Genomic DNA, 144,179 nt, shown 5'->3' on the forward strand with positions numbered 1-144,179 from the left:
CCATTGGCTCCTCACAGTTCACCCAGATTTGGTTCTGATTAGTCGGTTTCTATGCCAGTCAGCATCTCTGGGCCTATCAATGGGGCCTGATCAGAAAGGCAGGGCTGATCACCAGCCCTGGTGGAAGCCTGGAGAGAAATGGAGGTGTGGCTGCTGGCCCAGCCTGGAGAGAAAGAGAGAGGCAAGTGCTGATCAAAAGTTGCCACACAGGCTACGGATCAGACCCTGCTTCTCTCTTCAGGCCTCTCTCTGGGCCTAATTTGCAGCCCTCTTGGCATTCAGTGCTGGGTCACCACACCTGCAGCTGCAGCAGTCAGTGCTGGGTCACCACAGCAACCTAGCACTGATTGCAGGACTGACTACCAGTTGGTCGAGCCTCTGGTCATGACCCAGGGTTTTTATATATTAGGATGCTACTCCAGGGTTCCTTTATATATGTAGGCTCAATCCTTATTCATCTTGAGGAAATCTTTTCTATCTGTTCTTTCATGAGTACTTTTCTGCCTGCTCTGCTCTCCTGCAGTCCTTAGCATATGTATTAGATCTCCCCAATCTACTGACTAGGTCTTCAATTTTCGTTTATTAGTTCATCTCTTTTCTCTGTATTCTGAGAGGATACCTTGAATTGTTCTTCTAATTCACTAGTTTAAGTTTCTGTAGCACCCAATGGTTGTTTTTTTGTTTTTTTACTGACACTTTACACTTTGCTGATAGTGTTTTTAATCTGCTATCCATTAGACCTGAGCTCAAATTGTTTCCTTTTCATTATAATGCAAGGTTCTCTCAAATTTCATTGAGCAAATTGATTTTAGTTTTTTTTTCTTGATTTCTGGAGTCAGTTGGTTATACGTAGGAGACACTTTCCCTAAACTTCCAGGCATGTCCCCTTCAGTTTAATTACTAAAGCTTTCCACAGCCGAAACCGGTTTGGCTCAGCGGATAGAGCGTCGGCCTGCGGACTCAAGGGTCCCAGGTTCGATTCCGGTCAAGGGCATGTACCTTGGTTGCGGGCACATCCCCAGTAGGGGGTGTGCAAGAGGCAGCTGATAGATGTTTCTCTCTCATCGATGTTTCTAACTCTCTATCCCTCGCTCTTCCTCTCTGTAAAAAATCAATAAAATATATATTAAAAAAAAAAAAAAGCTTTCCACAGACCCAGTGGTTGGTAGTGAAATTTCTGCAGCACGGACACTATGTAGCTTAGTACTGAGACGACATAGAGATTCTACCTGAAATCATCGCGGGGGTGGGGGGGAGTTAAGTAAACATTTTTGATAATTTAAGGTTTTAATTTAAAAATAATTATTAACATTTTAATCTAAAAAGTTCTATTTTTCTAGACTAGGGGATCACTGTTCTGCAACAAAATAAGGCACCTTCCCTTCTAATTCTAGACTGATCAGCACCTTCTCCCATCCTATCCTATACTCCCAAATTTTTGTAGAAATTCCTGTCAAGTTCTGTGTATTGATGGCAACTCTCCCCTCAGGAAAAGACCAGGAAATTTACACTTCCAAAGATCTGTGGATGTTATTTAGCTAAAATGTATCTTTGAGATAAGAACTTTCAAAAAGGCAACCAATAAAAATGAACTGGAGCTAGCATGTCCCGTGGAAGAGTGATGGACAGAATGTAGTACCTCATGAAGTTGGGCTCCAGACCTGACCAAGCTCATGTCTGGAAAAGAGCACAGCATCCAATTGTCCATAGCTTGAGATTTGGCACTCCCAGATGTCCCAGGACTTCTTGAAATGTTGCATTAACTTATATCTTGCATTAACTTTTATTATCCACATGCCAAAACTACCATTCAGTAGCAAAAGCGATTTACCACTGAGCTTCTGGCCTGGAACTGTCTAGCACGTGAACTGTGGTCTGTGATTGTCTTCCTGAGGAACTTGCAGATCAGCTTTGTCAGGTCTGTTGAAGTGCAGCCCGAAGCATGCTAGGAAATGGACACGCTGCACCATGACCAGGGTTTTAGAGCCAAGCCACACAATCTCCTTTCTAGAACAATATTCAGCTTCTGACATAGGTTGAGTAAGAAAGCACAATGGGGGGAGTATTTCTAAAACAATTTTTAAAAATCAAGAACATTGTGTGAGAGGCACCATCATTTACAAAGACCCCTTTGACAGATTCCACTCGAGTATGAGGGCGAGGGAAACATTTTCTCACAATGAACTAACAAGTTCCTCCTATTGGAGTATGAGGACTATGGAACCATTGTGTGGTCCTTTTCTTGCCTGGCTGGTAGGAAGCTCTGTTTTCCTTCAATTATTGGAACTTTCCTTAGACATGATTTGGTTTTATTTTCAATAACTTCTCCCTTCCCCTCCTCTACAACTTGTTGATCTTTTTTTAAAAAAAAAATCTTATCATACTTGTGTTTAACAAAATGTTATACTTTTTTTTTTCAGAATAACTACATAAATAGAACAGCCAAATAATCAGGAATCAGTGATTTTAGTGTGTTAGATTATGAGAAATCCAAATTTGTGCACCTAAGTTCCAATAAAAGTAAAATAATAGAATATTTTGTTGGTAAAGGTATAAATAAATATTTTAGAAGTAGGGACATTTTGAGTGGGTCTACCATATGCCCAGCCCTATGCTAAGGTTGTAGTTTCTTGAGAAACTAATTGTACTGGATAGGAAAGCCTTACCATAAGCCATAAATATTGGCTTTCATTCATTACTTGCCAGCCATGTTCCAGGGCCAGGCTACACATTCTCTTATTGAATCCTCACCCCCAAGATTCCAAATGCGATAGGTCAGTTTTGCTATTAAATTGCTACCCAGGTGACTCTAATGTACAGCAAGGGTACATTTCCAATCTAGTTCTAAGATAAATACGTATTAGGGATATAAAGTACAACATGATGCCTGTAGTTAACACTGTGTAGTATATTCAAAAGTTCAGAGAGTAAATCCTAAGAGTCCTCATCACAAGGAAACAAAAAATGTTCTTCTTGTGTCTACATGAGATGATGAATGTTAACTAAACTTACTGTAGTCATCCTTTCACAATATATGCGAGTCACATCATTATGCTGTACATCGTAAACTTACACAGTGCTGTATGGCAATTATATCTCAGTATAACTTAAAAAAAATTAAAGAATCCTGTAGTGATATCTTGTGTAAATAGATTAAATGATTGTTGGCTACACAAACTTCAGATAATATTTTCAAAAGATAGCACTTGGTTATCTCCAGCTTGGTATTGATGTCATAAATCAACTCAACAGAAAACTGCTGAGATGCTTTTGGAGGAGAAAAAAAAAAAAGATAGATGACTAACCACCAACATGCTTATCTGCTTTTGCTTTCCAGAAGGAAATTTAGAAATTCCCCACTCTCTGTAGCACTCAATCACAAGTGTCTGAAGCATGACCTCGGGCTTAACTTGTTGTTAAATAAAAAATCCTAATGCTTTACCTCTCTTCACACATGTAAAGTTTTGGCCTATAATACAAGAACAGGACAGTCGACTTCCAGCCATCACCACTCATCACATGAACAGCGGAGTTCCAGGGAAGCGCCATTCATCACCAGGACTACTCATTAGAATTGTGGGTTTGACTGGAAAGCATGCCACACGTTCTTTGCCTAACCTACTGGAACCAATTTATTTATGGAGCTCTCATTTCAGAGCTCAATGATTTATAGTCCAAACCTTCGCAAACCAAAAAAAAAAAAAAAAAATACAGATAACTTCATCGCAATGGAGAAAATGTGCTGGTCACTTGGTATCATATTTACTGTCATCTTAAGAGAGGTCCTGTGGCACATGGTCTAACAATAAGACAGGTAGCTGCCTTCAAAGATCTCAGCCTGGTGGTGAAGGCAAGCTCTTAAACAACCACCACCCATCATGAGAGATACAGTAGAGAGGAAAGAACAGTAAGCCTCAAAAGGCCAGAGGGAGGAGAAGTTAGGCTAAGCTTCAGAAAGGAACCATATCAAAATGTGACTTAGTTTAGAAAAACCATCCCTATGCCTGGTTGCTCCTTCTTAGTCAGCTCCAGCTGCCATCACAAAATACCATAGGCCTGGAAGGTTATAAAACACCAGAAAAACAGAAATGTATTTCTCACCATTCTGGAGGCTGGGAAGTTCAAGATCACAGTGCTGGCAGGGTAGGCTTCTCCCTGAAGTTTCTTCTCTGGGCCTGTAGGCAGTACTTTCTGCTGTGCGCTCCTGTGCCCTCTTCTGCATGCCTATATGGGTGCATGGAGGGGACAGCACTGAGGTACCTCTTCTTATAAGGGCACTAACCCCACCAGGACTCCCACCTTGTTACTTTATCTAGCCCTAATCACCTCTCAAAGGTTCCTTCCCAAATACCATCACATTGAGGGGTAGGGCTTTAGCTTATGAACTGACATGGGGAGGGAGAAAGTGGGGCGCAAATATTTAGCCCATAACACTCCTCCCACCTCTGGTGACCACAAATCTGATATCTTTTTCTATGAGTTTTGGGTTTTTTATTTTGTTTTCTTTAGATTCCTCATATGAGATCATACAGGATTTGTCTTTGACTTATTTCACTTAGCATAATACCCTCGTTTCATTCATCTTGTTGCAAATTACAGGATTTCCTTCTTTGTATGGCTGAGTAATATTTCATTACATTGTGTGTGTGTGTGTGTGTGTGTGTGTGTGTGTGTATCTCTATATATACAATTTTCTTTATCCGTTAACCCTTCAATGGACACTTAGATTGTTTCCATGTTTTGGCCATTGTAGATAATGCTGCTATGAACATGGAAATGTAAATATGTCTTTGACATAAAGTTTTGTTTCTTTTGGATATATTTCCAGAAGTAGATTTGTAGGTTTATATGGTAGTCCTATTTCTACTTTTTTGAGGAGCGCTCCACACTGTTTTCCATAGTGGTTGTACCAATTTACATTCCCACAAACAATGTATCAGAGTTCTCTTTTCCACACATCCTCCCAGCATTTGCTTCTGCTTGTCTTTTTTATAATATCCATTCTTTCCCCACACAGTTTTATTGAGATACTAGAGGCCTAGTGCATAAAATTCATGCATGGGGGGTGGGTCCCTCATCCCGACCTGCACCCTCTCCAATCTGGGAGCCCTCAGGGGAGCCATTTCCAATCCAGGAGCCCTGACGGCTTAGGCCCACTCCCCGTGGTTCTCTGCTCTCAGTGGGCCCTGACCGCTCCATGCCTGTTGCCCAGAGGCTCTCTGTGGCCCAGAGGCTCTCCGTGACACTTGCCTCATCACCATGGCTATGACACAAGCATTACGTCAGGCCACTCACGCTGCCCACTCTCAGCGGCCGCCCCCCAGGACTGGGGGACTCTGGCAGGGCTGAGGGGACTGGGTGCCACCATCTTTGTGACGGAGTGATGGTTAATATGAATATTACCCTTTTATTAGATAGGATAATTGACATACATCACTATATAAGTTAAAGGTGTAGAGCATAATGGTTTGACTAGCATATATTGTGAAATGATTACTACATTTAGCTCATAAGACTCCTCCCACCTCTGGTAACCACAAATCTGGTATCTTTTTCTGAGTTTTTTGTTTGTTTGTTTGTTTGTTTGTTTGCTTGCTTTTTTATTCTTCATATGAGATCCTACAGAATTAAGATCATAAGTTTAGTTAGTATCCATCCTTCCATATAGATACAATAAAAGAATATGCAAAACATTTTTCCTTGCGATGAGAACTCTTAGGATTTACTCAATAACTTTCATACCTATTATACAGTAGTGTTTACTGTAGTCATTATCTTCTACATTACATCCCTAATGCTTGCTCACCTTATAACTGGAAATTTGTACCTTTGACACCTTCCAAATTCCCCCTTCCTCAATTCCCCACATCTGGTCTGATCTTTTCTATGAGTTTGGTGTTTGTTTGTTTTTTAAATTCTACGTATAAGTGAGATTATATAATATTTGTCTTTTACTTCACTTAGCATAATGCCCTCAAGGTCCATCCATGTTGTTACAAATGTCAGGATTTCCTTCTATATTGCTAAATAATATTTCATTATATATATATATATTATATATATATATATATATATATATATATATATATATATATATATATACTAGAGGCCCAGTGCACAAAATTTGTGAACTCTGTGGGTGGGGGAGTCCCCCAGCTTGGCCTGTGCCCTCTCACAGAGCGGGAGCCCTGTAATTGATCGCACTAAAGAGGTAGGCTACTCCCACCCATCCAGGGCTCCTTGATGAATTGCCCCAAAGAGGTAGGCCGGAGCCAGGGGTCCCTCCTCCGCACCACACAGAGCTGCAGGATGCCCAGCCTCACCATGTGGAGCCGTGGGACCCGCGTGTGTGCCACGCACACAGCGTCAAGCCCCCACCCACCCGCGCATGCAGCCCCGCCCACTGGTGCGCACCCGCTGCGCACGCAGCCTCCTGGTGATCGCTCATTGCAGTGTGAGGGCGTCACAGCATGAGGGCGTGATGATCACATAGGCTTTTATTAATAGTATATATATATATATATATATATATATATATATATATATATATAGAGAGAGAGAGAGAGAGAGAGAGAGAGAGAGAGAGAGAGAGAGTGGTAATTTGCAAATTAGGCCAGGACTCTGTAACAGGTCACGACCAGACAGGAGGAGGTTGCGCACGCAGGTGAGGCCTGGAGCAGAGATGAGACAGAGGCAGGGGATCTGGTGCTGCGAGGCCCAGGGCTCACAGCAGCTGTGGGCTTAGGCAGCTGTGAGGCCCGGGGCTCAAGCAGCCCTGGTGGCTGTGATGCCCACGGCTCATGGCAGCTGTGGGCTCAGGCAGCCATGATCCCTGGTAGCTGCAAGGCTTGGGGCTCAGGCAGCCGTGGGCTCACAGCAGCCGTGGGCTCACAGCAGCCGTGGGCTCATGGCAGCCATGGGCTCATGGCAGCCATGGGATCAGGCATCTGTGGGCTCAGGCAGCAGCGAGGCCCAGGGCTGAGGCCTTGCAGCCCCTGCGGCTGGCAGTGGCAGCAGCAGCAGCAGCAGCAGCAGGATAAGCGGGGCGGCACCTTCCCTGATGAGCCCGGTCGCCTCCCACAGAGTGGTCCAGACTGTGGCTTAGGCCCGCTCAACTTGGGGAGCGGGCCTAAGCTGTCAGTAGGACATTCCCTGAGGGCTCCAGGACTGTGAGAGGGAGCAGGCCAGGCTGAGAGCCCACCCTTCCAGTGCACCAATTTTCGTGCACCAGGCCTCTAGTTTATGTGTGTGTGCGCGCGCGCGCGTGTGTGTATCTAATAAAAGAGTAATATGCAAATTGACCATCACACCAAGACACAAGATGGCCACCCCTATGTGGTCAAAGATGGATGCCCCCATGTGGACACAAGATGGCCACCACAAGATGACCACCACAAGATGGCCTGCAGGGGAGGGCAGTTGTGGGAAGTTAGAGGTGACCAGGACAGCAGAGGAAGGAAGTTGGGCGTACCAGGCTGGCAGAGGAGGGCAGTTGGGGGGGAACAGGCCTGTAGGGGAGGGCAGTTGTGGGTGATCAGGCCAGCAGGGAGGGCAGTTAGGGGTGACTGGGCCAGCAGAGGAGGGCAGTTGTGGGAGACCAGGACTGCAGGGGAGGGCAGTTTGGGGGGGACCAGGCCAGCAGTGGAGGGCAGTTGGGGGAGGGGAACCAGGCCTACAGGGGAGGGCAGATGGGGGTAACCAGGCCAGTAAAGGAGGGCAGTTGGGGGGACCATGCCAGCAGGGGAGAGCAGTTGAGGGGGGACCAGGCCAGCAGGGGAGGACAGTTGTGGACAATCAGGCCAGCAGGGAGGGAAGTTATGGGTGACCGGGCCAGCAGAGGAGGGCAGTTAGGGAAGACCAGGCCAGAAGGGGAGGAAAGTTGGGAGGGGACAAGGCCTGCAGGAGAGTCCAGTTGGGGGAACCCAGGCCTGCAGGGGAGGGCATTTGTGGGGGGGGACCAGGCCTGCAGGGGAGGGCAGGTTGGGGGAGACCAGGCCTACAGGAGAGGGCAGATGGGGGTAACCAGGCCAGCAGAGGAGGGCAGTTGGGGGGGACCAGGCCAGCAGGGAAGGGCAGTTGGGGGGACCAGACTTGCAGGGGAGGGCAGTTGCAGGGGATCAGGCCTGCTGGGAGGACAGTTGGAAGGGACAAGGCCTACATGGGAGGGCAGTTGGGGGGCCCAGGCCTGCAAGGGAGGGCAGTTGGGGGCGATCAGGCCAGTAGTGGACAGCAGTTGGGGATGACTAGGCCTGCAGGGGAGGGCAGTTAGGGGTGACCAGGCCTGCAGGATGGGGCAGTTGGGGGTGGACCAGGCTGCAGGGGAGGGCAGTTGGGGGGGGGGGTGACCAGGCCTGCAGGGGAGGGCCATTGAGGGTGACCAGGCCTACATGGGAGGGTAGTTGGAGGCGACCAGGCCTGCAGGTGAGGGCAGTTGCGGGGGACCAGGCCTGCAGGGGAGAACAGTTGGGTGGGACCCAGGCTTGCAGGGGAGGGCAGTTGGGGTCAACCAGGCCTGCAGGGAAGGGCAGTTGGGAGTGACCAGGCCAGCAGGGGAGAGTAGTTAGGGGCGACTGGGCTGGCAGGAGAGGGCATTTAGGGGTGACCGGGCTGGCAGGGGAGGGCAGTTTGGGGCAACCAGGCCAGCAGGGGAGGGCAGTTAGGGGTGACCAGGCATGCAGGGGAGGGCAGTTGGGGGAGACCAGGCCTGCAGGGGAGGGCAATTGGGGGGAACCAGGCCTGTTGGGGAGGGCAATTGCGGGGAACCAGGCCTGCAGGGAGGGCAGTTAGGGGTGACCAGGCTGGCAGGGGAGGGTAGTTGAGGGTCCAGGCTTGCAGGGGAAGGCAGTTGGGGGTGACCAGGCCATCAGGGGAAGGCAGTTCGGGGCAATCGGTACGGCAGGGGAGCAGTTAAGTGTTGATCAGGCTGACAGGGGAGTGGTTAGGGGGTGATCAGGCGAGCAGTTGGGAGCCAGCAGTCCAAGAGTGTAAGAGAGATGTTCAACTGCCGGTTTAGGCCCGATCCCTGATTTGAGAGGGTGCAGCCTGGGCTGCCGGACAACCCCCTCCCCCCCAGTGCATGAATTTAGTGCAACAGGCCTCTAATCCTTTATATTTCTGAAGTATCAGTTATTTATCTTTCATTTCTGATGTTATTTATTTGAGTACTCTATTCTTCATGGTGAGTAGCTAAAGTTTGTCTATTTTGTTTATTATTTTAAAGGACAAGCTCTTAGTTTTTTTTAATATTTCTATAGTCTTTTTAATTTCTGTTTTGCATATTACTGCTCTAAGCTTTGTTATTTCCTCCTTTCTACTAATTTTGGGCTTCATTTGTACTTTTGCTAGATCTTTGAGTTATAAAATTAAGTTGTCTGAGACATTTATTCTTTCTTGAGGTAGTAATTTTCATTATGAACTAGCCTCTTATAACTACTTTTGCTGTGTCCCATTAATCTATACCCGTGGTCAGCAAACTGCGGCTCACGAGTACCATGCGACTCTTTGGCCCCTTGAGTGTGGCTCTTCCACAAAATACCAAGGCCTGGCAAGTCTATTTTGAAGAAGTGGCGTTAGAAGTTTAAGTTTAAAAATTTTGGCTCTCAAAAGAAATTTCAATCATTGTACTGTTGATATTTGGCTCTGTTGACTAATGAGTTTGCTGACCATTGATCTATACTAATAAAAGGGTAATATGCAAATTGGTCAAGACACCCTCACAGAAATGACTGAACAGCAGGCTGCGTGGGGTGACCAGGCTGGCAGGGGAGTTAGTAAGGGGCAACCAGGTCGACAGGGGTGTTAGTGAGGGACGACCAAATGACTGAACAGCAGGCTGCGTGGGGCGACCAGGTGGCAGGGGGAGAAGTGAGGAGTGACCAGGCCAGCAGAGGGGGGAAGTGAAGGGCAACCAGGCTGGCGGGAGGGGACAGTTGGGGGTGACCAGGCCAGGAGGGGGGGCAGTTAGCGGTGACCAGGCCGTCAGGCGGGGGGGGGGGGGGGCAGTTTTGGGCAGGCAGGTCGGCCGGCAGAGGTGGTTAGGGATGATCAGGCTGGCAGGGGGGGCAGTTAGGGGCAATTAGGCAGGCAGGCAGGTGAGCAGTTAGGAGCCAGCAGTCCCGGATTGTGAGAGAGTTGTTTGACTGCCAGTTTAGGCCCGATCCCTGGGATCAGGCCTAAACCGACAGTCAGACATCCCCCGAGGGGTCCCAGATTGGAGAGGGTGCAGGCTGGGCTGAGCCCCTCCCCTCATACCACCCCTCATGCATGAATTTCATGCACCTGGCCTCTAGTTTTGTTATAATGCATTTCAATTTGTCTCAAGGTATTTTTTAATTTCTCCTTTAATTCACTGATTTGTTCAGTAGTACGTTGGTTAATCTCCACACATCAGTAGAATTTCCAGTTTTCATGTAATTAATGTCTAGTCTCATACCTTTGTGGTTAGAAAAGATGCTTGATATCATTTCAATACTCTTAATTTTATTAAGATGTTTTTGTGGCCTTACATGATCTATCTTAGAAAATGTTCCATGTGCACTTGGGAAGAATGTGTAATTTTGTTATTATTTAATGGAAAGTTCAGTAAATATCTTAAGTTTATCTAGTATAACTGATGTTTCTTTATTGATTTTTCTTTCTGGATGATCTATCCGTTGATATATGTGGGATATTAAAGTTTCCTACTATTATTATTGTATTGCTGTCTATTTCTTCTTTTAGGTCTATTAATATTGCTTTATATATTTATGTGCTTCTGTGTTGGGTGCACTTTACAAATGTTATATCTTCCTGTTGGATTGGTTTCTTTATCATTATATAATACCCTCATTTGTCTCTTACCTCAGTCTTTGTTTTAAAGTCTATATTGTTTGATGTAAGCTTTCTTTTGGTTTCCATTTGTATAAAATGTCTTTTTACATCCCTTCACTTTCAGTCTGTGTGTGTTCTTATATCTAATTTTATTAATCAATAAATTCAATAAAAAATTAAAGTGAGTCTCTTATAGTTAGCATATCCTATATAATAAAAGCCTAGGTAGTGCAATGCCCTTGTGCGACATCATACAAGATGGCCGCCACAAGATGGCCACCACAAGATAGCCAGCAGCGAAGGGCAGTTGTGGACAACTAGGCCAGCAGGGGAGGGCAGTTGGTGGTGACTGGGCCTGAGGAGAGGGAGGGCAGTTGGGGGAAAACAGGCCTGCAGGGGAGGGCAGTTAGGGGTGACCAGGCCAGCAGGGGAGGGCAGTTGGGGGCGACCAGGCCAGCAGGGAAGGGCAGTTGGGGTTTACTGGGCCAGCAGGGGATGGCAGTTGGGGGTGATTGGTCTGGCAGGGGAGGGCAGTTGGAGGCAATCGGGCTGGCAAGGGTGCAGTTAGGCGTCAATAAGGACTGCTGGAGAGTGGTTAGGGGCAATCAAGCTGGCAGGCAGGTGAGCGGTTAGGAGGCAGCAGTCCTGGATTGTGAGAGGGATGTCCAACTGCCAGTAGGCTTGATCCCTGTGGGATCGGGCTTAAACCGGCAGTCGGACATCCCCCAAGGGGTCCCAGATTAAAGAGGGTGCAGGCCAAGCTGAGGGACACCCCTACCCCCCACCCTGTGCACAAATTTCGTGCACCAGGCCTCTAGTAGATGCATATTTATTTTTAAAAAGCCATTCAGCCACTTTGTGTCTTTTGATTGAAAATTTTAGTTTATTTAAAGTAATTATTGTTAGGTATGTGCTTATTGCCATCTTGTTAGTAATTTTCTGGTTGTTTTTATATGTCCTTTGCTCTTGCTCTGTTTCTTTGAGGTTTGATAACTTTCTTTTGTTATATGCTTATATTTCTTTCTCTTTCTCTTTTGAGTACTTACTATAGAATTTTGCTTTGTGGTTACCATGAGGCTTACATATAACAACTTACATCTATAGCAGTCTATTTTACATTAACTACAATTAAAGTGTTCTTTTCTCTTGCTGCTTTTAAAATTCTTTGTTTGTCTTTGACTTTTGACAGTTTACTTATAGTATGACCTGGTGTTATCCTATTTGGGTTCAACCTATTTGGTGTTCTTTGGGCCTCTTGGGCTTGGATATCTACTTCTCTCCCCAAACTTTGGGAAGTTTTCAGCCATTATTGCTTTAAATATACTTTTTTATCCTTTTCCTCTTCTCCTTCTGAAATTACCATACTGACTGTTGCTTCTTTTCATTGTGTCCTCTTTGCATTCTTTTCCATTCTTTTTGGTTCTCTGACTGGTCATTTTCAAAGGTCTCATCTGCCAGCTATCTTATTCTTTCTTTTGAATCATTGAGTCTGCTTTTGAAGCTCTGTGGACTTCTTCATTTCAGTTATTATATTTTTCAGCTCTAGGCTTTCTGGGTTATTTTTATAGTTTCTATTTCTTTGTGGAGCTTCTTGATTTGTTCATGCATTGTTTTCCTAATTTAATTTAGTTGTCTGTGTGTTTTTGTAGTTCACTAAATTTCTTTAAGATAATTATTCTGAATTCTCTGACAGTTCTTAGCTCTCCATTTCTTCAGTGTCAGTTATTAAATCTTTATTAGTTTCCTTTGGCGGTGTCATATTTACCCGATTTTTTCATGATCTTTGGTTCCTATGTTAATATCTGTGTATTTGAGTAAGTGGTCTCCTCTTCCAGATTTTGCAGTTTCCCTTTGGCAGAGACAGTTTTTCCCCAATCACTTCAGTTTGGGTTTCTGGACTTATCTGTTGGTAAGGTCGTTGGGCAGGTGGGCCTACTATAAGGGCCTATTTTGGATGAGGCAACTGTTTGAGTTCTGAGGTTGGTGGTAGGGGGTGTGTGCCACTGTCTCAGAATAGCTAAGTAGGACTGCTGGCTTGGTTCCCTGTCCAAGTGAGGCTGTAGAATGGGCTTCACAGTTACCTGGATTCTCTTGTCAGGCTTACTAGACAGCCAGGACTGGTTCCTATACTCAGCAGTAGGTGGGGCTATGAAGTAGCTTCCCTGCCCTGGTTGGAGTCCAGGGACTGCACGGCTCATTGTTTGGGGGCCTGAATTAGGCAAGAGTGTGTACTGAACGTCCTGGTCAGGTGAGGCCACCGGTTTTGCTCCGAAGACAGGAAAAGCCGTGCTCTCTGTCCAAGTTCCACTGTAAGCAGGGCTGTTGGATGCACTACACAGCTTCCCATTGATCTGTTAAGGTTCCTAGTCGGGCAGGCTGTATTCAGCAATAAGAGGGTCACGAATTCGTTTCCCTGCCAGGCATGGTGGGAGAAGCAGCTCCAAGGCCGCTCAGGTTCTTTGTTTGTAGTTTTGACTCAAGCTGACCTGTGCCCCAAATTCCCAGGCTGTACAGGGCCCCTGGCTTTGCTCTGAGAGCAGTCAGCTCTGCCTGCCTGCCTCTTGGCTCGAGCATTGCTTGGTTGCAAAGCTTCCAGGTGTTTTCACCAGCCCTTCCTGTCAGAGGGGGTTGGGGGCCACACACCACACCACAGTGGGTGGAGCTGTGGCTCAGCTCTTCTGCCTGGGTGTGGCAGACCTAGCTCTAGGGCCAGCAAAACTCCTCAATTAGGACTCAAATCGGACAGATCTGTACCCTGCCAAAGACCCTGGTCAGAATGCACCACTGACTTAGTTTTGCAGATTAGCAAAGCCGCTGGTTGGGCTCTGTAGGTAGGAGGATAGTCTGCCAAGATCTGGGTGCTGGTTGTTGGAAGGCCCTCTCCTCTTCTCTGTCAAAATCAGAGGCCCAATAGTTGAGTTCTGCAGAGTCCCCTGTGGGGCAAGACCAGAGTAGGGGTTCCCAAAAAGTGCTCCACAATGCTGGGGTGGGGGCGAGAAGTCACCTCTGAGTTCTCTTTTTCCACTGAGGAGACATAGCTCAGGGAAGGGTCCGGATGTAGCTGTCCCTCTTACCCTCGTAGTGCAGTCTCTCTTGGTCTCTGTGGTGCAGGGGATGCTTCAGCCTCACTCCTGAGCTCTAGGATTCTCTCAGTGGTGTCTTGTCCATGAATAGCTGCTAGTCTTTCTTCTGTGAGGGAGAGCAACGTCAGGAATGACCTATGTCACTATCTTGGTGACGTGTCTTGTCAATGATAGCCTGATAGCCATTCTAGCAGGTGTGAGGTGACACCTCATTGTGGTTTTGATTTGCATTTCTCTGATGACTAGTGATATTGAGCACCCTTTTGTGTACCTATTGGCCATTTGTATATCTTCTTTGGAAAAATGTCTATTTAAGTCCTCTGCTCATTTTTTTTTTCCCTACCCTGTCTTCTAATTCACTGATCTGATCCTCTGCTTCCCCTAACCTGCTGTTCGGGACTAGGTTTGGCTCTTTGGGAATGGGCACAGGTGTTTGGGACTAGGTTTGGCTGTTAGGGGCTAGGCTCCATCTTTGGAGACAAGCATCGGCTCTTTGGGAGCAGGTTTGGCTTTTCAGGAATGGGCACAGCTGTTCGGGACTAGGTTCAGCTCTTCGGGACTAGGCTCCAGCCTTCAGGATGGGCCTCAGCTGTTTGTCTTCTACTCATTTTTAAGTTGGATTATCTGCAGGGTTTTGTTTTGGCTATTGAGTTGTATGAGTTCTTTATATATTTTGGATATTAATTTCTTATCAGATATATCGTTTGCAAATATATTTTCCTAGTCTCTAAGTTTAATAACCAGTGCCTTTTCATTCCACTGGTTTTTTATTTATTTTTTGCTGTGCAGGAGCTTTCTAGTTTGACATAGTCCCACTTATTTCCCACTTATTTATTTTTTACTAGAGGCCCGGTGCACGAAATTCATGCATGGAGGGGGGTTGTCCCTCAGCCCAGCCTGTACCCTCTCCAATCTGGGACCCCTTGAGGGATGTCCGACTGCCCGTTTAGGCCCGATCGGGCCTAAACGGGCAGTCGGACGTCCCTCTCACAATCCAGGACTACTGGCTCCCAACTGCTTGCCTGCCTGCCTTCCTGATTGCACCTAACCGCTTCTGCCTGCCAGCCTGATCACCCCCTAACCACTCCGCTGCCAGCCTGTTTGCCCCCAACTTCCCTCCTCTGCCAGCCTGGTCACCCCTAACTGCCCTTTCCTGCAGGGTTGGTCACCTCCAACTGCCCTCCCTTGCAGGCTTGGTCCCTCTCAACTGCCCTCCCTTGCAGGCCTGGTGCCTCCCAACTGCCCTCTCCTGCTGGCCATCTTGTGGTGGCCATCTTGTGTCCACATGGGGGCAGGATCTTTGACCACATGGGGGCAGCTATATTGTGTGTTGCAATGATGATCAATCTGCATATTGCTCTTTTATTAGATAGGATAGAGGCCTGGTACAGGGGTGGGGCCAGCTGGTTTGCCCTGAAGGGTGTCCCTGATCAGGGTGGGGTTCCCTTGGGGTGTGGGGCGGCCTGAGCGAGGGGCCTGTGGTGGTTTGCAGGCCGGCCACGCCGCCTGGCACCCCAAGCGGAGGCCCTGGTATCTGGAATTTATTTTCCTTCTACAATTGAAACTTTGTAGCCTGGAGCGGAGCCAAGCCTGGGGCTCCCTCCATGGCTGGCAGCCATTTCTGTTGGGGTTATAATTGAAACTTTGTAGCTTAAGCAGGTGGGCCCAGCCAGGGTGTGTGGAAAGCTTTGCTTCCCCTGTTGCCACCGGCAACCCTGGCCTGCTCTCTCAAGCTCCGTTCTGCCGCCATTTCTGTTTGAATTTGTTTACCTTCTATAATTGAAACTTTGTAGCTTGAGTGGAGGCTTAGGCCTGGCAAGGGCAGGTGGAAAGCTTGGCTTCCTCTGTTACCTAGGAAACCTTGCTCTCTGTGGCTGTAGCCATCTTGGTTGGGTTAATTTGCATACTCGCTCTGATTGGATGGTGGGCGTGGCTTGTGGGCGTGACTTGTGGCTGTGTCAGAGGTATGGTCAATTTGCATATTTGTCTATTATTAGGTAGGATTTTGTGCTTTAGGTGTTATGTCCCAAGAAATCTGTTTGAAGACCCATACCAAATAGCTTTTTTCCTATGTTTTCTTCTAGTAGTTTCATGGTTTCAGATATTACAGTTAAGTCTTTATAGGAATCTTACTTTTAGACTTTTTAAAGGACAACTTCAGAAAAACGTTTTTTAATGGGCTGACACAGGATCAGATCTTAACATAGTATACTTACATGCCTCTCACTGTGTACTAGAGGATTTGCAGGCTTTGTTCTCTGACCCAGTGCCCTGTGCTTTAGTTAGATGGGCAAAGTGTCATTTCCAAACATATACCCCTCCATATTATCAAGAACTTGGTTGCCCATTATGATACAGCTGAAGTGTAGCTTTAAGGCATCTGCACAATAAGTGGGCCCTCATCCTGCTAATGCTTTCTTGGGCATCATCACTGACAACACAAAGGGCCAATACTCAGTCAACGGCAGTGGTCTGCAGTCACCAGTCACATTGTGGGTTATAACTGTGGTCAAATTGCAAATGGAGAACTGGAGGGAGGGGGAAGCATTCTCATTCAGTGTGCTCTGATACAATATACACTCTAGAAGCAGTCGTGGAAACTGACTGTCTAGATTCATAACCTTATTTCACAGATATGGAGGCACAGACAAGTAAACTGAGTTCATCATGTTTCCACAGCTGGTTAAAGACAGAATAAGACCAGCCTGAGCCTCCTAAGCTGTAAAACAGTCTATTTCCTTCCTGTAGAGCAGGCATCCTCAAACTACGGCCCGCAGGCCACATGCAGGTGTTTTTGCCATTTTGTTTTTTTACTTCAAAATAAGATATGTGCAGTGTGCATAGGAATTTATTCATAGTTTTTTTTAAACTATAGTCCGGCTCTCCAACGGTCTGAGGGACAGTGAACTGGCCCCCTGTTTAAAAAGTTTGAGGACCCCTGCTGTAGAGAGTCTACACTATGAGCATCCTAATATATAAAAAGCCAAGGGCTGTCATGACTGAAACGACCAGATGGATGACCGAACAGCAGGCTGCGTGGGGCGACCAGGCCAGCAGGGGGGTTAGTGAGGGACAACCAGACGACTGAACAGCAGGCTGTGTGGGGCAACCAGGCTGGCAGCGGGGGCAGTTGGGGGTGACCAGGCCGGCAGGGGGGCAGTTGGGGGCGACCAGGCCAGTAGGGGGGGTAGTTGGGGGTGACCAGGAAGGCAGAGGGGTAGTTGGGGGCAACCAGGCTGACAGGGGCAGGGGCAGTAAGGGGCAACCAGGCTGGTGGGAAGGGGTAGTTTGGGGCGACCGGGCCTGCGGGGGGGGGGGGAGTTGGGGGTGACCAGGCTGGCAGGGGGGGCAGTAGGGGGCAACCAGGCTGGCGAGGGGGCAGTTAGGGGTGACCAGGCAGTTGGGGGGGCAGTTGGGGGCAACCAGGCTGGTAGGAGGGGTAGTTGGGGGGGCGACCAGGCCAGTGGGGGGGGGCAGTTGGGGGTGACCAGGCTGGCAGGGGGGGCAGGAGGGGGCGACCAGGCCGGTGGGGCAGTTAGGGGCGACCGGGCCTGCAGGGGGGGGGGCAGTTGGGGGTGACCAGGCTGGCGGGGGGCAGTAGGAGGCAACCAGGCTGATGAGGGGGCAGTAAGGTGCAACCAGGCTGGTAGGAGGGGTAGTTGGGGGTGACTAGGCCAGCAGGGGGGGCAGTTGGGGGCGATCAGGCTGGCAGGGGGGCAGTAAGGTGCAACCAGGCTGGTAGGAGGGGTAGTTGGGGGTGACTAGGCCAGCAGGGGGGGGCAGTTGGGGGCGACCAGGCTGGAAGGGGGGGCAGTTGGGGGTGACCAGGCCGGTGGGGGGGCAGTTAGGGGCTACCAGGCCAGTGGGGGAGCAGTTGGGGGCAACCAGGCTGGCAGGGGGGCAGTAAGATGCAACCAGGCTGGGGGGGGGGGGGTAGTTGGGGGCGACCAGACCAGCAGGGGGGGACAGTTGAGGGTGACCAGGCTGGCAGGCAGGTGAGCAGTTAGGAGCCAGCGGTCCTGGATTGTGAGAGGGATATCTGGCTGCTGGTGTAGGCCAGATCCTGGATCTGGCCTACACCGGCAGTTGGACATCCCCCGCGGGGTCCCGGATTGGAGAGCGTGCAGGCTGGGATGAGCCCCCCCCCCCCCCCCCCCCCCCCCCGTGCATGAATTTCATGCACTGGGCCTCTAGTAAATTATATAAAGCATATTTATATCACTCATTGATGCACGATTTCAACAATCAGGTAGTCAAGTCTCAAACTTGAGTGTGCATTAAAATCACCTGGAGAGCTTGTTGAAACAGATTTGCTGGGTCCTGATTATAGAGTTAGTAGGCGAGGGGTGGGGCCCTGGAATTTGCACTTCTACCAGGCAAATCATCAATGAATGATATAAATATGTTTTATATAATGTATGCTCATAGTGTAGACTCTCTACAGGAGAGAAATAGACTGGTGTACAGCTTAGGAAGCTCAGAAGCCAGAGGCTTTGACTGAGAGCCCAGAGTGAGGCTGCTCAGACCCCAGACAGGGTCTGCCTGAGGAGCAGGAGCCACGCGGGAGATGGACTCCCTGGCAGCCAGAGGGCAAAAGACCCTGGGAATACAGTTATCTGGGGTACAGAACTGAGCAGGGGAAGACTGATTCTGAGTTACCGCCATACACAGAGAATCAGGACTAATTACTTAAGTGCCCCTCATCTCCATTACGGGACCATGTCTTCACCTCCAGGGCTCTCACTATGCCCACAGGTAAAGTCAGCACCACATATATATAGGATGTTCCCCCAAAATGTATACATACACTTTGAATAATTATTAAGGCAGTGCTTATTAAGATACATTTCATTATCAAAATCGAGCTATCAGCTGTTAAAGTGTGTATACTGTACAAGCAAAGCGGCATTCATTGTCATAAATTCACTTAGCAAGGAAGGTGACATAGGAGTTATTTCAGAATCAGAATACTTTATATCTGTATTGACTAGATGCCACAATGCGAAACCTGAATCTGTTGTGTGCTTGGCTCCGTCTGCAACTCCATGTCACACTCTGCATGCTGCTCAGTGCCTCATGCTGCCCCTGTGAGACAGACACACCAACTCCTCAACAAACCGTAGTTTGTAGAGAGCAATTCTGAAGGTTTGGAGGTGGATGGTGGAGGGATTGAGGGACGATGGGCATTCTATTTTCTTATAGCAAGACCATGTCTTGAAATGACATCACCTAGAGGCTATGTCATCATTAAGGACATAGTGTAATTATGTAAACAACACTGAGCAAATCACTCATGTGACCGCTTTTCAGGGCTTTCCTTCCCACTTTACAAAAGTGAGACAGTAGAATGAAAGGGGGTGGGAGGGAGACTATAGAGACAGCAACTTTCATTAACCAAAAGAGCAAGAGAGGGGTTTCAGAAATATTTCTTAGGCAATAATTGAAATTTCAAACCATCACATAAGTTTCAAAACAATCTTTATTCTGTTTGAGGACCTAATACAATGCATTACAGCAACTTAAAACAACAAGACATAGCTCCATTAAATCTATAGCTTGAACCAAGTGTCAAGGAGGCACACTCCCCCCGCCCCCCACCCAGGTTGCCTTGTAAAGGCAAAATTACAACAGACCATCACATCCTCCCTCTCGTCAAAAGACCAACTTTATTTGAACATTGTCATATAAACAGATTTGTAAAAACATCGAACAGACCGTAGCTTTAAAAAATACACACATATAAATGATTTTTTGTTTTTGTTTTTTTAATAGCAGCATCCTGGGTAGCTAATGCTATCTCATGGTGACAAGTTTAATGTTAAGTTAGATAGTGTTTCCAATTCTGTTCCCTCCCCGCTTGCACTAGTATTTTATATAACTAGATGTTTAAAAAATAAGAATTTGGCATTTTGGAACTTTGTCTCATGTGAGGCATTGTGCTTTTAAACTGCCCCTTTCTTAAGTGACCCTGAACTCAGATTTCAGGGTCTGCTTTCCAGCTGACTTGGATACCATGCATAGCAAAAGCACAGTTGTTAAAACCAGCAGAATTTTTCTCCCAGTAAGGAACATCAGTAGGACTTCCCAAACACATTACTAGTTCATAACCAGCTACATGACAGAGCAATAGGTTCCCTACAGTGACAGCTCACATACACACATTTTGACTTGACACATTGAAAACAAGGATTTCCCAATTAAGTGAGTCATCCAGACCAGCTTCCCAAAAGGAGTTAACTTTTAAACACAGAAAAGAAAAAAAAAAAAAGCCAAAGAATTATGAACTTCTCACTTCACTTGCAAACAATTTCCACCTTTGTAAGACAAAACAAAGCAAAATCACAGGAAAAAAACCACCCATACACATATACAAGAACTGTACTAGACATTTGCTTGTTTGCACTTGAACTCGACTGTGGATCTGTTTTGGCTGAAAGGTGTACTGAAAACACAGTCCATGCACATATACATATATACATATATCAAGGGCCATGAAGTTGTCAGATGTTGCAAACACATGCTTTTTGCCTTTTCGCACGGTTATAATATTTCTCGTGTCTAATGTCAGGTCCCAGTGCTCCCACCTTTATAGCCCTGTCATAGCCTCTCTGAAGCCTAGTTCCTGGCTTTATTTTTAGGATGCTGTCTTGGGTGGGGGAAATCAATGCATGGCTAAGAAAATGTCTCAGAGCACCTCGACTGTATCCATTCATACTCGTGAGCCACTGAGACGGTGTTGTTGGATGACTGTCTGAAGGAACCCAGAGAGCCCTGCTGGTCAAACATCTGGAAGGACATAGGTGGTGGGCATGCTACACACAGTCAAGAAGGCACCTGGCAGAGGGGTGACATCACAGGTGTGCAACTCACTGTGATATGGAGTGAGAAATCCTGCCTTTGCAGTGCAAAGAAAATCTATTGTTTGTGCTTGTGAGATGCAAAAATAAGGCAGATGCCTAATACCATGTCATCTTGCAAAATGTTGAAGCAAAAACACTAACAAAACTCTTTATGAAATGTACTGTTAATGAAACATTCCATTTCAGATCTTATATTTTAGGAATTAAATGAAAATTATTTATACTTAATAGTATACATGGATGTGCTACCAAAACAAAACAAAACAAAAACAAGAACAAAACCACGCTTGTTTACAAGCTACTATTAACTAATTGTTAAACTTCTGTGAGACATGGAAGGATAGTTTTAAACCAGACACTCTCAGACTCAAACCAGGAGAATCGTCAGTTGTCTGGAGATGAGAGGGAGGTGGTCAGATCGGTACAGTCAAGTCTCAGGCTGACAGTCTGGCTGTAAGACTGACTATTGCTCTTGATATGAGTAGCTTCATGAAAAAAGGACCAAAAAAAAAAAACCAAAAAAACACAAAAAAGAACACATTCTACAGTTGATTAAGTCAGCCGCTAGACAGATCCTTTCAAAAGAACTTTTAAAGGAACAACATTAAGAAAACCAAACCCCCTCACCCCAATATTTGAAGGAAAGAGAAATAAAGGTATGAAATTGTAAGATTTCATCTTAATCTACCAGCGTAGTTGACTATGGTTATAATTATCCTTTATTCCTCCCAATACATGCACAATTTCCACTGAATAGAAAGGCTTTTTGCATATGTGAATCAGGGAGACCTCTCACTCATGCCCTAAATTGCAAAGATGACTCTAACACCCCTTCCTTTTCCCCACAGTGAAGTATAACACATGCAATTATTTGGATGAATGAGAAGGACTATTATGATTCCTGAAATGGCCATGACTTTAACGAGCTCCACACAGCCCAGAGCAGTAGCAGTTACCATCATGCCTCTTTGCTTTATGGTCTAACGTGAATGGGAAGCTAGGAAAATAACAAACAGCCAGATAAAAATCTTTTCTCAAATCATGCTTTCTCAAAAATGAATGTTTGGTGGTTGTAATGGTAGTCTAATGTTAAAAAGAGACATTTTCTAAGCGTAGCAATTTAACCTTGAAATCAGTGTTCCGAACGAGGGTCAGAACTAGAACATCTGACCAGCCGCACTGTTAAGAGTTGTAGATTTGTAATTGTCATAATTGGTAATAACTAGCAGATGAGAGTGGGAAAGACTGAAGTATAAGCAACTTCCCTCTGCAGTTACCTACTTTTTCCTCTAATCATGAGAAAGAGAAAGTGCATTCCACCACCACCCCCCACCTGTACAACCTTTTGCTATATCCCTCCTCCCCAGATTCAAGAAGTTCACAATTCTTTATGAAACAAACATTGCCAGGTACCGTATTTTAAGAGTTTTGAAACAACATTGTCGAACTCCGCGATACTTTTGTCATATTCATATATCTTTCTCTTTTTTATTGAATAAAGCAGCTTTGAAGCTTATCAGGCACTGCCCAACAAAACATTTAGTCCAAAAAATCTGTTAGGAACTTTTTAACCTTGGGCTAATAGCCAAGTACTCTGTACAAGAAAAACTGTAAAATATTTCATAGTTTTAATTCTGAAGCCTTTTTTAAAAACTGGCATCCTGTACATTTCTTCTTTAAAAAAAAAAAAGTAAAAGAATAAACAAAATGAATATTAACACAAAAATCAGGAACAACAGTATTTTCAAGCAACAAAAATTGGGGCAGGGGAAGCTTATTTTGAACGTACATTTAAAACTGAGATAACAACTTAATGAAAATTAGGAATTGCATAGCGCTGTGAATTTAGCCTTCAGCAAAACAAAACAGAAGCTATTTGGTATTGATACAAATCCATCTATTTGATAGTTAGTCATCCAATATTATGTACATATTTTATATACTAAATGTCATTTGAAGTCCTGTTTTCCAAGTTCCATTTTTTCCATTGGTGGGTTTTGTTTTTTGTTGAAAAGTTTAAACAAAACGCTTTCTGGCACTTTGCTGCAACGGAATTTCCTCTGAATACATGTGAGCTGACGTTCTCCCCAAGTGTCCCTTGTGAGTGGAAGTGCCTTTCTGCTACATATCGTTCATTTGTTAGGAAATGAAATAATCCACAGTGCGAAGTGTCTGGGTCCACCGTGCACAGCAACACCAGGCTAAACCAGGCTGGACCGAGCGTTCCCGGGCCAGGGCTCCACAGCCCCGTGCATCCTCGGTCTCCAAGGTCCCAACTTTGAGCTGGTAAAGCTTCAGAAAGCATTAACGAGCACCATGGTGAAGGCCTCTTTGTCCCTGCACGCAGAGATTTTTGCATTTATTTTTCTCTGTGTTGTGGTGGCTTTAAATTAAACCAAAAAAAAAAAAAAAAAGGAAAGGAAGGATAAGCACTCCAGATCAGCAACGTCTGGTCATCGCACAGTGCTGGCTGCATGTCTTCCCCTACTGCTTTCTTTTTGTCGAAAGCTCCAGTCCCATCTGAAGACGTGGTCTCCGCAGCTCAATTCACAGGTCAGGCTGGAGAGGAGCCCTGTGCTTCCCAGAGGCCGCAGGGTGGTTGAACATCAGGAGGAGGACCGGAGGGCACGCTTCATCGCCTCTGCTGTGCATATACCGGGTAGGCTAGTGTGACGTTGAGGGAGTCGTTGTGCTGCACGAGGGAGGTGTGTTGGTAATGTAGCACCAGTTCTTTGAGGGAGCTGTACAGGTTATAGGGCTCGGCAAAGCCATAGCCGGTTGCCGTTTTGTTTATGACACAATGCTTTACCTCGCCGTCCACCCTAGAGAGGAGAGAGAACAAATGCATTGTGACCTTGACCAGGACAAACCGTGACGCTGCTAGGCGTTTTTAACAAAAATCATCATCAAAAAGTACAATTGACACAGGCCAGGCCCCACGTGGGCAACAGTCCCAGGTGAACTGCCAGGCTCGTGGCTCTGCCAGCCACTTACTGGCTGAGTGACTTGGGTACGGAACCCAGCTTCACTGAGCCACTGTATTTTCATCTTTAAAATGGTTGGAGAGGAACATGATAGTAATATGTGTCACCGGGTGGCTTTGAGAAATGAGATGATGTGCATGATGTGCTTGGGAGAATGCCTGGAATGCAGTGAGCACGCAACAAGTGGGAGCCGCCGACCATCAGCGCCGCTGTGTGACCAGAGGTGTGACTAGTTATTAATAGGATCCCTTCTCTCAGGCTGGCTTTCAAGTGTCAACGTGTCTCTCCATCTTGGCACTTACGCAGAGCTCTTCTCATGCCTCCTTCCCATAGGACTTCTCCGTAAATGAGAGAGCTTGCAGAGTAGGATGTGCTTTTAGAGCAAGCACGTCAACTCTTAACACGGGCCAAATAAACAAGGCATGCAGCCCGTGGTCCATGAGTTTGACATGCTTGTTTTAGAGCCTCGCACTCTGAAATGACGCCAGTGACCCAAAAAACTCACTGTCCATTCAAAGTGCTCCCTGGACTATTAAGAAATCAGCAGAAAGAAAATATGCCAGGGGACAAACAGGCCTTCTGGGTGTAATTACCTCACGGACAGTTCCTGAAGGGGACTTTTCACCTGTGTGTGGTGCTCTTGTGTGAGTTACCTTAGACTCTATACTAGCCTCGAGGCAAACATTGCCATTTACATTTTTAAAAAAGACATAAAGTAGTTCCTGAATTGGTACCCAAACAAAGCAGGTTTCTTTCTACTAGACTCTATGGACAGACAGACTTTAAGTATTATGCCTGTTTTATTCCCTCTTCTATACTGTGTGCCGTAAGATTCTTCCAGGTTAAAACTTTTCACCTCCCTGCCCACGGCTGGCAGAATGAGCCTCCCTCCAGGAGAAAGGAGATGTGGGCCAGGACAGCAGTGGGCGGGAGATACGTACACCACAGAGCAGGCGTAGCAGCCCTGTTTACTGCTTTCCCGGACCAGGAAAGTGCCGTCTCGCTTCCCTCGTAGCAGGTTCTCAGCCTTGTTTCGGTTGCTGCTTCCGACATTCCAGGTCTTCTCGTCATGGTGGGGCAGATCCTCGTCATCCTCCACCAGCGAATATTGGCTGAGGAGGGAAGGGAGGAGGTTTCTAAGTGAGGTTCATGGAGCCACAAGCCTACCCTCACCTCTTCTACCTCGGTTCCGCCCCTCCCACAAGCAGGCCAGACCAGCGATCACGGGTCTGACTCAACCAGCCCTCCCTCTTATCCAGGGAGGGGAGCCTTCTAGGTAACGTCCCTGGACAAAGAGTCAGCATTAAGCTCAGGGACCTGGGCAGAGAGAAAGGTATTAAACAATCCTGTTTGTCCAGTTTAGATCAGGAAATCGATGGTCTAGGAGGATTGCCAGCTTTCAAATAATTCAAACAAAACATATGCTTAAGCTTCAAAAAACATACTAAGCCTAATTCTGTTCTTTTTAAAAAATTGTTCCAAAAATATGTTGGGACATCACTGTGGACACAGTGTTGGAACGATGAGGGGGAAAAGGGGGATCAGTATCTTCCCTCCCTAAACTTTCCCTTTAAAAGAATTCTGGATAATGAGATTGAATTTATACATTTTCTCCTACAAGATGTTCCAAACTCAGTAAAATTCCTCACTTGTTCTCTAAATAAGGCAAGTCATGCGTTTTCCTAAAATGAAAAAAATCCCCTGCTGCCTCCATCTGTGGTACCGACTTACTCTTCAGTGTTTTCATTGCCCAACCACTCGTTCAACTTCTTCTGCCGAACACCTTTCTGAGTCAACCACCTGAAAAAGAGTTTCAGAGGGAAAACGCATTCAGAACTTAGCCTTAATTTTAGCCACTGGCAGTCATTCCCTTGCGGGTTCCGTGCCCACCACTTACATCAAGTACTGATCTCTTGTCTTCCTCAGTTGGATGAGGTCAGGCTTAATGCTGTTCATGCGCTTGTCAATCTCCCGATACTCAGCTGCCTGCTTCTTCAAGTCTTCCTCCAGTCTTCTTCTGCTGTCCACAATTTCACTGATCCGAGACTTTAACTTTTCATAATTATGCATAATCCTGCAGGCAAGAGAAACGCATCTGTGATCACCCGAGTTCATCATGAAGGTTTCCCCCAGTTTATGAAAAGGCTCCCTATAAAGCCCCAGCCATTTTCCTCAGGCAAGGAACGCTTTCTCGTCCTGTTGTTTTTTAAGTAAGCACAGCACAGAAAGCAAGATCATTCTTAAGCGGTTTAAGAATATTCTGGTTATCTCTAGCAGAACAAAGGAATACTCTTCTGACCAACCTTTGTATTTCTTTCTCATTGCCTTCACGTTTAAACTTTTCTATGTACTCTTTACTGTAGCGCTCCTGTGTTTGGCACTGTTCTTCAAATATTTTTATGGTTTCATTAAATGCTTCAATAGCTGTTCTTTTCATTTGGATTTCCTGCAACACAATATTAGTAAGACCATGTCACACCTTTCGTAGAACAGGTGATTTCTTATTGTGAGAGACTCCCATTGTGATTATCTAGAATGTAAGTGCTTTGTTAGCAAGGTGGGACTCTAATTCATAGAACCCAGTAAAACACTATCACAAAAGCACACACTTCCTTTAGGAATTATTCCAGTCTATGGAAGATGACTACCTGACATTTTCCTAAGTTATCATCTTGGTTAAAGTCATGCCACTTTATTAGCAATTCATGACATCCATGTTGCCCTCTACTCCCCCTGCCGGTCCCGATGCATGACGGCCTAGAGAAGATTAAGGCTCTAGGTAAACATTCCAGGGGCAATGCCTCTGTTCTTCATGGCAGAGTATATAATGGTTAAACCCCTATTTCTGATATTAGCCAAGTCTGTGGAACTTCCAATCTGAAAATAATTCTTCAATCAAGAATTATGTCAAATCAACTTAAAACTCACAGTAACCTCTTCCTTTCTCTTGTAGACTTACTACTCTGATACTTATAGGCTTCATTTACAAGTATAGATATAATGAATTCATTACTAGAATAATCAACAATGATTCACAAACAAATGAGCTCTCAACCTCACTGTACTGTAAAAACTCAACCTTTTTTACTGTTTTTGAAGCTAATAGGTGTTAGGTTTTAATAACTAACACTTCTAAAATTTTAATGTGATTTTCGCAGAAAACTCACCTGGGAAGTACGGGTATAGTCCTCATATAATCTATCATATTCCCGACTTTTTTCTTGAAATTGAGTGTTATATTCATGTAATTTTTTTCCTACAGCTTCGATATTATCTTCTTTGACAACTTGATCCTAAAGGATTAGAGAGCAGAAGAAAAAGCAATTCAATTGATAAGGTATGTCATCAATTTAAGAACTATTTAACCAAATATCTGACGTGGAAAAATCCTTGGAGTATTTCATTGAACTACTCTGAAATTGTAATTCTGTGATTACAAGCACAAAGCTTTTCAACTTTCATTACATGCAATTCATCTGCTTCAAAGTGTTTCTAAGCATTGAAAGTACCTTATTTAAATAACATTTACAATGTTAGCATTTGATTACCTGTTGGTATTTGGATACTGGGTAAAGTAACTTCACATCCAGCTTGGGATTGTACTGAGCTAGAGATTCATTCCGGTAGTGGTTTATTAATTCAACCACAGAGTTGAAGGTTAATGGGTCCGAGAAGCCGTATTTCCCATCTCGGTGAAATATTTTGATTAATTTGTTATTTCCTCCTTTCCTGTAAATACAATATAAATATAATGGCAAACAATTTCCTTTAAAGAAATGTGTTTTAATGTCAACTTGAACCACCCCAGCTTTACCTCCATTCTTTGACTCACCTTAGTGTAAGAGTATAATCTCCATGCATTTTAGTAGATGCATCTCGTACCAAAAAGGTTCCGTCAGCTGTATCTCGAAGTTTTTCATTCACTTCCTCTCTGACGTGAAAAGAACACAAGACAGTGCTTACCTCGAGGATTTAGTGATTATCTAAACAGACTTAATTTTTAGAGCAATTTTATGTTCACAGCAAAATTGAGCAGAAAAATCCTCTAACACCCTGCCCCTATTGATTTATGCTTATTAATTACCATTTCCAAAGCTTAACAATTTATTCTTTGTTTATATAAAAAATGTTACAAACTCCATCTCATTATAAACAGGTGCATGGGAGTTAAAAAAACAAACCTACTTTCACTATCCGTATAACTTTGGTACACGTTTTTATTTTCTAACCAAAGATGCTAACAAATCAGCAAGCAAGTCACGATCCCCACAAGGTTTCCTCCCCACCACCCCCCCCTTTAAAAAAAAAAAAAGCCAAGAATAAAAATGCCACTTTATTTTATTGTGTGTGAGATAATCATATGAATTCTTAAGAGTTCTGCGTGACAGGCATGCCTGCACGCTGCCTTGGGCAGTGCCACTCGACCCGGTGCCTCCCTGACATCTGCCAATAATCGAACTTCTCGGTGTGTAATTTCCGGTGGCACCAGCACCCACAGCCCTCCGGCGGCTCAGTGACTTCTCTGGTAGCCTTTGGAAGGGAATCCAGTATGCTTCAATGCTTATATTGGATGATATCCTAAAAATGAAACTTAGCAAGCTGGTGCTTTTCTTTCTCTTACCCTACACCCCTCTATCTCTAGTGAAAACTAAGCCTTTCTGTGGGCTTACCTCGAGATATCGCCCCAGTACCACTCAGCATCTTGTAAGGACATATTGTTATTCATACCGTTGTTGGCCACAGTAGTAGGTTTTGGTGGTTTAGGAGGCAGTGCTGTAGATTAAGGAGAAAGGAAAAAGTTGTTTGCAACCCCAAACTACAATGAAACATTTTAAAACAGACCTAATTTCTTTAGATGAAAGTACAGTGTGACATACAGCAATAATTCAGAATTCCATGAAACATGCAAGATCGTTTTCTTAAAAAAAAAAAAAAAAAAAAAAAAAAAAAACAGAAATCTTCCAGAGTACAGCTCAAAGAGAAAAGAAACGGAAGAAAACAGCTTGGCGATTAATAAATGTGAATTTCAGAGTAAATCCAGAGTTGTGCCATTTTCTGCTTCTAGCTAGGTTCTAGTTATATTAAAGTTTCATGCCTGGTCAAATCCAGCTGAAGTCAGAAACCATGCACAGTGAGCAGGAGGAATCACATGGGTTGGCTTTAATTTCCTCCTATTTAATTATGAGAGACAAATTCGGCTTCTGCCCTCCACAAATGCTGGTGTGGTAGAGGCTCAACTACAGCCAGAGAATTAGTATTTCTCATCTTAGTATTTCAGGCACTGTTCTGCCAAAAGCCACTTTAAGAAACTCATCTGTGACCTAAATCTCTTTCGTGTTAATATTTTATTGGAGAAATTGTGCTCTATATGCCGACTGATTAAAAGCTATATTCCTCTTTCTCAATGTCAAATCAGTACTCATATACCAATTGGTGACAAATGAAAGGCTGTGGTATTTCTGAAATCTCTTAATTGGGAAATGGGCTAATAACATAGGGATAACATAATTTAGAAAGCAGAATAAATCCAGGATTTTTTAGCTAAATTCTAAGTCATAAGTTTTAAAGCACAGTTACTATTTTAATTTATGTAAAATTATTTCAGGAGTTTATCAAGACTGTGATAAAGACTAGGTCTAAGGAATGGAGAGCCAACTTCTTTTCTCTTTATAGTATCCTAATATAAGAGACAGGAGGCAACATCTCAAAATTTGATTTAGAATAGTTTCCGGTCACCTAGAACTGAGTTGCAATCATTGCTACATTTTACATGCTTTCTAAAGTACCAAGTGCTATCCCCACAAAGTACCACACTGTCCCCCTCCATTGGCAACAGAGAAAAGCAGCACAAAGGAGACATCAATTCAATTACAGGAACGCTATACAACAATACAACCCAAATAGCAAAAGATCTTAACAAAAGACACCAGTGAAAAACGGGCATTCCATTCATATCCATTCAAGTCAGAATAAGCATTTACCACATACAATCTGATCTGCCAGCTTCCACAGGCTATGATCAAATGAATTCTTATTAAATTAGAACAAATTAATAAAAATAGAATAGAAATCTAAAGAGGCTCTGTTACAGGAGTTGTAAAAAAAAAAAAAAAAGCCACAAAATTAACTAGCTTTCTACAAGAATACTGCAGCATTACCTGGTGGATCCATTTCTATATAAAACATCAAGTCTGTGCCACAATTTATATCTGTCTTAGCATATTCTAAATCCAGGTCTTCCATATTCCAAACAGTGTTGTACATTTGTGCGAGAGTTTCCTTGGCTGAGCTCAGTTATAAGAAAAGAGTCCGGCTTTCTTTGTAATGGTGCCTTGGAATTCATTTTAAAACCTATAAGGGGCTGCACTGTAACCTATTACATCACACAGCCCAGCCAATCAAGTCAGAAAAATGTCACCAGACCACTCCTGCTTCATCATTTCTCTTCTGTATCAGCCTTAGCACAACCCCAGCCTCACTAAGCTACATTTAATGGAACTGCAACGTATACATGCTCATCATTTCCAAAAGCTGTTTAATTTGACTGTTCTCCTCCAGCAGTGAGTTTTCTAATTCCCTTTTTATTACTCCTTGCAGCTTGGTACGCTCCGCTCTTGGCAGGTTGACAAAAGCTGATATGCTGCAGCACGTAGCTTTTTTCCCCCTAGTGCATCTGGGTTTTTAGATAGCCCGATCAGTCCTTGGTTTAAAAATCGTACCAATGCATGAAAATGGTACATTTAAGGTATAGGTTACAGTCCTTAAATACCTCCCCTATATATTAAAAGCAGAAAGGACTCTGGATATTTAATTTCAGTCCTACATAAAAACTTAAACACTGTCACAAGTGTACCCACATTAGAAAGCACAAGTACAAGGAAACACATAGGCAAACTCTCCTCCTCGACCAAACATTGCAAAGTCAAAACTATACTTTATGGACTAACACTGGAAATTCTTAACAGGAATGAAGAGGTCTATTGGCAGAAATAATCAACAGAACTGTCAATATCATTAATGAGAATTTTACGGTTACTGCCTAACAAGACTGGTCAAGGTAAGCTGTCTTCCAAACAGAAAGAGGCCATATATGTCAGAATGCAGAGGGGGAGAGCTGTCTTGGCAAAGTATTTCTCACCGGGGAACCCATGCTGGGATTTACTGTGTTCATACTGCTCGGGTGGGTGTGGGGATGATGTAATCACTTTTTTTGGGGGGGAGGGGGACTTTTATCTCCTCTATCTCAAATGCCTCACACGGGGGAGGAATATTACTATTCCTTCTTAGCAGTACTTAATATAAAGAAATCAATTGCCCTATAAGCCTAATTATTAATCTTTTTTTCTTTAAAGCTGTTCTCCATATAATCCTGCTGCTCTTACTGGAGCCTAAGGTACATTCCCCCTTAAGAAATGGTCCCTCTTTGCAATAGGATGAGAGGGAAGGAAGAGGGGGGAAAGCCCCCCACCCCATGTAAATGTGGCTGATTTAAAAAAACTATAGTGGGCTTTGTGATCTTCACAGTATTTGTGTGATGATCGAAGAGCACAGAAGCCCTAAAAATTTACTCTTAGACGTTCTATCAACTTTGGAATCTTAAACTATATCGAAGAGCAGAGCAAAGGCAGGCCATTCCCTGAGCACTGTTCACTGGAACCCCCTCTCTGGTTTAATTCATCTTCTCATTAACCATGAAGGCAGACTCAGCCTAAACCCTCCCACTCACTTTTCTATTTGCCTAAGAGCTTAAGTAAACCTAAACTCAAGTAAAAGTGGTGGTGGGGGGTGGGGGTGCCCTCAAAATAAGATTCAGAAAGAAATCTCTCAGTTTAATAAAAATATTGGTGCCCCCCCCCCCCCCCCCAAAGGAAAGGAGACAAGTTCTAGCCTCTAACAGAGGGCCACATGCCTCGGGAAGCCCTTGGTGCAAACCAGGGCTGCAAAGGGAGCCCGTGTGGCACGGGGAGCAGGGAGACAGGTGATTTTCCACGTCTCTCCCAGGCCTGGCCAGGCACCAACTTCTAGCCCAGCGCTGTGTAATTACGTCCTTCCCCGTTTCCAACCCACACCCCATCTTTCCCTCACACTGTGCCCCTCCAGGAAAGGACTGCCTCCCTAATCTGCCATCTGCCCTCCCCAGGGAGTGCTTAATCTCTCTCTCTCTCACTCACACAGGAAGCTTCCACAAAACTACAAAAAACCCCACACACACAAAAAAAAAACAAAAAAAACAAAACAAAACAAAAAACCAACAACAACAAAAAAAACCCCTAATGCAACAGCGGCAGAGAAGTGCACAAATTAAAAGCAACTTACTTTGCAGGTTATGCATTTCAACGGTTTCTCTTTGAATGCCTGTATCCGACAATGAAAAAAAAAAATCCAAAAAGCTATTCTTCCAGCCAGCAGGACCAGCCCCCCGGCGGCGCCCCCCCACGGCTCTCAGGCAGGCGGTGCGGCTGCCAGCGCGCAGGACCCCCGGGACCGAAGGAGGATCGCGCCCGCGGCACCCTCACCGGCTCCCCGCGGAGAAGGCGGCTGGACGTGGGTACCGTACCCGGGAGGGAAAAGGCACAGGCGCTCGCATGGCTCTCTCAGATAAAGATCGCGGCTTCATGATTAACTTGGGCAGGTTCAAATATTTGCTGAGCCAGGGATTTCGGGGAGGGGAGGAGGAGAGCCCAAGTCAAAGTCAAAGTTGTCATCTGCTAACAAGTGGCCAATGCCAGCCCAACTCGCTCATTTTCACCGAGGAAATGAGAAGGCCATTGTGCGGGGACCTAAAATAGTCTCTCTAACTGGCTGCGGCAGCGCGCTCGCTGGCTCGCCGGGCTCAAGTGGCCACAGTGAAGCGAGGCACTATGCGCAGCCAAACACAGGAAGTGGCTGAGCTAGTTCAGCAAAAAATAGAATCAAAGCCCTGCTTGTAAAGGCCTGAACCCTCGGAATGGCCCAGAACACCATGCCTTGCTCAGTCCACCTCCTCCCACACACAAGCACAGGCAGCCCGCAGGTGTAACAGGAAAGCCCTATGCAGCAACTGGGCAGGGAACAGGTCTAAAAAATATTTTAAAGTCCTAGGGAAGATTACTCTAACTCTGCAGAGACACTATGCTCCACGGCCACATGAAGACTGAAAAAGAACCCCCCCCCCCCTCCTGCCCCTGCTGCAGCTGTTTTTATAGTCCATTTCAACCGGGGCTGAAATAGCCACAGGGTTTTGTGATAATTAGGAGGGGTGTCTGCATCAGGTTCATGGGATGGCCCCATGGAGCAAAGGATGGGAGGGCGAGCAGAATGGAACACCTTTCTGGAGGATGTTTGTTCTCTATTTGAGAAAGTGCAATGAACCAGACTTAATTAAAATCTGACCTAAGGAAATTTTCACTGGTATCAGCTTTACGATTATTCCAAGAACCAAAACACAATGTGAAAATCGCAGAATCATACCTTTAAAACCAGAAAGTAATCTAGAGATGACTTCACGCAATTCCCTCATACTACACACACACAATCCTGACCAGAGGGGTGAAGTGGTTTGCACAAGATTACAGCAGGAGGACCACAACTCCTTTTCCTCCGCCCACTGGCCCTGCTCTTCACTTCCCTCTGCCAGAGAAAGTAAAAATTAACAAGTGAAACTGAAGCTAATTTCTTCTAAGCCACACACCAAAAATTTCACACCTGCAACAAAAACTGACTTTTTGTTTTCTATTTTTAGCTTATCTAAATGTTTAAAAAGCTACCTTCAAATTCTGTTGGAAGAAATATGGATGTGGTCTCTAACACCCTCAGATTCTGTATGGGAAGGTGACCCAATGGTCACACGCAGGGATCAAGACTGAGGTGCTGATAGAAAGTCTACACAGGCGGGACGCGGGGAGCCAGCTTCAGGATTACTTGCAACATCTGGGAAGTGCTGCTGCACTCATAGTGAAAGTGACCTCACAAACTTTCCGTTGGTGTAATACGAAAGATCTCCATTTCTAATGAAAACAAAAACGGTGTGTAAGTGCATCTCTTCCAGCCCCTGCCCGCTGATGACAGGGACGCGTGGTTAGTTCAGGGGCTACCCTTGCATCTTGAGCAGCAGCATCTTGCTCTATTTTAAAAAGTCTTTCTCAAGCTAGAAAACTTGGAAACATCAGTCTCTTAAGCATACCTGTCTGGAGGCACATGATGATTCATGTCAAAACCTTCTAAGATTAAAATGCTTTCTAGTCCAACAATGTATTTTCTGTTTCAGAAGAAAATTATCCACTGGAAAAGCAGTACACCCTCTACTTACAGAAAAGTCTTAAAATAGATTTGTAAACTTTGCTTCGAATTTCTCACAATATGCACCCATCATCTACCATAGAGGTTCTCTTATATTACTCAAAGTTTGAGCTGGGTCTTTCCCTCTTCAGTTTTAGTGGTGGAAACGTGACCTGCAGGACACATGCTCTTTATTAGCTTAAAAAGGGAGCCCTCTGCTGGTAGAACAGAGTCAGTGACTTCTGCTTGGGAAAAATCAGGCAAGTTTTGGTACTTTTCATTCATCTCATGCTATGTCCAAAATTTCACACAAAATAAACATAGGTGTCCAAATGTCACTTAATCTATATGATTCACTAACAAATAACTAATAAATCAAGTGCACATATGTCATAACGACGTAGGAAATATTTTTCACGTGGCTGCTAAGCTCTTGGAAGAAAACTTGTATGTTAATTTCAGCATTTATCTGAGACTCAAAGACTGAGCCACCCTGGAGAACTTACACACATAATAAAAAATAAACTTTAGCCCTCCAAATTCTTCAAGACAATATGTCTTACTAATTTTCCTTTTCCCAAAGTTTGGTAAAACTCATTTCCGAGGCAAAAATAGTTCATATTTCGCTTCTCAGCAGGTCCATTAATCGCTAAAAGTATCTTTGAAAGTTGTAGACCAAACACTGTATTCACGTGTGCAAATCACCGTCAAATCGTGATTGTTTCACAACCACAGTACTACCACCTCACAATTCATCCTGCACAACTTCTTACCTGTTTTGGTGGGCTATCATTTCTGAACAAAAGACCACTTTAAAAAAAAATACATGAACCCAAATCGTCCTTTAAGGGTTAAATGAATGCCTCCCTTTAAAATTTAACTTAAAACAATTTAGGACAAAGGGGCTTTTCAGGATGATGCAAACTCAGCACTCCATACCGGGCTCTCTTAGTGACCCCGCATGGAGAAGACTGTCCGTTTGAATTTCTAAATAAACTCAGGTTTACATATTGCGCAAAGATGACATTCTACCCAATATCTGAAAAGGTGCATCCCCTGCTTAGTGGAGTAAGGAACTCCTGCCCTGTCATTTCCCCCTCAGCCACTGTCCCTGCAAACAGAAGGCTGCACTGTGAAACCAGCAGTGAAACTGAGCTGTGCGCCAACATACACACCCTGAAATGTTTCTTTTTCAGAGTACAAGTACAATTTCCTATTTTTCAATACGTAACCCTGATGGCCTGCCTCTGTGTACTCCAACCCATCTAAATGTATGCATGCATTTTTTCCCCCAAGGTTTCATTTCTCAACTTTAAAACAACCTCTAATGGCAGACCACATTTTAAATTCAATAAAAAACAAACCAGAGGAATGTAAAATTCTTTGAATGTCATTTCACTCTACCTTAGTGCTTGCTTTAGTCCTGGTTGAAAAGCAAGCCCAGAGAATTTAAAACAAGATTTATGAATCAGGCTCTTTAGGATGAATGTTTTGCAATCCTCCAGTGGTTAAAAATTAACTCTGACAGGTGTAAAAGGGCAGGGGGAGAAAGAGTCATTTATGTTCCTCTCTGGACTTGAGGTGCCATATCAGACTTCAATTATGCTACATTAATATTTCTGAATGCATCCATGAAATCTGAAATATGTAAATACACCTAGAATGGGTTTCATTCAAAGGCAGCCCATGTTAACTGGTCCTGTTTTTACTTTAGTTGCCCTATAGTGATCTGCTTTAGCTACCTAAGGATTAGTAGGGTAAACATCACACAATGATTCAAGAAAACCTGCTGTTTGAGCTTTAAATGTGTTTAAGACCTTTAGTCACAAAGGGCACAGCACTGACGTGATGCTTAACCCCTCAAACCTTAGTTTCCCTCCAGGAGGGGAGAAGCCTTGCATTGCAGGTTGGCTGGGTACGTTAACAGAGGTGGTATGTGAGAGTGCTTTGAAAGCTGGGATGTTTATCAGAGGTTAGAAGACAGTTCGCTTGGATGATCACCATTCTGTGGCGTTCTATGCTAGGAAGAGCTCAAAAGGAGAAGCGGCCCTTGTTCCTGAGGAATGTGGATGAGCAGATGAGAACACTTACGTGTAAGAGGACAAGGGGCTTCAGGGCAGATGCGGTGGATGGCACTGTCTGGGGCTGCTGTGCACAGCTGTACATGGTGTGCACTGTGTGAAGGCACCTGGGCAGAGCGGCAGGAGGAACTGGCACTAAAATCCAGGCCCTTCCACTCGCCATGCCACGCAGAGGAAAGGGCACCCTACAAGGGCACCTTCCTCCCTCTCAGCATGCACCCACTCGCCAGGCAGCAGCTGCCCAGAGAGTGTCCCCTCTCACATTTGCATTAAAGCCCCACAGGCTCCCTGGCCTGGGGCGTATCCCTGCTGGCTAGGAACAGGGGTCAGAGGGGAGAATGGCCTCACAGGGAGACCGGTGGGACAGTGCTCACCAGGAATGGGGAACAAGGGGGGTTGGAGCTGAGAGTGAGGCAAGATCCAGCAGGGCCTTAAAAACCAGAGCTGACACAACAGACAGCAGAGACCTACTGTAAGGTCGGGAGCTTCAGTACTACCACCTCACAGTTCTCTCAATCACCCCAGGACAGAAGCATTATCCCAATGTCAAAGACCGGAAAACAGTTTGGAAAGGCCGAGTTACTTGATAACGAACTTGGCAAGTAAGTAGCAAGAGTTGAAATTCAAACCCAGTTCTACTTGACTCCCAGGGTTCTTTCCACTGCACAGCCGACAGAGGGAGTGATTCGGAGCCTTATGACAAGTTATAAAAACTGCCTGTGGCTTTTTACTCTCTGTGACCCAGAGGAGCAAATTTCACGTACTTTTGGTTGATTACTTGCTAGAGACTCAGAGGACTTCTGACTGGCCACTAAGAGCAGCACTGCTCACGGAGGCCCACAGGCCCGGGCAGCAGAGCAGCGGAGTCAGGCACCCATGAGTCGGGTGATACCCCATGAAACCCTTAACCTCTGCTGGCTTCCCTTTTTTCATCTGCACACAAAGAGCTGGGCAATACTTTCAAACTAAGTGATGCTTTAATGATACTGTCACTGAAATATCTCCTGCTCTTTAAAATCTGATAAAAAATATCACGCCTCTTTTTCTTTTTTAACCCAAACTCAAATCATCTTCTGTCACCATATATTAGGCCCCCTTTACCCCACACCCACTTCCCTCTGGTAATCACCATCCTGTTGTCTGTGTCTATGAGTTTCAGTTTTCTATTCCACCTATGAGTGAAACCATATGGTTGTTAGCTTTTTCTGATTAATTTTGTCAAGCCATTTCATTATTTCTGTACTTGGCAATTTATCTTAAATAAATCTTTGAAACTCCTTGAACTGAAATGTTATTTCTCCTTCCCCTATTCAAACTGCTCCTTTTATTCAAAGCCCATTTCAAGTCTTATTTTTCCCATGAGCTTTTTCTGTCGACTCAATTACCCTAACAAGGTACCAATCACATCCCTAAAATTATTTTTGTACTTAAAATACAAGCCCTTCGGTCTAGTGCTTAACTAGACATGATGTGCTAATGGGTCCTATTCGAACTGACACACTGCCTCAAACATCATCAGTTTTGCCTGTCCGTTCAAGTTCTGTCTGGTAAAAACTATCAAAGATGTTTGTCCCATAATAGTCTTGCTACCCCTTCCCACAAATATCATTCACGTGCTCATTTCTATCCACAATAATAAAGTTGTTGCAAATGAATGATTTGTAACCGCTTATGGAAACGCCTGGGTACTGTGCTTCCAAAGCCCTCTGGTAAAACCACGCGCTGGGGCAACGAGGGGCCGGGAAATGCCACATTCCTACCAGGCCATTTCTCCGACCCAGGGCCTCCTGCCAATCACCTGCGCTGGAGCCAGTCCTGAGCAAAGGTGTTCAGGATGGGGCGTTTTCCTGGGATGTGTCATATATTTTCACAGGTGAGAGACACTAAAGCATCTGTTTAATTCCAAAGGGCCTATACAATTTCCAGAACAGCTAGGAGATATCACACCAAGGTAAAAATGGCTCACACCAGGGTTTAAAATGACTTGGGTTCATTTTTTTGAAGAGGCTGTATGAATTCTGGGATCGTCTAGCAAATGTTCAAGGCTTCATTTATCTTTATTCAACGGAGTTGGTGGAAGTAATCCGCCTTTGAAATTGGCACACCAACTTTCTTATAAACAAAATGTAGGTAGGGTCTACGATATATCAAGCAGTTTTGTTTTTTGCTTTTAATCCTTACCTGAGGGTATTTTTAAATTGATTTCTAGGGAGGGGAAGGGGGGCATTCAAACATTTTGTGAGAAATATCAACTGGGGCCCCGTATGAGCCCCAATCAGGGATCAAGCCTGCAATCTAGGTACACGCTGTGCCCCTCACTGGGAATCGAACCTGCAACCTTTCTGGTGTATGGGATAATGCTCCAAACCAACTGAGCCACCCAGCTGGGGCTATCAAGCACTTTTAAGTGTGTGTTATGAAAATGGTGCAGATCAATCTTTTCTTTGGCAGAATTCAGCAGAAACCGATAAAGACGCTTAATCAGTTTACACCAGTCACTCATTAAACTCCACCACTGATCCTACTACACCCATATAGTAGAAATTCTCAAAAACTCCATGTGATAAATTCATTTGTGGGTGTCTGTCATACCCTGGCTGGCGTTTAGCTTCCATACCTCCCCTCTCCAGAGGGGGAGCCACTGAGAAGACCAGGACAATGGTACCACCTAGCCCTTCCCTGCAGCAGGCCCCACTTCTCCCTAGGGTCTTAGATAGACCGCCACACTTGTCAGGAGGAAGTGGAAGATCAGAGCTCAACCTCTGGCCCAGAGATCTGCTTTCTTTCCCACTCGTGTGATTAGTTTAGGGAAGGCCATCAATGAATGACTAAAGTGCCATGTTCCAAACCTGTGCCGACCTCTTCTCACAGGGTCCTTCCAACACATCACTGCATTCTTTCCTGCTGAGCCCAAAGGCAACCTCTGAGCATCGACACAGAGCTCCAAGACCCATTAACAAATGACCCACGCATCACAGGAGATGAAATCTTTGGACCACCTCCTGGCCAACCTTATCGACAGCTGTCTCTGCAGTTTACCTATAATGCGAGGCCCCCCTGTGGAACATCTTGCCTGCTGTGATCTGGAACACACCACACCTGCCTTAAGTACCACTTCTGCTGCCTCTCTCACCTCTGGAGACCATATTTTGGGCCTGTCCACAGAAGCCCTGCCCAATACCCACCTGGTTTTATCCCACCCCTACAGGTGGGTTGTAAGCACAGGCCCTCGCCTCACTCAGTCTGCTCCATCCAAGTGGAAATAACCAACCCTGGCCATGGAACACTAAATGAGCACAGCTTCAATCTCCACTGCCTGGCAGTGACACCGGGTTCCCATGCCTGCCCACACAGAGGTAAATCTGGGCACTCTCATGAGCTACCTCTGAGGTTTTATTTAAATTCTAAGCATAAATTAAGAATATAAGCAACACCTTTTACTGGTCCTGAAACTTCACTTACAAGACCTTAATCACTATTTTAAATGGCCAGCTTTTAACCAGTACATACAGCAAAGTATGGTTGCTTAGACTTTCCACAGTAGAAGAAAGTTTAAATTAAACCCACTGCTAACACGGTCTACATTTCCTGCTTTGTCAAATGGCTAATTGAACGCCAGCCTGCTTTCAAAGAAGGGCCTGGCTTGCTCTAACGTGCTGCAGTGAACTCCCTGGTTTCATGCTGCTTGCGTTCCTGAAAATGTTTATTTTGACAGACATTTCTCAGCATACCTGCTTCCAAAAAACACATTTCCAAATACTTTAAATTATATAGTAATTATAAATCCCCTACTTTCTACATATTAGAAAGACAAACTAAAATGTCAACAACTAAAATGAGCTCCATAATTTACGCAAAACTAGAAGCATAAAAGTTGAGGGGAACAGAGAGCTCTCCCAACAAGCTCATCGAAAACCAAGATCATTTCAAATCCACACACACTGAAATACGGATGACACTGACCATACACACTGCCATTCAGCTAATGGGTCTTTAATCACAAGAACACGTTATTACAGAAACTCGTGCTATTTCAGATGAAGTCTAAAGCCACCATTTATCAGGCTCTAAAAACCAAACAAGGAGTGAATCTGGAAAGTTCAAAGGGCACTACCTGGTGCTGGCTGTCGCTCGCTCCATTCCGTTGAGATTAAAATTTCTATAACTTTTCGGAGGGGTTCAGCATTCTCAGAGCTACAGGAAAAAAAAGAGAGTTCCATTAGAAATCTTCTCCCTACACAACAGACTCATCTTCATTTATACATATTCCAATGTAAATGTGCACATGGGTCTGGGAACTAATACCTTTTGAGTAAGTGTGAAGGCGAATCAACCTAGGACTACCCTCATCATCCCAAAACGCATGTATCTCTTCTTTCACTCACCTGGCTGCCGGGAATCTGAAAAGCAGAGGGCTGAAAAGTTCCGAGAGCACTCCTGCAGTCAAGAGGTTCTTGCTGGAGCTTTGGGAGAGCTTGAAGAAATGTTTGAGCAAATACTGAAGCGTAAGCCAATACTGATGAGGTATGTTAGGTGACCTAATGAGCTTCTTCAACAGCTGGATATAGTCTTCGGAGCTTTGTACTTCTACAAGTTAAAAACAACAACAACAAAAGGAAATGAGAAAAGAATAAAAGATATTTCTAGGTACCAGTGAATAAACACCTAAAAAATTCCTGACCTTCTGGCTATGGAAGAAGGAGCCATTTAAAACAAAGTCATCAGAAGCAGCAGACAGTCCATTTGTCCTTCTCATTGGAAAAGACATTGTGAGAAAGTAGAAGTCTCAAGTCAAATGGAAATGTAAGAAGTTTTTGGTGTAAAAAAAAACCACAAAAGGTTCAGGGTGTGCTGGCAGAAATCTGCCCTCTACTGAGCAGCTGCAAGTGTGATTGGCTAATTTGGAGGAGCATCAGATAAGTATCACAGGTTTTAACTTTGAAGGTTACAAACCACAATTTCCTGTCCCCAAAGCACTTTAACTGAGCATTAGCTCCTAAAACTGAGTCCTCTTCCCTCAACACTTTTTTAATGGCCACTTGAAGACAATGGTAAGAACATGCCCAGCCACTGGGGCCCAGTCCCGGTTCCCTGGACCCAATGATGGTACCTGGAACACGGTGGCCTTCACTGATGCAGTGAACTCTGTTAATACTGATAAAGGTGAACAATTAGCCACTTCAACATGTGGACAGTTTTCCTAAGCAAACGAGGAGCTGGGTCTTCTATTGGATGTTAATGGAGGGAAGCTGTACGAATTCGAGTGGGGGTAGGGTGGTGATGTGGGGTCAAGAGTTGGGGGTGGGGGGAGGAGGAAAGATTCCTACTAATATTTTCTAAAAAATCATCTCTTCATATGCAGACTATACAAGCACAGCCACATCTTGATACATGTTCAATGAGGTTCTCCAAGAGAAAACAAACCTTGGGCTAAAGAAATCATTTCATTGTAAACAGCTACTGGAATGACAGGATTTGGTAGGTCCGAGAGATAGCGTTTGAAAGCGTCTGCTAAAACTTGAACATCAACTGCTTCCAAGTCCACGGAGGCGGCATCTATGATAAAAACATTAAAAAAAAAAATTCAGACATTTTATACAATGGTTGGGCCCATTTTCTGAATGTCTGACTTAAATGTGACATATGAAAGGAATCAGTAATGACTTATATGAGTTTCTCACAGGGGTTGCCCCTGGCATTTTAAACAATTTTTCTTTGTGTCAGTCTATCTCCAGCACAGTGTGCACTTATGCCGGGAGCACACTCCCAGACTTTGGGGCAATAAAAAATTGTTGTGTCCCTTCATTCATATGCTGAAGCCCTACCTCCCATATCTCAGAATGTGTCTATATTTGGAGATAAGGCCTTTAAAGAGGTTTTAAGTTAAAATGAGGCCATTAGGGGAGGCCCTAATCCAATCTAACTGGTGTCCTTATAGGAAGAGGAACTTTAGACACACAAAAAGACACCAGGGGTGCACGCATAGAGGAAGCGCCACGTGAGGACACAGCGAGAAGGAGGCCATCTGTAAACCAGGGAGGGGTCTCAGAAGAAACCAAACCTGCCTTCATCTGGGACTTCCAGCCTCAAGAACTGTGAAAAAACAGGCTTCTATTTTTTTTAAGTAATCCGGTCTGTAGAATTTTGCTTATGGCAGCTCTAACAAACTAATGTAGTCCCCAAAACATTTCCGGAGGGTGGTTTTGCCCTGATTGAGAGGGGTTTTGCCTAGGGATGTCTAATCATATAGCAAATGCTTCCTAAAACCTCAACAGGAAAATGTAAAATGCAAATTCTTAGACTTCCTAAAATTTGAGTTGCTAAATACTGCATCTCAGAATTAATATAAGTTTAACCCAACAGAGTGACGGATTGACACAGTAAGATATTATAGAATTTTAGCAATCTCAAGAATACCCATAAAAATAACCCTAGCATCTTTAACACATGTCCCCCTAATTCTGACAGGGTACTAAGATCAGGGGATTACTAATCTAACCAGTGGGCTCTGAACCATCTCAGAAGAATAGTGCCACGAGCGTATCTGTCCAGCAAATCCTTCAGCTGGAAAAGAGGTCAGGCAATTCAAGAATGGGGTGATATGAATCAAAGCCACTCGGAGTGCTTGAGAGAGAAAATGGCACGGTGCTCAGGAGAAAGAAGGGGTTCTGGGGCAGGAATGGCCATCCAGAAACAAGGGGCGTTTGGCTGCTGGTGGAAGATGCACTCGTGACATGAAGGGTAACTTGAAGAAAATCATCTGGAGACTCAATGGAGAAAAGGTGAGCTGATGCACAAAATGCTACATCTTTAAACTGATCTATTAATTGTGGTGTTAAAAATAAGTTGGAAAGCAGAGCTGTTGGAAGTGAAAATAACACTTTTGGTCATTTGAATTCTAACACAGCTAGAAATGTGTGAGACATTATCCAGAACTAACGTAACGTGTGACTGACTGGATGAGGCTGGAGCCTGAAGATGATGAGCAAGCAGATGTTTGAGCACGGGTAGAGGGTGGTATTCTGGATTCCGTGAACCAAGTGTGATGATATAAATCACTCCAGGTTGAGCCTGAAGCTACAACAGTTCCCTGGACACATCCTTAACATAATCCAAACTTGCCCAACTAAGTAGGCAGATTTTACAAAAGATAATCACGCACCATAAAGCTCGAAAAGTTGGCAGGTTTGACTAAAAGAATTATTAAACTTAAAAGGTAGAGAGTCAAAGGGTTAAATCACTTAAATGTCCTACAAAGAACTAAGGAGAGACATCACATTAGATATGTCCCAAGCGTGGGAAAGGCGATACTAGGTCTTTGGATAAGGATCCACCCACCTCGAAAGTAATGCAACTACTTACTAGTGGACTGTCAAGCAAAATTGTGTGTGAATCACTATGGGAACATTCCATAGCCACTGACTACTGGGCAAGCTGCTGCCTACCTCCTCACACTCGGCCCCATATGCTTCATTTACTAAGTCTCTTTGCCAGCAAATTAATTATTACTTAGTTTGTTCATCCTAAAAAATGTGATAAACCAATGGGTGATGTGGTATAAACATTAAGACACTAAATATTCCACATGTCCCTCCAGCAGGCAGGGTTCCTGCTGTCTTCTCTGCCAGAGCAGTGCTGATTAGCCACATCTCTATCATGACACATCCCAGACAGGATGCTAATGGCTGTCTCCCTGCTGGACTGAGAGTACCTCAAGGGCACGGACTATGGCTCTTACCTGCTCCTCTTGCCTCTCCCAGTGCCCAGACCAGCACATAGAATGTGCCTGTTCAATGTTTGTGGACTAAACTATATAAAAAGTTCTTAGAGTAGGGCTTTGGTAAATGAACATTACTCTAACACCGGAGGTGTATCCCAAAAAGCCTTAACCATCTTTGAATGAAATAGCCTTATTTTAAGTCTTTGGCAAATCCTTGCATCAGCTCACCTTATGTCAAATTCCACTAAAATTCATGACATAGTATGTTCTATTTGCTTTTTTAATGTAACTTCTAAAGTTTCTTGGGAGTTTCTGACCTCTGTCCTATGTCTTCTTTTTTGCATTAAAGCACTTCCAAGAGCCATCCATGACTTTCGCAGCTACCTAGGTAAGAGCTGTCCTATCTTTAGATCTGGGGAGGGGGAGTTCACATTCTCTCCCACCTCACTTTTCACCGAGTTCTACTCAAGACAGATAACCAGTAAACTCTCCACCGCTTCAGCCCTCCTCCAATTGGAATGGTACCCCCTCCTCAACTGACCTCTTTGTTTGTGGCTCCCAGTTTTGCTGCCCCATTGCACCCCCACCAGAGATCTGGCAATGTCTGGAGACATTTTTTCGTCACAACTGGAGGAGGAGGGCACCTAGTGGGTAGAGGCTGCTAACCATTCTATCTTGCATAGGACATCAAAGAACTGTTTATCCTAAAATGTCAATTACAGGTCTGAGGTTTAAAAGGCCTAACTTTTTAAAAACTGAGATATTATATTAGTTTTAGGTGCACAACAAAATGATTTGTATTTGTATATATTGTGAAATGATGATCACAGTAAGCCTAGTTAACAAAAATTGTTTTGATGAGAACTTTTAAAGAAAAAACCTGATTCAGGTTAAGGAAAACCAAAATAGGAAAAAAATTCACATAAGACAAGAACAAAATAATTCATTTTAGGGCAATATAGTGGGAACATAAGTATAAGGACTTTTGGAGTCAGAACAATTTGGGTGCAAGTTAGAGCTTTCAATCAGCAATAACTGATGCTTAAATCAAAAGGTTAAAATGTGGGTGAAATAAGAGAACTCAGCAGTTGATAATAAAAGTGAGCTGTAGTCTTCCAGTCTGTCCTTTTCAGACACTGGCAATTCACAGCGTTGGTTAAAAGATATGTTTCTGTTTAGTGTAAGTGACTTATCTCTGAGCTTCTTCCAGAATACTACAATATTTTTATGAATTGAAAATCCTCAAGCTGGAAACAGCCCTGAAGGATCAACTCCTAAATTTAGATATTGCTTACTTTTCTTTTTTTTTTGCCACAAAATTCACTTTTATAGTACAGAATCCAAATGCCAAATGAAAACAGTGTTCTATGTGTGTGTTTTGATCTCAAAAGGGGAAGGAAATCTGTCAAAATATATTGTTGACGTGCATTTTGGTTATTTATTCCACCTCACAAGTGGTGTGAGGATTTTTAAAAAAAACTAAAGTGCATCATTTGTGTTTGGTCACATTTAAAAACGTAACCACTATTTCTCAAATAACTCCCATTGCATTGGTCTCTGATGTCTAAACATTTCCTGTGACTTTTAACATGTTCAACTTGACCGATTTTCTGACCAAAACATGTATCACTATTTCAACTGGCTCAGGAAAAAAAATTCAGTTTCCTTAACACCCTAGTAAAGCTGTTAAAAATAAAGAAAAACAGGTCTCTCACCTAGTGTTTTATGCTTTTCAACTTCTAATGACCTACTCTGTGGGCAAGACAGGAGACACAGCAGTACAGAGGACATGCGCTGCACCGTAAGACTGATTTCCGTGTCCAAAGGGGGAAAAAAGTTAAGAAAAAACATTTTTTAAGCTTCAAACATTCAGGTGGTGCATTTCAAGTGAAACTATATACTGATAAAGATCTAATCTCCTTTATCCCCTGAAACATCTTTTCTAAAAATTTTGAAGCTGCCTCACACTTCAGATTTTCATTTGCTAACTATCATGTGGGCATTCTTTGCACGTGTCTGAAAAAGCTTCTTCTAAAACGGGTTCACTCTTTTTTGTTCAAATACCTATCAATTAAAATAATGTGAAGAGGAAAATTATTTTTCTAAAAAAGGAAAGTGTTGGAAAGAAATGAAGGATCTGAGAGTTGATATAGAAATAGATATAAAAGTGATGGCAAGTAAATTTATTCACATTTGTACAGTTTTATTCTGTCTGGCAAAAGAAGAAAGGGCCAAATAACAGAACCACTACTTGGTTGAATTAATTGATGTCATTAATTGGTGTGCAGGAGCTGGGTTGTACCCACTCACAAGGGCCACTTCTGCCCAAGTTGGAGTGCAGTGATAACATGAGAGTTGGAAATTGAGCATGGTTAGAATATTTACACCACAGAAATGGGCAAATGCAATCAACCACGGCTTTTTTCCTCTTTCAGAGTTGGTTTAAAGAGGAAAACCAACGGTGTTATAGTACACCGTGGACTATAACAATATCATGATGTTACTTAATGTAAATGTGGCATGAAAAGGTAAGCAAACAAGAAAGGAAGGAAGAAAGCAAGACAGAAAGAAAGGAAAGGGAATAGGAAAGAGAAAAGGAAAGGAAAAAGAGAGGGAAAAGGGAAAGGTCAGAAGAGTCATTTGTTAAATGACACAGACAGGTAAGTATTTTTTAAACTGATCCAGATGAGTTAGATGTAGCCAACTTCAGGGTCAGAGAAAGATGGTAGATATGCAGAGCCAGAGAAATCCCAAGAGGCTGTTTCTCTCCTCTGCAACTCCAGAGGCTGTGGCTGTGATGATGGCCAACATGTCTACCAGCAGGCGTGCACACACACCCTAACACAGGAGACAAACATCAAAGGTCTGCACTGTTACCTTAATAGGGCAGAGGGAACTATGCTTGATTTCTGGGCTCCCTTCAAACTTAGAAGGTGGCATAGTTAAGTTCAAGTGTTTTGTGCTTTACCCGAAACAGAAAGGTAAGCACTGTCTTTGCCATCTGTATCTGTAGCTCCATGGCACTCACCACAATCAAGAAGCTGTCGTAATTCTGCTGGATTGCTGGAGCTCTGTGTTCTGTATAGAGTTGAACATTCCAGACCTAGGACACAAAACAGAGTGAGCATGCGAAACACAGCTCTCTGGAGAACCTGTGAGCCTGCTGCCAGAAAGACATTCCAGTTTCCATCCAATGTCTATTCTAGATGTGTACCAAATATACTTGGAAGTCAACGCCTACTATTAATCCTATCTGGCATGTCAATAACTTTGGCAAAATTTTCTGTCCACTAAGGAGCAAGTTAACTATATTTTTTAAATTATGGAGAACTTAATAGTTTCGGACCAAGATTATGTCCCCAGTACACAGCAACACATGGCTTGGGTATCTAGCACAGGATTTGATGAATGCCCAAGAGTCAAACATAAGTTGTAACGCCCATGAAACAAGGATATAACAAGTCAGCTGATTCCCTCTACCCGTCAGATTACCTTTCTTTTCAATGGCTTCTACTAGCTTGATAAGAAGAGGTGGAGCGATGTCAGGAGGGGCAAACTGTTCTGCAAGATCCGGAAGGGTCAAAGCTGCAAATAAACAAAATCCTATGATTATATTTAATTTGGGGCAATGAATACATCAAGCAACAATGAAGAAAATTTAATTGCAAAATAATTTAGTTCTATTTGACAGTAGTAAACGCAGTCCTGAGCGAGAGAGAGCCCTGTGCTGGGCCTCCTCCAGTTGTGCCTCTTCCCACATGGTTATGAGTTTGGGGGCCAAGACACATGGCCTTCTCTCCAAGGACACACTCAGAATACTCACTTGGAATACCCAAATTCCTTGCCCTGGAGGCTTCTCCTGGCCTCTTCCCCAGGTCCATCCTCCCCAGGGTAGGCCTCCCTACCCTTGGGCTCAGATGGAATGGAGTTTTTGGATGTGCAAGGCCCCTGAAATGTGGCCTCCTGGTCATTATGAATAAATAACTGTACAGGCAGGAGGACAGAACAGATTTTATCCGTTTGTTAATGTAATTTATAACTTTAAAATATTCAGACATAGTGGAACATGGGTTTGGCCAATATCAGATTTGGAAGCCAATAGACACAATCACTGATCACTTGGCACTCAGGTTAAGTCCCTCTGTACTTGCATCAGAGCCTTTATTTGCTTACACTGTTTTTGTCAATTAATATCTTAAGAAATGTGATACTTTCATGAACCCATTTTCCCATGCTCTATTTACATGTTTTACTGATTATAATGATTCAAAGGAAGAAATCGAACTGGATGACACTAATGTCCTCCAACATTACATTGATAACTGTATTCTCACTCCACAATCATATGAAGCATTTTAAATAAAAATTTTTATCATAATAAACCAGAAGAGGGAGCTAAATATATCCACCTCAAATTTCTCAAACTGCAAAATATAGGTAAAATAATAATCTTTATGAAAATATCTACACGTGCAACCTGCTTATTGGCCATTGATTAATAACTTTTTAGACACTTAAGGTTCATTACTGTGTACTTAAATCTAGGAATAGTTTATATAAGGTAGGCTAAATATTTACAATTTTGTTTCAATGAAATCTTAGGTGTGTAATTATTATAAGCCACATATCATGTTAAGCAAATTTCTAATAAGCGGTCCTCTTTCTAATACTATGAGTCTGTATAAGACAACAACAGATTAACGATACAAAAATAAATAAAATTGTGTTAACAAATTATGACCTCAGAGAATTAATGGCCTTATATCATTTTGCAAACCTGATACCCTATGGTCTAAGATCCTTTTAGATTGCAGCTTGTCCTGTGACAGACAACACCTGATTTTGCCACCCATCTCTATTAGCCATTGCAGCCACCTAGGACAAAAGAGCTAAATTATGGGAGAAAATCCTCAGCAGCACTGTCTAGTGCAGCGGTCGCCCACCTTTTAGACCTCACGGACCACCGGTTGGCAACCTCTGGTCTAGTGGAAGTTTCTGTGATGATGAAAATGTTCTAATAGCTGTGCTAGTCAATAAAGCAGTGACTAGCCACATGTAGCTACTAAGCACTTGAAATGCAGCTGCTGGGGCTGAGAAACTGAATTTTTAATTTGTATTGATTTAAATTAAAACAGCTGTATGTGGCTAGTGATCCCAGTATTGGAAAGCACAGTTCTAGCAGATGAAAGATTCCAGAGTTGGCTTTGTGCTACAGAGACTCCCAATATCAAGTCATCCTAAAGTCATCCCTGAGGACCGGGCACCTGGACGTAGGGCTGATCCACATCTGAACACCGGGCATGCAAAGGTGTTCACTGGGTGACTGTGTGCTACTATAACATCACTGGAACCCCTTTTTGACTTCCTGAAGGCAGGACAGATATGCCACTGACTTTACAGACAGTCACTATGCAGACAGTTGAGTGGGAACTTTACCTCTCCTGCGTTTCCTTTACCTGCCTGGGCCTATGGACCACTTGAGAATTTGCTAGGAAATCAGAGTACCACCACAGGGCTCTGGAATTGGAATATCCAGGATGGAGTTAGTGATCTGTTTTGGATTAGTAATAAGTTTTAGGATGTGCTGTTACGATAAGCAAGGTCATGTGGGTGACTCCCTGAAAAAAATCCAGCAATGCCATCCCAAGTCTCTAAATGTTAAAATGTGAGCATACCTGAAAAGCACTTAAAATACAAATGCCTCACCATTTAATTTCCTAGGATTAACTATATAAGCTATTTCCCCTTGCCTTTCAAAGACTATAAGCTCATAAAAATATCCTCCCCCATAAATGCCTTCTCTACTGAACAAAATAAAATGTCATCAGCATATGTAACAGAAGGAAAACATAAAGGTAGAGAAATGATGTGCAGAAATGTTATTAATTAGGATTCACTGTCGTTCTCTTCTTAGCCCTCTCAAACTTACAGGTCTTACTTATTAGCACATGCCAAGATGCAGAAAACTAACAATTAAATCGTAAATCCACGAACCCACATATCCATCCAACACTCATCCAATTAACATGCCCAATTCTACTTTCTCTTCTCTCATAAATTACACAAGCATTTTGCTTTTTAAATTAAAAAGCAAATCTTTATAGTTGGCAACTGAAAATGGAATTACTTAATAAAGGTTTATCTCCTTTCAGAATCTTATCAAAACAATCATTTCTGCAGGCAAATATGAAAGTTAAATTAAATGTTAAAGATTTCACCTAATTGTGAATTGAAATATATACCCAACAGCTGTTATATTACTGAGTTGGCTATCTTTCTATTTCTTCACTTCAGCTTGAAGGGAAAAAAAAGCAAATCCCTCTTTCCTCAGTTCTTTCAATGTTTCCTTGGCAAAAAAAAAAAAAAAAGTAGTTTAGTTTCAGTATCCTGAGTTATAAAATACCATTTGTTTCACTCACACAAGTGTTATATGAAGTTTCTAAAATGCATTGTGATAACTATCAGGTATCTGGAACTTTTCACAGAGCACACACCAGAATACTGCAAAAAGAAAGAAATTAGATGTATGTATGTGATAGGAAGTACAGGAAATATACTGAATTTCCTACTGAATTTTTAATATTGAAAAAAGCTTTATTACCTAAATGTATGAATCATCACAGCTGATCAAGGTTTTACAATGGGAGTTTCAAAAGGTAAACTTACAAGGAGACGATTTTTAAAAGTAACAATGCAAGGATTTCCTATTCTCTAGTACAATATCTGTGATTCAATCCATTTCCCCTTTAAAATATTTAAACAGGGAATGTGGAAGTCCTACCCAGAAACATTTGAAGTTCACATCTTTTACTTCAGGTAACAGGATCCACTAACATCAAAAGTCTAAAAAGCATTCTAAAGCTAAAATATTAATTATTTCAACAATCCTAAAATCAATGATTCCTTTAATTATATTAAATACTCAAGGTCGATATCTACTTTTCCATGAGATCTCATTTAAGAAAGAATCCAACAGGAAATGGCAATTGCTAGGAATTATCAAATTTGGTAAGTTGTTCTTTCAAAAGTCCTTGATAAGCGCCACATCGTACAGTTCAATAAACCAAAATGTAATGGACCTAAAAATATATATAGATCATCTATGGTGGCTATCAAACAAAACAGAAATTAGCATGCTCCTCATAAAGTTTGCACATAAATTCTCATTAGATTTCATCTTCCAGACAGATTTTTATACCTGAATGAGGAATGCTTTTTATCTGTGAATCCTGTGGTAGCCAGTGCATAAGTCTGGGGAGGCAAGTCCACTCTCAAGAATCTGATGAAGGCAGATTCTTAGCTGAACCGTTTTTTTTTCATCAGAAGAAATCAGTATTACGTAAGGAGAAAGAAGTCAAAAAACGAACAGCAGTAGGGTCTAAAAGAGGGGAAGCCAAGGCGTATTGTTTCTTAAGAAAAGAGGAATCGGTCTTCAACACTGAACTAGGTGCTCCAAACTACAGAAAGAATTTTTGATGACACATCAGGTTCTGCGTTTTCCACCAGTTCTATTTTTCCCCCTTTGCCCTGGTGACAACCAATCACGTAGACAGAAGAGAGCCTTCTCTCCAAACTCAGCCCGTCCCAAACCACTACCGTGGACAGGCCCGAACAGTCCTCGGGCACCGGCGGGTGTGGGAGACCGTGGCATTCCTCGCACTGCACGCTGCCAACCCCGCTACAAAGTGCAAGATGAGACCAGCACACACCACACCTTTTGGAGGCGGTCTCCATAAAAAAAGATATTTTAGACTTAGTGCCTGGCAGGGACGAATGGAAAGTTTAAGCTGAAATTCTGGGGCTCCAGAGACTGCCCAAGCCAAGTATTTCATTACTGATGAAAGCAGCTTGGAAGTACATGAAAAACTGCCCCTTACCTTTTAAAATCTAATACAAATATGTGGAAGAGAGTGTGTATATGCAAAGTGTGGATCAATATTAAGTCAAGATGTTTGTCTAATCTCTGTTGCTGAGTCAAAACTTAATTTTTGTCTGAAACAACCTCATTATTTCAAATTTTAAAAATGTACATTCTGGTGGGCAAGAATCCAACAAATCCCAATACTTTTCTTAAATAAACCTTATAAGCACACTCATACTTTATGCCTATAATGGTTAATACCCTGAATGTTTAAACTTCTTAAGCTCTATGGGCAAAGCCATAACAACAAATGCTAGCTAAGACAATGCAGCTAAAAAAATTAAGCGAAGCAAAAAAAAACATTTATGGGTTCCTTAATGTGGAACATACCTGTTCCATCAGCAGTAGAGAAATTATTAAAAGCACAGGTTTAAAGCCAAAGAGACCTTGGTTTTAGTCCTGGTTTTGTCACTTATTGAGTGTAATCTTGGGCATGTTAATTAATTTGAACCCCAGTTTTTTAATCTGTAAAATGGGAATAATTATTAGTATAATAGTGACTCAATGAATACTATAAATCAGCATGGTGGGCATAGTGCCCAGTATATAGAAAGTACAAACTAATGAGTAGCTATGATTAATTTAGAATTATTCATGTAATCTTTTTCATTATTATTGTTAATAGATTTTTAAAATACCCAATTGCAATGGCACATTTTAAAACCAGAAAATATTATTAAGATAGAAAGAATTCTCGATACTTTTAAAGGTGGCAAACAGAAAGCATATGAGAAGGTAGACACCTGCATTTTTATTTTATGTATAAACATATTCAATATTTTTACAGAAGTCATATTTAAAATATCACATTATTTTTACTGTATTTCACTTTTTCCCTATAAGGACCATTATACTAAATCTATTTGAGTTATTATTCTTCAGTTTTCCAAATATTAAAAAAAATGATGTTGGAATGATACTGAACTTGGTGGAAAGGAGCTTTTTTGGGAGAGGAAGGAATATGGGCAACTAAAAATAGAAGTAAAAAGAGTAGATGTGAAAATAAATCTTCAGCCATAGTTACATCATGTCCAGAGATAACTAGCTGAAAGGAATTAAAAGAATTGTCAACAGATTTAAACAAAGTTTGCAAATCTTTTCAGATACCCTAAACCAGTGGTTGGCAAACTCATTAGTCAACAGAGCCAAATATCAACAGTACAACGATTGAAATTTCTTTGGAGAGCCAAATTTTTTAAACTTAAACTTCTTCTAAGGCCACTTCTTCAAAATAGACTCGCCCAGGCCGTGGTATTTTGTGGAAGAGCCACACTCAAGGGGCCAAGGAGCCGCATGTGGCTCGCGAGCCGCAGTTTGCCGACAGACCACGGCCCTAAACTAGTCTTCAATATCTTTGTTTCATCTTCTCCCACTGATCTCCTCTGCTCCACAGCTTAAAAACAAATGAAGGGAATCTGAACTCCTCTACCCATTTACTTTTATTTCTAGACAGCAAACCAGTATAGGAAACAAATAGGCAAAGATCTTATTAAACATAAACAGACATTACAGCTTTGCTTCTGATAGCCTCAGCTAAAGTCTCAGAGTTAAGGTAACTGAAACGCAAGATTACTTACTCTTTGACAGGCTAGCTTAATTAATTGTGATTCTTATCACCTAAATGGGAGTCTGATTTAAAGATTATCATTTACAGCGCATTGCAAATTAAAATGCTGAGCAGGAGGTAAATGGGGAAGAAAGGGACTCACCTCTCTCTTCATCAGGAAAATAATTTATAGTTGAGTCTGTGGGATTTAGGTTAAAGATTTATAAGGAAAGTTGGTCTGTTGGCTTAGAAAGATTCCAGAGGAAGTATGACTAAGAGGCCCCCGAGGGAAAGAAAGAAGGAAAAATCAGGTGACACAAACAATGGGTACTGGACCATTTGTAGAATAAGTAAGTCACTATTACTGAACATCAATTAGGAGCCACACCCCAGTAGTATTCTACAGACATTTCATTTATTATCTATAGCAGTTCAAAGGTGTCCTTATTATCCCCAATTTCAAGCTTAGGAGATTAAGAATTAGAGAAATTAAGTCCTTTGGTCTAGGTAGCAAAGCTCATAAGTAGTGACCCTAAGTTCAGCTTGGACCTTTCTCTCCACCAGAGTATACAAGCTCTATTCAGAAAAGACATCTATCATGAGTTTCCCCAAACTGCCTGCCATCTCCCCAATTTAAAGGGTAACCAGGTATCTGATGCTTGATCCCATGAGCAGCCATAGTACTTTCCAGTGTGTGAAGTAAGGCTACACAGTTTTACTCCCACAAAATAAGCAAGTTGGTACAATTTGTATAATTCTCCCTCATTATAAAACATTCTGAAATGCAAGTAATTAACACTATAAAGAGAAAGCAAAGGGAAGACCTTTAACAACAAGAGGAAGTTGGGGGCTCCAGGTGAGCCTTGCTGTCTCCCTCGTGGTTCAGGGTGAACGTGTGGGAGCACCCACTTCTCTCCCATTTATATCTGGTAATAGATTTCACAGTCGAAGGTATAAAATGCAATGCTAGAAATGCTTACAAATAATTAAGCAAGGTCTTCCAGTGTAACTTGAGAAGCCCAATCCCGTAAGAATTAAAGATCCTCTGATCATGAGAGGGCAGAGAGGAACTGGATAGAAAGATGCTACTGGTGAAACTGGAGACCAGAAAGAAGTGTTCTGATCTAGGTAGGAACCTCATTAACTGCACGGAAGCAAGACGCTGGCTGACCAAGGAGAGAGAGCAAAAGGAGGGGGGGACTGCCAGAGTGGAAAATCTGTCCAGCTAGGCGGAACAGGCAGTCTGAAGAAAGCCTGGATAGAAATCAGAGAAAAGAACCACCAGAATCCATTCTAATAACTACAGAGAGAACAGAGTTTTCTCTCTGATGTATTAAAATACCAAAAAGTACAGAGAACTGCAGTGAATCCCCCATATATCCTCATCCTAGACTCCAAACGTAATCTCTTATTGTTTTATCACATATCTATACAGCAATCTCTTACTTTTTTATACATTTCAAAGTAAGTTACAGAAATCAATTACTATGGACTGAACTGTGTCCCCCTCCCCCACCAAATCCATATGTTGAAGCCTCAACGCCCAATATGACAGTGTTTGGAGATGGAACCTTTGGGAAGTAATTACGTTTGGATGAGCTCATGAGGATGGGTGGAGCCATCATTATGGGATTAGTGCCCTTGTAAGAAAAGATGCCAGAGACTTTCCTCTTTCCCTCTTTGCTATGTGAGAACACAGAGAAAAGACAACTGCTTGCAAGCTAGGGAAGAGCCCTCCCTAGAACCCAACCATACAGGCACCCGGACTTCCAGTCACCTGAACCGTGAGAAACAAATTTCTGTTGTTGAAGCTACCCAGTCTATGGGATTTCATCCCAGCAGCCCAGGCTGCCTAATACACCAATATACTACACCCACAGAGAGGAAAGAAACCTTTAGTCTAAGGGGGGAAAAAGTCAAATACCAACTCTATAGGTATTTAGCAAACATTCCCAAGGCAGTGCTTCCTAAACGCAATATGCATAGTAAAAATCTGCTTTAGTGGGTGAGGGTGGGGTTTAGGGTTCTGCATTTCCAACAAGCTGCCAGGTGCTGCCCAGGCTGCTGGTCCAGGGACCACACTTTGAGCAGCAAGGATTTAGGATGAGTCCATCAGTCACAGAGAGAAAAGCTAGATCACAGTGGGAGACAGGATCCTAACAACCGTCATACTTCACACTTACTGCCTAAACGCCCCAGATCCCAGTAGCCCAACTTCTGAACCTGTGTTGGGCAGATGATGCTGACCGACGCAGAGGGTCTAGCCAAAAACTCTAATTAGATCTGATATGATACCTAAGTAGATACCAAAAGAGAGAGACTAGCGAGAGAGGCGCTGCTGCTCTATGTATCTGTGTATCCCTGGTGGAAAGGGGTCACGTGGCCACAACTTGCCAAGTTCCCACAGTAAGTTCAGGCCGGAGTCTAGCACCCAGTTCTCCTGATGCCCACACCAGAATGTTTCCCACCTCCTGCCACATTCGAGGACTCGGCCATTTAAGCTGTGATGGGGTTGGGGGAGGGGAGGAGGAGAGTGATAGGAAATGCTAGAAAGGCTGATCTAACCAATTGCTGCGAGGACTAGCACTACTACTGGTCGTTCTCGTGCACTGAACACCTGGTACTGACAACTGTGCTCAATGCTGTGTATGCTTTGTCTCATTTCATCTTTATAATCCTGGAGGTACCGTGACCATCCACCGTGCAGACGAGGAAACTGAGACTAGGAAAAGTTAAGCACATTGCCCAGAGTCATGCCAGCAGTAAGTGGTAAGAGTAGGATTTAGAAGAACTGGTCAACTTCAAAGCCAGCCATAGCCACTCTGAATCTCAGTTCCCGCATTGCGCAGACACACTGCATGACAACATTCTGGTGGTTACAAAGCCAGGGAGAGCTTGAAAAATCTTTGCAGGATGTGGATGGAAAGGCACTTGGCAACGGGAGACACACACAAGTACAACCTTTAGTGACCAGAGGTATGTTTGTTCAACTTGAGCTTGGACTGGTGGGCCATTTTCTTGCCAGCACCTCGGTTTTATCAGGATTGAACCCCTGCCAGCCCACTCAGTTAGGCTAAATATTTTCAGGACAGCATTTATTAAATATTTTCTCATAAGGCTAAACTAAGCACATTCTTCCCCAAGGACGTAATGGGTTTTTATTCAGCTGAATATGGCTGGCTAACTTATCACTTTCAGCAAGGTACAAATGGACTATTCTGGATCATCGCTGGGTGGAGAAGGAGCCCAGCAAATAACCTACAAGCACATATATTTTGTAACTTATATTCCAAAGGATTCCAAAATGAAATCTTACTAAGATATGCTTAATAAGTATATGAAGGGAGTTAAAGTGCTCATGACGAGAGAGAGAGAGAAGAGAAAAAAGATGATCTGTGGGATTGGGAAGGAAAAAAAAAAAAAAGGCAAAAAAGTCAAGAGGCCAGAAAATATTGAATAGAAAATTCCCTACCAGCTAATACATAAAAATTACATAAGAAAATAAGATACAGTATTTAGTCAGGGTTTTTTTAAATAACAGCTCTTTTTAAATCACTGATACAAAACTAAGCTATCCATGTATAATAAAGGGTACAATTTTGAGGTAAAAGTACTATTAAACACAACCCTAAACAATGGTGTGAGGAATCAGAGTTGTTGTGGTGTGTTTTTTTTTTTTTTAATGAGCGATATACTTTCATTACCTCAGACCCGTGGTCGGCAAACTGCGGCTCGCGAGCCACATGCGGCTCTTTGGCCCCTTGAGTGTGGCTCTTCCACAAAATACCACGGCCTGGGCGAGTCTATTTTGAAGAAGTGGCGTTAGAAGAAGTTTAAGTTTAAAAAATTTGGCTCTCAAAAGAAATTTCAATCGTTGTACTGTTGATATTTGGCTCTGCTGACTAATGAGTTTGCTGACCACTGCCTCAAACAAATGTGATTAGTTCTGATGGACTAATAAATTCTCATATATCTCATTTACTATGATCTTGGCTAAAAAAAATTCATGGCTTATTCTATTTATGATTTTCTTTTTAAGTATAATGATTTTAGATGTGCCAATCTGGGCAGCAGTTGGATATCATTAAATTCTCAAGCTTAGGATAAGAAAGCATACAATGCTAGACACTTATTTGTGCCAGTCCAATCTACCCTTTTTTAAAAAACAACACCACCACAATACTGATATACAGGAGACCCTACAGATAGAACAGAAGCAATATATAAAACATATGCTGATTACAGAAAGAAGACTGCCTGTGTACCCCAAGCGTCTCAGAAATAAGCAAAAAAAAAAAAAAAAAAAAAAAAATATATATATATATATATATATATATATATATATATATATATATATATATGATCGCTGAGAACTGGGTATTTTTATAATTGCTTAAAAGTCAGCAGAAAAAAATGTAGCTATGTCAAATAAACGAGAGCTAAGTGGTGAAAGGAAAGGAGTGAAGTAAAAAAAAGTATCTGGATCCAGATAAGAAACTACTCAATCAGTAATTTTAACCAACGCGAGTTTCTTGCTAGAAAATATATTGGTAACAATTTGTAGATAGCACATGACTAAAACTTCCCAGTGAGAAATGGGAAGGGTAAGGAAAACGTTGATTTGCTATAATGAAAATACCTGTAATGTTGTTAATTAAAAGTACCCGGTGACGCAGGCTGGGGCGGAGGGGCGGCCCAGAGGTGGCAGCAATCACTGATCGCTGCAGGGTGTTCCTCTCCGCTTTCTCATCTCAGAGTCGCCTCTTTCTTAACCACCTATGCCCCACTTCTCCATTGCACCACTTGCTCTTCAGTTGAAAGGGAAGTGATAAGGCCTGAGCCATGGGAGGGAGGGAATTTTGTACATTTTGTTCTATCAGATTAGGCCTCAGTAACTTTATGAATTATGAGCTGTCAACTTCTTTTTCATCTGCTATAGAATATGCTTCTTAGAAATTGTGGCTATAAATAAAACAACAGATGTTTTTTGCTGGCTTCCATGGGAGCTTGGATAATTTTTTTAAAAGGGCCTACAAGTTAAGCAAATTAATTTAAAAGGCTATATTACGTTTCCCCCTGTTGGTCACTTTTTGCATTATCTATTTCAAGGCACATATTCATTTTAGGCCAGAAAATACTTTTGGGGGCCATTTAATGTAACCCCTTGGAGAAAATAGAAAGGGATTTAATTTACAACACGTTGCAACCTTTTTGTGACTTTTATGTAAAAAAAAAAAATACTCCTTACCTATGCATGGTTACTATAGCATATGAAAACAGTTGAAAAGCCATTGTGAAGTAATAGGAAAAAAATATTAGACAATAGGTGAGGACATGAGGTCCAGATATGTCAATCACAGGGGAATAGCTCTAGGCCTTTACTTACACATCAGGGAAGTGGGAAGGTTTAGCTAAGAAGTTGTAACATAATTTCTAGTCCTTCAATTCCATGATTGAAAGATAAAATCAAAGAGATCACATGACCAACATAAAATTACTAAATTACATTTAATCATGAGTTACTCTCAAAACAACTCTATTTTCTCTTTAGGCACTGCATTGTTGCAAATCTGGCAAAAATCACAGGGGATGAATGAAGTTGGTACCAAGTAAAAAATTACTTCAAATATGGGGGTAGGGGAGGTAATGACATTAAATAAATTAAAAATGACACAATTTAATTATATTTCATTGGGCTACTTTAACTTATAATTTCTAACAGAGGGAGGGGAAGCTTTTTTGAAGTAGTATTTTCAAGTGAGATATAAATTTCAGTCTGTCAGAATGAACAAATTTAAAAGGACTAAAACATTTCTCCAATGTCTATATGTAGATCTAAGAGAAGACAACTAAGTCACTACATGTTCTTAAAGTCAAGACTACCACAAATCAGAGACTGTCACTTTAACTCAGTTTCTATACATCATGAATTAGGGGATGGGGGATGGAGATCATGAAACATGAAAGTCAGGCTGAGGGAGGTGAGGAGGCAAGAAAACAGTCACTGGCCTAGATGCTGCTCTAGTCACGTAGGTCATTTTCTTGAGTCATGATAACAGCCTTGTGAAGGACATCAGTCTCACTTTGTACATGGGAAAGATAGAGGTTAGGTAACTATGGCAAGGTCACCTGACTAGAGTCTGGCAGAGCAGACACCACAGCCCAAGTCTGTCTGAAGTTATCTCATCATGAGGAAGGTTCTATCATCATCCCCATTTTACAGAGGGGAACACTGAGATTCAGAGAGGTTAAGTGATTTGTCTGGGCTCACAAAGCTGTACCAGTCAGAGCTTATCTGGTTTAGAAGACATAAAGTCATCTTCCTTCCAAGGGATCCTTGTGTACTAATTCAGTGTCAGCCCATGAGTTCCTTCAGGGCATACGGTTTCCGTAGAGACTGCACCTTTTCTTGGTACAGTCCAGTGCGCTACTCTGGAAACTGGACTGCCAGGAGCCAGTCCACAAAGTTAGAAAGATAAGAGTTCTCTAGTTTAAGAACAGACCCGGAAAGTAGGGAGCTCAAGAACAGCCACTCCCTGATCGGCCCATTTCCTACATACTGTGTTTTTAAAATGCTATGATATTCTACCGGCTGTTGAGCATATCTGATCTACACCCACTATGTGAGAGAACTTCCCATTCATGATGACAACCAACCCTCTTCGTCCTTGAAAATCACAGTATGAGGCCAACCATTTCCATGGCTCTCTCTCTACCAACTGACCACTCTGGAAGACAAGACACTGGTATACATGAAAATAAGTCCAGAATATCAGTATCCTAAAACCGCACACTCGAACCCCATATAATAAACCAATGTCACCCTAATAAATTTAAAAAGTTAGAAACTGAATTACGTTTTTTTTTAAAGAAAAGAAATCCAACAGAATATAAAAATCAGCACCAAGCAGAATTGATACCAGAAATTCAGAGAAAAAAAAAAAAGGCTTTTAGTAATCTGTAATGATGGGGTCCAATTATGAACCCTATATGTGATTTAAAATTTTCTAGTAGCCACATTACCAGTGAAAATAAACAGGTTAAATCTTTTATTTAACCCTATATATCCAAAATATTATCATTTCAGCATGCAGGGGTGGGCAAAACTAGGTTTACAGTTGTATTACAAATAAATAATACAAGAAATAATACAAGAATAAACTGTTTCACCTACTCACAACTATAAACCTGCTTTTGCCCACACCTGTACAATCAATATAAAAGCTGTTAATGAGATATATTATTCTTCTTTTGTTCTTCTACACTCTTAGCTCATCTCAGCTTGACCCGGCCACACTCAATGGCTCAGTGCGACTGTGACACATGTGGTGGACCCTGCACTGGGCAGCATGGCTCTAGAAGGCAGTCTTTGGTTTTCTCAGTGTGAATCTGGTTCTCTGGAGAATGTGTGAGCTTTGAAATAAAACTAAAAAGTTATACAAAGAACCAACTTCCTTATATCCCGAGAGGGTCAAATAAGAGTTCTGCGTTCTTTACTCTCAGCGCGTAAGGTTAACTTAACGCTACTGTAGAGGCATTGAGTCCGGGTGGATGGGAGGGAGCTGGGGCACCTGCAGTGTTCACTACCGTAAACACTAAGAACACCAGGAAGCAGGTGTCCTGGTGTCTGTCACAATGCCCAGTGTGGGGTGGGGACGTTAGGCAGACCTGTAAGTTGATTCTTCAGATATGCCGTGATCAGTAAAGCTGTTTCGTCTGATGGCTCTCTGTCTGCTACTGGCTACCCTTAGGATGAGTATGAAGTGTGTCTGGTACCTCCTGCTAGACACAGTAAGCTGACCGCAGCTGACACAGGTCCCATTTTCAGGGCAAGGCTGCCCCAGTCTAGCTATTAAGTCAGAAAGCCTAGTCTGCTGAGGTTCACATCTTGACAGCTTGAGCTGCAATCATTTCATTTATGAAATTAGTGATCATTAACATGTCTGATATTGGCTACAAGATAAATGAACAGAAGTTAATACTAAAGGGGAAGGAGGCAGAAATGTGTACCTAGTATTGGAGGCAGAGGCAGGTGCCTCAGGGAGCTGTCTGTCCTCCTGATAAGATGGTCCGCTGGCCTGTATTTTGATAGCCCAGTACCTTCGAATTCAAAGTCTCTACTTAACACACCCTCTCTACAGAAGCAGCAGCTTAATAAATCAATTCTTACACAATCTCAGCTGTGTTGGTCACAATACTGAGTGCATCCTGGGCTTCAAACCCCTGCTAAAAAGGCAGCATGACATGGGACTGTGGACAAGGATGGAGGAACTTAGCTTGTGCTGCCAAAGGCTGAGGTCTCCCTTGTAGCAGGTGCCCATGTGGTTTGCTCTCAGGCCTAAAGCCTTATTTTTTCCCAAGTACTTGGAACATGAAGCTTAAGCCCAGCTCCTAACCGACACTTCTAAGAAAAAAATGAGCTGCACAGCTCAATTATCTGCTTCCACTTTGGACCCAGAAGAGAAACTCTTCCTTTAAAAAGTCAAGCAGCTATTGTTTTATCCAAATGCAAAGTATTTTCTGGGTGCCAGAAACTGGAAGTGGCAAGCAGCTCTCAACTCAGATTATATGACAACATTATAAATCGCTAAAAAGCCCTGAATCAAACATTACTATTCAGGAAAGGCAACAAGAAAAGAAGAGAATGGCAGTGAGTCTGCTCCTCCTCAGAGCTCCGAGTCTGAAGGCAGTGGGATGCCTGTGCCTGAATTTCTAAGGAAGGATTTGAGGAGCCCACCTTAAGAGACAGTTGACATAGGGATTTATCAAGTCAGCAAGGCTTTCTAGGTGTGAATTTATGGTTTTAGGGCTTGGCTATGCAGGTCAAACCCTGGTAGCATGTGCTACTTTATGATGCTACCCAGGAAACTGACTCTCAGGAGGAAGTGTGCGGTCTGTAAAGTTGTGTCCCACACCACCTGCACTAAACAGCTTGAAAAGATTAATTTCAGATGTAAATCAACATTTAAAGAAGGTGGTTCAATCATACAACTTAACAAACGGAAGATAAATAATCCAATAAAAAATGGGCAATGGACCTAAATAGAAACTTTTCGAAAGAAGACATACGGAAGGCCAAGAAACACATGAAAACATGTTCAAAGTCACTAACTATCCGAGAGATGCAAATCAAAATGACAATGCGGTACCATCTCACACCTGTCAGAATGGCTACCATCAACAAATCAACAAACGACAAGTGTCGGCAAAAATGTGGAGGAAAAGGAACCCTCATGCACTGCTGGTGGGAATGCAGACTGGTGCAGCCACTGTGGAGAACAGAATGGCGTTTCCTCAAAAAACTAAAAATGGAACTCCCATTTGACCCACTGATCCCACTTCTAGGAATATATCCCAAGAAGCTAGAAACACCAATCAGAAAGGATATATGCATCCCTATGTTCATAGCGGCACAATTCACCATAGTTAAGATTTGGAAACAGCCTAAGTGCCCATCAGCAGATGAGTGGATTAAAAAACTGTGGTACATCTACACAATGGAATACTATGCTGCGGTAAAAAAGAAGGAATTCCTACCATTTGCAACAGCATGGATGGAACTGGAGAGCATTATGCTAAGTGAAATAAGTCAGTCAGAGAAAGATAAATATCACATGATCTCACTCATCTACGGGAAATAATGAACAACATAAACTGTTGAACAAAAACAGATTCAGAGACAGGGAAGCATCGATCAGACTGTCAAACCTCAGAGGGAAGGTAGGGGAGGGTGGGGGTAAGGGGGAGAGAACCAAAGGACTTGTATGCATGCATATAAGCCTAACCAATGGACACAGACAACTGGGGGGTGAGGGCATGAGTGGGGGGATAAGGACACATATATAATACCTTAATCAATAAAGAAATTAAAAAAATAATAATAAAGAAGGTGGTTCAAGATCACCAGGAGAATGTAAGCTTTGGGAAGTCACTCATGGAATCTGTCCCAAAATCATCAGACCAGGACACAGAGGATGTGATCAGTGTCTGTTCATACCCATCTATAAGGAGGTCCATTTTCCCAAAAATGTTCAAGAACTCTTGTTCAAAGAGGACAATTTGAAGATGAAACTTACTAGTACGACTGACTAGGATCCATCTGAGATTCTCAACTAAGAAACCTTAGGTAATTTACTTAATGTAAATGAGAGAACAATTACTTTAGAATTTGTTTGACCTGGGTTTCAATGACCCCTCTGCTTCTTTTGCTCTTGGCGGTAGTGTCTCCAGAGCAGGGACCCCGAGCAGGGACGTTAATCTTGTACCCTGCGCTGTGTCGGGGGCCTGACACATGGAAGTTTTTAGTGAACACTGGTTCGACTCCTCTAAGCAGAATCTTTCTGGACCTCAGTTTCCTTAGATGTAAGTTATATGGATCGGGTTATCATTTTAAGATCCTTTCAAGTGCTCTATGAATAGTATTATGAATTGAACTTGATGCTGGAAAAGAACTGAACACTTATGTTATGTATTTCTGCTACCAATACTGAACATAAACCCTGAAATAATGTAACATCAAGATTTTAACACCCATAAGTATTAGTCCTTTCCTCACCCGGTACTTGAAGACAGTATATGAATAACTCAGAAATTATTGATGAACAATAAAAAAAAATGGTATGGTGTTAGGAAAAACAAAAAACAACCAACCAAACAAACAAAAAACCCAGATATTTGCCATATGAAGTGACTATTTGAAAATGTTCATCAATCTGTTCTGGAAAAGTTGTCCGAACAAAAGAAGGAGAAGACCATTTTGCAGAACACAAGAAAAAGTATGAGCGGAACATTTTAACGTCACAGTGTAGTATGTCCATTTTCCCAACCCTAACTGACTGTCATGCCTGTATTACTCCCCTTTGGGGGGTCTTTTTACAGACAGCAAGCCAAAGGCATAAATGGGATCAACACTAAATTACTAAAGGTTGGCCCTATGTTAACAGAGGTTTCTCCTCCAGGGTTATGTTTGCGTTTCAGCAGGATCTGTGGTAAACAGGAGGGGGTGAAATCTGTGGGTGGAGGAAACTTCACAGCTCTTCCTAACAAAGAGGCAACTTCTACTGTCCATCTGTCCACATTTCATCGAGTTCTGAATCCCTTTACTTGCTGAGTTGGGAAAACAACCGGATGTGAAGGTAAGCTGGGCCTGGCGGAGCCACGCAGCTCTCACCTGTCTGTTGCTCCCACCGCAGACTGGGCCACGCAGCATCCTACATCCCTGATGGTACACATCACTGTGGTAGCCTGCCGGCCTTTCCCTGGAGGCCACACCCTGAGGAGGTCACTCTCTCCCACAGGACAAGTACTAGTGCCTCACTGCCTCCCACTCCCCCCTCCTGCCCCCCGCCACACACACACACACACACACACACACACACACACACACACTAACACACACACACACGCACGCACGCACACACAGCTGATGGGTTACGGAGCCACAATAGGCTGGGTGAATACATTGACCTTCTTCAATAGGGAAAAGCCTACAAAACTGAAAAACAGGAGGCCATCCTGAGCATTTCTGTCTTTCTTTCCCAAATTGGCACTATTTTCCTGCCTCCATTATTTCACTCTCTTGCTAATCCTCCTTTTCAATCCATGAACTGCTCAGCGCCTTGTGGGCCCTCTGTCTCCCCTGCTCAAAAACCAGCCTCCCAGTCAGGGTCTGATCAACAGCCACCCTGCAATGGAAATGACCAACTAAGCTTCTCGTGTTACCACATCAGACGGACCTGGTAGATGTTAATAGGGTCTCCAGCCAAAGTTTCCTAATTGCAGAATTTCAGGCATAATCTTCTCTGAAAACACACATGCACACGTATGACTCTTCAGTACTTTGCTATGAACGAGTCATTGAAATGTGTCTAAATAAGATCATTAAAACACTCCGGTCAATGGGTTCAGCAGAACTGAGACCAGACGAGCATGTAGGATACCCACCACTGCTCACTGTAGGTGCTTCAACAACCATCAGCTTCAGACCACAAAGGCAAAATTAAGTACTGTAACAATAACACCTTACATTTCTGTAGCATTTAAAAGATTACAAAATGCTTTTATACCTTTTTTTAACCCTCAAAACAGAGAGAGAGAGAGAGAGAGAGAGAGAGAGAGAGAGAGAGAGAGAGAAGGAAGAAAGGAATGAAGAGAGAAAGAAGGAAAGGGAGGGAGGGAGGGAGGGAGGAAGGGAGGGAAAGGAAGGGAAAGGAAGGGAGGGAGGAAGGGAGGAAGGAAAGAATAAAGACAAGTTAAAGAGAAAAGCAGGGATTGGAGGTCCAGGTAGAGAAAGGCAATAGGTTAATAAGTAAGTAGTAAGTTCAGGCTACTTTCATTCAAGAACAGAAAAACACCTAGTTGGGGTAATCCAAGTTGCTTTGAATGAGGTGCTGTTTTAAATAAACAAATACTTACCTGGTTTTAAAGATTTCTGTGAATACACCCCTATGAATTCAGTATCCATACTTGCAACTGGGTGCTTCAGAGAAAAGAATAAAACCACAAAGGCACTCCTTCACCAGGCCTGCAAAGCCCACGTCTCTGAGATGTTTTGAAGATGTTATCAGCATTTTAATGTGAAACGTCTTGTAGACTGAAGTCCTAAACAATCATCACTTTTCGGGAATTTTGCAAAAGTATAAATAATGTTCCAAACAGCATAAGAACATTCATGAATGTGCATATTATAATCTCTCCATTACAGGGGTGGGTAATGACAACAGTTACTAATACTAGAGGAAGTAGCTGCTTCACACTGACAATGTGCTTCACTTTTGCCCTCTGAGTCCCTCCCACGTTATAAGAAGAGCAGTGGGAACAGTCAGGGTGGGGTCCTGAAAGAATACTGTACCATGAAAGTACTCAAAATGAAAATACAGCTCATTATAAATTCACGGACCCATTTCCCCCAAGGACTATTTCATGGAGCCTAGCTTCAAATTAATGCTTGGTCCATAAGGGTCACGAATAAGTAGCTGACAAGTGACATTTGTTTAACCCACTGCTGAAGGAGACGATAAGGCTGAGCCAGAGGCTGACCCAGATAAAGATGCCATTTGCATGCAGCTTGGTGGAAAATGAATACCTCCAAAGACTGGGGAGAAGCCCTGAATCCACCATTTGTTCCTGCGCAACACTAACCTCCCTTCACCAGGGCGAGGGGGCTGTCCCTTTCACATCCGTGGCATGGAAAAACCTGTATCTGACAAAAACTTGAGAGGACTACAAAGTGAATACCTCGAACATCAGGGGCCAAAACAATTCTCCTTTGGAATTTTTTAGAAAATTAGATGCTGCTAAATTTCATCATCCATTTAGAAAGCTTACAAGTTAAGCTCCTGGAGCCATCCAGTGACGAATGTCCCAGGCCACTCCAGATTTATTTCCCTCGAAGGATGGCTCTCCCAGCAAGGACAGCTCGGGGCAGCATTGCATCCACTCATGGTACAAAATGTGGCCTGACTTGTGTCAACCGGGGACAAATGCAAGAGAAGGATTTGGAGGTTACCCAGTGGAAAATTTAGGAATAAGATTCCAGAACCTCAGGAAACCCCGACTTAATTTAAGATATTGCTTCATTTGCCTCATTTAAAAAAAAAAGGGGGGGGGGAGACTGTACTTATGCAATCTACTCTCCTATATTATATAAAGTGTTAAGACTTAAAAGAAACATGATTATGGTTATGAGCCAGAGCTAAGTACTTCCCAGGGTGTCTTCCCTTAAATCGCACCAAAGTTGTAAAAAGTAAGTTACAAATGGTAACTAACTCAACACTTAGTCCATTCGGGCCAGCTCCAATGTAAAGTTGACCTAAATATTATATTAAACCAGTGTTCCAGAAATGTACCATAACCCTATCCTTAGAATTCCTGACACAGAGTCATTTTTTAAAGTTAAAAATAATTTTTCCCCCTCAACTGAGGATATGTTAATTGATTTAAGAGAGAGAAACACTGATCCCATGGGCCCCAACCCACAAACTTTTGGTGTATGGGACAACGCTCTAACCAGCTGAGCCACCAGGCCAGAGCCAGGGTCATTTTTTTAGTTGAAGACTTCACTAAAACAACGCTCTTTTAAAGATGCCCTTTTGAATAGAAGTTTTAGATGAAAATACCGTAAGATGACTTCTGCTTTATAAAGAGATTCCAGTGTCCCAAGACTACATCATTCATCCTCTATTTCTTTTTCTTTTCTTTCTTTTTTTTTTTGCAAGTTGGACTGAAAAATCCTTCTGCTCCTTTTCAAATCTAAAAACCCACTCAAAATTATTTTCAGCAAACTTTCAATTTTCCATCCTAATTGAAGAGGGGGAGGATAAGGGAAGGGACTTGACCATACAAAACAACAAAACCTCTGAACAGCTATGTTTAGATTTAGAATGCAGAATCACTCTGTCAGGAACGGCTCTCTCCTGGTCTGGCCTTATATTTGCTGACAGTCCCAGAAGAATAGGAAGTTCACAGAGCGATCACCAGAAGTTTGCTCAAACAAAAAGTTTGGTCAGCTGACTTATGTAACGTTTACGTGCCGCATTTATGACCAAACGGCAAACATTTAAAAAATCACTCAAGATTTTGGAAAGATTATAAAAATACAAAAGAAAAAAAAATGGGGACTCATGGGAAAATAAAAGGAAGACATTTCATAGCTCTTTCTTGGAATTGATACAGATCGGTTTATAGTTCATTGTTTGCAGTCATTCCTTCAACTAAATAAACTTGCCACCTGCTTAGTCAAGTGCTGAGAGAAATGACTACACCAAAATGAAGCAAGCATTTCCTTTACCGTAAAGAACTCTAATAAGGCAAATGTGTGCAGCTGGAACTAACTTGTACCACATTTCGCCAATCCCCCAGCTCATGGTAGGTATTTGCAAACACCTCTGTAAGTTCCAGCTGTTTTTAGTTGATAACTGATGCTGGGAGCATCTTGCCTAACTTACTGGGCTATTCAGTTTACTTAAAATAGGACTCTGAACCCTTTCTTTTATGAGGACTAGATCCATTTATTTTCAAGTCAAATAAATGACCCAGAGATAAATTTAAGTTGAGCTCTTTTGAAAACAGTGATATTTCACATTGAATGTGCTCCTGAGGCCAGAGGAAATGTTCTTTCCTTTCCTAAAATTTCTAGCCAAGTACGAACAAACCCAGTTTCTTCCCAAGAATATTTGTTTTCTATTTCTCCGAGTCTCGTTTAAACGGGCTGGAACCTTTCACAAGAAAGAGTTATTCCATTTGCTAGTTGCTCTCTCTCCAAGTGCAGTTCGAGTCCTATGGGACACATAAGTCCTTGTCTGAAATGTAGGATAAGTGTCATGAAACAGCCTTGGACACTGGGAAGCCACAGCTCAATGCATAAAAGCAAAGATGTGAGTGAAGACCCACTTTAAATCGAAAACGTGGCAACCAGAAATACCACCAACCATTAATTCGTTCATAGAAACAAAGAAGCCAAGGAAGCAAAAACATTCAAAGAAAAAAGCATGCATATTAGTACTAATTTGGGGAGAAAAACAGCAATGCAGATATAATTAGTATTGCTAGAAAAAAGAGACAAGGTAAAAATAAATTCACATTCATCCTGAATTACTTAATTACAATTTTTTCCCCCCACCAACTACTGTGTCAGGTATTATGTGAAAACAAAAACAGACAGACAAAACAACCAAACTAGGAAGGCTCAGGGAGAGAAGCAGAACGAGGCAGGTTTTCTAACCACTACGCTGCACAGGCAGCTGCCGCTGAAAGGCAGCGGGCCATCACAGAGGTGAGTTGCTGAGAAAGCTAGGACGGGTCATTCAACACTCCCCACACACTCTGCCCAAGGAAATAAAAAGTCCACAAAAAGGCCTGGGGCCTCTGGCTTAGGAATTATAAACCTCTGCTCTGATCACCGGTAAGTCTCTTAAAAAATACGAATTTACTACTAGAATATGACTTGGGGATAAAACAAATTAAAACTTCTAGGATTTTGAAATTCAGAAAACACACACATCCTATAGTTTACTATTGAAACTTTATTATCCCAAACCCAGTACAACAAATGAAAACCACATTTAATTCTACTTTTTCTTGTTAACGTGACGGCTTCCCCGTACTTTTAAATCCTACACACTCCCTTCCCTATCTCCTTTGGCATTTGATTCTTTTTTGGTGAAATTAGTAATCTCACCAGTGACAAGCTTTGCTTTCAATAAGTCTATCTGCCAACTTAAACAGCATCTCCTAACCTAAGGCAACCGAATAATGAAAGACACATGTAGGTACTTGCCCGTCATCAGTCGCAAACTCCTCAAGTCCGCCTTGCAATTGAGCCTGTAATTCTGCTGATCCTTGGTTTGGGACAGTGTGCCAAGAGGGGTTTAGGGTGGTTTAGGTCTCCGTCTGAACAGCAGAAGAGAGATGCAAGGGGCTGACCTTTTTTTTAATCTCTGCTGGACTTACTGTGAAACAAGTCATAAGCTCTTCAGTTCAATGGGATGTGAGGGATTGCTCAAACATTTGGCAAACATTAAAGTCTTAAGACACCAAATCGTGAATTCTGCCTCATTCCTGCTGGTGAACTGGAGGCAGTGCTTTCCAAGCTCAAACTCATGATCCAACCAGAGCATCTCCAAGATCACCCATTCCTGTGCACCGAGCCAAGGTTCCACCAACTCCCAACGGGGCGGGACCCCGCACAACTCCTGATCCAGGCCCTCCCTGGACGATAAGCAGTTTGCTCTTTTCCCCTCTCCCAGTGCTGTCAACTGTGTGCTTTCCTCTGTGAGTACAGAAAGACTTCAAAACTTTGCAAAGTCTGAAAACTGGACTCATGAAAAGGCTGGAAGATTTGAAAGAAAGAAAAGGATCTGTAATCCTGGCCCACAGTTTGCAGCTGGGTTGACCATCAGAAATCAGTGGCTGATTAATCCAGGTCTACAGGAACCAAGCTCTCCACACACCGCAGCCCCGACCTGAGGCTGACTTCACCCACCCTTTTATGCATTTCCTGTGTTAGTCAACGGCTCACAAATGTCCAGCCCCCCCTCACTTCTGCCAAACAAGTGAAGCCCTTGAGGACCATTAGGGCTCGAACAAACTCATTTTAAAAACGACTTTTTCTTCTTTTTAAATAACAAATTACACTGAAAAACCAACTTAGCAAACACCTTTACACCTTCCATCTTCTGAACCAAGGCCCTGAGTGACCTCATGCACAGACTACCAGAGATGTGCTGCAAAGGTTTTACCAAGAGCACACACTTCCAGCATGCTTATTAAATCTAGAATTTTACAATATTTTAAAATCAAATCAAGGATTCAGGAATTTTTACTTCCACAATGACAAAGGCAATCTTAGCCAACAGATCCACTGTATCACCTATCTTAAGGAATCAAGGTAGGTGGCCAAAATAACAAAAATGGGATCCTTATCTGAAAGGAATAGCAGTAACCCATTGTATGCTGATGGTTTTGAAGGCAAATCTTTAGTATCTAAAAGTTGGTTGTGTCAGCAAATGAATCCTATCGCTTACTTCCCCTTCTCCCTTCGGGAGTCTCAGGGCAACAAGCTGTATCAGGTTAATTTCAGCACATGCATAACAGGTCAACACACACAGTCTTGACTGAAAAGGACCTTTTAAGACATGCATTAGGTTTCCCTTAGCTCGGTAGCACTGATAAGTATGTCTTGAAATCACCCAACTAACCTTAAGAGCTTGAAGAGTTGATTCAAAATCCGCCAGCAGCACTGCCTTTAGAACAGCAGTCAGGCGGGGACACGCAAAGCTGGGCTCCCCTAGAATGGCTGGCGGTCTACACAGGAAGTCTCAAACGCACGCATGGATTGTGTTTCCAAAGCTTGTTTGTAAACTGGTTGTGCAAATCCAGGAACCGTTTTCTCTCAGAAGTGTTACAGAGTTTGGTGGTCCCCCACATTAGACCACCAAAGTCTATTTCACTCAAGTTATTTAAAATAACTTCATTGGTGAGGACTGTAAATGGGCATATTTGAGTGACCCTGTGGGTAATATAGATGTTAGTAAATAAATATGGAAACCTAACTCACTTATGATAATCTCTACATCTAAGTATGTCAAGACCAATGGGGACAATCCAATCCTCCCCCCTCTGCAAATGATGCCAGAGGCAGGGGTGGTGACAGAGCAGGGGGGTTGGGGGATACAGGGGCCAGAGGAGGTCTGGCCACACCAGAGAGCAACACCTGGGTTCCCGCTGCCTTGCCTTCCCCTGCCTGCTGGGCCTGTCACTGAGATCCCAGGACCTATGGAATCCAGACCTCGGAGAGAAGCAAGGGCAGTGACATGAGAGCGGCTCGGTGGGAAGGATGAAGGTGGGTGCCTCCTTCCGTTTCCAAGGTACTCTGTTCACACAGCGGGGTGGCGGCTCGCATGCTCTCTGCTTCCCTCCACTCGGTGAGGAGCTTCAGTGAGGCAGTGAAGGTGCCTTGTTCATTATGGCGACCCCAGCATCCAGCCCAGTACTTGGCACACAGTGAGCACATTAATAAGTGACAGTGTACAGGGGGGCCCAAGGGAACCACCTCCACTTCTCCAGAGGAACAACTGAAGGTCACAGGCATGAGACAGCTATTCAGGCATCCATTTATTTACTCACCAAAAGTCTATCAACTGCCTTCTCTGTGGAATGTGCAAATGGTGGCCAGATTGAGAAAGTGTGCTAACTTTTCCCCCAGTCGTTTCATTCAAAGAACACTTGAAATGCTTGGTAAGTGATGCCTATAAACACCTACTAAAATGCAGCTTTATGGGAGGTTAAATCATTAGTGTAGTAACAGGAGTTCCTGGGATAACAGAATTCCTAGAATGGCCTGTTGAACTTAACCGATGACACTAAGGGAAAGAAACTAGTTACAAAGTCCAAAGGCCCAAAACAATGTTCTTTGAAAATGAATTTGAATTTGCAGGGTTCAGTCACATGTGTTTAAGTACTAGATTCTGTGACAGGGCCACCTAGGGCTAAGGCAGCAGTGAAAAAGCCCTGTACTAGGGTATCTGCTTTTATGGAAATACACTACAAAAAGGCCAAGGGGGGGATACCTCTATTTAGACCTGACAGTTGAAAGAGTAGAATTTTAAAAGGGATAAAAGTTGGATAGTTGGAAAAAGCCGAAATTTAAAAGGGATAAAAGTTTCGTGTGTACCTAAATCTATTCTTCTTTTAATGGTAGGAACATAACCAACTGGAACAGGAAAATGACTCTGAATTTTAAATAATGAGTAAGCATACATTCCTTTTCCTAAAGGAAGGGACAAAAATAGAAGCAAAAGAAGGTATCATTACTGGTAAATGGGCAGGTCTTTACAGAAGGAAGTTACACAGACTGATTGTAACAATGCATTTTAACTTTCCTACATAAAATGCTCAACTCTTAAATTCCTTGACAATGCTCACAGTCACCTCCTCTCTATCTCAGCATTTCAAATGATACAGCAACACCAGGGATAAGCCTACTGCTGACATCCATAGGGATCTGCTACAATATAGAAATGTTTTTACACCTGCCTCAGGAAACATTCCTTGATTTATTATGACCTCAACTCCAACAACTCTTCTATTTGGTTTTTGTTTTTATTGTGCCTGCTCATTTAAATTCATCAATATGTTGGTTTATAACAGTTTACATACATTTTCACACATATATAGGTGCACTATGTAAAAATTAAAGCAAATAACATATGGTTCTCCCAATTTCCCTTGTGCCACTTTCTTTAGCTGTTAAGAGTACTTAGTTCCCAAGCTGGGTATGTTTGTATGTGTGTATACGGGGGTGAGGGGGGGGAGTAATAAACTTTGCCAAATTAACTAAATATGTAATGCCAACAAAAGTTATCAAATGGTTATTTGGGAAGTGCCTTACATTAAAAAAAAAAAGCTTAAAATAGGAACAATGGTTGTTTTATTCCTATATGTTAGGACACATACACATATATACATACAATCATAGATAAAACTCTAATCTATGTAAATTTTCATTTTCTCAAGATTTGAAGGGTGTTTAGATACAAGGGACACAGAAGGGACGTAGATTTAAGATGATACAGTGTTATCAATGAAAAATTGCTACACTGGTGTTTTATATTTAAGTATCTATATAATAAAAGCCTAAGCAACCCTTACAGCAGAATGACCAGAATGACTGGTCACTATGATGTGCACTGACCACCAGGGGGCAGACACTCAATGCAGGAATTGCCCCCTGGTGGTCAGGGGAGTGCCGCTCAGCCAGAAGCCGGGCTCACAGCTGGCGAGTGCAGCAGCGGTGGCGGGAGCCTCTCCCACCTCCTCGGCAGCGGTACGAAGCAGCGAGCAGGCGGGTGGTAAGGAGCAAGGGGTCCTGGACTGCGAGAGGGATGTCCCACTGCCGGCTTAGGCCCACTCCCTGTCCTGAACTGCGAGAGGGCGCAAGCCAGGCTGAGGGAGACACCCCCTCCCTCCCCACTGCATGAATTTCGTACACCGGGCCTCTAGTTCTTAATAATTGAATTTATGTATCTATCCAAATATTGGGGAAGAATTATTAAAAAGAAAATTTTCCCAGTTTGTAACTCTTTCAGACAATAAAAAAAAAAAACAACCCAAACTTTTTTTTTTTTTTAATCAAATGCTCAAGGGAGATTCAGTCACTCAGGGCAGTGTTCTCTATACAGTGCTCATGACCAGGAAAAACAAATCCTGTTATCAAGTGGCACAAAAAGCTAATGTCGCCAAGCCCGTCCCACTGCAGTTGGACAGGAAATTCTGGGTTTCGAAGCTTATACTGAAGGAAAGCCCAAACTAACAAGAATTAAAAAATTGTTTTCAAAATAAAGCCTCCAACATTTGTCTGCTTAAAAATGCATTTATCCACCTAACATTCTATTCAAATAAAATTCTTTTAAAATATGTCCTCTCTCTAAATATCTGCTATGATTTAATGAGATTGGCTGAGAAATTCAAAGCACAAAGACTCCTCCTTAAATCGTGCATTTTCAAATACCTCTACCAAGAGCACCTTTCAAAATAATTGTCACAGGCAAATGTTTCTGAGTTTTAATTCTTCTTTTAACCAGTAGGTGGCAATCTTTATTGCTAAGACAATTTAGGCAAAAGATTCGGTTTAGATAGTTTTCCTCCCTCCTGTTATAAAAGTGAAATAGTTGTAATTTTGGCCTTGTGAGAGAAAAAGAAGATCTGAGAATATTAAATCTAAAATCTCTAAATGCATACCAAATAAAGAGAAGAAAAAGGGACTCCCTCTCCCCGACGCCCCAGCATGGTTTTGACAGTATTATTACCAAGTAAGGCATAGATTAAGTATAGAATATATCCACATGGCATATTAAAGACTCTGCAGTGGCTCCCAATCAACAGTACACGTAACGAAGACCTACAATGTAAAAAGAATACAGGACTTGACTAGACAACATGTTCCAGGGGACAGTATTTATAACCACTGCTGTCTGATTTATGCAATTCTGCTGTAATTTAACCCCATTTATTCTGTGGATAGCCTCAAAGAAGCTGAAAAAGAGTTCATTACTACTCTCCATAGAACACCGCTTCATGTAATTTTTACCTGTTTAAAATTAGCCCTACATCTTTATTTCCCGTGGGTAACCAATTTCAATTCTCTTTCATTTCCTTCAGATCTAAACATATCAGGTAAGTATACGAAACAATTTTTTTGTGCGTGGCATGTATATGCCAAACGTTTTTAAAACTTTTAAATGGTATCAACAAATATTTGGTTTGCACCAAATGATCTGGTTTTTAATACCCTAATTAGTTTTTTAAGGACTCAGCTGTGATCATGATTCCTCACGGAAATCCTTGGCTTGGAGGAGTGTCATCAATTCTATTTTACACATGGGAACACCAATGTTAAGTTCGTGAATGACTTTAGGTCACACAACAAATTAATCCCAGCAATTAGGACTAACGGTTGGCCCAGGGCATTGTTCAAATCCCTGAGATGCTCAGCCTGTGCACAGCCCTCCACGTAAGCAAGAACAATGAAAAAAGACACTGTGTTGAACAGAAGTGCAGTGGTTGCTCTGGTGTTCCTCTAACATCAGTCACAAACTCATTCACCTATGTATCTTCCCCATGACGCAAGGACCCAAATTTAACCTACTCAAAACTCAACTCACTGAAAATGATAAAGGAAAGAAAGCACATTAATCAGAATTCCAAATTTTCCAAGAGGCACAACCATACCATTGTTCAATACAGCCATTCACAATGTAATGAATAATTACGAAGTGTAATAAGGATTCGTTGATGTACTAAAGTAGTTCAAAATTTCCCTCCAACCAGGGCTTCTTCTGATTAGAAAACAGGTGATAGCTAATAAGACCCATTACATATTGCACGCTATGTTCTTTTCGGATCTGAAATGATTTCTTCCTTTTGAGGACAGCAGCTGAGTCTCAGGGACCCGAAGCAGAGGGACTTGGATGCCTGATTTAACCCGGCAATTAACTATGAGTCACTTCACCCCTGTTTTGTCCCCTCGATAACAAAACAATTCCTTGTGCCACAGGGATGCAAAGAGGTCAATAAAACTGCACACTACTTTGGATATCTTAAAAACTGTCTATAAAACCATGGGATAGGTTGTGCAATATAATTATTATAGAATTTCCAATGATGTTCAGGAAAAGCTATTATTTCTTACCTTTAGTCCCACTCATCTCCACATTAGATCTAAGAAGTTCAAACAAGTGCATTTTTCCAAAACATACATTGGCTTAAAAGTATTATTAGAAAACAAAGGAGGAAAACTTAAAATCAACAATGGATCTGACCAATTATTGAATGAAGAGTAACATAAATATATTCAGCATGAGCGAGAGTCACAAACTCTTCATTGTACCACAGAAATTTATTATTACTGATATAAAATATGCAGTTAGAAGAAAAATTTTCACAAGGACTATCGAATGAGCTTAATGTTCTAATTAAAAGAAGCCTTGCCGAACCGGTTTGGCTCAGTGGATAGAGCGTCGGCCTGTGGACTGAAAGGTCCCAGGTTCAACTCCGGTCAAGGGCATGTACCTTGGTTGCGGGCACATCTCCAGTGGGGGGTGTGCAGGAGGCAGCTGATCGATGTTTCTCTCTCATCAATGTTTCTAACTCTCTATCCCTCTCCCTTCCTCTCTGTAAAAAATCAATAAAATATATATTTAAAAATAAAATAAATAAAATAAATAAAAGAAGCCTTATTTATTTAATTATGACCCATTTACGTAAGAAACTTTTAACGCATGCTTTCTACTAAGTCCCACTGAATGAAAGAACAGAATCCCAAATACACTCCTCACAACTGTGCTTCATGCTGATTCCTTTATCTTCTACCTCACTAGAAGAAAAAAAATCAAGTCAAATAATTTCAATTATAAAAGCTTCTCATGCATAAATAAAAGATCAACAAGGATCAGTGGTTAACAGAAGTTTGGTTTGCCCTGGATAAGCAATACCGTTGCTTACTGCATCTGTCAAATCCACAGGAATGTAATCTTAGTAAAGATATAATTAATGCAGCCACAGAACACTCTAAATTAATGCTACAATTTAAACTACAGCTGTTTAATCTTCTCATTGTAAGGGGCCAGAATACCTAATGCTTGATTCTAGAAGAGCAGGAAGTAAACAAGAGTAAAGAGAGGAAACTGAAGTTACTCAATTGTCCATGAAACTTAAGGAACCATTTTATGTAGTTTCAATTAAGTACCCTGTCACTCTGGTCTATGTGACTGTTCAAGGACAAACTATTCAGAATCTGGATCCCCAGGCACCAAAGTTCATTGAGCACTTGCTTTATGCTAGAGACCTGGGCTGGGAGCTAATCTTGACAATGCTTCTTTTTGGTTAACAAACTAAACTGCCTCTAAAGCAAAAGAAAGGCTGCAACATAGGACACGTGTGTTTATCACAGCTGGTTTACATGTATGTTCTCCGGGAGGAAGAAAAGGTACAACTATTAGTACAAATCCCTCATGGGGCTGCAGGTTACCTCTCTCTCCTCCACTATGAACTAATATTGGTGACTTCTGTAAACATATTTGCTACAAATTATGAAACTATTCAGGTGAAATGGTTTATTCAGCTACAGCTACAGTAGAACAGAACTTTCAGCTTCCTAACTCCGCCCTCTTTTAATTCACTGAAATTTCCCTTCAAAAATGTTCTAGGTTATGACCTCCACGGATGGCTCTTCCCAGAGCTAACTTTCTCTGAGGAAAATCCTTTCATCTAGTCAAAGTTCATAAGGAAGGACACATTACACACACACACACACACACACACACACACACACACACCAGGAAAGAGAACATCAAAACCTTTCAAAGTTTTGTGTGTCTAACAGAACAAATCTTTTCTTAATCAAAAGTATTACTTTAACAGTTACAGAGCTTAGTAGGTTTTACATGCCAACCAGAGAGGTTCAGAAATAATTCTTCTGATACCAAGAACAGAAATACAAGTAACGCTTCACGTAGCACAGAGGCAAAGACCTCAGAATGGGCCTTCCTCTTTCGTGTGGCCTTTTGTAAAAATTGCGACAGTCGACCAGTGGGAATTCTGGCAGGAAAAAAGTCCCACCAGAGACTGGCTTTTTGTGTTTTTTGTTTGTTTTTTTTTAAAAAAAAGAAAGAAAAAGCCTTGCTTATGCAGAAAATTCTTGCTTTTTCCATTATGTGGTGCCTAGGGGAGGGTGGGAAGAGGAAGGCTTCTTTCTATATCGGTAGAGCACTGTAATTTAAAATGACTCATGTAAAACATAAATGAAAATGTAACCTCTGAGACCGGGGTCAGCGATTTTTATTCCTGCTTAGATCCAGTTTTCTCTGGCCACTTGACTAAACCCAAACCAGGGGCTTTCCCTACAAATATACTCCAATTTACCCAGAAACTGAGGTTTAAATTTGAAAGAAAGGAAGCTCAAGAAAGAGGCTTCCCAAATTGAGAAATCACTGGCTCCATCTCAGCCTTGGGCTATCGTTGGGCCATCAACCCAGCATACCTCACGTTGCACAGGAATGGTTTTCCCCATCCTAGCTACAGAGGGGACCCTAACTCCAGACCACAGTAGTTGACATTAGAAAAGTGCATGAGGGCCAACCTACCCAGGCAAGACCTTGCTTTCTGGGCTCCGCTCCCTTGGCTCAGTAAAATCATTAAGCCCGTCTTAATGATTTAAGACAACCTTCTAGCACCTAAGGCTTTTCTTGCGGCTTCATTCCTCATGACTGTGGCCAGAACCAAAGTTGGACCGCTGTGTTCTCCGAGCAAGACTCAACCTGAGGCCACAGGGACACGTGCAGACCCCTGATGTGTGTTCTAGTCTCCACTGCTCTCTTATCTTAAGTACAGATTAAATTTTACTTAATTAAAACAATCTTCTCCCTGCTATGAAGGAGCCCAACCGAGGTTCAAACACTGATAATGTTCTAAGAGCACGGTACTTTGCCTGATAGAATGAGGCCTTTGCTTTAACTTATTATTCTTCTCTATCAAAATGTTTAAAGAAGTTGATAATTTCATACAAATGTCTGCACATTGTCTCATATAAGTCTCTAGTTGGATGTATGTTCAAGTTCACAATCTTTAACAGAAACAAAATACTGGTCAATCAAATATTTTTAATATCTCTATCTTCAAGGCTTTTAAACTAGTTTGAGGGTAACTGAAATAAGGGCAAAGATTACCGATATGGGAGACTGTATTTAAACATCTACAATTTATAGGCCACCACTTCCTATTATTTATTGAGTACCGGCTTTGAGAATCTGTGATGGCTTTAGCACATGACCTCTGGAGAAGCTCAGCCTGCCCGTTCCCTCGCACCCCCCACTGCACTCTGAGGTGATGCAGTGTGGTGGGCCTGCAGGGCCCCGCGGTCCGCCGGCCACTAGCGTTTGTCTCAGGGCAGGCTTCTTTTTCTCTCTCTGCCTCAACCTGGAAATAGGACAAAGTGAGGTAATGCAGGTAGAGCACGCAGCGCGGTGCCCGGCACAAAGCAAATGCTCAAAGCATGCCAGCAAACATATCAGTGAAGAATCCTGTTGAAGAAATGTCAGACTTTTCATCTCAGAGGTAAATCATTTCATCTTATATGTATTTAAGAAAAGAAAAAGATAGCATTCGGAAGCAATGAACTAAAAACATAAAGACACTGCAAATACAACCTTTTAGCAAATCAAAAATTCATGTAATCACCCAGCCACAAGTCCATAACTGAGAGGTCCTGAGTAAGATAACAAAATACATCAAAACCTGCCCTGCCTTTGCCTAAAGCATTCAATATCAACTCTGTGAGGTGGATTTTCTGGGAAATGGCTAAAACCAATCAGTAGTGGTTTCTTCTTTTCAGCTCCTGTGCACAAAAGACTTTCCCCCCCTTCGTTTTAAGAAGCTTTAATGACTGCAACTATTAACCCCACCCTCTCCATTTCCTTCTTTTGGAAATTATACATGAATGTGAGACAACATAATCTGAAGATTACTGACTACATTTGCTGGGATATACGATTTAAAACGTTTCAAAATGTGCACTAAACAGAGCATATTGACACTGGCAAAGCATGGTCCCAAGGGATCCTCTGAATCAAGAGCCTCAGAGGCAAACGCCTCAGCTATATTTTAAATGTGTTCTAGAAAATGGACTGAGTGGGAGTTGCCTGAGAGGTGGGAGGACATGATTTTTCATATTTTGGGAAAATATCACTGTGAAACTGACCCCATGCTTCCCTTCTCGAGTATATGAACGGCAGCTAGTCTCACAACTAGACTGAAACTAACCCTCCCCCCACCAACAAAACCAAAACAAATATTTTCACCCTTAGAGTTAAAGAATATAAATTACTCAAAATATTAAAAGGATGTAACAGCTAGGCTGCAATTCACCAAAAGCAGTCAGGGGAATTCAGGGGAATGAAACTGGTTAACGGGGACAATTCACTTATTCGGTCACACTGCCACCAGACCGGCAGGGAGCCTGCTGCGTCGGCTCCGGAACCTGGCAACGGAAGCAAGAGCAAGCACCCTGCACACCTTGTGAAACCTTCCCTGCATGCGGGCCCGAGTTAGACGATTCCAGTCCCGGAAGAGCTGGAGAGAGAGATGGTCTGACAAGAAACTGGAGTTTTAACCTAAACAACTGTGACTGTTTTTCTCCAGTGTGTTTAAACTTCCTCTAAATGTTCAAGCTGACCAGGTTTCTCAAGTTTCCCTTAAAGGGAAGATTAGACCACAAATGACAGTTACAATATAACTGTACATGTAACTACAAACAATGACGGCTAGTAAAGTAGCGCGTTAGAACCAGCTCTCAGTCCTTTAAAACTGATCTTAGTGCAATAGCACCTTCAATTATAAAGGTTCAGTGGGATAATTAACTCAACAATGACTTTTCTAAATTGCCTTATATACTGGACTATCAGATATGTTTATATATAACATTATATATAATATTAGAAACATGAGAGAGACTGAGGGAGAGAGAGAAGCACAAACTTGAACCATTTAAGCCCCCTAAGGTTCCAACATGCCTTTAAAGTAATCATCTCTTCCCAGCCTGTTGCTCCGATAAGGTTCTTTTGTTGGAAGGAAAAGTAACTTGCTTCATTCTCCTTAGTTATTTCTGGGGTCTATTTCCTGAGAGTGGATAAATCTTACTGTTTAACTCATTTTCAAATATCAGGCTGCATCATAAGTCCCTGGCAAACCAGGGATCATCTGCCTTTGGCTTAGGAATGCCCTCCTGGCTGATGGGCTGTCCAGGAACAAAGCCGTGTCACACAGCACGAACACCACCGCCAAGGGCCCTTTTGCACACAGTATGGTACTGTTGCTTAAGCACACTGTGTCAAGAGTCAGGTGGTTTGGGGACAAATCCCAACTCCTCCACCAGCTGGGTGAGCTTAGGCCATTATTTAATTAAGCTTTAACTCTTTATTTTTACAACAGGTATAATAATGAGACCAATGCCACAGAATTCTTATGAAAAGTAACAAGTTAGTGCAGTAAAATATTACTACGGAACCTGACACAGAACTAATATTTGTTGAACACACGGTTATAGATAGGTAAAAATCCAGTTCTATATTTACGTATGCATACACATATGTAATATATATATTCATATACTTATATTTCTTTAAAGTTTTCATACGCAGTATGCATATTCCCATGTCAATACTATTTTTACACTTCCTCTTGCTTTTTTTTTTTTGGAATATGCAGTGTATTTCTAAGTATTTGCAAAAATATATGCCTTACATAGTTTTATTCTTTTGCTAATTATTCTTTAAGTTATTAAAAATAAATTATTTTTAACCTATGCTTTTCTAATCTAATTAGAAAGTTTAGGAATGAAAAGACAACTTCTAAATCTTCCCAGGTGACACGAGAAGATGAACATGCCTTTCTGGGGGCTTAGGAAATATAAAGCAGCAGCACAGTAAGCTCCTGAGTCACCATCTTTTTCCATAAAACGCTACTAAAGCAATCTACTACTTTTGCATTTACTGCAAAGGAGAAGGGAGCCTGAATTTTGTTCCTTGGTAGTTAATCAGATATTTTGACTGAATGTTTTAATAGTATTATTATAGTTTTTTTTAAAAAATTGCCAAAACACATCTAGAGGTGACCTCTCATTGACTTCAATCAAACAACGTGGAGAACACTTTCAAATCTGTACACATGCATGCAAGCTAATTTTTATGTTGTTCTTTTCCACTTGATATGACTTCCTGTTTATCAACACTTTAAAATCACGTTAAAACTTCTATATAGCTACCATTTTCTCCCTTGTTTTTATCTCTTTTTCTTTGGATTCTCGAAGAGCTTTATCTGCATTTCTCCTTTACAACACTAATTTTATTTTCAGCTGTGTTAATTCTACCCTTGGCTGCCTCTCATATGGATTTTAATGTGCTATTACATTTTCAATCTTTATAATCATTCTTCTTATGGTTTCATCCCATCCTATTGTCTTCTCAGCTCACAATCATCTATCTGCTTTCTGTCCCTCTTTAGTTAGGGCCACATCTTTTTTAGTAATGGATCATGGTTGGAGATCTGCTCTTCCTTCAAATGTTCATTATGGTCTCTCATGTCCTTTCTAGAACAACCATTGACAATAGGCTGGGCTTTAGTTCTCCTGTTTATTGATCACTAAACTAGGAGAGATCTACCCAGACCTGGTGCTTGCTCTGAACTACTCTCGATCTACCTGGGTCACCTACAATACTACTTTTGTAGAGTAAGGTCCTCAGGATGTAATAGCAACATCCCACCCTCCCAGCTCTGCCTGGCTATTCTGAGTTACATCCTTTAACTAGATAAAAAGGCACCATTGAGAGGGATGACAAAGAGGAAGGAAAGAGCTTTCTGAGGACAGCTGCCTAGGTTTTCGGAGTTAAAGGCAGAGAGCTGAGGAGCAGATGGCTTTGGCTTTCCCTAACTGTTTTCAGGTGATCAAAACTTGTTCTGTGTTTTTAAACCGGGCTCCTGGAGTTCACGGTAACTGTTTAGAGCAGCGGTTGCCAACCTTTCAGACCTCATGGATCACCAGTGGTCCGCGGACCACTGGTTGGCGACCGCTGGTTTAGAGTAAGTGCCTTCCTCTCCCTTCTAGTGAGAAGTCTCAAGAGATCGTGTCAGGACTACCAGGCAGAGACCTTTTACAATCAGGAAATATTTAAATAAGTTTATTTTTCAACTGAAAAAAAAAAAAAAACATAAGCAAAAATAAAAGCATCCAAGAAGTTTTGCATTTGAAAGACCATCTCTGTGCAATGTCACACTGTCCCTTTAAACACCTAGAAATAAAATTCACCTGTGCCTTCCACTTGCCATCATCCACCCTCTTGTCCTTGGAATTCAGGTAACAGAAACACAATGTTTATGTTATAAACTTGGCAGTGACTGACTGTTCTGAAAAACGAAGTTTGACATTCAAAGGAATTTAGCCATTTCGCTAGTCTTTTTAAAATGGCGTTTACTGCTAACTTTGACAGAACTCAGGTATAAGCCTTCCCATTCATTTGGGCCAACTTGAGATTTCTTGTACTTACGGATTTCAAGAAACCGCTATCCACATGCCAAAACACATAATTCTTATGCTGGATACCTTCAGCTCTTAGGCTTTTAAGCCGGAAATAACCACCCTGTGTTCGGTTTTACTAAAAATGATATGATTATGAATCAGAAGTAAGAAAATTTGAAACTCAGAGAAAGATTTGAAGCAGATATTTAACTTCTTCAAAAATAACAGAAATGGAGGAAAAATCATTTATCAATGGTATGTAATTTTGGAATATCTAAATAAGGTATATTTCTTCCCAAGAAATATACACCCAAACTCTGTCTTAAGTTTCATGGCCTTTATCAGTCTCTTTATAACTCAACCCTTTAATATATTTAGCAGACATAAGAAAATGTAAGTCATACATAAAGCAGAGGTAATGTGTTGTGTGTTTGTATGAATACAACAGCCAAAGAAACTCAGAAACAACAGACATAATTAAAGACTACCCAAACAGCAGAAACTATCTGGTTTTTGATAACTTCAGAAAGGACTGCTCAACAAAACCTACGCAACAGACTGTTGGAGGGTTCTTGAACCCTCTGAATGTACCCGCTTCTTTTTAAATATTTACATAATCATTTGAGCTTACCTGTCTTAATCTGGAAAATTGTTATAATAATGCCACCTTTGCAGGGTGGCTGAGGATCAAAAGAAAAATATCTAAAATGTCTAGCAGAATGCTTGGCAAGCAGTAAGCCTGCAAATTTTTAAGGTACATTTTGAAAAAGGCGTTTTCAACATTTAAACAGACCCATGGGGAACTGCAGGACAATGACTATAATATATACTTAGATATGTTCTAACCAAATTCATTACATCTCATTCCTTAGCACTTAGCAGGTATCCAGTATTATTTAGCAATAGAGTCATTCTACCCTCTTTGAATCTCTCTCCTTCAAAATGGAATATGTCCCTTTTACTACCTGGAAAAAAACATGGTAAGATTTAAGTTAACAATGTTGTGCAATATTATGAAATTATAGATATTCAACTATGTTTCTATAGTTAGGACACAGAGATAGAAAGATATATTTCAAGTAACATGTTTACCAGTAAAGAAACAACATTCTTAAACATTAAAAATTATTTTAAAAAACAGGATAAAGTGTTTAATGCAGGTTCACAGTAGATTACCTCATTAATAACCTTAAGCAATTCTGAAAACTGCATTTTCTGAAACCCAGTCACAGGCTGGAACCAATGCTGACTTTTCTTACTATCACATGGTACCATGTGCTGAGTCTGAGGGCACTTTGCCTCCTTAGGGTAAAGCTTTCAAGATGACGATAACCACCTCACAGTCCTACTGGCTTTACAATGTAACCTTGCCTAATGCCTATACTAATGTGTTATTTTAATACTTCTATCACAGGTACTTGAAGAGGTGTGAAAAACAAAACTACAACCTGAGTAGACACATGTTACAACCATCACCCTCTACCTGCCTTGGAAAACTTAACAGGAAAAACACACAACAACAACAACCCCACTAGATAAATACTTAGGAACTCTTGACAGCATATCATGCCAACACATTTAGTTACACCACACAGGTGCAGTACAAAGAAGACATTCCAGGAATATCTTTAATTCGCTCACGGCCTGCAATGCAATGTGTGAACCTCGAAGAGTCTCAAACGGATTTAGATGTCGGAGGCTGCTGAGAGCCCACCAACGGAGGTAGAGCATAAATTCTCACAGTGGTGAAATATATCATAGTCATACAGTGTGCACATCTGCAAAAACTGGGTACCAATTTGGCACTTTCATCAGCAATAATCTCATGGATCAATCGCCAATCAGATCTTGCAATGAAGTCAGGTGAGAGCATCTGGCCAACCATCCCAGCTTGTTTCTCTCTGTAAAACCCCTCCCTCTGGCTTCAGAGTTGCATTACTGGGAAAACACTACTAGTGAGAACTTAAATTTTCTGGGGTTTGTTTCTCTAAGAATTCTATGAGTAGAAAGGGAGAAACTTTTGTTGATCATGTGTAAAAGGCTAAAGCAAAAATATAGCCAAAATTTAAAAGAGGCAGTAGCTACTTATTTTACAATTAGAGGACACTGGTATTAGAAGGGTTAAGGAATTTACTGGAGACAAAGCAGAGTGAAATTTCTGACTCAAATAATATATCCCAGAGATTTATATTTCACAAATGCCTACATCTTTACTACCTTGGATATCAGATTTGATCATCAAATTACAAAGAGTCTCCTACAATACAGTATAATAAATTCACACTTGGAACTTCAATATGCCTCAAACTATGACAGGACAGAAGAACCTACAGGCATTGCATAATACATGCTGCTAACTGAGAATTGATTAATAGATGAGCACACACACACCTCCAAGCAAGAAAGAGTCCGGAGAAGGTATTCCTGAAAATGATAGCCATACTTCAGGTGGCATAAAAACACTGGGAGAAAGTTCTGCATGCAGTGAAACAGAAAGATCTGCTGCTTGTTTGTTGTAAACACAAAGTTGTATTTTATCACAACACTTTAACAGTGTATACTGTATGAAATTATCATGGTAGAAACAAAATACCATGGTCCTTCACATAAATTAGTAAGTAGGAATAACACATTTATAAAGTACTCTGAAAATATTTTGTTAAACTTGACACTTTAGGGAAATTGTACCCAAGTAATTCAAATAAAGCCAATGTCTAGTTCCCTTTGACCTCCTCCATTTAGATTAGTATAACTGAAAGTCTAAGAACTGTTTTGATATTTAATGCTATAAACTCAATCAAGACCTCAAAGCATCCTATATAATAAAAGGCTAATATGCAAATCGACCCAATGGTGGAACGACCGGTCGCTATGATGCACACTGACCACCAGGGGCAAATGCCCAATGCAGGAGCTGCCCCCTGGTGGTCAGTGTGCTCCCACAGGAGGAGCCCTGCTCAGCCAGAAGCCGGGCTCACAGCTGGCGAGTGCAGCGGCAGTGTCAAGAGCCTCTCCTGCCTCCGCAGCAACGCTAAGGATGTCTGACTGCCAGCTTAGGCCCTCTCCCTGCAGGGAGCAAGCCTAAGCCATCAGTTGGACATCCCCTGAGGGCTCTCTGATTGCGAGAGGATGCAGGCTGGTCTGAAGGACCACGCCCCCACCCCCCGCATGAATTTCGTGCATCGGGCCTCTATTTTAGATATAATCCATCATGCAATTATGCTTCTCATTTCTAGCTATCACACCAAGTTATTTTCTCCTATTTCAGCCTTCAAATCAACTTTACGTCTTTCCTCATGGAAATTTGTTAGCAACAAAGACACACATAAGGGACAGCCAGCTGTACTGCTGACATCTGTTTTCTTTTACTAAGAAAAACATGGATATGTAAATGGCATCCTATACTTATTCTTACTTGACAGAGGTACAAAATTCTCCCCTTTTGGATGTTACTTAGCAGATGTAAGCACCATTTGTTGTTGAATTTCAGAATTTCAAATGTTTATTTTCTTAAACTCAGACTTACTGGGAAAGTGCTTATTAATCAGAATTTCTCCTGTTTTAGACAAAGATGCATTCACTTAGAAATCAGAAAAGACTGACATCAAAGTTATCAAAGAATTTATTGAAACTAAGCTAAAAAGAAAACACTTTTAGCATATAGAGTTCTACTTTTACAACAAAGACAATTTTATTAGAGTATCAACACTAGCTTGGTTGTAGGTAAACAAAACAGACTCACACCACTTACACAGCTCCTGTTGGAACCGGAGGTGTGAGGGCTCTACTTAGGTTGTACAGATGTGGATATTGGACCCTTTACTCATTTTGAAAAGAGAACAGAGAATGAAATCCGAAAGCCAGAAGCCTTAATGAAAGTGTCTGAAGATATGTCTCACTTAAATAAGAAAATACATAATTTTCATACCACAAGCTATGATTCTAAATGATACAGGTCGTGGTGGGCTGGCAGAAAGTTTTCCATCAAATAGAGTCTCATCTATAACCCTGCACTTAATTGTTACCATGAATCCAGGAAAGAGAAAGCCAGGTCCTTCCCTGGAGGTCAGAGGGGGGACCAAGGGGAGCTCCCTACCCATTTGGGACTGCTTGCAAATTTCTAAGTGCTCAGGGCAGAACAGTCCTGCCACAAAGCAGCCAAAGTGCGACTTTCTCTGCTTGTCGATTTCTGTTTCAAATAACCCACCTGGACATGTAAATTTTTCATTAAGGTTACGTCCCTGTCTCTTTCACATTTCTGTGAAAACAAATAACTAAACCTAAAATTAACAGGAAAATGTCTTAAAAGTCAAGAATTTAGTAAAAAAAAAAAAAAAAAAGAAAGAAAGAAAGAAAAGAAATGCTGGTTCTCATGAGAAGAACTGTGTCATAACATGTAACTTAATACACGTGGAATATATTGTGGTCATCAGAGAAGAGGCTAGGCGCCTCTGATTTTATCAAAGCTAATTATTACCTTTGCTTTCTCCAGATGGATTTACTCTTCTATCATTATATTGTTACCTCTTTTGGAAAGGTATTTCATTTTGTGCTAAAACAGAGGGAAAACACTTCTTATATCTGGGTGAACGAACCTTGCATTCTGATTCTCTTTTCTGGAGGCAGGGTTCAAAGGCCCCCTCCTCCCCCCCGCCCCGCCCCCATCTTCAAGAACCTGCCAACAGCCGCGCTTTCTCACGGAAGCACAGTGGTCAGTGCAGAAGGGGCAGCCGGCACCAGTCAGCTGTCTTACCCCATCGCTGGGGGCTTTAACAACGCAATCCTCCAACTTCTCAGCAGTCTCACGTAAGTGGGAGAAAAGGTGAGGAAAGCTATGACAAGGCATGTTCTGAACTAAACAGAATACATAAAGGCAGGAGTTTGTGAAGCAAAGCAAATTACTTTCACAGAGACTATTTCTGTGAAGGACAGTGACACGTTATGACCGCAGGGCCCGGCAAAGGTGTGTAATGTGGGAATCAGGTCGCCGTCTTCTGTGACCTCTGTGCAGTGTCTTCAATTTATGTGATTTATTTCAGCCTTGCTTTCTGGATGAGGAATGACAACCATGGAGGGTCACTCAGATACTGAGTGTGAAAATGTAAAAATAGCATGGCTGGGGAAGCCATGAAAAGCAAACACATATCAACATCCTTCATTGGAGGCTCTTTTCTTTTACTGTTTAGAAAGAATTTTGATCAAAATTTAAGCTTTATATTTCATGTGTGAAACCTGGGACCCACCGTCAGAGTCAGAAGTGGGAGCTTGGGAGGAGTGTGTGGATTCATAAGTGACCTCTCAAGTTAGCCGATTTCCATGTTCTATACAAACTAACCTGGCCACAGAATCTCACCAGTCTAAACATTCTGCCTTTAGTTAAAGGATCTCAAAATGCCGTCTTAAGGAGTACCCCAGTGGACAGCTTACTTATGAAAGGAAGAAATACATTTTCATTCCCCGATCTCTGACTCCCCACCTCCTTTAACTCACTTCCTTGTGTGTGAGAGGAAATATGGAACCAGGGTTGAATGGGGTTGTGTGCACGGGAATAAAATGCCACTGTCTGAGCAGCCTAAGGCAGAAAGGGCTGGAGTATTTATTTGAATAGGATGTCTCTCCTAAGGGGCAGGAAACACCCATCAACATCCTTCACCTGCACAAAACATGGAAGAGGCTCTCTCCAAAGGCAGCAAAATGGGGCTTTTACTGGGTTGTGGGAAATGAAATGTGACCCTCATGCAAAGGGAAGGAGATAAAAGGAGGGGAGCGAGGGCAAAAAACCTGTGCCTGGGGACACTCGCTGACCTTGACACATGTTCTACTCCCTTTAAGTGGCAGACAGAAAGCATCATCGGCTTAACACACTTTCCCATCAACAGAACTACCTGTCCTAACCATGGGATGGAAAATAACAGCTCTGGCCCTAGCTGGTTCAGCCCAGTGAATAGAGCGTCGGCCTGCAGACCAAAGGGTCCCAGGTTGGATTCCCCCAGTCAAGGGCATGTACCTTAGTTGCAGGCTCCTCCCCAGCCTGGGCCCTGGTCAAGGCTTGTGCAGGAGGCAACCAATTGATGTGTTGCTCTCTGTCTTTCCCTCTCTTCCATTCTCCCTAAAAAAACCAATGAAAAAATATCCTCTGGTGAGGAGACAAGAAGAGGAAAAGGAAAAGGAAAAGGAAAAGTTCTGGAGACACAGCAGGCAATGGTCAAAGCCAAGGCTACAAGATACCTCAGATGTGAATGATGCCAAGAACAAATAAACTGTGATTTCAAAAACAGGAATGGGCTGTCATAGGCCCATGTGCGTGCACATGACATACAACACACGTAGCTAATTTCAAGTCACATGGTCACGAAATAGTTAAATGTTGGGCTTAATAACAAGCATTTTATCCACTTGCAGAGAACCTACTGTATTGTTCTAGATACTCGGGATGATGGACAGACAACTGAGGTCCCTGCCCTCGTGGAGCTTATAATCTACCACAGGGAACAGATAAGACACAATCAACATGTAAGCAAATTAGGAGTTTAGATAATAAATGCTTTGCAAAAGCAGAGGACCCTTTGGTCCGCAGGCGGACTCAGAAGGGCAGGCGGCTACGTGACTAAGGTGAGCAGAGCCAGCCTCCACGAGAAGGATTTGAGCAAGGTGCGAGAGTGGACTGGGTAAAGGGATGTCTGAGGAAGAGTGTCCCAGCAGAGAGGACAAAACACAGCCCTGAGGTGGGAGGGGGCAGGTAGGAGAGGGCAAACTGCCTCTCTTGAGTCTTGATTTCATCTTTCATCCATGCTTCATAGTACAAAATAGGGATGCAGTTCATGTTTACTGAATTATTTAAATTCCAATAAATATAAGATTACCCAGTACACACAAAATTAATCCGAACTACAGGCTAGGGCTTTGTAAGAAAACTGTACACAAAATATATTGGTGGAACATACCTTTTCCTGAGAGGAGTTGAACATCAGATTTTCAAAAGGGCTTTTTTTACTCTTTTCCCCTCTAAAAGTTACTTATCACAGCTTTGTTTCCAGGAACATACAAGGAAAGTGGAAAAGCTGGTTCTATTATATAAGGAGGAATCCTTCACAAAGAGTCTACTTTTGGCCAGAGTCTGATGACAACTTTCTTTTAAACACAGTAGGTGGCAAGCACAGGGTACGAGGAGCATGTGGTCAGCAGGCAGGCAGGCCAGAGCACCCTATTTCCCCCTTGCCCATCATGGGAGGGTGCAAAACTGCCCACAGGACACTCTCTCAACAAGAAGGACTTGCATGGAGACCTGAGACCTCAGGGGTCAATTCTAATAACATAAAGGCAGTCAAACACGAAAAACAGGCTAAGTCACGTGCGGGGAGAAAAAGGGAAAAAAAGGACTCAAGAATTCAGTTACAATAAGAACTATCCTTTCCACCTCCACAGAACATTGTCATTGCAAAAGGTTTTCAAATAAATACACGCTTAGGCAAAAGAAATCAGAGTCCCATAGCTTTCAACGTTTAACTTTGTCCTTACAACTACTTTCCATGTCAATTGGACATGCAACTAGTAGGAGTTACTGAATTCTCATTTTATAAAAATTGCATTTATTTACTTATTTATTTAAAATTTTATGTACTGATTTTTAGAGAGAAAGAGAAGAAGAGAGAGGGAGAGAGAGGGGTCCGGGGGAGAGAGACAGTGAGAAACCAATTAGTTGTTCCACTTATTTATGCATTCATTGGTTGATTCTTATATGTGCCCTGATGGGGCATCTAACCCACCACCTTGGCATATCCAGACTAAGCTCTAACCAATGGAGTATTCAGCCAGGGCAGGAATCATAGTTAAGTGAGAATACAAGATTAACAGTCTAGAAAATTGAATGTTTAGTACTACATTCCCTGCCCAACCCCCCAAACACTGCCTTTTCAATCTCTCCTTTATTCCCAATTTCTCATTTATATTCAGGCCTGTTCTTTCTAATACTTTAATGCACATTATCATGGGTCTCTTTTTAAAATTCTGCTAAAAATTTCCACTTTACATTTCTATGACTTAAAAAAATAAAAAAGCTGTTAAAATTTTCAATTGTCACCATATTACATGAGAAAGCATTATAAAAGAGCTTAGGACCTAATAAGAGGAAAACATTTTTCTTAAAAGGCTTGCTTTTCTGTATACTATATCCAAATAAAGTTACACCTGATAGCAATTATCAAGTGCAATTTTGTTTAGAAATTACTTTTACAAAATCTTTTTGTCATTAATATTGACAAAATACCCCTTTCCACCTTTTAAATATTCTTTTCTAATCCAGCTCAGATATTTTTATGGTTTTGTAATCTTTTGTTATATATATATTTTTATTGATTTCAGAAAAGAAGGGAGAGGGGAAGGGAGGGACGGAGGGAGGGACACATCAGTGATAAGAGAGAATCATTGATCAGCTGCCTCCTGCACACACCCCTCACAGGGGATCAGGCTGCAACCTGGGCATGTGCCCTGACCCGAATCAAACTGTGACCTCCTGGTTCATAGGTCGACGTGCAACCACTGAGCCTGGTACAGCAGCTGGGCAGTCCTGTAATCTTTTGTATTCTGGGATAAATTAAATTGTTTTCCCTCTTGTATTAGCCTACTTATAAGGACCTGTTTCTAACTAATAAAACAAAAATTCAAATTAAAAATAAGTAATTTGGTGGAAAAAAAACAATTATGTATGGTTTCTGCCATACATAGTCTTGGAGAGAGAAAAAAAGATTACACAAAGGGAAAAAAAAAATGCTTGAAATTGACAAAGCCAATAACAGCAAAGCTGAGTAAAAGGCTTGCCTCTGTATGAAACTGAACAGAAACAATCAATCAAACAAACAAAAAAACAAAACCCTTAAATGAGCAGCTGTGCACAAAGCCCAAATGTGGACCATCTCCAATAATCAATGAGAAGTTTCTGAATCAAGGTGGTTCAACACCTTTTGTCAACACCACGGCTGACAAAATGTATGTGTATCTAGATTTTGATTCACCTGAAAAATTAAGTCTTGGCTTTTGAAATGTATAGTAAAACATATTTGGACATGTTTTACAATAAATACGGTATAATGTTCATGAAACAAGTACCTCTTTTGGGTCAGGTGGGAGAGGGAAAAGGTATCCTTAGTAAGTTCTTTGACTTTTACAAAATATTCCCAACCCTATTATAAATAGCTACGCTAAAAGGCAGCTATTTACCCTGACATCCTGCTTCTTTATTCTCATTACCTCATTCATTTTTTGCTAGAACAAGCCAACACCAAAGAAAGCATAACAGTATCGAAATCTCTTCCAGAAATACATTGCCATGCTGCAGCCAGTTCTATTGTAACCACTGCCACCGAGTCCACCCATTCTAAGCATACCTTTCCATACCTATCCCAGTCTTGGGAAGGGAAAGAAAAATTACACAAGCAGGGGGGGAAAAAATGCTTGAAATTTACACGAGTGAGGAAATGAATTGACAAAGCTGATAACAGCAAAGCTGAGTCAAAGGCTTGTCTGTGTGAAACTGAACAGAAACAAACAAACACACAAACAAAGCTCAGACAAGGACCACCTCCAATGAACAATGAGCGGTTTTTGAATCAAGATGGTTCCCATTAGGAAAAGCACCCAGTGATCTTTTTTCTCGTGAAGGCCAAGCGCACTATAGGCACTGATGCCACACATACATTGCCCTCAGAGGAAGAGCACTCCCTCCACATCTAGGTACCGACAGGATTGGGTTCCAGCTGCAGGCACAGTGTTCCTGGAGAGGAAACCGGGAGGTAGACACCCGGTTACGAAAACAATGGTTTCTTCTCCCCCGAGTTCTGTGGTCATTTTATTACTCTCTACATTTTTTCCACACAAATCACATTAATGTTAAATAGACTTACATTAGACTTACCCTCTACTTTCTCAAAATGATTTAGATATATCATACCAATTATAAGAATAAGGAAGTAAAAAAGTATTTAATTCAGTAACAACTACAAAAGTAGTTCTTAAAAACACTCACTAAACAGGTTCTCAGATACCACCTCCCTATTTTATAACTAAACCCTCCACCCCACAAACACAAATGTCTAGTCGTGTAGTGACTGGCCACGCTTTTACGCACCATGTATACATTCAGGTAAAGTTGCCGAAACGACTTCTGCCCAGAGCATTTCAACTCAACCCAAATGTAAAACTTTCCTTTTAAAAAAATAAAAATAAAAAGAGTCATTTAAAAAATCACTCATGAATACTGACCTTGCTGTTCAGTTTCTGCTTCAGTTTTCGAAGAACCTGGTGCAACAGGAAGGGGTCGAGGTGGCCGGGGCTTTGGGGTGGGAGGTGAGATTTTTTTCCTCCCAATATATTCTACATAAGTTCCTGGAAAGTCCCCTCTCTCCCCTGTGGTTTCATTATAGCCATTTAACCAGCCAATTTCTTCAGGCCTGGCTTCCTGTCCATCACTAAATCCAAGAGCTACTAAGGACCCTTTATTCACAGTCAATATGTCATCCAAGTGCAAGTCAATATCTTCTTCGCGTTCCTTTTTATAATCATAGAGTGCTCTGTACTGGTACCCCTCAGCACTCATGTTTGCAAATCCGTGACCATGCAACAGACGAGTCTGGGTTACACTGCAGTCTAATTTTATGTTTCTATGGAACGTGAACTCAGAGAGTGCGTTAAGATTCCGAATATGTGTCCAGCAGAGGACAAAGGACAACTCTCCAAAGGTTTACGAGGAGAGGTGATTGTCCATCTGTCCTCCATCAACGGTGCGACTGAAGACAGGGCTCCACTTCCTCTGCAGGCCACAGTTCTCCCACTGGCTTCCTTTTCAGAAACTTGTCAACACTTGGACTCCAGGCTGACTCTCACAGCGAGGCCCAATCCTTTCTGACACTCCTGTCACACTGTCCATCTGTCGTCTGATTTTACTGTTGCGCTCCACACGCAAGCTTCACCTAGCAAAAGAAAAACAAGACTTAAGAATGAACATCACACTTTGCCATCTGTGCGAATTTGAATTTCTACTTCCATTCAACAAGTACTTAATCAATTTGGCAGATGTACATGGGCAGCATGCTCTTGCTGGACATGATATCCACCAGAGAGATTGGAGAGAGACACTCCCAGCCTTCTAAGAGCACCAGGCAGGGCTGGAAGGGGTGTTGGTATGTGGCAATGTCTCAGAGGTAAGACTGGTACACAAGGAACTGGTACACAATAACATTAGGTAAATGCCAAAAGACAGCAGCGACTAAACACTACAGAGTTCAAATGAGGGAGAGATAAGATCTAACTGTAGGAATCTGAAGGCAGAATGAAATGTGTGGCACGGCCTAAGGTACAAATCTGACTAAGCAAAGTATCATATTCTGGAAAGAGCCAGAACTGTGAGCCCAATCCGTCTGGAGGCAAAGAGGGAGCTTGCTGACTTGTGAGAAAGCAGGCTCCAGGCTAGCAGTATTGAGGATAGCAAGTAGAATTTAAGGAGTTAAGGAACCGAAGAGGAAGTAGAGACAGTTCCTGCAAATTATTTTATGAAGAGAGCTTAGTGGAGGGAGAAATAGGAAATGAAAGTTTTTTTTCTTTTCTTTTTTTTAACATAGTGGAGGCAGAGAAATTCTCTAAGTTAGGAAGTTAGCGTTGGATTGCCAAAAGAACAGTGCACACATGTGCACGCTTAGCACTCCAATCATTTCGCATCGTTATCTTTATTATCAAGTCAAAGTAACCCAAAGGTTTCCGTTAAGCTGGCTGAACAATGAAGCCATAAAAACAATAGCCACACAAGTTCGGTGCGCTGTATCAAAGAGAGCTTGTACAAATTTTACAGTGTGGAACACTTTAGAAGTTTAATATGATAGGCACTCTTCAGTGTAAGCATCTTAAGAAGACAAATCTGATTGCTGAGTAATTGTTATGTTGGCGTTCAGAAGTGTAAAGTATTCAACTTTACATGGCTAAAGCCTCTTAGCTGTAATATAATAACACTCTTAGGAGAGTTACATATTAAAAGAAGCAAAAACAAACACTGGAAATCTTTGTGTAGCAAGAATATGAATTTTGGTTAGTATTATTCTACTTTGTAATTCAGTTGTCAAGAGAAAAAAATGAAAGCAACCAGCAGAGAGGATGAAAAAATAAACTATATTATGTTTGAAGACAGCCTCTCCTTTTGCTAGATCCAGAATCAAATTAAATACTCACTGCATAAATTCACACAAAAATGTAGAACTAGCAAATCTCATTTTCAGTACTAATGCACTCTGTACAAATGAGACACAGAACTCTAAAGAACATGAAAAAATTTACATGTCCCTAAATGCCTGGAAACCAGGCAATATGCCTAAGAATAATGTAATCCCCCCCAAATCTGCCTTGCAATTTTTGTTAGCTTTTCCAGGCAATGTATGTCTTTTTTTGGAGGGAAAATTCCTCCACCAGTAGGCTGGTAGATCTTTCCTCCAGCTGCTGCTGCTTATGGCTTCCTCTATTTCAACAACTCAGTAGGCCAGTTTGGTGAGATTTTTAACAGAATGCCGAGCGTAGTCCTCAGCAACCACCAGACCCCTGCTCACCACATACCTATGTAGCTATCTATGCAAGTGCCTCGCCAGGGCACACTGTAGTAACAAAGGCTCCATGTCTACTCAAGGTATTACAAACCCGAAGAACTCGCTGGCTTTACTGATGCCAGACTCTAGAGTAGCAATCTCTGCCGTGTGTGCCAGAAACCTGTGTTTCTATTAATTCCTGGTCTCTCACCATTTGCAAAAAGAAGCTTACTGGCTGTGTAAGATAAATCCTGTACAGCACTCTGGGCCCTCGTCTGAGAAAAAAGAACCCCAGATCTTCTATGACTCTAGGATTGAAAGTACACACCATTGTATTAGAATATGCCATTCCTATCTTCTGGGACCCCATCATCAAGGCCAGGAAGATCAATCAGAACAATTCGAGATCAGCCATGATTCGGTGCCAATTAAGTGGCTGGAGTACAATGTTGTAAGAAAAGAGGGAGACCTGACTAGTCGTTTGGGTGACGACTGGCTCGTGTCCTAGTGTGAGGTACACAGCATCCTTGGCTCAGAAGATGCAGGCTATTTTTTTTCCCCTCCATGGCTTAATCCATTAGAAGTTATTTGTTGCTAATGAAACGACCTTGGCCATTATTCAGGTGTGCAGTAGCCAGGCCCATTTTAATGACCGTCACTGTCGTTGTGGTCCACACGGTCATCACCTGACACTTACTGGAAGCTACTGTGTGTTCTAACGGTTCAATCGTCTTCCTCCTCCTCCTAACCTAATGCTTACGGGAGCTGTTCTGCCAACACCTAATATTTGTTGGGAGCTTTATGTGAACTAACACATTCAATACATACAATCAGCACATTCAAAGCGAGATAATCATAAGGCAGGTACTATCAGTAATTCTCACTTTACATGGGAGAAACTGAGGTGCAAAAAATTTAGTATCTTCGCCATGATAACACCGAGCCGTTGAAAGGAGGAGGCAGGATTCAGATCCAGGCAGTCTGCCAGAGCCACCACTTTTTACACCACTAGAACCTACTGCCCAAACTCAACTTGCTTCGATGCCTGAGACATGTCCATGGGGTGACCGATGCAGATTCCTGCCCACCCGTTCTGACCTCCGCTTTTTACTCTCTGTAACAGCAGCCTTACTGAGTGTGTCTGTGGCTCTTTCACAAACACACCTGCACGAAAAGAAGCCATTCGAACTCAGAGCAGTCCCGTCAAGTCCAAGACCAGGCATCTAGGACCATGCAAATTTCCTTCTAAAGAGGCTTCACTAAAATGCATCCTTGCCAAAGAAGTCCATAAACTAGTGAATAAAAGAATACTGGACACATCACTTCTGGAAGGCTGCCCACTTCTGCTCTATGAGCTGAAGCTTCTGCCACCTGTATCCCTCTTGGCATCTATGCCCCCCCTCCCCCTCAACCCCTGCCGTGGCTATCACCCCAGGCTCCTCATTGCACAATGTGTAAAAACCCAGCTCCTCCTTAGGGAGATGTGAAGTATTAGTCCACAGTCACAAGGGCTATCACATCTAGAGGACTGACAAGTTCTTTTTTCTCTCAGCAGGAATGCAGAAAACTCGGAAGCCTGAGGCACTGGCAGTGTCTGTCTAAACCTCCTGAGATCAATGGAGCCCCAACTATTCAGATCCACAGGCTACATGCCGCCCAGATTCACAAGATTTTGCTTCCAGTGTCTGGCTACACACACCTGTCCATTGAGCTATTTCTACCCAGCACGGAGTAAAGATTTTCATATGCGGATAATATCCACCATCCATTAAGTTAATGTTTTCAAATAACCAAGGGTGTTATGATATCTAGTCTCCAAGTTAGTTACTATTGTTGCTCTAACAAAAGGTATAAAGGAATCCTATGAACAAATTAACTCACTTATATAACATCATATGAACAGTTCAAAATTTCCTTAAAGGGAATGATTTTGTTCCATTCGTTCAACCATTTTAAAGATGACCCAAGATACTGTTAATTGGAAGTGTATTTCCTCTCTCTGCCAAGATACTGAGCAATTCTCATTCTCTTCCTCAAAATAAATATTGTTTCTGATGCCTGACGAGCACCCATGACTCCTTAATGTACAACTGCTTGAAAGTAAAATTTCAATTTAACCCTCTAACCTGCAGGCATTTTGGCAAAAAACTTTTCTTTGAAAAGTCCTCTGACTTTGTTGACTTACTCTCCTTTTACAAAGGACAAGGATTTAGCAAACTTGGTGAGAGGTAAAGGATATTTTTAAGTCACTTTAAATAAATCAAGACTATATCCTGATCATACGATTCTATCCTGCGATAAAATGAGCAATCTGGCTTTGGGTGCCAGCACAAAATGGGTCTGCGATCCAGATGCAAGGGCTATGGAGGGCTCCTGGGCCCCAGCCGTTACCTCCCTACTTTCCATCTCTCCATCCTCAGTGTGCTCGCTCGGAGTCTAGGGCAAGCTCCCCACCTAAATTCAGTCTTTAAAAAAATCACTGTTTGAAAATCTTTTCACTTTTCAAGTATGTTCTGGAAATCATGACAATCGAACTGAACGAAAGTTAAAATTTCCTAGTAAACACAATGAAGTTCAACTTAAAATGATGCACTCAGGATAAAAATTTTACCTCAACTAAAACAAAATAAAAATGATGGGATCAAATTAATCTTGGAGCTGCAGTCATCAAATATCTCCATTCATTTTCAAACCAACCAGAATGTACTGCCTGCTGCCATGCTCAGGGCTGAGTTTGTATTGTGGGAAAGCAGAGTGTCCAGGGCAGGACTCCCTGCCTGCAAGCCCTTGGGAGGGGGTTGGGGGGGGGGGGGAGGGTGTGGTGAAGAAGGGTGTTGTGCAGAAAAGCCCAGGTAAAACTACCAGGAAGGACAAGGAGGCAGGATTCTCCAGAAAGCACTGCGGGAGGAGCAGAGGAGAGCGAACGAGACCAGGCCCAGCTGGAGACAATTCCCAGGCTCAGAGGTCATCACCTGGGGTCAAGGAGAAAGGATGATGCAGGCACTCACACCAAGGCTTTCTTGGGCCTGAGAGACACCCTGTTACCCAGAAAGGGACATAGGGCTGAGCATTCTGCTTCTCGGCATCATCACTGAAGAGAAGCCCTGAGGAGACGCCCTGGGATGAGAGGGCTGAAGTAGACAATCCAAAGCCCCTCCTCTTGTTAAAATACAATGCTGTTTTGTAAAACACTTAACAAGAAGGTTAGTATAAGCACTAAGCTTCGGACTCAGCAGCTGTCCCCATCAGTGCCTAGATTTTAAACTTGGGCAAGTTACTTAAACCTCTGCGCGTCACAAGTTTAGCATCTGTGAGAAAAATACAAAAAAGCAAACCTACAGCTCATAGGGTTATTATGAGGATTAAATTAAATGGCATATATAAAGCACTGAGCTCCATGATTGATAACTAGAGCTTAACAATTAACACCAACACAGTGCTTACAATGGGCCAGGCTCAGTTCTTAAGAGTTTTGCATACATCAACCCATTTAACCCTTACAGCCACCCTAGGTACAATTATTATCCCCATTTCATAGATGAGAAAAGCGGAGAGGTTCAGGTGCCAGAAGCTACATGGCTAGTAAATTGCAACTATGGTGTTTTGTTAATATTGTTACCACTATTATTAGTAGTATTGAATGACACTGCCATTTATGCAAACTCATATTTAAAAGAGGAACAATTTGCCAGGAATTTTCTTTTGCATTGCCTCTAAATACTGCAAACTGTTCTCAATGAATTGTGAAGCCAGCCAAAATAAAACACTCTGCTGTCCCCTTAACTCCCTTCCAGAGTAAATAGACAGATAAAGGCTGCCTGCAGACTTTGCCCATCTAACTCTCTCCCTACCTGAGGTAGAGGGTGGCTCTGCAGAGGTCAGGGCAAAGGCTGCCTCCTGAGTCTCAAGGGTGTGCGAGAGTGTGTATCAGGGAGGACAATACTAGGCTCCCTAGGTGCTCTCCAAGAGAAGAGATGAAGGCACTAATGCAATCCTACAGAACTGACAGTTCGCATGTGACAGCCCGCTCTTTGGGCTGAGCCCTGAGTCTGGACCACTGGGGGTCCAGTGAGGAGGGCAAGGGGCATGGCACACCGGCCCAGGCAGGCACCTCACTTTATTAAAGTACTCCACCCACTGGCGGATTCTCTCTCCTTACATTTTGGCCACACTCCTGTGATTTAAATAATACGAAGGGGGTCGGGGAGGGGTGTTCATTAACCTGAAAACTATTTTGACTACAGGTGCCTGTGGATAGGCATTTGATTTACTTTAAGAAAAACAATGCTGGGAAGATAAACTATCCAGAGATGTTTTCATAATAGAATTTTTTTTTGTTTTTTAGCAAAATCTATACTATACTCTTTCTACCCTTTACAAAAAAATAAAAAAATAACATAAGCCAAACAGACAAGTTTATAGATGATGACACAGTCAATTTTTCAGCTCTTTTGGCATAATATACAAAAAATAACTTTTAATCACCACTCTTTTGGCAAGTAATTTCAATAAAAGTGTTGGCAAAATCATGGCAAATAATCGCACTAGGGGGTACAGGCGAAGGAGATGGGGAAAAAAACAATAAATATAATAAGAATATTTAAATATTAATTACAACCTAAGTTTTTGTCTTTAAAATGTCAAAAAATTGCATTATGCCTTCTAAGGTAAAAATCAATTGGCAATCCCTTCCTTCCATTGATGAGTAACTTGCTCACCTTCTCAAGCTTCCCTGAGATGCTCCATTCTCCTGCCTTTCCTGGCAAAATCCCTGTGCCTTCCAAAGGAGGGGACCTGTGGGGAGCCTGTCCAAAATGTATAATATAGTGAAAAAAGCACTTCCCATTTTCTCTGCATTGCGCATGCCTCAGATGTGCGAATTAAAAATAAAACTCCAAATGCAGACATTATCTCAGCTTTCTATAGTCTACCTGACCATATTTTTTTTCCCCAATGTGTTCATGTACCACCTCTTTAGTCAATAAGACACATTTGGAAAATTACAAATTGTAAGCATAATAAAAGCTGAACTAGAATTGTTCCTGTTTTAATGAACAATCTCTCAGAGTATGTCTTTTTAGAACAGTCCTCTAAACTACCTAAGAAAAAAAATTTCAACCAACATACTAATCTAAAAGTTACATGGCATTCATGGGAAAGTTTAGTTAAAGGTCTGGCCAACACTTTTAACAACACAAACTTTGGATAAGTGCAGTAGGCTTGCATTTGAGATACAAAACTCTTCTACACAGTCCCAGGAGTGAATGCATACTCCACCACCACTGGGAATAACCAAAGTATGCATTACCTGTAACTCACTGCATCACTTGTTTCCCCAAACCAACCTTATACTGTGGGGATTTCCTGATCTTCATACATTTCAATTTCAAGAAATAACTAAAGACAATATAATTAATCAATGGGAAGTGAAATGCTTTTTCACATTGGCTATCAGCATTACAGATGTAAAAAAACACACAGTGATATCATTTTACAAAAGCAGATATAACAGCAGATAATAGTGTGTACATTGCAGTGTTCTGTGAGGCAACTGGCAAAGAACAGGCCCCATATCAAGATGAAAGTTAAAGAAAGCAAATGCACATAACACTTTGAAAGCCAATATCAGATGCATAAAACTTTCTTCCAATCATAGAAATCTACACAGTTCTTCAGGAAAAAGTATGATTCTACTACCTATCTGCAGCTGGCATAGAGAAGCTGAGGCGGCCAGCAGTGGCAGAGCCCAGCACTTCCGCAAGGCAGGCAGCCTCCTCCATGGCCCTTCTTTCCAGTTTAAACCTTGATTCCCAACCAAACACACCTTCCCAAACTTTAGGGGGACACTTCCACTCCCCCCCCAAAAAAAAAAATCAATGGAAGGGGTTATTTTCTTTGTAGTGATCATAACATTTGCTTCCAAAAGTTTAAGCAACTTTTGTTCCTAAAAAAAACCATAATCTATTTGTTGCTTTTAAACCGTTTATTTCAAGAACAGTGTAATCAGTCAAAAAAGTATACATGGGGGTGGGGGGTGTCAGGGGAGAGTGCTTTTTATTTTCTTTTTCAACCATAAAAGATGGTTGTGGCCTTCTGTGCAGAAATCACCAAATTCCTAATGGTTTTTACTCCTTGAGGATGCATTCCTCTGATAGCCTGCCTGGGAAATGAACCTGCTTACCTACCCAACCTTTCCTAGCTCATACCTCACCCTCTTTAAAGCTGCCAAAACGCAACACTATCGAATGAAATATTAAAATACAATCCCACATGAAGCTTGGGTCAGTAAGCTTGGTGAATGTCCTGCCTAACAACTAAAACTTGAACCTCATCCCCCTGAAATGACAATCTCATGCTGCATTCAAAACCCGGAACTACTTTATCCATTCCTACTTTGCACCGACAAAGAGGAAAAGGACAGAAAAAAAAAAAGAAGAAAAAAAAAAAAAGAAATCCTATCGCTTCTAAAGTCCTAACTCCCCTCACCCCACCCCCACCCCAAATGAGAGTAAACTCATACTTCAGCTGCCAACAGCGCTGCAGCAGCCACCGGGATTCCCGGTAGGAACAGCGCCCAGAGAAGCATAAGAATTTCCCCCAAACAGTTCACACACATGCTGCATTTAACATGTAACGGCCATTCCGTTCACACCCTCCCATTCTGGTTCCCAGAGCACATTTCTGGACTGGAGTGGCTGGTCGGGGCTTTTCCGTTCTCTTTGTCTGGGAATCTGCGGGGCAGTTTCTGCCCTTGGGAAGTGAGGGTTAGGACCGCGGTTTCCAGACAATCCCCCAAGCTACTCGAGCTCGGGCTTGCACGCTCTCCTGCCCTCCCTAACCGGCTCCATATTGCTGGGCAAGTCCCTCCGGTCTCAACCCGCGTTACAAAAAGCTGGATTTCCGGGCTGTTCCAAGACCCCGTGAAGCGCGTCTCCAACAACCTGCCCAGGCCCGGCCGGCACTAGACACCAGGCTGGGGCCCCGGCGACCCGCTGCCCCGAGGCGCGCTTCCTCCACCCCGGAAGGGGAGGGAGACAAACTTCGCCGGGGGGGGGGGGGGGTGGAGGGCTGGCAGTGGGCTCCGGGGACCACCGCCGCCCCGCCCGCCCGCCGGGATGGCCCAGGCATCGACCCCGGCTGCAGCTGGAGGGCACGGAGGAAGGCATCGCTCCTTCCCGCTAACGCAAAGGCAGCGGTCAGGGCGCTCCCCCCTGGTGAGGGACTCCAGGAAACTGCAGCCAGGCAACCCCGGGGACCCTCGGAAGTGGCCGGAGGGGGTGAGGGAAAGCCGGGGGTCGCCTGCAGCTCGGGGACGGATGCGCCCGGCGGCGTGCAGTACCAGCTCGCAGGAGGCCGGGAAACGGGGGCCAGGACGCCGGCTGCGAGCGGGGCCCCGGCCGGGCGCAAGACGCCGGCGACGAAGAGGACCAGCGGCCGACCGCTCTCCCCAGGCTGGGCTCCGCTGAAGGAGCCGCCGCCGCCGGTGACAGGAAGAGAGCGGCGACAGCCGCGCGCACGCACCGCCTCCCCCTCGCGAGCACACACACCCCGAGCCGCTGCCACCGCCTACCTCCCCCGCGGGCCGGCTTCCTTCCTCTCCCGAGCCCGGGCTGCAGCGGCGGCCTCCAGCGCGCACGGCTCCGACCCCCCGGCGTTCTCAGTCCGAGCTCGCCGTCTCCCAGCCGCTCTCGCCCACCAGCCTCGCCGCGGCAGCCGCTTCCTCCAACTCCACTCCAGCTGCTCGCGACTCCTCTCCGCGCGCCCGCAGCTCCAGCGCCCGGCGCCGGCTCCGCCTTCGGTCCAGCCCCGCGCGCCCCGCCCCGAGCCCGCGCCAACCAGCGCCCGCGTCCCCGCCCCTCTCCGCTGGCGCCGCGCCCTCCGCCGCTGCCCCTCGCCGTGCCCGCCTCCCAGCCCGGCGGCCAGGGGGGGCGGAGCTCTGACCGGAGGACCCTTCCCGTCGCCGGTGCGCCGGTTGCCCCGCTCGCCTTCCGCTCCCGCCGCGGGGATGCCCGGGGCGCCCGGGACTCGCGCTGCCTCCGCTGTGGAGCGCTCTGGGTCTGCGTCCTCCGAGCGGCCTGGCTGCAGCCCGCCCGCTGCAGAGCCGCTGCTGGGCGTCTCCCAGCCTGGAGGCAGCTGGGCTGGGGGAGGTCTGGGACAAGTTTAGACTGACTTGGAGGCTGCGTCTCTAATCCGAGCGTCTTGAAACAAACCCCAGCCTTTATTCCAGCCCTCGGCCCCAGCTGAGTGGCTGGGCGGGAAGGACTCAGGATTCAGGGGCTCGCCAAAGCCGGGAGGCCCTGCCATTCCCGGCCTCGCCAGCACAGCCTCGGGAGTGGGCGGCAAAACCACGCCGCTCCGCGTGGGCCTGCGGGTGAAGGAAGGGTGAAAGGGTGAACCGGAGGGACGAGCGCCCGCAGCCTGCCGCGAAATCCAAGAGCCTGGCACCGCCGCCACCGGGAGCCAGGCGGGTCGGCGAGAAGGGGAGAGTTTTATGAGAGCGCACGCTGGCTGATCCCTTGCAGTCCTGAGATGACCGAGCAAATGTAGGTCGCTCAGGCAGATTACGGCCCTCTCTCTCCTTGTTCGTTCACGGTGTCAGTGGAGGAAGCTCACCCGAATTATATTGTCCCATAAATATGTTCGCTTTCAGTGGCAGATTCTTCAAATAATCATTACTTAAGTTGCCACCCCCCCAAACCTGATGTTGGGTAAGATGGCACGCCAGCACCTGGTGTTCCGCTGTTTTCCATGAAAACACCTAAGAATCGCTTTTTATAAAGCCCTTTCCAGATTCCTCCTCTTCGCCGGCCCAGCCTGCTTGCCCCAAAAAGCCTTTTTACTGCTCTTTCCCAATTTCCTTGCAAGAATATTACTTTTTTTTTCACCAAGCACTTATTTGTCAAACTTTGAATTTGATGGTTTATTCCAGTGTGTGTTGGAAGTAGAGGAAAGAACATTCTGAAATTTATTGACTGTCCTTAGAAAATACCATTTAAAAAATATATATTTTTATTGATTTTAGAGAGGAAGGGAGGAGCGATAGAAACATCAATGATGAGAGAGAATCATTGATTGACTGCCTCCTGCACGCCCCCCACTGGGGATCGAGGCACAGCTCAAGCATGTGCCCTTGACCGGAATCAAACCCGGGACCCTTCAGTACGCAGGCCGACACTCTATCCACTGAGCCAAACCAGCTAGGATGAAAATACCATTTTTTTAAGGTGACTCACATTCTAACGGAAAAGTTCTACTTTGGGTTAATCAGGAACTAGCATTTCTATTATTCCAATATGTCTCTTGAAGTGGAAATGCAGAAGCAGACTGCATTTAAGAATACCTGTTTAAGAATCCACTCTATTTAAAAGTAAATAGGAAGTTTATCAAGCTACATCCTTCCCACCTACTATGTAAAATGAAGGCCCTCATATGTTGTCTGAGCTTTGTAAATAAAGTGAGGTGCCTCGTCCTGTGGTTGAATTACTTTGATCCAATGCAATAAGCTGAGATGTAACTGCTGTGATGTATACAGTACTTCCTTTGGGCTTGGTTGGGTCTGAAGAAAGCTTACCAGCAATCTCCTCCTTTTGTACATGATGAGTTCCTGAAAGAGACTGAGAACTGGGGTTCTCTCCCCCTCAAACTTAAAAATAGCACGAAAGCCTTTATTGAGCTTCCTTTTTAAGATAGTCTTCAGTAATTTATTTCCAGTATATATTGTACTTAAAAACATTTGTTACCATCATATTGGAACACATAGCATAAGTCCAAAGACTGTCCATGGAAGGACAATAGACCTCTTTTTTCATAAACTGAATAATTTCAGTCTTTGTGTCAGCTGTATTAAATTGATACCTTTGCCATATTACTAATATTAACATTTTTATTTACACCCATTTCCATTGGTTTCTATGAAAAAATAAAACAAAGGCAACAAAACAGCTGTATTCAAACTTAAAAAAAGCACAATTTTTTCTTTAATAAAATCTTATCTGGACTCTCCAAATGGAACTGTTATAAGAAGCCATGTGGTGAGGCCAAAAGAGCTGATAGGTCTTTGGAGCAGCCACATCTTTATCTCCTGGGAATTTGTTGGAAATAAAAATTCTCTGTCCTCACTGAATCAGAAATATGGGGGGAGGGGAGGATGGAGCCCAGCAATCTGTTTAAATAAGCCTTCCAAATGGTCTGGTGCCTACTGGGGTTTGAGAACCATTGCTCTAGGCCTAGGGTATCTGGGAACACAGACTAAAAACGGCTGTAATAAAACGCTCAAATAAGCGCACCAACACCACAGTTCAATCGGTAAAGACCAAACTGCTGGCTGACAAGTGGTGCCACCATCAAGGAGCTCAGAATGTCAGAGGACTTGCAATTTACCAAAAGGAGACTATCACGTACAACTGGTGACAGTGAAGGCATTTTGGGAGTCAGACCTAAGGGAGTCAAGGCCTCCCCCGCCCCCACACCTTGAAAGCTTCCAGAGGCCACAGCAAGCTGAGAAGTGTCCTCCTCAATAAGGACCAGGAGGACACTCCCATTTGCCATCATCACTCCAGCTACCTCAATGTCAGTGCTAGACTTGAAACCTAAGTGTGTAGTTTAGGGTTCAAAAAACAAAGTTAAACAAATACAAATGCCTTAGAGCCTTACTTCTCAAAGAGAGGACCATAGACCAGCAGCATTGGCACCATCTAGGATCTTATTATATATGCAAAAATCCCAGGCCCTATCCCAGACCTACTGAATCATAATCTGCATTCTGACAAGATCCCCAGGTGACTGACAGGCAAGTTAAACTTTGAGGTGCTCTGTCTTAGACAGGCATCTTCAACTGTGGCCACATATTTGGAATTGCCCTGGTCTGCACCACAGGTGGATTATATCAAAACCTCTAGGGGTGGGACACAGGATCAGTAGCTTTTGATTCCAATGGGAAGCTAGGTTTAAAAGGACCACTGCCTTGGAGGAACCAGGTAGGAAAGGTGCAGCAGGAACGTCAGCTGGGGAGAGACTGCAGCCCAAATGGCTGGTCTTTCAGGAAGCAGCTGGTACTAGAGTTTAGCTGATGGTTGCCACCCAGGGATGTAAGCTCAGATTTGCCAGACCTTTCAATTTTCAAAGAAAAGTTTTAAAATCTAGATTTTTATGGGCAATTTCTCAATTAACAAATGCTGGCAATTAATTCAACATCCTTTGAAACCTGGGTTAGGTCACATAAGTGTGATCACCACCAATTTATGGTTTTATGATGCTGTACATCATACAATTAAGTGAGCCTAAAATATATATACAGGGTGTCCAAAAAAATGTATATACACTTTAACAGCTGATAACTCAATTTTGAAAAGGAAATGTATTTTAATAAACACTGCTTTTATAATAATTCAAAATGTGTGTATACAGTTTTGGGGACAACCTATATTTCTTAAATATTATACACCAAAAGCATGAACTATAAAAAGAAAAAAAAATCAATGAGTTGGACTTCATCAATATTGAAAAGTTTTATTCCTCAAAAAACCCTGTTATGGGAGTAAGCCACAGAAAATATTTGCTAAATATACATTAGGAATTCTCACAACACAATAATAAAAAAGCAAAGAACAAAATTTTTTTAAATATACAAAATATTTAAACATTTTACCAAATAAGATAACTACATGACAAATAAGCTCATGTATAGAAGTTCAACATCTTTAGTTACTAGGGAAATGCAAATTAAAATCACAATGAGAAGGGACTTAAATAGATACTTACATGCCTATGTTCATAGCAGCATTACTCACAATAACCAAAAGCTGGAAACAACCCAAATGTTCATCATCACAGATGAATAAACCAAATATGTTATATTCACACAATGGAATATTACTCGGCCTTGAAAAGGAATGGAATTATGATACATACTACAACATGGATGAGCCCTGAAAACCTTCAGGGTAAATGATGGTGAAGAGGCTGGAGGGATATTTCATTCTGGTTTTGGAAAACCTTAGTGACATGTTCGAGGCACCAAAGGAGTACATCTTCCTAGTGAGCAGAATGTGTGTATCCCACATCTCAGAAACTTTCTCCCTGGTATGTCTGATAAACAAGGAATCACTCTTACCCTATGACATCTCTTTTTGTAGACTCCATGAATCTACCTTACTTTGATTAAAAATGTTTTACAAAGCTTACAGCACACTTAGCTAGCTTTCAGCTTCCTGAGCTAACATCACATCCCCATCCTGCCTCAGAGACTAAAACTTAATCAGCTTTTTAGATGGGGTAAAACAAGACGTTCTCCATCACTATTTACAGATTCTCTCTCTTAGATTATTCATCACATGTTAATTCTATCAATTGCTTTCTCAGAGGTCACCTTTTCCCAAAAGTTCTGAAGCCACTTTATTCCAACAAAAGCAACCATAGATCTTTAGGACCATGAAGATGTGTCATTTGAATTAAAGAAGCATTTCTGAACCATTCTATCTTTTTTTTTAAAAGGAGCTTGCCTTTGAAACATGACAAGAACTGTAAATACAATGGAAAGCAAACCAACAAACTACATTCATTAGTGATTCAACTAATTGGAAATTTAGCCCATAATTGATTATAAACCTCACCCAAGCACAATTGTTAGGGTGCTGTTACAGCTGTCGGGGTGAAAGGATTTGGTTAAATATGCCCATGTTGGCACTGCCAGCATAAAAATTAAGGGCAAAGTCACACCGATAGATAATGAGCCCTTTATCAAGGAAACTCTGTTGGACAATCTCACTGCTCAGAAAGAATTTTTCAAAAGAAACACCAGCCTTTGTTCCCGCCACTGGAGGGGATCCAGAAGTGTCAGTGCTCTGATAGAGCCTAGCCCTGAGTGAGTATCCAGCCAGCTTTGCAGAATAAAGAAACACATTACCATCAGCCCCCACAATCGAGCGCCTATCACACAGCCTTTTCTCTGGGTCTTGCCAAGCTGTGTGCGCAAAGAAAATTGCTTTAGAAAAGGTCAGGCTCTATTGTGACAGTACCAGTTTTTCTAAAAGTGGTTAGAATCTTTCATTTTAACACTCTAAATCCTTGTTGGGTGGCTGTATCACAATGTTAACAAGGATTTCCCTTCTCCAGTTCTGAATAAAATGCACTTTGAAGGAATGACTACTGATAATTTAGGATGTTTGGTAGGTTTATTCATTTCTTTTACCAATAAAATGTTTGATAAGCATTTATTTCATTTTTTCTGGTTTAAGAAGGGAGCCGTGCTTATGATGGCTTTTGTATTGAGTTTTAATGTTTAAAGAGGGCTTTTACAGGAATCGTCTTATTTAATGGACCAGCCCTGGGTTGTAGGCAGAACATGTGTCATGATTTCCATTTTATAGATGGAGTCACAGACTCGGGCAGGCTGTGTGATTTGGCCCGGGCCCCATAGATGGTCAGTAACAGAACCAAATCTCTACTTGGGTCTCTGACTCTAGGACTGCAACACATGCTGCCTCACTGCTCAGTGGTACCTCCTGCCTTCAGGTTAGTGCGCTCTGCATTTTACACCTGTAATATGCCACTTCTGGGCAACTGTCAGTCTAACCGCTGTGATTACTAACTGATCTATCACCACCACAAATCGAGGAGGAACTTTGAAAAGGCTCAGAAGGAAGCGGGCTGATCAACACAGAATTTCAGACCTCTGGAATCACCTCCTCTCTCTCTCTTTGGGTAATCCTGAATTACAGAGTTAGCAAGTGCCTCAAGCATCTAGTTTAACTCTCTAGTTTTTCAGATAAGAAAACTTAGTCCCAAAGAATTTAGATGACTATCTCCATGTTTCAAAGTTAGTTGAGGCTCCAAGTCACACAGCTAATTAGTGTCAGAATCATAACAAGAACCTAAGTTCCACGAATCCAGGCACAGGACTCCCTGTTCTAGCCTGTGGCCTCACTGCTATCATTCCGGCTTAGCTAGTACCTGGTAAATACTTGCCAAATATAACAGGCACCGTTGACTTATTGAAGAAAAGATTTATGACTCTTCTACATGATTACAGGCCTGTCAACAATGCCCTTGTAAAAGATTAATAATCTTGTACATAATTTAGGCACTGTGCCACATGAAAAACAGGAGGAGCTATGCAGGCTGATGATGCAATCTAAGGCCAAACTTCTTTAAACCTGAAATGCTATAAAATACTCTACCATACCATTCCATGGCAAAGGAGTTGGCAATTCCTGCTATTTTTTTAGTCACTGAATTCAAGAGGGGAAAAAAAAAAAATGTATCCGTTCCCAAGCCATTTACCTGACCATGAATGTTGACACACACACCCAGATCCACGAACACCATCTCCTTTCCACAGTCCATGTTGGACCCCACTAAAACTGTATCCTAATATTCCCATCATTCAGGGAACCTTCCCTCACCAATCTCTGTGTAATACGAAAAGCCTAGTATTCTTCCTAATGTGAGGTGGCTTTGCTAAGCTTTTCCTTATTCATTCTTTCTGGGAAAGGGGTTCAGAAACTTCTCGGCTTATCAACTGGCCACCTTGCAGAAGGCTACATGACCATTTGTCTTTAGATTCAAAGTAATGCCATACAAATGAACAGTAGAGCCATTAGTTTGAGGCAATCCCAGGGAACGTGCTTTTGCTCTAGAATGCCGCTTTGAATGTATTGAAGACTGCTCCCAAGTTGACCTTACAGGGGGAGGTGTTTTCCCACCTGGCAGGCTCTTACCCTAGTATTCCCCTAGGAAAAACACAAAAGGAAGCTGAAAAAAGGGAGAATAATAACAGTACTTATTAGCACATATTAACTACTGGTCAAGGGCTTTATACATATACATTCATTTAGTCCCCCACAGCTACCCTAAGAGGTGGGCAGAGTGCAATTACTAACATTTTACAGATAAGAAAACTGTGGCACAAAGACGTTAGGTAGCTGGTAGAGCTCAGCGTTGAACCCAAACAACTTGGCTTCACACAGCATATTCTAAACCAGGGGTCTGCAAACTATACCCTACAGGCCCACTCTGGCCCACCACCTATATTAATAAATAACTTGTTGTCTGTGGCTGTTTTCATGCTTCCACAGCAGAGTTAGTAGTTGCAACAGGGACCGATGGCCCTCAAGGCCTAAAATACTATCTGGCTTTTTTTTTTTTTTTTTAAATATATTTTATTGATTTTTTACAGAGAGAAAGAGAGAGGGATAGAGAGTTAGAAACATCAATGAGAGAGAAACTTCGATCAGCTGCCTCTTGCACACCCCCTACTGGGGATGTGCCCGCAACCAAGGTACATGCCCTTGACCGGAATCGAACCTGGGACCCTTGAGTCCGCAGGCTGACGCTCTATCCACTGAGCCAAACAGGTTTCGGCTTTTTTTTTTTTTTTAAGTTGCTGAGCCTTGCTCTAAATTATGCTGGGGAAGAACAGGGACTGCCTGTCTCACAGCTTTAAAAAATACAAACAATGAAGGCTGTTGTTATATAGACTAATGATTTAAAATCTGGAAGACAGTTTAACATCTACCCAATTCCCTCCCAATAATTTTAAACATGAGGAAACTAAAGTCTGAGGACAAGAAAAATTGTCCCTATGTGATACTGAGTAATAACAGCAGAGCCAGGTCTATAATCCAAATTTCTAAACCCACAGTTCTGCTGTGTTTGAAATAACACTTCAATTTTCAATTAGCACCTTAGCAAGGATTAGTTGAAATGGGTTGAGAGCAAGGCTGAAACAACTGTAGGTACTATCTAGCAGATGGAAAAGAGAGGTAAAGGTAAGTACAGAGAGGCCAAAAGGGAGAAGACACAGTCTGTGCTGGACAAGGGTTCAAGGCCTCCAAGACAAACTGCACTACTTCACAGCTTTGTCGAGGGCCAGTCCTGGCCCGGCCACTCAAGCCTGCTTGGACTTCCAGTCTCTCACTTCTCTTTAAACTACTGTAGGCTGTCTACTGGACATTCAATAATAGATTATTTTATAAACATCATTAATCATGTGTTTGTTTAATCCTAACTGGATTGTTCATTCCTTGAGGGAAATTCCAAAGGTCATGAGCACGTGAGGTGTAGAGTCTGCAAAGAGGGCCACTCCCTGGGAAGTCAGAATAGAAGTACTGACCTGGTTCTTTCTTAGTATTTCCATGAGAAAGTTCATAAGAGATCTTTATTTATGATCGTTTTCATCACCAGTAATTTGCAAAGCCCTCATTTCATCTTAGAGTTTCAAAAGAATACACTGTCAAAACCAACTTCTTCATGACTTGTCATCTAGAAGTGTATTTCTACGGGAACAAAGTACATATTTTCCCAAATGCAACTGAAATCTCAACTCTTGCTATTTCGTTTAGGGCTTTGGGGAGTCTTAGTGTTAATCAAATGCTAATGAGAATCAAAAGAGTAGACTTTATTATATGATTTTCCATCTACACAAATGCAAATGATATTTAGAATTAGAATCATTTCAGAACTAATGCAGTGCTTTGTTGAATCAATTAAAAACTTCATAGTCCAAATCTATTTGCATCCATCACTATCTAAAAATTTTTAAAAATTTGAAAACTTCAGATACCATTATAATACCAGTCCAGAGAAATACAATATTTTGTAAAATTCTCAACCTGCTTGGAATTGTTTTCAGTTAGATTCTATGGTAATTTACTCAATTGGGATGTAAGGGCAAACTTTCACAATTCTCCCAGTCCTTGTTTTTCCAGGAATTGCAACCTCAGTCCCAACGCAATCCCGGTAGACTATCACAGAGGCATCCATTTCAATCACAGTGTATCAATAGGGAATATCATAACCTTTGCCTCAGGTCTTACTTCCTGGCCACAGTTGATTGGTCCAGAGAAGGACACCTGGTTCAAGTGAGCCGGTGAGTTCCTTCCACAGGGTTTGGATTTTGTGCTGAGGCAGGGCAGCCTCCCTGATGTCTGAACTCTAAGACTTAAACCTCAGAAGTGTGAACTGCCATGTTCTAGAGAAAATAGAAGTAAAAGGCAACATCCTATCTAATAAAAGAGTAATATGCAAATTAACCATCACTCCGCTACACCCACAAGCCACACCCACCAATCAGGAGCGAGTATGCAAATTAACCCAACCAAGATGGCTTGGGTTTCCCTGGTAATGGAGGAAGCCAAGCTTTCAGCACACCCTGGCTGGCCTAGGCCTCCACTCAAGTCTACAAAGTTTCAATTATAGAAGATAAATAAATCCCAGATACCAGGGCCTCCGCTTGGGTCACCGGGGGGCGTGGCCAGCTTGCAAACCACCACAGGCCCCTCGCCCAGGCCACCCCACACCTCAAGGGAACCCCCTGATCCGGGACACCCTTCAGGGCAAACCAGCTGGCCCCCACCCCTGCACCAGGCCTCTATCCTATCTAATAAAAGAGTAATATGCAGATTGACCATCACTCCAACACACAATATGGCTGCCCCCATGTGGACACAAGATGGCCACCACAAGATGGCCAGCAGGGGAGGACAGTTGGGAGGGACCAGGCCTGCAAGGGAGTGCAGTTGTGGGCGATCAGGCCAGCAGAGGAGGGCAGTTGGGAGGGACCAGGCCTGCAACGGAGGGCAGTTGGGGGCGATCAAGCCTGCAGGGGAGGGAAGTTAGGGGTGACAAGGCTAGCAGAGGAGGGAAGTTGGGGGTGACCGGGCCTGCAGGGAAGGGCAGTTGGAGGGGACCAGGCCTGCAGGGGAGGGCAGTTAGGGGTGACCAGGCTGGCAGGGGAGCAGTTAGGCATCAATCAGGCTGGCAGGGGAGTGGTTAGGGGGTGATCAGGCTGGCAGGCAGAAGCGGTTAGGGGCAATCAGGAAGGCAGGCAGGCGAGCAGTTGGGAGCCAGCAGTCCTGGATTGTGAGAGGGATGTCCAACTGCCCGTTTAGGCCTGATCCTACTGGGCTGAGGGACACACACCCCTGTGCACGAATTTCGTGCATCAGGCCTCTAGTGATGGAATAAAAGCATATTCCACATGTCAAAATTAAAGTCTCAACCCCACTCTAACCCTGTCTGGGTCTAATCTTTGTCCTCATCTCAACAAATAGCACAATTATCCAGCCTGTTGTGTAAACAGAACCCTGGTAATAATCCTTTCTCTTCTCCCCTACACTGAGTCCATCATTTCATCATCCCACCAGTCCCAGTGGTTTAACCAACAAAAAATCTTTCATATTTATGCTTTTTTTTTTAATCTCCATGGCTGCTACACCATTCATCTTGCATCATTCCATAGTCAATTAATTTGGTTTTCTTTCTGAAACATCTTAATTCCTAACTCCAAAGGATGCTTTTTGAAATGTAAATCTGAATATGGCATCCATTTCTCCCTAAACACATGCAGTGATATACTCTCTTTTAAATATTTATGGTTTCCCATTGATGTATGGCAATGATTCTCACCCCAGGTTTCACAATAAAATCACCTGGAAGAATAAAAACAAACAAACAAACAAAACCGAACAAAACTATGCCTGGGGTCTCATTTCCAGAATTGTGGACTTAATTGTTCTGGAGTAAGATCTTCTTATAAGTATTTTTCAAATGTTCCCCAGGTGATTCTGATGGGCAGCCAGAATTGAAAGAACTGCTATAGACAGACAGACAGACCAAAATCTTTAACACTGGCTGTACAGACTTGCCCCTGCTTCCGTCTCTTCCCTCATCATAGACCGCATCCCCATCTTCTGTTCTCCGGCCACTGGCCTTCTCTCAGTTCCTCAAAATCACCACACTCCTTCCTGCCTGGGTACAGGGCTCTAAGCAGCTTCTTCCTGTGACACTCTCTCCTTTGTCGCCTTTGCACTTTGTACCACCTCCTTAGGGAAGACTTCCTTGACCTCCCTGAGTAGGTCAAATGTCCATTCTGGCTCACCCAACTCTGCATCCTTCCTTTATAGCACTTGTCACAGGATAGCTTTACATTGACGTGTAAGTCTTTGAACATGTTTATCTTCCCCAATAGACTACAAACTCTGTGTGGGCAGGGAGGGATTCTGCTTGCTTTGGCTCACCAGCCCATCTCCAGTCCCCAGCCTGTGTCTGGAAGAGGAGGCCCTCCTTATATATGATGAGAACCAGCAGTCCTGGATTGTGAGAGGGATGTCCGACTGCCCGTTTAGGCCCAGAAAGGGCCTAAAGAGAAGAAAGGTGATATTTACTGAGAGCAGCACTACTGGCTATGCAAACTAAAATTTTGTTATAAAAGAAACAAAAACTTTAAAGGGAACCCAATTCTTGACTGGAATGGACAGTATAGTTCTTTAAGAGGCATATGATTGGTGGTGGGATGGAGGATGGAGGGAGTCAGGTATAAAAAAGCTTAGGGCAGGGAAAGGTCTGGAGGAGAGATCTCTGACCTCAGCAGGTCTGGTCTTTCATTTCATCCCCATAAACCTCCACCTGTGGTTTAGCAGCACAGCTTGAAAGTAGAAAAAGAGAACCTTTGCCCAGTAATCCCCATGGGACTTGGCAGTGCAAGGCAGCAGCCCTGTGAGTCACTGGGACAGACTGTGGCTTTGTTTGGGTCGCAGAGAGAGGGCTCACCCAACCAAGAGGTATCTAGTTTGGTGGCTAGACTTGGGGCCAGGCTCTCTAGTTTCAGATCGCCACAGGGAGCTTGCTACTTACCTGCGCTGTGACCTTAGGATAAGTTACTGATGTTCTCCATGCTTCTGTTTCCTGACTGCAGCATGGGGACAAGAGTGCCGACTTCACAGCAGGTGTATAGAATTATACAGATATAATCTCTTCAGCATGGTTATTACAAATATAATGGTTTCTAGTTAACTCGGCCTTCTTCAGCCATTCTTTTAATAATTTATTCCTATGCTAAGAACTCTACAAGGTTCCCATTGTTGCTTCTGTGTTGGTAGACCTGCAGCTGGAGCATGTTCTTACCTACTGCAGCACGTGGTCTCCACTGGGCAAGCCAAACTCCTACCATGGAATGAAAATAGGCTCTTGGCCCCTGAATGACACCACGGTGCAGCCCAGTTATGATTTCTGAGTTTAAATGGATCATAATTGTACAGGTGATGTGCTTTCCAACTGTGTGCACTAATAGGTCATCACTGTCTGAGAATGTCTGTGAAGCAGTGCTGTAATCTCCGTGCCCTGTGATACCTCTAAAAGCAAGTCTGTCTGTCACTTTCCCGAGTGAAGATGGAGAGCTTGCACCAGCATCCCTTCCTGGGATGGTCCCAGAGGCGACCATGCCACAGAGAACATCCTCCTCCCTCTGCCCCGCATGAACACTGTAATGCATTCCCAGGGATGGGGATAAGGGGCATCCCATTAATTCACATGCCCTGAAACGAAGTGTTCTGAGCGCACAGTAACAGAGAATTGGGCACATGACACATCCTTGGTAAAAGATCCCCTTTAACCAGAAAGTCCTTTCTGTTACAACCATGCAAATGTCACCTGACATTTCAATTTGACTAGCCCTCATTGGAAGAGGAGGGTGGTGGTTCATTTCATGTGTTAACAGGACTGGGACATGGGGTGTCAAGACATTTGATCAAATACTAGTCTGGGTGTGTCTGTGAGGGTACTTCTGGACATAAACATTTGCATTTGGTACACTAAGTAAAGAGATTATCTTTCCCAATGTGGGTGGGTCCCATCCAATCAGTTGAGGACCTAAACAGAACAAAAAGGCTGGCCCTCGCACGTGATCCTCCTGACTGCCCTGAGCTGGGACACTGTGTGATTTTTCCTGCCCTTTGGACTCAAATTGAACGTTGTTGGTTCTTTCTGCATCTCAAGCCTATGGGCATTCAGAGGAATACACCACTGATTCCACTGGTTCTTGGGCTTTTGGAACTAAACCATCATTCCCCTGAGTCTCCAGCTTGTCGCTTGCACATCTTGGGACTTGGCAGGCCTAGGATTATGTGATCAATGCCTTATAATCTCTTTCCATATATATGTATTCTAGTGTATATTAGTCTCTGGAGAGCCCTGACTAATACAGGGGACTTAGGAGAATGATCTGCCTTAGTAAATTCAGGAGACCAAATGGTACAGACTTTTTCCTTGTAACAAAGACTCAGAGGATTTTAGAGAAATACTGAACATAAACGAACATGACTCACTCACTATACAGTGCTGTGGGCAACAAAAGGAGAAGGAACATATACTGAGTGCTCTCTTTAAGCCAGTCACTTTCACAAACATCAGCTTAATGAGTTTAAGGAATACTGACTAACCTAAGTTTAAGAGCAAGTCCCAGACACTAGTTCTATCATTTTCCTTACCCAATAAATACATAATTTACTAAATTGAAAAAGCCTCCAATTTAGCCCTGACATAGGCTAAGGCAAGAGCCTCCTCTTGCTAAGGGAAGCTATAGAAACTTCAAAGGAGAAGGTGTGGTTCCTCTCCTTATGTTAATTAACTGGGTGGTCACTTTAAACTTACTAATCTTCCTGACAAAACTGCATCATTGTGATGCAAAATAGGTGGCTACAATTCTGCCTTCCTGACCCACAACAGGGAGGACTACGTCTCACCTCAGATGTGTGTGTGTGGTCACCACCTGGAAGTACCATAGGTCACTGTTGCAGGTTTAGGCAGGCTCAGGGCCATCTCCATTTCCTCACAGGCTTTTAGCAAATCGCAGGAAGACTTCCAGACTCAGTACTGCCCCAGATGTAGAAACTTAAGGTTTAACTGCAAGAGGTGAGGAAAGGGTCAGGAAGTTTGTATTTCTGACCTATATCTTAACAGGGCAACTTAAAGTCCTGTGGCCTCCTGGTGAGATCTTTCTGGGACTTTTCTTTATCTGCCAGATGCAAGGCTAGAGAGTCCTGGAGGAAGAGGACTCCAGCTGAGATCAACAGGTTGGCAGGAGTCTCACTCTAAATACTCTATGACCCTGCGGTTTTTAATAAAGTACAAACCCCAAACAGTGACTGACACAACAATGAAATGGAAGAGAATTTACGGTTAGAGACTACCTCCATTACTTAGTTATGTCACTCAACTTCTCCGGCAAAGCTGGGGTGGGGTGAGGAGAGCTGGGAGGAGGAGGATGGGACCACAGGATTTCTGAGACATGTTTACCTTTAAAAACCCAAGCTTTCTTGTTATCTCTCTACAGAGTGGTTTTATCAGCATGATAAGCCTCTCAACTTATCAAGGATAAAAATTGGGCAGCTACAAAGTTTCTTCTCCTTCTTTTGGATGGCAAGGTTCTTAGCCTCTCAGTCCTCTGTTTAGTTTAACAAACATTTTCGAGCATTTTCTATAACCTGGACCCTACCCTGTGCTAGGATCTCTAAGTACAAAGTACATTCACAGTCTTGTGGGGTCTTAAGGAGGATCCTGGTTGCTAGTTTAAGATAACACACACACACACACACACACACACACACACAGGATAATATATATTGAGCTGTGCTTTTTAAAGAAAAACACTTGTATGGCAGTTTTAAAACGTGTCTTTGGTGTGCCTCCCAACAAAAGGGAGCCAATCTTAGTGACTCGGTTATAGCCAACTGAGTCTGTTGACAGTGATGCTGTGTGATGTCTGCCTTGTTCTCTTGGGACACTCACCAGCCACCACGCAGGAAGTCTGACTACCATGAGACTTCCAAGCTGGTGTAGGCTTGTTAACGGCCCCTGCTGAGCTCCCAGGGGACCCCCTCAACTGTGGACCTGTGAGAGAGCACAGGGGACCTTTGATCAGGGGAGCCCCAGCCAGCATCTGACTGGAAGGGCACGAGGAACCTAAGTGCGACGTGACCAGGCTGAGCTCTTCCTGAATTCCCAACTCGCAAAACCGAACAAAAGAAAATGGTGGTTTTGAAGCTACTAGTTTGGGCGTGGTTTGTTATACAGCAATAGTAACCAGAACAGTATCGTCACCAAAATTATTCTTAACCTTTTGCACTCGGATGTCGAGTGTGACTCGACACGGTTAGCATCGAGATTAAAATTACTCTTTGAATGTATCAATAATTTGAAATATAAAATAAATCCAAATAAATAAGTTTGTACGAAAAGAAACTCCAGTTTTTTATTCTACTGCCGCGCTTTGTAAAATCTGGGGTATTTAAAAAATTAAATCCCGATTAGAATAAAGGAATCGAGAAAAAAGCAAGCGAGTTCAAAGGGTTAAACTAATCCAGAATCAAAATCATGAAAACATTAATATTACTACAATTTTTTTTTCAATGGGTATGCACTCCGTGTTCAAGGAGAGAACGATGTGGACTAAGCAACCTAAAAGCTTCATGCAATATCCTTAGATGTCTTATGTTTTTAAAGTATAGCCTTGAAAAGTAATTTGTTTCCTCAGACTAGAAACATTTCCATGGAACACTATATTCTGAAAAGCAAAAATGCAATGTAAGGGAAATGAAACCAACATGACCCTTTAAATAACAGCTACAGTTGTCCTAGTTCACATTATCAGTGTTCTTCAGGACAACTGAATTTTTTGTTTTTGTTTTGGGGGTTGTGGGGGAGCGGTCATCTTGGGCCTTTATTTACTCTAACCACAGTGAAACCCATTCTGGCTTAGCGATCAGAGGAAAAATACAGGAAGGCAAGAATAAGCTCCTGCCTCCCACCCCTTCAGCTGACCTGTGTGGCACGCGATCCTCCCCACCATAAATTCATAGATATTTTCGACATCATCAAGCGCTCTAATTCAACCGGAGAGTGGGGCATGACCCGTCCCTTAAGAATGATGGCTTTCAGACTCGATGGACCAAGAGCTTGTGTGAGGATGCAGCCTCCGGTCACTGCAGACAATATTTCCATTTTACTAACAGGTGACAATTCAAGGCCTACCTGGGGGAGCAGCTAACCTTGCCTCTTCTTTTAGGTTTCTCTATTTGCAAAGTTGAAATTATAGTCCTGACCTACCTAAATAGTCACTGTGTCCGTTGGGGGAGGCTGCAAACTGGTTTGAAGAAATGATAACCTGAGAAAATACCAAATGAGATTTTTTTTTTAAATGGTTAATCTTTAAAATTTACATTTACCCTGGCCACATCTACCTGTGCTGTTGCCTGCCTTTTGTCATCTGAATGTTAATACTCACTAAATAAGCAGAGTAGTGAATGTGTTTGTGTGTGTGTGTGTGTGTCGGGGGGGTGGCGGGGGACAGGGGGATGTGGGGAGGGTGTCAGTAAATAAACATGAAACTCACTAAAGGTCCTTTTGTGTTTGGAACTAATGAATGAAACAAGTAGGAAGACATCTGTTTTCATGATTGCGCTAACTACAGGTGGTATACAAAGTCCCATACGGAAAAAAAAAAAGAAACAGACGAATAAGGGGTTATTTAGGTAAATTTATGATAGGGTTTCTTTAAATGGCAAGTTCCCTTATTTATTTGGAATATGCCTATAAAATATCAAAGTTCATCCTGTGCAAAACTCTTCAGGAATACTTCTATTACAGAAAAGAAAGGGCAAGTGTCTATCAAATAACATTAGGTTCCAAGGCCATGATAAAAATGCATTTTAAAACATAGTTTTTCTTTGCTAACCCAAGTGTGAAATGCTCTCTGATTATTTCTTCTTTCCCCTACATTTGCGAGGTCTCACTCTTCTAACCGTGGCTCTAAGGGTGCTTCTTCTCGGAGAACTTCCGATCTTTTGTGAATCCTGGGCTCTCTTGTGCTGGGCTCTATTCATTTCTCTGTACATGCAATTCCAACGAGGAACTGAGATAACCTGCTTATTATCATGTCTCCTCCACTAGACTGTGAGGGCCACAGGGCCGAGGACTGCGGTTTATTCATTCACCTTCATGATCCCGGGAACAGCTGTGTGCAGAGGTGCTCAGTCAGCGCTGGATGCCTGCTTGGGATCTGCTGGCATCGCTTGGTTTCCTTTGCACTTGAATAGGTAATATGTTTTTTCCTCTTAATCTTTGTGATTTCCACTGCATCCTTTTGAGTTTTGATTCCAAAGTGCTTAATGAAGAGACAGACCACGGCAGCTAATGCCAGGCCTGCAGAAGTAGGTGTGTGTGCCTGCTGAGTCCCTGTGGCCCACCTCTGGCTGTGTTCCTGACATCCACAGCCCACCATTAGGCTCTGTTTTCATTCCTCCTCATGTTCCCTTTTGGAGCACATCGGAAGGTGAGAAAACTTCACCTCACTACCATATCTGTATTTGCCAAATACTATGCTGAATCCAATCGCAATTCTTAAATTATTCTGAAGTGGTACATATCTAGTGCAAAATAAATTTCATTTTTTTTCTTTTTTTTTCTATAAACATCTTTTTTGTGTGTTTTTTTTTTTTTGTTTGTTTGTTTTTTTAAAGTATCTAATGGTGTAAGTAAAACTCTGTTCTGGACTTTTTCTGGCACTGAGAAACACAGGGTGAAAATATTCCAAGTCCTTATAAGTCATTGTTTTAAGAATATCTAATGGCAGGGGGCATGGTCACCAGAGGTGGAAAAAAGAGCATGGTAAGCATGGTGTAACAGCTAGATAGAACTGGGTTCCATTTAGGTATGTTACAATTTTTTTTCCCTTTTTCTTCCTCTGTGTGTGTGTCTAAATATTCAAAGGAAAGATATAAAATACTAACAAGTGCGAATTCAAAGACATGAGACTTATATTTTCTCAATTATACTTCTTTCCTGCATCTCTCAGTTTACCATGATAATAATGTATTTTTATAACTAGAAAAAAACAGAATCCTAGTATGTTATTTAAAGAAAAAAATAAACTGAAAAAGTTAAAAAGACAGAATAGACTGGGATATTTATAAGAAAATCTATGTTTTGTATTGTTGCCTGGGGAAGGGGGAGAACAAAGTGGATTTTTATGGTAGTCCTTTTTTTTAAAAAATGAATACAACTTCTAAATTCTCAAGAATACAGTAAGCAAGGTCCCAGGGACCTGTCACTCACCTTAACCCATTAACCGCACTGCCATCCTTCTTTCATCCGGTTTTCCCTCCCCACTTCTTCTTCAAAGCAGTGATTTTTTTTTTTAACGGATCAGAGTTATCCTTTAATTTGTCTGGATATATTTTATTTTACATAGCTCGGGCTTTCTCTTGTTGGATCGCTTACAAAGCCTCAAAGCTTCTGAACGCCCACTAATGTGAGGCAGCATCTTGATTCTGCAAGTATGTGCCCTTCAACCCCACCCCCGGACGAATCCTATTGAAGTCTCTGAGAGCAAACATCTATCAAAAGCAAAGCGATATGGTATTTACTCAACTCTACTCCTGTCCTCTGGGTTAGAGAACAGACTCCAGCGTCCAGGATAAAGCCAGGCCTGGCTGGGCCTTGGCAGCTCAAGCCGCCCCATTGTGATTCAAGATTCAGGGTGTAAACACATGCAGTGTTTAACCCTCGCCAATTTGCTTTGAATGTTTGATAGCCGTGACTGGGCTTAGGAAGAACACAGTAGTGACTTCTTCACTGGAACTGAAGTTGAGGCTTTATTTAGTATCTGGGCAAGCGGCACGGGCAGCTGCAAGCCCTCAATGGGTGCTTTCTAGTCCCAGAGTGGGCTGCGCTGGTTGCTGGGAGCTGAAGGTCCGGAGCTGCCCGGGAGTTGGTGGGGGAAGAGGAGGAAGCAGGACTGCCCCAGCAGGGGCCTTCCCGGATCAGTGACAGGTGCTGAGGAAACTGAGGAACAAGGAGGAGGCCCTCCTCCCCATCCGCTCCCAAGCCCGGCTCAGGGTGAGACACTGACTGCCCTTTTTATTGCGTTTCTGTTTCAGGACTACGGGATGCTGGCAGGCAGGGATGTACCCTTGGGCCAGTGGTGATGAGAACCATAACAAAGACCCTGACTTGGCTGAATGACCAAGACTCCCTTAGATAACAGCCAGCAGGGTAGTTGGCAGAGAGGCCTCTCGATGGCGGATGCAGTGTGACCTATTAGAGTGGAAGGGGATTGGAGAGCTCTAAGTTACACTACCAAAGGGCATTATCTGCTCTTGATTTGGATGGATGGCCCTGTTTATTATTAACTATCATTTACTAGGAACTTGACTGTGTTAGGTACTGAATTAGGCACTTTATGCTTATTTTCTCATTCGTCTCAAACCTGCAAGGTTTTGTTTTTGTCTCTCTCTCTCTCTAACAAAGTATACAATTAGGTTTCAGAAAGGTTAAGTAATTTGTTCAATGTTTATTACGCAGCTTATAAATGGTTCATGACTATAAAATAACTTTTACTCTTTCTTAGGGAAACACATAGCTTATACTTAGTAAATTTTATATTCAAGGTGCCAGGTGGCTGTAGCAGGAGAGCTGGCCATCAGAATACAGAGTAAGTCAATAACTTATGTACACAACAACATCTACTCTTCATCGCAGAGAATTCCAGGAAAATTCAGGAGAGGCAGAATCATTAGGCAGAATTGCAGAAGGATTCCTTCTCAATACTTTAAGACCCTCCCCGCTGCCGCCAGTCTGGGCTTGGTGAACCTGTCAAAAAAATTTAATGCCATTGGCCATTGTTCTTATATAAATAATTGCTCATTAATTTTTTTTTAAATGGACTTCATTGATTAGAACAGTTTAAGATTTACTGAAAAAACTGAGAACATAGTACAGAGTTCCCATATACCCTATACCGTACTTCTCCTATGATCATCATACTAGTGGCCTGTGCACATTGAAAGAAAATAAATTAGAAGAAATATTTGTGCAGTAATTATGTTACTGCAAAAAACTACATGTCAAAATAGTATATATATAATATAGTATTATAAAATTAAAATATGCGTGTGATTGGTGCTAGCGAGAGCTTTATATGTATCGTGCATGCGTGAGTCAACATTTAGTTTTAAGTTGCCAGTGTGTGTCATATATACTAGCCAGCTGGTTGGTCGGTCAGATGGATGTACCGCTGGTCACTTAGCCGTTTATATATATATATAGATAATAATACACATTTGTTATAATTAATGAATTAATATAGCTGAAGTCCATAGTTTATTCATGCAATTCTTGGCTGTGATAGTTTCTTAATTTTGATGACCTTGACAGTTTTGAGATGTACCAGTAATTTTGTAGGAGGCAAGAGGATGCCCCCTTTTTGAAATCTGACTGAGGTTTTACTCATGATTAGACTAATGGGTTTTGAGTCGAGGACCTCAGAGGTCAAGTGCCATTTTCACCACATGGTATCGAGGGTATATACTATCAACATGATTTATGACTGTTGATGTTGATCTTGATCACCTGCCGAAGTAGTGTTTGTCAGGTTTCTCCACTAGAAAGTTACCCACTCCGCCCCCCAACTTTCCATACTGTGCACTAGGGAAGTCACTGTGCACAGCTCACACCTAAGTGGGGGTGCTCGTCACCTTTTGTAATAGTTTTATTCATTTCTACCATTCTTTCAAAGTGATTTCTTTTTATTTAGCCTGATTTGATACCATCTATATTTATTAATCTCTTCACCTCTACTTCTACTCTATAAATTGTAACTACCAAATCATAGACTTTCAGAGCTTGAAGGGAGTATAAAGTGCACCTGGACCTTTTAGGATAGGATTATATGATAGCCCGATGAATCAAAACTACATACACATATTGAAAGAATTTAATATTTCCCAGAAGCAAGGAAGTAGTCATCATGGGATAGTCAGAAATTTGTTGGGAATCCTGATATTTACTTTAGGGACTAGTATTATTTTTCTTTTGAATAATATTAAAAGGTGGCATGGTGTTTTTAGTGTCAAAGCTATAAACATCCCTCATCCTTTACAGAGAGTTGGAGAGGTGAAGTGAGTTGTTCCAGTTTATAAATGTAGTGTCTCAACTCAGTGAAACAGAGTCTGCTTGCTACAGATAGGAACAGACATCTGCTGTGAACACAGATTTCCCAACAAAACACAAAGGCAGCTGATCCTTTGATGATGAGGAAAACAAAGATGATGGAGGAAGCTAGAAGTTTGAGATGGAGGCAGTACCGTTTCTTCAGCGCTATATACATGAGCATTTTTTGGATGTCTACAGTATTTATACGGGAAAAGAAATAATAACACTAAAATAATGTCATATGTAAGCACAACTATTTCAATTTTAATCACCTTTATCTATGCACTAACAAGGGTACTTTTTCTTAATACACTTCTATTCTCTTTAAATGTTTTACAATATGTTTTTTGTAAATTTTTAAGATTTTGAAAAAATTAAAAGTTATGTTAGGAATCTAAAATTATTTGACAGTCATTTTACTTCAGTGGAAAGGAAAGTGAACAAAGTTAGCAGTGAACCTTTGACCTTGAACTGTTACTTGACTAGCAATCTGAGTAGCACACTTTTTAACATGTTATCAAGGTCCCAGATTACTTAGGTATATCTTGCCTGTAAGTCACGTTTGTCTAAATGTTTTTGTGAGTGGGAAGATTTAGAAAGCAGAGTTAATTTTCCCCAGAAGAATCTGCCCCAAGTCCAAATAAGGAACTATTTGTCCCAAGGGTACAGCTCAATGGAAATACACTGAGGGGTATTTTAAAGGAAGTTTTTTTCCTTCTTTTTTTTTTCCCCCAATATATTTTATTGATTTTTTACAGAGAGGAAGAGAGAGGGATAGAGAGTTAGAAACATTGATGAGAGAGAAACATCGATCAGCTGCCTCTTGCACACCCCCTACTGGGGATGTGCCCGCAACCAAGGTACATGCCCTTGACCGGAATCGAACCTGGGACCCTTGAGTCCGCAGGCAGACGCTCTATCCACTGAGCCAAACCGGTTTCGGCTTAAAGGAAGTTTTTAACAGACATATTTACTTGATCCAATGTTTGGAAGAGGACACCAAATAGTTACTCTCTGGTGGTGAAGGTCATGGTGGGCAAAGGAATCATATTCCTAAGACTATGACCGAAGCACATGGCAGTAGTGATGAAAAGGCAACTATGTAGCCCAATGTTTTCAACCTTTTCAAGAAAGGGAATCTCTTTTGAAAGTCAAAATAATTTCATGGGTCCCCATATGACAGTAGTTGCATTTTACTATCTATTCATTGAGAGAATAAAGATTTATAAATTGGGGATGATATTAATAACATAGCCACACTGTAGCTTCCATATACATTTGAAAAACTCATGGCACTCGTGTGTGAAAACATGTATCTGTTATCCTGCAACAATTCGGTGTATGGGACCATGCTCCAACCAACTGGGCGACCCAGCCAGGGCAGGCCTTGCTTCTCAGTGGATCTGCCTTCCACCCTCACCCCTTGGCTCCCTGATGCAATTCTGATTTTCTACCCTCGCTGGCTGCCTCAGGACATCCTGGGGGAAATGCAACACTTCTTTCCCTCCTGGTTAGCTCACTCCCAGCCTGGTTAAGACAGGGTTTTCCTGCCTTTCCTTCTCCACCACTAGCAAAACAAAGCCAAAACGCAAATCCAAATGCAAATCTTGACTGATACCAAAACCCTAACATTCGAGATTCTTTGGTTTAGGTTTTAACCTTTGGTAAAACTGCTAAATGCACCCCAAAACAGAAGTCACTGGTTAAGCCTTATCAGTAAGTTATCACTAAATGAGCTTATCAGAAAGAGAAGAACGATGAACCTTTCTCCTTTTACTTCCACCAACAGTCAGGAAAAGCAAAAATGGAGAACTAAAGATTAGACAGCCCTGGTTGGTTTGAGTCAGTGGACAGAGCATCAGCCTACGGACTGAAGGGTCCCGGGTTCGATTCCAGTCAAGGGCAAGTACCTCAGTTGCAGGCTCCTCCCCAGACCTGGTTGGTGTGTGTGCGGAAGGCAACCAATCAACGTGTCTCTCTCACATCGATGTTTCTCTCTGTCTTTCCCTCTCTCTTCTACTCTCTCTAAAAATCAACAGAAAAATATCCTTGAATAAGGATTAAAATATAATAAAAATAAAGATTAGACAGATTAAAACTAAAATTAGGGTTCTTAACCTATTGTCTTTCTTGCTTCACAGTGTAGTAACCATTTTTTTTTTTCTAGAGCAGATATAGGCAGATGACTGACAGATTGTAATTTAGCCAGTTAACTGCCACGTGTCCAAAATGGGTCCGCCGCTTGCGTCTATAGACGTTTGTGGCGTACAAAGGGTTAATTCATACTGGAGGTAACCAAAGTTTAACAAGACTCCTGAGAGGTGCTTAAAATGGGGCCAGGATGGGGAAAAAGTCAGTGCAACTGAGGCTGTGAGTTGTGGTCTGGCCCATGTAGGAAACATAGAGCGCCCACTGTGCTCCTGATGCTGTTTTATAAGATTTATAGCCAAGAGATAGGTGCTATTATTATGCCCTGCTTAACAGGCGAGTAAATCAAGGCCAAGAAAGATTAAATAAGTTGCCCAACCCACTCAGTAAGTGGCAGAGCCAAACACTGAACCCAGGCAGAGTGGTTCCAAAGCCAGATCTTTAAAACGACACTGTGCTCTGGACCAAAGCCGAGAGCCAAAGCACACTCTGGTTCCAGTTCAAGCACGGCCTCTTGTTGTGTGACTTTAGGGCAGGTCATTTCAGCTCTCCGGCTTCATTTCCATCAAATGTAAAAGGAAAAATCAGAGCAAATCACACAAGGTTCTCTCACTGCTCCAGAACTCAGTGATTGTACATTGAACACATATGGCCATGGGACTTGACAGCCTGTGGACTAACAGAGGTGGAAAGTAAATCTTATCCCCTCCACTGTCCCTTCCCCAGAGATTTGTGTGCCCAGAGTTGTTTTTTTGCCTACCTTATCCTCACTGTTAATTATGCCTGATGGTGATGATAACAGAACTGATATCAGAGGTGCTTTAAAAATGTGTTGGAGGAGCTTTGAAGTCAGATAGAAAACTTGCTTGACCTTTAGCAATGACATTGGCCAAGTTAGTTATCTTCTCTGTGCCTCAGCTTCTACATCTGCATGTTAATAGTAACTAATCAAAGGTTTTTCTGTGGAGATTCAGTAAGATATTAAATAAAAGGGGCCAGCACCTGACAGGAAGTAAGTGCTCTCATTAAGGTTTAGTTCCAGTTACTTTTTCTATAATTACAGGGGACATGCAAATCCAGAGTTGTAATGTCACTAGGGTGCCATGTGACATCATATCGCCTTCTACCATCCCAGACTTCCGTGCTTCCAAGATACCTCTTCATCTAGGTGGAAGGGAGGTCCTTCCTCGTGTGGAGACACCTCCTGAGGTATTTACCTGGCTTATAACAATTCTCTCTTCTGTGGGACTGGCCCTGATACACAGTTGATTTCAAATATAACTAACAGAAAACACAACTTATAAAGATTTTTAAGTAATAAAGGAAATTTATTGTCTATATCTGTTAAGTCCATCTGGTCCAACAGAGTGTAAGCTTTAGGCGAGGCTTACTCCAGTAGCTGAGGGATAGTACTGAATACATGGTGTCTCAGGGCTCCCTAATGAAAATGTTTCCTTAAAGTTTGGGACCCAAACTGTTATAATATCATTTCTGCTGCATTCTGTTAATTTAAAAAAAGTCACAGAAAAAAAGAAAATCATCAAATTACACAAGAAAAGAGCTAAAGAAAAAGGAACAAAACCATTATAAAACAGCTAGAAGACAATTACCAGAATACCAATAAGTCCAACCTACCAGTAATTACTTTAAATGTAAAATAAATTCTTTAATCAAAAGACATAGAGTGGCTGAATGGATTAAAAAACACACAAAAAGACCCATATATGTTACCTACAAGAGACCCACTTTAGATATAAGAACATAGAGACTGAAAGAGAAGTGATGAAAAGAGATTTTCCATGCAAATGGGAACCAGAAAAAAGCTGGAGTAGCTACACTTATATCAGAAAAAATAGATTTTAAGACAAATACTGGAACAGGTGGCAAAGAAGGTCATTATATAATGATAAAGTGGTTAATCCAACAAGAGAATATAATAATTCTAAATATTTATGCACCCAACATAGGAGTACCAAAATATACAAATCGAGTATTAATAGACCAAAAGTGAGAAACAGACAGCAATACAATAATAGGAGACTTTAATACTTTACTTTTGTCAAATAAATAGATCATCCAGATGGAAAATCAATAAGGAAACACTGGCCTCAAATGACTTGTTAAACTAGATGAACTTAACAGACATATAGAACGTTCCAAAAACAACAGAATATACATTCTTTTCAAGTGTACATGAAACATATTCCAGGACAGATCATATGTTAGGCCACAAAATAAGTCTTAATAAATATAAAAGGAATGAAATTATATCAGGTATGTTTTTTGACCACAGTGGTGTGAAACTAGAATTCAAGAGCAAGAGAAAAAACTGAAAAAATCCACAAATATGTGGGGATTAAACAACCAATGGGTCAAAGAAGAAACCAAAAAATAAATAAAAAATATCTTAAGATAGATGAAAGTAAAATTAAAGCATACTAAAACTTCTGAGATGTAGCCAAAGCAGTTATAAGAGGGAGGTTCATAATGATAAATACCTACATTAAGAAGTAAGAAAGTTCTCAAATAGACAGCCTAACTTTACACCTCAAGGAACTAGAAAAATGAGAACTAAGCTCAAAGTTACTGGAAGGAAGGAAATAATAGATCAGAGTGGAAATAAATAAAATAGACAATACCCAAAAAAATCAATAAAAGTAAGAGGTTTTTTTTTAAGATAAACAGATAAACTTTTAGATAGATTCACAAAGAAAAACAGAGAGAGGACTCAAAATCAGAAATGAAAGAGGAGGCATTACACTGATAGCACAGAAATATGGAGGATCATATAAGGGACTGTAATTGTACACCAGAAAAATGAACAAATTAGAAGAAATGGATAAATTCCTAGAAACATACAACCCACCAAGATTGAATCATGAATAAATAGAAAATCTAAAAAGTCCAGTAGGCAGTAAGGAGATTGAATCAGTAATAAAAAACTTCTCAACAAACAAAAGTTCAGGACCATATAGCTTCACTGGTGAATTCTAGCAAACATTTAAAGGAGAACTAACACCAATACTTCTCAAACTCTTCAAAAAAGTAGAAGAGGAGGAGACATTTCCGAACTTATTTTACAAGTTCAGCATTACCCTCATACTAAAATCAGAAAAGGACACTAGGAGAAAAGAAACTACATGTCAATATTCCTGATAAACATTGATGCAAAAACCCTCAACAAAATATTATCAAACTGAACTCAACAAGATAATACAAGGTTCATACATGATCAAGTGGGGTTTATTCTAGGGATGCAAGGATGGTTCAATATCTGCAACTAAATCAATATGATATACCACATTAATAATTGAAAGAGAAAAATCATATGATTATCTCAATAGATAAAGAAAAACAATTTGACAAAATTCAACATTCATATGTGATTAAGACCTTCAACAGACTGGGTATAGAAGAAACATACCTCAACATAATAAAGGCCATCCATGACAAGTCAATAGCTAACATCATAGTCAACAGTGAAAAGCAGAGAGCTTTATCTCTAAGATCAGGAAACAAGACAAGGGTGCTCAATCTCACCACTTTTCCAACATAATCCTGGAAGTCCTAGCCAGAGCAATTAGGCATTTAAAAAAAAAATCAAAACAAGCATCCAAATTGAAAAGGAAGATGTAAAACTGTCATTATTTACAGATGACATGAAATTATTCATAAAATAACTAAAAATGCCACCCAAAACTATTAGCACTAATAAACAAATTCAACGAAGTTGCAAGATACAAAAATAAATATACAAAAATCAGTTGTATTTATATACACTAAGAATAAACTATGAGAAAGAGAAACTAAGAAAATAATTCCATTTACAATTGCATCAAAAAGAATAAAATATCTAGGAATAAATTTAACCAAGGAGGTGAAAGACCTGTATATTGAAAACTATAAGACATTAATAAAAGAAATTGAAGAAAACACAAACAAATAAATGGAAAGATATTCTGTGGTCATGGATTAGAAGCATTAGTATTGTTAAAATGTCTACACTACCCAAAACAATTTACAGATTCATTGCAATCCCTATCAAAATTCCAAAGGCACTTTTCACAAAATTCAAATAAATAATCCTAAAATTTGTATGAAACCACAAAAGTCCCTGAATAGCCAAGACTACCTTGAGAAACAAAAGTAAAATGAAGCATCATGCTTCCTGAGTTCAAATTATATTATAAAAACTATAGTAATAAAAACAGTATGGTATTAACATAAAAACAGACACATAGATAAATGGAACAGAATAGAGAACCCAGAAAAAATCCATGGATATATGGTCAATTAATTTATGACAAGGAGCCAAGAATAAATACTGGAAAAAGGACAGTCTCTTGAATAAATGGTGTTGGCCCTTGGCCAGCGTGCCTCAGTGGTTAGAGCATTGGCTTGCACACTGGAGGGTCACGGGTTTGATTCCTAGTCAAGGGCACATGCCTCAGTTGCAGGCTGAATCCCCAGCCCTGTTTGGGTAGCATGCGGGGAGGCAACCAATGGATGTGCCTCTCTCACATTGATGTTTCTCTCTCTCTGTCTCTACTCCTCCCTTCCATTCTAAAAAAATCAATGGGAAAAAATTATCATTGGGTGAGGATTAACAAAAAAATAGATAAATAAAATAAATGGTGTTGGGGAAACTGGACAGCCAAATGCAAAAGAATGAAACTGAACCATTATCTTATACTATATACAAACATAAACTCAAAATGAATTAAAGATTTGATCCTAAGACCTGAAAGCATTAAACTCCTAGAAGAAAACACAGACATAAGCTCTTTGACATAGGTCTTGATGAATTTTTTTCATTTGAAACCAAAAGCAAAGACAAATAAGTGACTACATCAAACTACTAAAAAGCTTCTGCACAGCAGAGGAAACCATCAACAAAATGAAAATGGAATGGGAGAAAATATTTGCAAAACACATCTATCCTAATATATAAAAATCCACGGTCCGTAATGTCCAAAATGACCGAAGGCTCAACCAACCGGAAGTCAGTCCTGCAGTCAGTGCTGGGTTGCTGTGGCGACTGACTGCCGCCAGTGTGGGCGTGACAACCCAGCATTGACTGCCGAGGGGGCTGCGGATCAGGCCTGGAGAGAGGCCCGAAGAGAGAGGCAGGGTCTGATCTGCAGCCTCTGTGGCAGCTGTTGATCAGCTGTTGCCTCTCTCTTTCTCTCTGGGCTTCGCCAGCAGCCGCGCCTCTGTTTCTCTCTGGGCCTCTGCAGGGGCTGCTGATCAGCCCTACCTCATTGATCAGGCCTGGAAATAGGCCCAGAGATGCTGACTGGCATAGAAACTGGCCAATCAGAACCAAATCTGGGCGAACTGTGAAAAGCCAATGGCTGCCTAGGAGGTGGAGCTTTTGATGCTGACTGGCATACAAATCGACCAATCAGAACCAAATCTGGGTGAACTGCGAGTAGCCAATGGCTGCCTAGGAGGCGGAACTTTTGACGCTGACTGGCATAAAAACCAATCAATCAGAATCAAATCTGGGTGAAGTGCAAGGAGCTAATGGCTGCCTAGGAAGCGAAGCTTTTGATGCTGACTGGCATAGAAACCAAGAAATCAGAACCTAATCTGGGTGAACTGCCAAGGCAGAACCTAAGGTGGCAGCTGAGGAGGGGTTTTAAGGGCAACAGCTATTTGGTGTAAGGTGTAAGAAAGTGGTTCAATTTTTTAATGACCAGTTTGGCAGTATAGTGCATATGGTTGGCTATTAGTCCAGACATAGGGATTATGTATTTTTGTCTGCCAAGAGCATCTCCTCCTGATGAAAAAGGCCCCCTCTCCCCCATTAAAGCAATCCTATCCTATATAATCTATATATACTACTAAAAGGGTAATATGCTAATTAGAACGGGTCGACCAGCCATCTTCCAAATGTCTGACTTCCTTCTGGACAAAGCCATGGTGGTGGGGGCCAAGGCAGAGGCTGTTAGGGGCAATCAGGCCAGCAGGGGAGGGCAGTTGGAACTGAGATCAGGCCGGCAGGGGAGGGCAGTTGGGGGCGAGATCAAGCTGGCAGGGGAGGGCAGTTAGGGGTGATCAGGCAGGCAGAGGCAGTTAGGGGTGATCAGGCCGGCAGGGGAGAGCAGTTGGGGGTGAGATCAGTCTTGCAGGGGAGGGCTCTTGGGGGTGAGATCAGGCCAGCAGGGTGATTAGTGAGGGACAACCAAACAACTGAACAACAGGCTGCGTGGGGCAACCAGGCTGGCAGGGGGGTTAGTGAGGGATGACCAAAGGACTGAACAGTAGGCTGTGTGGGGCGACAAGGCCAGCAGGGGTGTTAGTGAGGGATGACCAAACAACTGAACAGCAGGCTGTGTGGGGTGACCAGGCTGGCAGCGGGGGCAGTGAGGGGCAACCAGGCTGGCAGAGGGGGGCAGTGAGGAGTGACCAGGTTGGCAGAGGGGGGCAGTTGGGGGCAACCAGGCCAGAAGAGGGGGGCAGTTGAGGGCGACCAGGCCAGTGGGTGGGGGCAGTAAGGGGTGACCAGGCTTGTGGGGAGGCAGGTGGGGGTGACCAGGCCGGCGGGGGGGGAGGGGGGGGAGAGTTAGGGGTCATCAGGCTGGCAGGCAGAGGTGGTTAGGGGTGATCAGGCTGGCAGGGGGGCAGTTAAGGGTGATCAGGCAGGCAATCAGGTGAGCAGTTAGGAGCCAGCGGTCCTGGATTGTGAGAGGGATGTCCGACTGCCAGTTTAGGCCCATCCCCCAAGGGGTCCAGGATTGAGAGGGTGCAGGCTGGGCTGAGTGGACCCCCCCTGCCCCTGTGCACGAATTTCGTGCACCAGGCCTCTAGTCCTATATAATAAAAGGGTAATATGCAAATTGATCAAATGGCTGAACGACCTGTCGCTATGACATGTACTGACCACCAGGGGGCAGACGCTCAACGCAGGAGCTGTCCCCTGGTGGTCAGTGCACTTCCACAGCGGGAGCACCACTCAGCCACAAGCCGGGCTCATGGCTGGTGAGCGCAGTGGCAGAGGGCTTAGGCCGGCCTAAGGTATGACCCTCCCCCGCCCCAGTGCATGAATATCATGCACTGGGCCTCTAGTAGTAATAATAATTGTTAATTAAAACTAATGACGATAATGCTATTTTTCTGGATGCCTTTAAGACTTGTAATTTGAGGGTTTCTTTTTTTCATTTGAAATAGGTATACACTCTTGCACCTAATTTCATAGTCTCTTTCATAAGGAGAGTTCCATATCTGATAAGTTTCAGGCCTTGTAAAAATCTGGATCTACCCTGACAGAGCACTCTTTCCCGAGGTGTGGGCAGAAGAAAGAACACAGCAAATCATTAAAAGCATGAGAAACCAATTCCCAGCTTTTCCTTACTCCATTAAATCCCCACCCTCTCATACTTGGTCTTGAATTCTACTTAAAAAGATGAGAATATTCAAATCCCAATAAGGAGTGTTTAAAATATCTAAATACAGCCTGGCCGGTGTGACTCAGTGGTTGAGTGTCGATCTATGAACCAGGAGGTTGAGGTTCGATTCCCGATCAGGGCACATGCCTGGGTTGCGGGCTCGATCCCCAGTGTGGGGAGTGTGGGAGGCAGTCGATCAGTGATTCTCTCTCATCATTGATGTTTCTATATCTCTCTCCCTATCCCTTCCTCTCTGAAATCAATAAAAATATATTAAAAAATTAAAAAAATCTAAATACAAAAGACCTGCCTGACCTGATCTCACTGAAAAAGTAAGGACCCAACTCTGTCTTCCTAATTTGGAAGAAGACAAATTTGCCTGGACTGGTTTTTGGAAAGGAATTACTTTGGAAGTATAGAGTTCCAGAAATTCAAGAGCATATCATTTCATTAGTACATTTAAAAAAAATTAGTTATTACTACAGAGGCGGCCACTATCAGATGTCTTCAACATATCAACTGCTACTTTCCATCTACTCAGGAAGGAACACAAGGCTGAGAGCCAATGAAGGGAAGAGAACTGTCCATTTTGTTGCAACAAAACCAAACAGCTCCTGATTTATCAGTACATTTGGCACTCTTTTTCGGGGGCGGGGGTGAAGTGGTGGTGGAAATAAAGGGTTGTAAATTTTATAAATGCAAGTCCTCTAAAGTAGGCCAATTGGTCAGCTGCAAACTTGGCAGCGTCAAGAAGCATGTGTGCAGCTTCAGAACACGATGTTCTGGTTCACTCTGAGAGCAAGGAAAGTGGAAGAAGGGCTCAACCCGGGACAGGGAGCGCTCAGCACAGAACACACTAGGGCCAAGAGACAAGGAAATGCAAGGCAACATGGGTAGGCTGCTGAGTACAAAATTAAGAGAGAGAAAAAGAGAGAGTGAGGGGAAAAACAAACAAACAAAAAACATTAAAGCCCCAAGAGAGGTGCTATAGTCCTGATGTTTACTGAAACTAAATTCTGGAAAATTCAAAGCAGTTGTGTGACTGATGATTAAAGATAATAAATGAATGTTTTACGTAAGAGTGCTGATGAAATTTTGCAAAAGTAATCAGAATTAATAATGAGATTATAAACGTTGAACCATAAAGATGTGTGGCATGAAGAGAAAAAGAAAAAAAAAGAAGAAATCACTTAAAACACACTTTTCAAGCTCCAAATTTAATAAGAATCCAAATTTATAACTGACAGCATGCAATAAATTAATTCACAGGTTTTTCTTCAAAAATCCAAATTTAATAAGGGCTTTTTTGAATTTAACTTTACATTTCATATTGTTTCAATAATCACTCAGCTGCTAATAGATAAAATGTATAATACATATAAATAATTTAAAATATTCGGCATATTTGAGTATCCAGCCTTTTTTTTAAAGGAACATTTTTTATTTTACCTATCTATTTACTAGAGGCCTGGTGCATGAAAATTCATGCACTGGAGCGGGGGTGGTGTCCCTCAGCCCAGCCTGCCTCCTCTCACAGTCCGGGAGCCCTCAGGGGCGGGAGGCAACCCGGCAATCAGGGGAAGGCGATGCCCCCATCACACCTCTGCTGCTGCCACTGCTGGCAGCGCAAGCCTCAGCCGGCCCTGGTTACCTGAGCCTCGGGCCGGCCCTGGGAGGCTGGGAGGCTGAGGGGACTGGGGGACTCCGGAGGCAGGCGTGCCGGCAGGACTGAGAGGACTGGGTACCTCCATCTTGTGGCTGTGGGCATCGCCATCTTTGAGGGTTTGACAGTCAATTAGCATATTCCCTCTTTATTAGATAGGGTTTTAATCCTGACCTGAGGGTATTTTTCCATTGAATTTTAGAGAGTGAAACAGAGAGGGAAAGACAGAAAGAAATATCGATGTGAGAGAAACACATTGGTTGGTTGCCTCCTGCACACACCCCAACCAGGGTCCAGGCTGGGAAGGAGCCTACAACGGAGGTACGTGCCCTTGACTGGAATCGAACCTGGGACCCTTCAGTCCGCAGGCTGGCGCTCTATCCACTGAGCCAAACCAGCTAGGGCAGAGTATCCAGCCTTTTCAGATGTTTTCAAATGAGAGATATAGAAAAAAAAAAAAAAAAGGAGTTAACAGTTAAAAAAAAAAGGAGCAAATTAAGTTATACTTTAATGAAAACATTTTGTAAAATAGCATTGACTACTCATAAATCTTGAGATTTTTAAATTTTTCTTCAAGTGATTTTGAATAGTGCTATGGTGATATATCATTACACAGAATCATTTATAACTGACAGCATGCAATAAATTAATTCACAGGTTTTTCTTCAAATATCCAGTAATGTCATAAGCATGAAAGGACAGATATCAAACTAGGAATAATTGCTCAGTTCCAAATGTACACTATCATTTGAAAATTTAAGTTGAAAATAATTCTTAAGGAATGTCTCTATACTTGATTTATTGCACAGTAGAGGTTCAAGTATAAATGCAAAAAATAATGCTTTTTACTTAATATCATCCATCCCTCCCTCCTCCACATAGAAAAAAAAAAAAAAGCCACCTTACTTATCAATGTTAAAGCCAGAATCTAGTGGCCAAAGACTCAGCTGGTCTTTGTAAAGGAGTTTATAGCTTTCAGTTGAAATCTCTAAGTGAGAATTCTCCTTCTCAGCTGCTGGCTCTCCACCCCATTTCCGTGGAGACAAGTTAAGGGGGAAACGTTTTTTAAGGCAGCATTGCCAAATCCCCACTCCTCCAATACTAATGACTTTTCTTTAAGACTGGCCACACATCAGTAACTGAAATTCACTTCAAGGTTAAATGACTAAAAAGAAGGTATTTGATTGTAAAGGTACATTTGTATAAATAAAAGCTACCTGCCATGTTGATACTGTTTAATTGAAGCTGAGAAGTGAAGCTCAAAATGAACGTAAAATGGGTACTGACAGTTAACAGTGGAGAGAGAATCCTACCTACTGTTTTTCAGGGTCTGGTTTAGTGGCTGAGAGCTGTCAGTGTTACCTACCAGAACCTGCAGGCTTCTGTAACGAGGGCGGGAGGTTGGTTGGTGTTTCCCCAAATATCAGAAAGTTGAGATCTTCATTAACAGAACTAAACAAAAGGAAAAAAAGCGATAGCTTTCCCCATGTATCAGTTAATCCATTCCTTTGCTGCCGGCTTTGTTCCTGACCACTTAATTGAGCTAATAAAAATAAATAGGACACTACAATAACTAGGGCTCCAATGCAGCTGGCTACCAGCAAACCTCGCTGAGTCATGAAGGCATACCTGCTACTGTGTGATGCATTTTCTCACTTAATGATAGTCTCTTAAAAAAAACTTCTATTAGGAAAAATTTCATTTTATTTTTTTGTTAATCTTCACCCAAGGATATTTTTCCATTGATTTTTAGAGAGAGTGGACACACTGATTGGGATCGAGCCTGAAACCAAGGTACATACCCTTGACCAGAATCAAACCCAGGACTCTTTAGTCAATGAGCTGATGCTCTATCCAATGAGCCAAACTGGCTAGGGCAGAAAAAATGTAAATATATACAAAATAGGAAAATTGTCTGATGAGCTCCATGTAGCCATCACTTAATTGTGGCAATTATCAATTCATGGCCACGCTTGTTTTATCCACATCCCCACTCATTGCTCCCTCAATTATTTTGAAGCAAATCTCAGATATTTTTATCCATAAATATTTTAGTATGTATTTATAAAACGTAAGAACTCGTTAAAAATGAAAACAATATTGCCCTGGCCAGTGTGGCTCAGTTGATTGAGGGTCATCCCATGCACTGAGAGGTCACTGGTTCGATTCCCAGTCTGGGCACATGCCCAGGCTGTGAGCTCGATCCCGGTGCGGGGAGTACAGGAGGCAACTGATCAATCAATGGTTCTCTCTCATCGATATTTATGTCTCTCCCTCTCCCCCCCACATCTAAAAAAAATCAATAAAAACATATCCTTGGACAAGGATTAAAAAAAAGGAATCATCAATATTTAAAAAAAATGATTTTTCCCTAGAGCAGTGGTCGGCAAACTGTGGCTCGCGAGCCACATGCGGCTCTTTGGCCCCTTGAGTGTGGCTCTTCCACAAAATACCACGTGCAGGCGTGCACATACAGTGCGATTGAAACTTCGTGGCCCATGTGCAGAAGTCGGTTTTCGGCTCTCAAAAGAAATTTCAATCGTTGTACTATTGATATTTGGCTCTGTTGACTAATGAGTTTGCTGACCACTGCCCTATAGCCTTCAAAGGGAGCATAGCCTACCAATGCCTTACATCGCAATATCGCGTGATGGGCTACTAGTCCTACCTAATAAAACAGTAATATGCAAATTGACCGTACCTTCGCTACACCCATAAGCCACACCCACCAGCCACGCCCACCAGCCAATCAGGAGCAAATATACACATTAAACCAGCAAAGATGGCGGGGGGAGCGGGCAGTGCCCGCTGCCGGTGGGATCCAGGTCATGATGGTGGACTGGGGAAGGTGGTTAGCGCTGGCAGCCGGCTGACCAGGTCCCGGATAGGGATCACGGACCAGGGCAGGCGGTGTGGGTTAGCGCCGATAGCTGCCTGACCAGGTCTGCCATCACGGATCACGGATCAGGGCTGGCGGCGTGGGTTAGTGGCGGCAGCCGCCTGACCAGGTCCCATATAGGGGCTTTGAGTCAGCCGCCGCCATTGGTGGCTGACTCGAAGCCCCTATCAGGGATCACGGACCAGGGCAGGCAGCATGGGTTAGCGCCCGCAGCCGCCTGCCCAGGTCCATGAACACGGATCACGGACCAGGGCAGGCGGCGTGGGTTAGCGCCGGCAGCCGCCTGACCAGGTCCCGGATAGGGACTTGGAGTCTAGCATAACAAAAAGAATATTCAGCAAAAGCAGGAGACAAGGTTTTATAAGTTCTCCCCCAGGTCACCACTGTTCTCTTATACATTTTAATTATCCCAGACTTTTCTGATGGGATTTGATTTGAATTATGCCTGATAGAGATTACATGGCATGAATTGTAGGCTCATTCTTTTTGTGGTTGCCTGACTGAGAAAGGCCTTGGAATGAGAGAAGGCACTTTTATTTTCCTTTTTCATTCTATAGAGACTGAGGAATTACAGTTATATGAAGAAGTTAGTGAGAGAATGAAAGTCTCATGCTGTATTTTTCTGTAAGTTTTATCATGTGGACTATCAAAAACTTGGTGGGATCCTTTTCAAGAGGTGTTACAAAAATTATGTTGGCATTAACACTCAAGAGTAAAAGCAGAGAAGTGGGTGGTGGGTAAAGGAAAGAACTTTGTCCTAGAAACCAAATAGAAGCCACATAAACCTTCAGATTCTTACTCATTGTGCTTTGGAGGTATTAAAGGATAATTTTTTAAAAAGGTAAAATCATGACTCATAATCTGTATAGATAAAAGGCTAAGTGACCAACATTTGTCCATCTGTCCGACCAACCGGTACATATGATGCACACTGGAAATTTAAAAATAAACTTTGACTTGCACACGTGCCATACATATAAAGCTCTCGCTTGCGCTAATTTGAATGTTGCATTTGGTGGGAAAGTTCTTTTCAGAGGGGATATTTGTGTCACCATGCTATACGATTGGCCATAGTACAAATGAGTTTAAAGTACTGTAGTGTTTGGAGATGTTTCAGACAGTTGTCTCTTAAAACAAATATGAGATCAGAGGATTCTGCTTATAGTGAATGGTAAGTAAAACTTGGAGATGGCAAACTTGATAGCAGTTTTCATTTAGGAATGGATATTATTGAAATTCCCCATGAAATGATTTTTAATGGATCTATTATTAAAGCCACCTTTGGAAATAGTATATCTATAGATAATATTATAAATATATCTAAACGTGCAATTCTTTGTCCAAAAAATGAGCACGTTCAAAAATTAAATGAAGAAATTTTGGATATACTTGATGGAGATTTTCACACCTATTTGAGTGATGATTCCATTGACTCAACAGATGATGCTGAGAAGGAAAATTTTCCTATTGAATTTCTTAATAGTATTACTCCTTCTGGAATGTCGTGTCACAAATTAAAATTGAAAGTGGGTGCAATCATCATGCTATTGAGAAATCTTAATAGTAAATGGGGTCTTTGTAATGGTACCAGATTTATTATCAAAAGATTGTGACCTAACATTATCAAAGCTGAAATATTAACAGGATCTGCAGAGGGAGAGATTGTTCTGATTCCAAGAATTGATTTGTCCCCATCTGACACTGGCCACCCATTTAAATTAATTCGAAGATAGTTTCCCGTTATGCCAGCATTTGTGATGACTATTAATAAATCACAAGGACAAACTCTAGACAGAGTAGGAATATTCCTACCTGAACCCGTTTTTGGACATGGTCAGTTATATGTTGCTTTCTCTCTCTCTCTTTTTTTTTTTTAAGTATTTTTTAAAGAATATTTTATTGATTTTTTTACAGAGAAGAAGGGAGAGGGATAGAGAGTTAGAAACATCGATGAGAGAGACATGCCCTTGACCAGAATCGAACCTGGGACCTTTCAGTCCACAGGGCGACGCTCTATCCACTGAGCCAAACCAGTTACGGCTGTTGCTTTCTCTTGAGTTCAAAGAGCATGTTACGTTAAAGTTAAAGTTGTAAATACTTTATCTCAAGGGAAATTAGTCAAGCACTCTGAAAGTGTTTTTACTCTTAATGTGGTATACAGGGAGATATTAGAATAAGTTTAATCACTTTATCAGTCATTATTTGCATCAATGTTGTTTTTATATTACGAGTTTGTTATTGTTGTTATATCATTTTGTTATTATTTAATTATTAATAAAATTATGTATTATTTTCATATACATTGTACTCATTTCCTTTTATCTCTCACACTTTTATTATAGAGAAAGAGCAAATAGCAATATTAAAATATTTCATCTAATTAATTCCCTTTCAATGTGCACGAAAGGGAATTAATTGGACTACTAGTATATATATAAAAGCATAAGTGACCGAATGACCGGTTGACCTGTTGCTGTGACGCACACTGACCACCAGGGTGCAGATGCTCAATGCAGGAGCTGCCCCATGGTGGTCAGTGCACTCCCACAGCAGGAACGCCACTCAGCTGACCAACGGGCACCAAATGCTGGCTCACGGTTGGCAAGCGCAGCTGCGATGGTACAAGCTTCTCAGGCACAGTGGGGCCAGGATGAGCGGGAGTGGCACGTTGCCCAGCCCGGGCTCAGGCTCCTCCCCAGCTGCCTGACGCTTCGCCTACTACTACATCCCTTGGGGCATGTTGACTGCCGGTTTCGGCTCAATCCCCGCAGGCAGGCCGAAACTGGCAGTCCGACATCCCCAGAGGGGTCCCATGGTGAGAGAGGGCACAGGCCAGGCTGAGGGACCCCCTAGTGAGACAATAAGGTTCTGTCATTTTAAGCTTCATGGTTTGTGTCACAGCAGCCTAAAGACTAGATACACCTAAAGACTGATACACCTCTCAATCTATACCAAGTCCCTTCCTTCAAACTTCTTGTAGGTTGTTTTCTGGCACTGGCCTGAGAAGGCCCAGTGATGGGGCACTCACTACCTAACAGAACAGGCAGATCATTGCTGGATGGTTCTAATAGCTAGAATGTTCTTCTTTATATTATGAGCAGACACACTTTTCTATTGGTTGCTTGAATTGTTTTATTTTTATCAACCACCAGTCTAGAATTCAGTCATCTATAATACATATCATGATATACTTTGGCAAATGGGTCACTGAGAGTACATCTCATCCAAAGGCAGAAACTGAGATCTCAAAGCTAAATCAAGGCCCCATCTACACAGCATCTTCAGAGTAGGCAGCAGCACAAATGTGTGAAGTTGCCCACCTCCAGGAGCTGTGGGTCCTGCAAATGAGAATGGGTGACATCATGTCAAGTCATTCCAGTTCTGTTTTTTTAAAATTTGTACAGGGAATTAGGCCCACAAGGTAGGAGGGCTCAATTTACACAAAAAGGATTAAGTGACTTTTCAACCTTCCATAGTTAGAGGCAGAAATGGGATTAGAATCCAGTTCTTTATGCACAACTTGGGAGTGTTTTTTTCTGACTCCATGCAGAGTGCATTCCTTGAATACACTGTTGGAATACCCATCATTTAATCCACTGTATAAGGTCCCTCGTAAGGGGAGATCTTAATAAGGTGCTTAATAAATGCTCACAAATTAGTTTACTTCTGTGCCATTGAGTGTCCTTCTTTCACAGCAATTGAAATTCCATTTATAATAAATTCACTCAGTATTCAATGGGTGATGCATATATTTCAAAATGTTCAGCTGCAATTTGGATCTAATTAGTTGACACTTTGAATACTGCCAATTTTTTTTTTTAATTCAGGAGTGGATTGGCTGTTTCAATAACAAATCCTCAAAAACATCTGTAGGGTAAAGCCAACTGACAAAAATATTTATGTTACAGTTTTCAGCTGTGACAGAAGGGGACATTCCATCTCATGTGCTTTGCATGTATTGCAAGAGCTTTGGCCACAGGGATACTCGGTGGGGTGGGCTTTCCTCATTATCATCTTGTCTTGTCCTTCCTTCCTATTGGTTCAAATTTACAAGATGCTTTAGATGGAATATTCAATAGTCTAACTGGATACTTTGTTTTGTGTCTCAACATCCCACAGTCTGTAGTTAAAAATTCAAAGCAGGATGACAGCCACATTGAAAATCACTTTTCATGCTGAAGAATGATGACAACAAGAGCAGGCTTTGACTAATTATGCTGATGTTGAAGGCAATGATGAAAACAGTCACAACTAGCAATCATGGAGTGGTTTACTACGCACCAGTCACTGTACCAGACACGGGATCTCATTCAGCCCTCTCAACAACTCTGTAAAGTATGTATGTGTTATCTCCATTTTGCGGATGAGAAAACTGAGGCTTAGGGAGGCTACTGAGAGCTAATAAGTTGGGGTGCCAGCATTTGAAACCAGTTCTAACTTGCAAAGTCACTATGTTACATGGACTTAACTGTGCTTCTGGAGACATCACTTGGGCTATGGAGTAGAAATTCATGTTTCTACTATATATAATAGGATGTATATTCTACATTTTATAATGCTGTCATTCCAGTGCCTCACTGGTTTAGATAAAAGGCAAACTAAGGAAGAGCAACGATACAAAATCAAAATCTGGTCCTTTAGTAACAGAGGAAGCTGGTATCCAAGGGACTGTGGCCTTCTAGATAGGTGTCCTGGGGCAGAGGATAAACCCTAAGGCAGTTGCTCAGTAGCTTTGGCACCCTTCCCCCCATTTTTGTTTAATTTCATATTAGAGTGTGGGGCTGATTTTGTCAAAAATTTTTCAGTTTTTCATTTTGATGTGCTACTAAAAGGATTCAGACCTATATCCATAACCTGATAACTTGATCCCATAACCCATCTCACCCCCAAAGGATCTGTGTTAGAAAGGCTAGACCCCAAGGCACAGTGTATTGTGTAAGAGCTCTAGAATCAGGCTGTCTGGGTTTAATTATGGGCATCATTACTCACTAGCTGTGTCTTGGAGACGTTTTTAAATTTCTTTTTGCTTTAGTTTCATTCTCTTAAAACAGAGAGCACTTGTAACTCCTCAAAGAGTTGTTGGGTAGATCAAAATTAATTCATACATGTAAAGCCCGTGGAATACTGTTTGACATATAGTAAGGGCTCATTAAGTATTAACTATTGTCATCTCCCAGCCTCTTGTGGGAATCTGTGTCTGACCCTACTATAAAATCTTGCTTTCACTATGGAACGTTCAAAGATCTTTATTTGTATCCTACACCTTCCTTAGGAAAATTCTAATAGATATTAGGATTTTTATTCATTAATATTTATGTCTGCCTCTGTCTAGAGGCAAAGAAGCATTGAACAGACTGTCAAACTACAGCGGGAAGATAGGGGAGGGTTGGAGGGGTAAGAGATCAACCGAAGGACCTGTATGCATGCAT

General features: G+C 42.4%; 1 protein-coding gene across 3 annotated transcripts; it reads right to left on the bottom strand.

The window, feature by feature from the left end:
* Positions 1-19,362: 19,362 nt before the first annotated feature.
* PIK3R1 (phosphoinositide-3-kinase regulatory subunit 1) lies at positions 19,363-103,652 on the bottom strand. 3 transcript variants are annotated; one of them, XM_079799299.1, is made up of 16 exons: positions 103,456-103,652; positions 93,583-94,289; positions 47,287-47,379; positions 46,823-46,897; positions 41,499-41,630; positions 40,460-40,661; positions 40,189-40,268; positions 28,407-28,509; positions 27,569-27,667; positions 27,285-27,465; positions 26,904-27,029; positions 26,040-26,182; positions 25,634-25,810; positions 25,468-25,536; positions 24,678-24,848; positions 19,363-23,574 (listed from the first exon to the last, which is right to left on the bottom strand). In XM_079799299.1, the coding sequence occupies exons 2-16, from the start codon at positions 93,914-93,916 to the stop codon at positions 23,385-23,387; spliced, it is 2,175 nt and encodes a 724-aa protein (XP_079655425.1). In that variant the 5' UTR covers positions 93,917-94,289; positions 103,456-103,652; the 3' UTR covers positions 19,363-23,384. The 3 variants fall into 3 exon arrangements, with proteins under 3 accessions (XP_079655425.1, XP_079655427.1, XP_079655426.1); XM_079799301.1 differs by lacking the exons at positions 40,189-40,268; positions 40,460-40,661; positions 41,499-41,630; ... (2 more) ...; positions 93,583-94,289; positions 103,456-103,652 and adding an exon at positions 32,053-33,340; XM_079799300.1 differs by lacking the exons at positions 40,189-40,268; positions 40,460-40,661; positions 41,499-41,630; ... (2 more) ...; positions 93,583-94,289; positions 103,456-103,652 and adding an exon at positions 29,895-31,534.
* Between the last annotated feature and the right edge of the window lie 40,527 nt (positions 103,653-144,179).

The sequence above is a fragment of the Cnephaeus nilssonii genome, assembly GCF_951640355.1.
Source record: "Cnephaeus nilssonii genome assembly, chromosome: 2".
In the NCBI taxonomy this organism is placed as follows: Eukaryota; Metazoa; Chordata; class Mammalia; order Chiroptera; family Vespertilionidae; genus Cnephaeus; species Cnephaeus nilssonii.

What these genes read in the sequence shown, in the direction of transcription:
- PIK3R1 (XM_079799299.1), bottom strand. Translation starts at nt 93,916, where the DNA reads ATGAGTGCTGAGGGGTACCAGTACAGAGCACTCTATGATTATAAAAAG. An exon ending in CAGTATCCAAATACCAACAG is followed by an intron (nt 27,030 to 27,284) that starts GTAATCAAATGC and finishes CTAATCCTTTAG; the next exon opens with GATCAAGTTGTCAAAGAAGA. An exon ending in GGCAATGAAAACACTGAAGA is followed by an intron (nt 24,849 to 25,467) that starts GTAAGTCGGTAC and finishes TTCCCTCCTCAG; the next exon opens with CCAATATTCGCTGGTGGAGG.